The sequence below is a fragment of the Carassius gibelio genome, chromosome B12 (genome assembly GCF_023724105.1).
Source record: "Carassius gibelio isolate Cgi1373 ecotype wild population from Czech Republic chromosome B12, carGib1.2-hapl.c, whole genome shotgun sequence".
Taxonomy (NCBI): Eukaryota; Metazoa; Chordata; class Actinopteri; order Cypriniformes; family Cyprinidae; genus Carassius; species Carassius gibelio.
This window is the reverse complement of record NC_068407.1, coordinates 20,580,953-20,708,258: the sequence shown is the minus strand read 5'-3', so window position 1 is coordinate 20,708,258 and position 127,306 is coordinate 20,580,953. Positions and strand designations below refer to the sequence as shown.

General features: G+C 35.3%; 4 protein-coding genes and 1 long non-coding RNA gene across 6 annotated transcripts in view; 1 reads left to right on the top strand and 4 right to left on the bottom strand.

Moving 5' to 3' along the window:
* Positions 1 to 5,632: 5,632 nt before the first annotated feature.
* LOC127969479 (ras-related protein Rab-26) lies at positions 5,633 to 76,721 on the bottom strand. Its single transcript, XM_052571481.1, has 9 exons — positions 76,003 to 76,721; positions 72,611 to 72,721; positions 47,090 to 47,131; positions 36,201 to 36,267; positions 28,186 to 28,238; positions 9,106 to 9,171; positions 8,919 to 8,975; positions 8,388 to 8,464; positions 5,633 to 7,496 (listed from the first exon to the last, which is right to left on the bottom strand). Exons 1-9 carry the CDS (start codon positions 76,171 to 76,173, stop codon positions 7,394 to 7,396), a joined length of 747 nt encoding a protein of 248 aa, XP_052427441.1. The 5' UTR covers positions 76,174 to 76,721; the 3' UTR covers positions 5,633 to 7,393.
* On the bottom strand, positions 40,854 to 42,826 carry LOC127969480 (uncharacterized). 2 transcript variants are annotated; one of them, XR_008156276.1, is made up of 7 exons: positions 42,417 to 42,823; positions 41,950 to 42,121; positions 41,517 to 41,870; positions 41,369 to 41,419; positions 41,168 to 41,212; positions 41,004 to 41,074; positions 40,854 to 40,915 (listed from the first exon to the last, which is right to left on the bottom strand). It is a non-coding gene; the product is annotated as an uncharacterized LOC127969480 (long non-coding RNA). The 2 variants fall into 2 exon arrangements; XR_008156275.1 differs by having other exon boundaries at positions 41,950 to 42,826.
* A 3,309-nt stretch (positions 76,722 to 80,030) lies between the features above and the next one.
* On the bottom strand, positions 80,031 to 108,458 carry lmf1 (lipase maturation factor 1). Its single transcript, XM_052571585.1, has 11 exons — positions 108,177 to 108,458; positions 107,679 to 107,988; positions 105,636 to 105,646; positions 101,004 to 101,152; positions 95,173 to 95,238; positions 84,545 to 84,712; positions 84,266 to 84,446; positions 83,363 to 83,516; positions 83,105 to 83,288; positions 81,914 to 82,026; positions 80,031 to 80,551 (listed from the first exon to the last, which is right to left on the bottom strand). Exons 1-11 carry the CDS (start codon positions 108,394 to 108,396, stop codon positions 80,377 to 80,379), a joined length of 1,731 nt encoding a protein of 576 aa, XP_052427545.1. The 5' UTR covers positions 108,397 to 108,458; the 3' UTR covers positions 80,031 to 80,376.
* Positions 108,459 to 109,278: 820 nt separating this feature from the next.
* On the top strand, positions 109,279 to 114,278 carry sox8a (SRY-box transcription factor 8a). The gene is made up of 3 exons (XM_052570316.1): positions 109,279 to 109,792; positions 110,692 to 110,921; positions 112,352 to 114,278. The coding sequence occupies exons 1-3, from the start codon at positions 109,425 to 109,427 to the stop codon at positions 112,921 to 112,923; spliced, it is 1,170 nt and encodes a 389-aa protein (XP_052426276.1). The 5' UTR covers positions 109,279 to 109,424; the 3' UTR covers positions 112,924 to 114,278.
* A 4,667-nt stretch (positions 114,279 to 118,945) lies between these two features.
* LOC127969565 (arf-GAP with dual PH domain-containing protein 1) overlaps positions 118,946 to 127,306 on the bottom strand; it is a 24,292-nt gene continuing 15,931 nt past the window's right edge. Inside the window, exons 7-11 of the mRNA XM_052571618.1 lie at positions 126,457 to 126,540; positions 125,403 to 125,465; positions 125,038 to 125,109; positions 120,741 to 120,969; positions 118,946 to 120,662 (exon numbers count right to left, since the gene is read on the bottom strand). Of these exons, the coding sequence (XP_052427578.1) occupies positions 120,634 to 120,662; positions 120,741 to 120,969; positions 125,038 to 125,109; positions 125,403 to 125,465; positions 126,457 to 126,540 (477 nt within the window). The 3' untranslated portion in view covers positions 118,946 to 120,633. The remainder of the gene's footprint in view (positions 120,663 to 120,740; positions 120,970 to 125,037; positions 125,110 to 125,402; positions 125,466 to 126,456; positions 126,541 to 127,306) is intronic.

The following is a 127,306-nucleotide window of genomic DNA, read 5'->3' as shown; positions in this document are numbered from 1 at the left end:
ACACAAAACGAACCATTCATCTTGTGCATCTAAAAGTCCTCATTCTATACAGTTTCTGGTTTGATGCATTAAAAACTGCACTAGTGTCCTGCATGGCTTATGACTCCAACATCAATCCTCGATGATTTTCACCATAAAACCAACAAAGAACAGATTTAACATCCCCACGTAATACAGCTCAGTGCTTACGTTATGAAAGTTATAAATGCCTCAATTATTCTTCTGATCCTCATCTGAAACATGATAATTGCTGTACAATCATGAGATCCTCCCAGTCCTTCCAGAAGAAAAGACAATCAACCGGTCTGACATCTGTGCAAACAGAGTTGTTTTAAAACCCGGTGTCTACTAGAGATACATTACAAGCCATTAATGTCTGAATATCAAAGAAAGTCTGTAAATGCTTGTGGTTATTACAGTAAATTGGATGTGAATAAGCAATGTGCATTACAAATCATTTTCTAAAAACTAGATTTCCAGACTTAACAATCCTGTTTTATCAATAATCCTTAAAAGATTCTTTTAGTAATTAAAGAGGGTGAAAATCATTACTGTACACTACACAAATATACAGTACAGATTGATATTATTTAAATTTTTAGTTGCAATGCTGTAGAAAACTGTCAAAATAACATTTATAAAACGAACTATAATAATATCCAGTTGTTATAACATATAATGCATATTAATTATAGACCATTTCTAATTATAAAATATTATAACAATTATAGAATAATAAAAGAATCACCCCATTGATGCAGTTCTGAAACTGAGAGCTTGTTTTGCAACTTCTTTTTTAAGTGCATTTAAGTCGAACGCACGCAGACACATGATGCATTAAAGGAATCATTCAGTTCCTGTATTTCTGCGTGTGAACTGGTTCTCATTTGCACTGATTACAGGCTCGGTCCCTCTGGTGTTAAAATGCTTTTATAAACCCACAACTCCTGAGTCACAAACTCTATAACTCTGTTATCAGCTGAGATCCAACACACGGTTTGGTGCCTTTCGAGACTGATTCATCAGACGCTTGCATTGCGTGCGAGTTTCCTAACCGTGCCACGGCTGTTTTAATGCAAGGGTAATGGCAGCTTTGGTCTGCTGTGGACATCATGAACCCGTGGTTAGCGTAATCACTACCTGTTCAAGGAACAGTCTGGATTTAGCACAGTGTAAAGATGTCAGCCGTGTGATTTAGGTGACACCGGTGCGACTCTCTCCTTTGTTTATCCAGTCTGGCACACATGTTCTCTCAGTGTCTCCTAATAGAAACCAGCGGCTTAGGTGTTCCTGGAAATACCACACAGACTCCTCCTGCTCGACTTCTCCCACACACATCATCCTCCTCGACCACGCTTTACCTCTGACCTCACCTCAGGGTCAGCGGGTCTGACCGCAGCCGAGGACAGAAACATAATACACTCAGCGCTCATATCACAAGAGTTAAAATTCAGTGGTTTTACTCCCAGCGTCCTCACTGAACCACAGAGATACATCTATCTCACCTACATACAGCATCTGACTGAATGCATGATTCTGGAGGCCAAATTAAACACTTTTCATTATATATATATATATGTGATATGCAACTCAAAGACATAAGATCATAATGAGCATTGTTTGAATTCATTATGCTTTACTAATTCCTTGTTTAGGAGTGCATTTACAACATGGAGCATAACGTGCATTTGCATCATTTAATAATATGCTTATGTTATCTTGATTATATATGTTTGATTTTAGATACAGTGTATATTTATATTGCATGTGTTTAGGTGACTTAATTAATGACTGGAATAATTGAACATATTTTTTTCTAGATTAGTTGCATTGCATTGATCAAATCTTGAAGGGGATTAAAACTGATTCTCACTTAACACAAAGCAACAGAAAATGAACTGATGCAGTTATATGACTGCAATTTATGATGCAGAAGGTGTGCCTGTGAATAAACAGGTGTAATTTTTGATGGATTGGTCAGGAAGGGTCTAAATTTAGTGATGGGAAAAATCAGAGGCTTAGTGAAATGTTCAGTTTATGTCATTAAAACACAAACACCTGTAACTTTCTGTGCATCAGTGAGCAAATGCATCCAACTAAACAGTTTAGATTCTCTTTGTGTTTTTATGGCTGCAAACCGGAGGAACTGAAGTCTTTGACCTTTGACCCTGAGGGAAACCTCTGTCAAATTAATGCGCTGCTGAAATAATCATCTCATGTGACAGAGTCTGTGTGTCATGCATTACTGTTTGGTTACGTCGGAAAAACAAATATTCTCCACGGCTCGTTCCGTTGAGCACCATGACCTTTACTCAAGCCGAATAATGAGAGGAAATGTGCGATGCGGACACTCTTTGTGTGTCTTTGGTGAAAACCTGAGCGCTCACAGGAAGTAGAAGATACGGATCGGTGGGACGGAAAAGATGAAGCACCTGGAGACCAGTTCAAATAAAACAAACATAAGACGCTTATATAGTGTTTCGATGGTTTAAGAGGCCAGTTTAAACCAGATAAGACCAGCAATACATCTTCAGAAGGTTTTTTATTAAAAAAAACAGAGTTATATAATCGAGCAATATTAGTATTGTAAGATAACGAGATTATAAGGCAGTACTAGTAATAATGAACCTTCTGCACCAGCGAAACTTCAAAGTCGCATCTCTGATGTTTTGTAACAGACACATGCAACAGTTTTCTAATTTGCAATGGCTGTCTTTAATGCATGCGTGTGTGAGAAATAAAAACAAAGTGCACGTGATCGGAGGAAAGGCAAACAGTGGTGTGTTTTGGAGACGTAGATAAGACCTCCTCCTCCTCATCAACCTGAGCAAATAAACAAAGCCAGCGCCAGTCCGACAGACAGAGTGCCACGGCTCATGCACGAACACGCAGACACACACCAAATGGATTAAATGTAACATGTTTATGCTTATGCATCATTAAGACTTGGTATATAACATACAGAAACTCTTCTAAATCCATGCAACTGCATAAATGCATTCACAAACTCACAAACATGGTTGTGCATGTCATGCCAAACACTACTTGCATCGCAGTGTAGCCTAATGATGCAACTCCAATTGTACAGTTTGATTAATGCAGAAAGAAACAATGCTGAGTGTGCACACGTTTCTCATTGAAGAAGACCGCAGTGGGAATACGAGCCTTGCTGCGGGTTGTGTGTGTTTTCGATGAGCTTCATCCTGACATATGAGAGCGTGGAGGCTCACGTCAGTTCCTCACGTGTGTATGAGTGTGTGTGTTTAAGATAAGCCTCTCTTTCCAGCACAGAAACGCTTGTTTCACGTAACCAAACAGATGTAGAAGTGCTCACACACAGTAACAGACCTCTCAGCTGCAACTGTAAACAAACCCAACCTGACCATTCACCACTATTGTGTGTGTGTGTGTGTGTGTGCGTGTGTGTGTGTGTGTGCGTGTGTGTGTGTGTGTGTGTGTGTGTGTGTGTGTGTGTGTGTGTGTGTGTGTGTGTGTGTTTGTGTGTGTGTGATGCTGTATATCCACATACAGACACCGTTCAAAGGTCCAGGGTGTTCTCTGATCACCAAAGCTGAATTTACTTGCAGCAATATCATGAAATATTATTACAATTTAAGTTAATATATGTTTAAATGTAATTGATTCCTCTGATCAAAGATCTTCAGAAATCATTCTAGTATGCATACAATATGCCCACATTTCTGATTATTATCCGTCTTTGTATTTCTGGGCCTGGTTGAAATTAAAGGTAGTGGTTAAAAACAGTAGTGATTATTGAGCAGCACTGCCCTCCAGTGTTTAACTGAAATATCACTAACTATATTAAAATAAATAAACACAGGGCTTTTTAACACAATGCCTTGCGATATCCTCAGCATTCCTCAGAGGTAATTCTGCTTAGTTACACAACTTTGAGGAAAAAAAAAAAGACAAAAGTGAACCAGACCAAAGTGTGGAGTTTTTTTAAACAACTGTTTGACGTCACTTATAGAAGCAGGGTCAAAGGTCAGGACCAGATGTATTGTCAAAGGTCAAAGGTCAGGACCAGATGCAATGTCAGAAACCCCTTTAAATTTGACCAAAAAAGCTCTGAGGTCCCATACAGGATTTAAACCAGGAACCTCTTGCATCATAAATGTATACCAACAAACCCATATGTGCTGTTATTGTACACGTTTTTACATGTTGATATGCTTCATTCTGATGATTGCCATTAATTATTTTATTTAATTTGATCTCAACTCAACTTTTAAGTGCACAATTCATCCAAAAACTGTGGACAGACGACACTGGGCCCCACTAACTTTCATTGTATGGCCTGAAAAAATTAATATATACATGTATTCTGTGTTTCATTGAAATAATTTTTATTTTTTTATTTTTTATATATCTCTTTAAGAGCTCTGGTTCCCTTGATGTTTTCTAAGGAGTGTCTCAAGAATTCATCATCAAATATGCAATTAAAACTATTTTCTTGAACAGAACAATGAGGAGGGCATTTATACAGGAATCTACTCGAACAGAAATGCCTACCGTAATTTGATGACAATAATTTCCTATAGCAACATTCCCATCAGCCACTCGGCTAAAGGAAGAGGAGAAGAGAACACAAACATCCCTCCATCATCCAGCCACACGTGACGACAGTGTGACCCTGATGGCAAGCTCTGAAATCAATGCTTCTCAGTATGAAACCCTCTGTGCTTTTTCCTTGTGAATACAAACAAGAGGAAAACATCTCCGTGGTCAGGACTGATTAAATGTGCTTCATCCATCAGGAGCAGAATGAGAAGGTCAGCGTTCAGAGGAACACACGGTGACCGTATAAGAAAGAGCTTGACCCTGACCTGCAGAATAACAGACCGCTAATAGCATCTCTGTAATGTCACCACATACTCATCTCTTTAGATTTGTTCTCAGTGGCAAGACATGAAGAGCTTAAAGGACTAGTTCACCCAGAAATGAGAATTAGTTTAAAATGTGTTCACCCTCAGGCTATCTGAGTTGCATCAGTGTCTCATCAATGGGTGCTCTTCAGTGAATGGGTGCCGTCAGAACGAGAGGTGATGAAAAGATCACAAGTAATCCACAGCACTCCAGTCCATCATTTCACATCTGGATCAGACAAAACCCGAAACAAATCCAGCATTAACATGTTTTTATTCAAAATATGGATCCATAATCTCTCCTCTGAATTAGGAGAGAAATATGCACAGACTGAGCAAGCAAAACAGTGCTGAACAAATAGCTGTGTGGGTGGACTTTGATGGATTTTTCACTGGAGGAAGTGTTGTTATGGATTATAGACTTATATTTGACTCAGAAATAGAAACACAAGAGCTTCTCATTCAACAAGCCTGGAAACCTTTCCCTTTTTATATGAAATAATGATCCTGCAGTGAGCTGGCTCCAGTGTTAAGCATGCATCACTCACATAACATTAATTCATAAACATGCCAACGAATAGGACATATGGACCTAACTGTATTTACACACACACACACACACACACACACACACACACACACACACACACACACACGTTTATACAGTTTCAGGGAAAGAGCTGCAATGTGATGTTGTGTCCATGAGAGGTCACTGTTAGATCACATTATTGAGACACAAGGCAGAATTCACTTCACTGTCCAATTTATTGTTGCGAATACAATACACATTACATAAAAACCTTGAAGAAGAAGAAGAAAAAAAAATCTGTCAACACTTAGATCAACACTTTGCATTGACCTACCAGATAGAAAAAAGTTCTGTATACCATTGCTTGTCATTTCTGTGATATTACCTGTTCATGTGATTTCTTCACAAGGGGGGAAAAAGCAAACTGATTTGAACTTATACATCAGTCGATTTGTCATCAAAAATCTCTGAGCAGCTAAAAATGGCACATCAGTACAAATTTTCTGACCAAGAAAATATTAATTTCAGGCCATATACTGGTCTTCCTTTAGTTTCAGATTATATAAAAAATCTGAACAACAACAAAAACATCAAGAACAGTAGTGCAAACGCATAGTACTGAAAACTCTTCAAATGAACATATTTGTACAGCACGATATACTGAACGATCCACAGTACGCACTTTATCAACATAACATCAAGTTATTAAATTCTGGCACATTCTGAACATCACTTAAAGCTACTAATTCTAGTTAAAGCTTATATTTATTTAGCGTACATGACGATACTAAATCTTTAACAAAACATTAATTATATGCTATGCAAACTTATGTAAGTGCCATATGATGTTTTTCATATGTACAATAAATACATTCATCTTTCATATTAGGTCATATTTTATGAAAAGACATTGACAAATAACAATGAGAAAAGTGGAGCGAATATGAATATGAGCATGACTTCTTTTGACAAACAAATTGTACATAAAAAGATAATTGTGAATTTTTTATCTCAGTTTATCTCTCGTTTTACTTTTTATTCACAACTTCTTGCAATTCTTTATTTATCTGAATATACATATATAACAATCTTCCATTATGTCCTCGATTAGCTTTAGCGATTAGCGATTAGCAATTAGCGATTAGCTGGATTGTATTGTGTGATTGTTTATTCAAAAAAAGAGAAATTGTCGAATTGTACAGAGAAAGTCTAGCGAATTTAACCTTAAAGAGACTAATGACAAGTTTACAACTATCATAACCAAGGTTTTAAAAACAGAAAGATTAATAATAATAATAATAATAAAAACATTTGGAGGTGACACAAATCAAGAAATGCAAGCAGTTTTATTAAAATAATAAATAAAAGAATAAAATGACGCAATTTAAACTAGTTCCACTAGTTTTTCAGTGTTTACAAAGTGCATCAGGACTCATTTTGTAAGACGTTTACAAAACAAACTGAAAACCGCATTTTATAAAAAGAGAAGTCTTTGTTAATTATGATTTTACACTTATGCTGAACAGCCACGTTTATGACACACTTGTGATTATTTTTAACAGTAAAAGTGGAATATAATTGGGTTCGAGTGAAGCTGCCACAGAAAAGTGCATCTAAGTAATTGGACGACTGGATGATTTTTCCATGTAATAAAAGCAAACTTTGAGACACTGGTCATGAGTGTTGAACATACATTCACAGTTGCTTGGAGAGGTGGGTCTGTGTTTATTAGGGGTGTGAATATTTAAGCACGTGCCTATTGCATTCTGATGACTGCATCTCTCTGTTTTGCTGTTGTTTGCGAGCTGTGAAGTGCATGGAGGTCCAAAGAAAGAACGCAGCGTATGAAAATGAACGTCTATAGAGCTGCAGAATATCTGACAGGCATCCAGTTTATGAGAGAGAAGAGGATGAAAGTGGAAAAACACACAAACAGACAGAGAGAGAGAGAGACGGACGTGCACGAGCGAGCGCAGCTTTAGGAGCGACAGCATCCGACTCCCTTCATCTCCTTGTTAACATACTCCTGCAGCTGAAACTTGGGCTCGTTAGGCTCCTTCATCTCCCTGTGCTTCAGTTCCCTGAGAAACGAGGAGGGAGATATCAGTTTCCTCTCTAAGCTCCGGGGGAATTCACTGAAACATCCTGCGCCTGCTCATAACCGTGCTTATTTGCACATCATGTCTGGGCTGTTTAGCACAAGATTCAGTGAAGCAATTACACAGTAACTGTGCAAACACATCCTTAAAATCAACACTGAACGCGTCTGACAGATGCTTTTATCCAAACTCACTTTAATGTTGTGAATTTTTATCAGTCCATGCATTTGGTGGCAATCAATTCCATCATCCTAGCACCATTATTTCATATTTGAGTTACAGTTTGAGCTACATTATTGTGAATAAGTCTGGCTAAACTGGATTACGCCTCCAGTAAAATCAAAATGCCACCAATGCATCTTTAATTGCACTGATTAACTGTTACATGTTCATCTGGATTACATTATCAGCCTCCAAAAACCAAGTACTTGTGACTAGATTAGATTACATTTCAAAATACTCGTAATCAGACTACAGCTACTGCAACTTTTTTATTTATGCATTGCATTATACATTTGGAATCAGTAACAGACTACACTTTATTAATTTATCTACCCAGCACTAATTGCAACAGGCAAACGTTAGGTTTGTCAGTACGATGCAATTTAATAATCATTTACATAGAAAAGAGGTGTGTTTGCACTGAAACTGAATTTAAATAACTCTAAAACTCTAAAAATGTTTGCTAAATGCATAAAAGTAAATTAATTTTTAGCCGGTACAAACTGGTTAGATTGAAAGAATAATCAATAAGATGCATATTGCAAATTGTGCTGAAATACATATGGGAAAGTTGCACAACTGTATTAGTGAATTCAGCCGTCTGTTTTCACCTGTTTTTAATGCACTGCGGTCTGAAAATGAATGACTTACTTGGCCACAGCAGTGAAGGCCAACTCCACATTCAGACCTGATTTAGCACTGGTTTCCATGAAGGGAACGCCAAATTCCTTTAGAGAGAAAGAATACATGCTCTTCTTGCTTCTTTATAACATACAGACACAAATTAACATGCAAAATAATGCACATTGCATTTAAAAAGAGTGGGATCAATGCACATGTGTCTGTTTTTGTGTCACATGTGCTGTGCATAACTAATTTAAACAATGTTTACATTTTAAAGACAATAATAGAGTCTAAATAAGACATGAAGAATTCCAAAAAATCATGATTTGCATTTGAAAAAAAAAAAGTGCATAAGTTTATTTGTGTCACATATGTACTAATAATTGTGCAACCTCTCAAAAAAAATAAATAAAAGAGGCTAAATGTACATTTATCTAATCTGCAGTTGATTTGTAGTTACTGTTATAAGTTTCAACTTACAGTACATTTCCCTTAAAAAAAGGTTTTACTAATAAATAATGAAAAGTATTAGTGCTTGTGTGTGAGGACATTACAAACCTTGGCCAGTTTTTCACCCTCCTCCCTCTTCACAATCCTTTCATGTGTGGAATCAGCCTGAAACATCAATCAATCGATCAATGAATCAATCAATAAACAGTGCATTATGCATTAGTCTTCTATGTTGTCTACATTAATGATAAGGTTTCACATGACGTATATCTATAAGTTCGGCAGGTGCACTCACCTTGTTCCCCAGAAGCATGATCACAACGTTCTGCTGAGAGAACTCGTGGATCTCTGTGAGCCAGGCCTGTGGAAAGAGAACAACGTACAGCAATTACTGTAAACTTACAGCAGAGGACCACAATCTCACATGCATGATGTAATATTTTTCCAGGAGAAACCCGGAGAAACGGCATATTCGGGAGAGGAGAGACAGATTAAAAGAGAAAGATGGTGAGAGTGATGAAAAAGCCCTGCGGACACATGAAGCCTGACCTCAGGTTAATGAAAGCCTCCTGTTAATATTGAGAGAAGGGAATCATAGCAGTAATAAAATTCAGTGACACATCGAGTCAAACAGTAAGGGTTAGACACCACTTAGTATTCTGTAACACAGTTTAATGAACCAATCTTCAATAACTCACTATCGAATATGAATTTTGCCTCAATAAACTCCTAATTTGCAGATTATTAATAGTTAGTAAGTTAGTAATGTGATGGGATGCAATAGCCTTTAATACATTAGTATGCACTTTATACTGTAAGTAGGCTACTAATAATCAGACAATTTATGCTAGTAATATGCATGCTAATAAACAACTATAAAAGTGAAAACTGGTCCCCAAACTTAAGTGTTAGTGTTATTTCTAAACTATTTAATGTGTGTGTTCACATGTGTTAACCCGTCCTGCTCTGTTCATGACATGATATAAACCTTAAATCAGGGGTTTTTCAAATGTTTTGGTCAGCCAATCCTTAAAGGGACAGTTCACCCAAAAATAACAATTCTGTCAGCGTAAATGATGCTCACTGCTCTGTGTGTGTGTGTGTGTGTGTGTGTGTGTGTGTGTGTGCACTTTGGATGGGTTAAATGCAGAGCACGAATTCAGATTATGGGTCACCATACTTGGCTGAATGTCACTTCACTTCACTTACATTATCGGACATATATTGTAGTTTGAACTGCAACATAAGTGTATATGTAAGTGATATTGCTTAACACAAATACATATGTATATTTATGTCTTCAAACATTGAAACCTGGGCACTCTTATAAAGATCCTCGTGCTTTTACTTTGGCAGAAAATTGATGAAATGGTGTAAATCAGTCAGGAGATATTAGATGTATAATGTTGATATGTGGAATGATTTTGGACCATAGACTTTTTTTTTAAGAATTTAGAAAACTCTTATCAACCTAAAAGGGTTTATATTGTCTGTATATCCTCTTGTCAAGGCTGGGATTTGTAAATTGCTTAAAAAGTCCAGGTTTGGCTTTGTTTTCCTATTGATTTGGACTACAGTTTGCATTGCACAGCATCATTGGATTGGTTTATTATGCACAAAAAGCATGCATACTACTTTTCAGTCATTTACAAGTGCTATAATGATGGGAAAACAAAGCCGATCCCGGACATTTCAGGCAATTTAAAAATCCCATCCAAGAAATACACAGGACGTATAGCCACCCCATGTAATATTCTGATCGTTCATTATCATACTTACTTCACAGCTCCGTTCTAAATAAATAAAATGCAAAGACATGCACATCTCTTCTCAGCACACCTTAAGCTCAGCAACAGTAGTCTTTTAGGCCGGGATTTATCACAGCATGCGCTTTTCTGTAACATGCATTTGCCTCGATGCATGCAGAAGACAAAGAAGTGTGTTGCACAGTCTGTCTGAGTGAAATCTCTGCCGGATCTCTGCTTTCGCATGAGCATTTATTTTCCGTCGGTCTAAATGCGGCCGCACTCCCACGCTCTCGTACCCTGACTCATCATCACACACTCTGAAAATGGGTCGCTCGCTCCACGCCTCCGAAACTCACTCACCCTCATTTGCATTTAAAAAGCATAACAGTGCTATTTAGCAATCTGTCATTAAAGCCTTGTACTATATCAGTGTGCATGTTTATTTCCCCCCGGGCCAGGAACAGGAGAAGGAAAGAGATGGAGCAGCGTTTGATCCCTCTGCTGTGTTTGTTTCATGTTCTGCTTCCAGTCTTTTGTTGAAAGCACAATCAACACCGGGCCACCGATATGCTTGATTTTCTTTCATAGGCTGAAAAATAATTCATTAAGGCAAGAAGGCTGTATTGAATGTTTGATTTGTGTTATTCTGACTTTCAAGAGTCCTCTGGCCGACAGTAGGCCAATCTCAGATTACAAAAACAGTTGATAAACCACTCATTTAAGATGAATGTTTACAAGAGATTTAGCACAGAGCCTATAAAAATGCCATAAGTGAATTTTTATCTGATGCAAGATTCAAAGCGGCATTGCATTAAGAGCATAAGTTAAATATCATGTGAATATGCATTTGTTCTAAAGAAAGACGAACTCGTTTCAAGCTAATTATTTCCACACAAACCAATGTTGTGTATTGAGGTTCTAGAATATTCACTTGTTCTGACGTCGAGCTGCACTTCTTTAAAGGTATGTTTCAAAGGAAAGTAACAGTTTCGCTTAAACAGCAACATTCCGAATAAACACGACATTTCATCAAAAGCTACAAACTATATTATCTTGACAAATCTGCAACCAGCGCGAGACAAATGTGCTTTTGCTCAGGATAAAAATAGAATAGAAGTTTCCGTTTGCTCTCCATCTTTTTAAATGCATTCCCCCCCACCAGGAATTAGATAACACACAGATATGTAATCTTTTTGGCAACCAGAGGTAAATGAATGCATGCATGGTTAATCCAGATGTTCTTTTAAATTCCCAGAGTTAAAGGAATAGTTCACCCGAGTTTGTTTCTTCATCAGGTTTGTAGAAATGTAGCATTGCATCAGTGTCTCATCAATGGATGCTCTGTAGTGAATGGGTGCCGTCAGAATGAGAGTCTGATAAAAACATCACAATAATCCACAGCACTCCAGTCCATCAGTTACTGTCGTGTGAAGACAAAAGCTGTGTGTTTGTAAGAAACAAATCCATCAAGTTTTTAACTTCAGATCATTGCTTCTGACTAAGTAATCCATGATAACATTTCTACGTGAGGAAATAATAACGTGGCATGAAGATATTTCCTGCAAACCAACAGTACGGCTTGATCAGTTATTCAACAAATCTTGGAGATTCATGGGTCATGCACATCTCATCTATTGTAGAATTATCCTGTATGTTCATCTCATCACAAAAGTAAAGAAAGTAAAGTGCGCTTCACAGCTGAGATTGGATTTTTATTTATTGGTATGATTTCATCCCATTTCATCTATTCTGTGCTACCAGCCGATATTAAAACGATATCTAGGGTATTGTATTCTCATTTAGACCACTAGATGGATCAAAAAGTCACCACAGCATTTCCTCAAACATCCACATTCTCTGTTGAACATGAAAATGCTGCTAATGCTCGCAACATAAGAATAAATTAAAGTTAATTCTGCTCTAATTCGATCTAATACTTAATGTTTTACAAAATGTTATATATTTATTTAGGAAATGGGAATCAATAAAATTACAGAATATATTTTTTTATAAAACAAAGGTCTTGTTAATTTACATATAAGAATAAAAAAATTAATAATATTAAAAATTTGAAGTAATTACAAAAGCAGCTTTTATACTAAAGTACCTGTACTCACAATTATATGATTTTTAAACCAAACAAACCACTATTATGATTTATTTTCCCACAAAATGTGTCGCTCCATCAAGTGTTCAATAAAACCTTTCTTTAATTTCCTTTTTGCTAAAAATATTTTACATTTGCACCCAATTTTCTCTAATATTGCAAAGCACAGCTATTAGTAATTGATGTTGAAATCCTCAAACACGGAGAGAGAGACTCGGCTCCAAAAGCATTAAATTGAGACGTAGTGCATGTGTTTCAGATGAGGACGTGCACATCAGGATCTAATGTCATAGAAGAGCAAGAGTGATAAATGAGACTTATTTACCAAAACGTCCAATAAAGCATGACGAGAATATAGATGGAGGAACAAGAGGATGTGGCGAGAATGAGGAAAGCTTTTTCAACACAAGATGAAGGGAGAATAATGTGAAGTTAATCAAAGTAAATGGTGATAAACACAACTGAGATGAAGAGAAGAAGAAAGAGTTATGCAGAAGTAAACGGACTGGAGTTTCACTTTTACATCAGGAGAAGATAAACGGAGGAAGAGGACAGAAAGAGTGAATAAGTGAGCACCGTTCTAGATACCTTCGGGTTTATCTTATTTATTATTATATCTTATTTAGCGAAGGAAGCAGTTTGTCAAACTATAAATTACTCATGATTTTACATAGTCCAGCTACAGTCAAGATACTGAGAGAAAGTTACTCAAGAGGCTAAAAACAGAGCATTATTCTGACAGAATACATGCACTCCTAAAAATACAGTCCTTAGCTTTGTTTGGTTCCACAAAGATCCATTCAGTCTCTTTCTTACCTTTTTATAATCTGAAGAACCTTCTTTCTGCACAGAGAAGCTTTTGTGAAATAGAAAGTTTCTTCAGATGCTAAACGCTCTTTATGGAACCATTTAGACAAAATATTAATAATAATAAATAAATCTATACTTTAGACTGAAAATGTCAGGGTTATTTGAGATACTATTATAACTCATATTAATATTTTGAGTTAGTTATTAATTTGAATCAGTTTTAATATTTTAGTGTAGGTTTTAATAATTTTGTGTTTTCTTATATATGCATTATTTTTTAATGCATAATTTATTTAAGTTTTTGTTATTTTAGTACAGCAATATAATCAAAATGATGTATTTTTTTTTTATAATTATTATTTCATTTAATGTTTTTTTTTTTTCAAGCAACAACTTTTCATGGGTTTAGTTTTTGTTTTAATAACCATAAGTTTACAGTCAAAACAGAAACATCAAGATGAAATATAATCACAACAATGTCCTTTTACTGTTTCTGACTGTAAATTCAGTGAAATCACATTTAATCTGCCAAAACACCATTTTCACTAAAAACTGAATCTTGTAAAATAATTATAAACATTATTCTGTTGCGATTTTTACAGCCTTCTGTTACAAAATTAGGTGAAGAAAAAAATACTCCAAATACAGTATTTTTGCATAGAGATTCAATCAGTCACATCGCTCTGATCTAAATAGTTTCTATGCATGAGTTTGATTTAATATTGTGCATTTACAATTCACACATTGCACTGGCTCCAAAAAATATATATATAATATAAAAATGGTTGTAGAATTAACTGCCCAAATGGCACAATCCAGATCATGTTAATTCCTGCCATTGACCAACAGCTTTTACTACTATCAGCTACTCTTAATCACTATTAAATACTATATAGTTATTTTAGTTTTAGTTTTAGTCATTTTATCCTCCTTTAGTATTAGTTACTTCAGCCGACTTACTCAGAATTGAATAACAGTTAGTTCTAATAACGTTTTAGTGTTGTTACATTTGATTTTTGTTTTTAGTTTCCCCTTACGATAGTAACACTGGCAGTTTGATGTTATATGCATGAGTTGTGATGGTCAGTTCATCTGAGCCAAGAATAAAGAGGCCGACTGAGTCTGGCTGGTCTTTTTCTTGAACCTCTGTGGTCACAATCATCTCAGCGTGACACAGAAGTGATTCTGCGGTGTCTCTCCCACACGTGTCACACTCTCCACGACCTCCCATCTGCTCTGTTCCTCCCCGTCTCCCACTCTGTGTTCCCGCTGGGCGTCCTGATGCCTCATCGCAGTGTTTGGATCAGTGCTGTGTGCTGTATGAGAGTAACTTCCTCTCTCTCTTCAATCATCTGCTCCAGCTTCAGTCCAGGGATCCATCTCCTGACCTCATGCACTGCTCAAAGAAACCTTGCCAAACTGTGCTGTGTGCATTTTCTCATGCAATCTCCTAATGAAACTAACTAATTAATTAATAATACAGTAAAAAAAATCTGAAATGTTATTACAATTTTAAATAACTGTTTTCTATGTGACTATCTGTTCAAATGTAATTTATTTTTATGATCAAAGCTGTATTTTCAGCACCATTCCTCCAGTCTTCAGTGTCACATGATCTTCAAAAAAAAAACGAATATACAGATTTACTGCTCGAGAAACATTTCTGATTATGATGTTGAAAACAGTTGTGCTGCTCAATATATTTGTGAAAACTGTGATACATTTTATTTTTCAGGTTTCTTTAATGAATAGAAAGTTCAAACGAGCATGTATTTATTTGAATATATACTGTATATATTTAAATTATTTATTTTGATAATGGTTCTTGTGTTTAATGGCTCTATCACAGACTACTGTAATCAGTCGAGTTGTTCTGCCACAATCACACGTCTGATTAAACCATTACTGATTGCTCAAGTTAGTTTCATCCTCTCGAAGAAAATTAGACTTTTCCATTACAACCTGGACAAGAGCGAGCAGGGGGGAATAAAACGAATTAAAACTCCTGAAGAAAACAGAAGAGAAGAAATGATTCAAAGTATATGCATGTGAGATGAATTCAGTCTAGATTGTAAACCTATGAGATTTCAATCATAACATCTCACAGCCAATCACACTATTCAGAGATTTGGGGTTAATTATGAGCAGCGAGAGGAAACAGAAGAGAGAAAACAATGCCAGGTCCGAAGCTCTTCTCTCTGTATACAGCCGCTGTCCTCTTCTCCATATTAATGCAAGCCTCTTTAAAAGCCACTCCACTCCGCTTCACAATAAAGGAGCCAGAGAGAAGCATTGATTTTCTTTTTTAAATTGCAAACAACGGAAAGCACAACATATGGCACAATTCTGGCCTGCCCGTGGGGTTTGGGGCCAGAAAAATGTGGTTATGTTTACAGATTGAGGAGTGTAGATGTGGCTCATTAAAGACCTGGAACAGACTCTGAAGGATTGCATTCACATTTCACCTCAGCGGCCACTGCAACGTCCAGCACAGTGCAGTTTATGGAAATTATGAGAAAATTAAACACAACATTAAACAGTGAGCAAGTGTTAGAGCACAGGACACAGCAATGATGCAATCTAACCTCACACAGAAGACATTTAAAGAGAATATATGCATTAAACTGGCCACGCAAAAGCAACAAATTAATATTGAATTATATATACAGTACATGTGTGTGTGTGTGTGTGTGTGTGTGTGTGTGTGTGTGTGTGTGTGTGTGTGTGTGTGTGTGTGGTGTGTGTGTGTGAAATAAAAAATAAAAAAAAAATTATGTTCCAGATTTCTGAATTTTATTATGTGTCGTTAATAAATTTAATTTTTGATTTAATTCAATTTTTGATTTGATTTGATTTAATTGAGTTGCATGGGCACACAATTATCAACTATTATAACTAATACTTATAAATATTACAATATGATTTAAATATAAATATAACTACAAAAAAACACAGCTTATATTTTCTATCATTAACTATTAAAAAAAATATCAGATATAAGTGTATTCGTGTATTAACAATACAACAAAGAAAACTAATCACACAGTTAACTTTACCTGGTTTATTAATGTCATATTACATGTGACATATTAATGTATTCATGAATTTATGGCAACATACATACATATGTAGCCCCATAATGCAATGCACTACAAGTGAAAAAGAGATTTAAAATATATATATAATTTAAAACCCTATCAAAAAGTTGTCAGAATATATATATATATATATATATATATATATATATATATATATATATATATATATCATTTAAAGTGGACTGTTTTATGCGGTATAGCATTTTCTGAACAGAAATGACAAACAAAACATTAAATCTCACATGAACACATTTTCCACGACAAGCGTTTTATCCAGTCTGTAGTGTTCAGGAGATCAGAGAGAAATATGACAGGTTAATCTGTCAGCCAGCAGAAATATGACCTGAGCCGCTCTGACACTGAAATACAGCTGGACCACAAACCAGATCATATCTAGAGCGTGATAGAAAGTTCACTCGAGATGGATCTAACAGCAGAAGTGAAGGCGACAAAGTCTGGGAGTTAAGGTTTAGTCCGATGCACAAACTCAAACTGATGTGACGCTCAATATATGAGCACATAAACATACCTTCACTTCACCCTCAGAAAAAACTTTCCGACAACCCACCAAAATAAAAGTCTGGTCTAACTTGAAGAAATTATGACAGAAATCATAAACCAAGATATTTTTCATCCACATTTTAATTTATACAGTTCAGTCATGCAGCATCTTATTTGACAAAAGTGTATTATTATATTTACATTTTAAAAGATTAATGAAATTGTTCAAATGTATTCATTATTTTAATTAGACTCAATTTTTTAGGATAAACTTGTATTAAATCATGATTTCACGGTGCCCTGAAATAATAGGTAGCTACTCGTGGAGATTAACTGTAAACGGAAAAGTTTTGTTTATATTTATTCTCAAGGTCTAATAAAAAGTTATTAATGCTTAATGAACATCACACGATTTATTGAAAATATATATATATTGTGATAAAAAGTTCAGAAATGTTATAATTAACTGCAAAGAAATCTAATTAAATGACAAATTACTCATGTGAGATTTTGAAGTAGTGAGAATTTATTTTTATTTTTTTACAGTGTGTGAGATAATTATAATAAAGCAGCGGACTGACAGTTTCGTCTCAGAGATCAGCGTTTTAAATAACAAACAGAGACTGTTTCATTCAGAGAGAACTGTTTGTTCTTTTCTATATCTGGAACACCGAGTCTCTCTGAATCCCCTGAGGTAAACACAGAAGATCGAAGAGTAACGTGAGCATGCAATCATACGAATACATAATGGAAACAGATGAATAATGACCTTCAAAACGGATTATAATCAGAGCAGGTCCAAACGACTCTCAACGCTCGGCTGAGAGTGAAGCATCACTCACGCATGCAACAATATCTCCAGGATAAAGCTTTCTTGTGTGATGAAGTGCCATAATGCCGTCATTTTCCAGTGGTTAGTCACATGACGTTTACGGTTCAGCTGATTGGCTCAAAACTTCAGTGAGTGTACATGTGTCAATCATCCCAGATGAGCTAACTCAGATCTGCGCTGTCGGGACACTTGAAGTCAGGAGGAAATAAAAACGTATGCTTTTTTTGTTAGTGCATGCTATTGATATTATTGTGCATATGGTTAATTTTTGACATTGTTATTTTTAATCAAGATATTATATCAAACAACATTTTGTAAAAATACTATGGTGAGTTCTCTATACAGTGGTACTCTATAAGGAGAAAACTGTAGTGGATGTAATGGGTATTTCATGTTATTAACAGACAAATCCTGTTAAATGTACAGTTTTGGTTTAGATAGTTATGGTTTATCTTAGCTTTTTATCGGTTATGTATAGAAATATATGCTAGTTTTGAACTGTAATGTAAAATGCATTTTAATGTCATGATTGTGTTTTATAATTTATAAGTTATGACATCGTGCACCTTCTATATCATTTTTCATCAGTTTTATTTTATTTTATTTTATTTTTTACTTTAAGTTCTTTTTTTTTACTGTAAAGTTGAATCTATAAAATGTCAAATTATTATGAAAAAATAAACCATATTTTTCACGGTAAAGTTTTTTTTTTTTTTTTTTTTTTTTTACAATGTTTAGTAAGAAATCTTCTGTTCCTTCTACACACTGTAGTACAATATTTTAATATTTTATTTTCATCTTTTAAAAAAACCTGAACAAAAATGCCATATTTAGAAAAAACTAATAGGAAAATGGATTACTGGTACTTCTCCCGTCAATTTACAGACATTTTCTCAAACCTTTAAACACGATGCAATGCATAATTCAAAACGTCTTTTAAAAAAATCAATGCTAAAGAGCCCTCCACACTGATACAATACATTGGCCTGTATTCTTATGGACCTTTTTACTCTGTTCATCTCAGAATACTTGTGCATTTCAATGTGACTTTGATAAATAATTGATTTATTATTTCTGTCAGTCTGCAGTGTGTCAGTCAAAGGATGTGTGTTCTTCAGTTGGCCGAACACTTCAAAAGGTGTCAGAAAGTGTGTCTGTCCTCCAGAGTCCCAAAGCCCTGCACTTCTTGACGTTTGTTCCTCTGAGAAGCGCTTCACATGGTCACAGGATTGAAACGGGAGAAAACTCAATGTACCTGCATATCATTTCAAGAGAGATGTTGAAAGAGAATCAACATCTGCATGATTTCTATCGTCCGGTACGGTTACAAACCCAGAAACGGTGAACGTTTTGGATGGTTTAGCATCCTGCCGGCAGATAAAAAATATAAAAATAAAAACTGGAGGAGTACGATATAAACCAGACTCTTTTATTGGTTTCTTTGTTCTCTCTGGTGTAGCTTCACTTCTGGTTCTTATGATATTTGTTGCTTTCTATCCTCTTGGCTTTTAAAACTTTGTATTTGTATTCTAAGCACATTTGTACATTGCAGTTGGAGACATAAGACATAAAACAGATGCAACACAAGCAGTTTTTCCCCAGTGATTGAGAACAGAAGAACTCTCCGGCATGAATCACTGTGATTGGACTTATTTGCACAACACTAGATTTGGTTTCAGACATAAAGCCTCTAAATGATCAACACGATCAAAACTTCCTGAAGCTTTACTTTCACTGTTCCTCAGAGGAGGAATGATCTTCTCAAGCCTCCAGAACATCTCACATCTTCTGAGGAGCCTTGATTTCTTCAGATTGCATTGCATCATTTAAATCTCATTTTACTAAGACATATCACTGGAGATATGAGATGTAACTATCTGCTTAACATATATAGGTAATAATATATATAAAGGTTACCATATATATATTAATATATAAAGGTTACCATTGATTTGCATTACAAACATCAGTATTGCATTATTTTTTTGGCCTTTTAAATATCAGGAAGCTGTACGAACTGCTCCGTTTTTAGTTTCTCTGTCTGTTATTTCATATGTCAGGCTTTACAGGGTTAATATTGAACAAGGGAGTGAAACCTCTCCTGAAGAATGAAACATAGCGACTCTCTCTATTGATTTAGTTCTCTGTGGTTTCTTCTTAAGCCCCTCATGAAAAATGCATTGACTTTCCAAGACGCCAACATTGAGCTCGGCCTGAACTGCTTTCAGGTATTTCCAGGTAACATTGATCTGCTTGTAATGCATGAGCATGAAAGTGCAAAAGAGTTCGTCAAGTCATCGACACACTAATGCGATCTTCCATATTATATAAAAACGACTGAGATATGTCTCTCCATAGCTGAAAACATTAAATGAGTTTGGAAGGCAGTAACTGACTTTCTTTCATTTTATCACTGAAAATGCATCTGAAAGTTTGCAGGAGTGCAGAAAACCTCAAAACGCATCATCGCAGCGATGACGACGGTGTTTCACATCTCTCAGACGAAGCATTGGGTTTCCTTCGACCTCTTGCTGAAAGGGTCAGAGCACGCTCAGTGAAATCTGCTCTTCACAGACACGTCTGCTGTGAAATGTAGTTCAAATAATGTTTAATATCGGTGGCAATTCTGTGTCATCTTTCATTTCAGCCCATAGAGGAAATTAAAAGATTTAGCGTGTGATCTTTGGGTGTGCGAGAGTGTAAGTGTGTCTTCAAAGGGACTGTCAGCTTCAGTAATGGTCAGAAATAATGGACATAATGCAGACATGCTCACAGAGTCAGGCTCTTATCCTTGGAGTGAAAATGGCTGAAAGGTGTTCTTTCCTACTACATACGATACAAAGATTTCAAAGGCTTTTTATTTATTTTACTTTTGGTCCCCAAAGAAACTTTCCATGGATTTACTTCATGCAAACACTCATCTTTTGTCTTCTCCAGATGTTCACTGATGGACTGGAGTGCTGTGGATTATTGTGATGTTTTTATCAGACTCTCGTTCCGACGGCACCCATTCACTGCAGAGCATCCATTGATGAGACACTGATGACATATCTCCAAATCTGATGAAGAAACAAACTCGTCTTGGATGGTTTTGAGGGTGAGCACATTATTACTTCCACTCTTCCTTTAAAGGTACTTGATGAAATGATCAAGTTTAGTAAATAACCTCCATTTCTAAGAGTATCTACACCACCTAGTGTATGCATTAACTACATACAGTAGAGTTTGCACCATCACTCAAGTGTCTGTTCTTCATTACCCATCCTATAAAGCTCCACAAAGAGACATTGTTTCCTGAAAAAGGCTTTTTCTGGTTGTAATGCGTCTAACCAGATCCATTTGTCATCCAAACAACCCTCAAACTTGTTTTTTTTTAGTGTTTGCAAGGCAGTATTATATCCCTCGGATTTTGCGGTTCTTGGGGTTTGTTCCAATTCTCCTCAATTATACGCCATTAGTTTTGTTTCTTCTTCTACTGAAAAAAACATGTTTCCACGTAGTACATGCATTTAAAGTTTCCTTTGAAAATGCTCGTAAAGTGAGCACTTTATCATATTCGTTTGCTTGCAAATGCAAATGCAAATCTAAACTGTAACCCTGAAAATACAGACTGGATGAGTCTACGCGACCCAAGGATGTGCGTGTTTTACATACAGTATGCTAAAAGGTTTAAAGCTATTAATAACTACAACTGACGAGTGGCAAGCATTGAAGGTTACGTTTGTGCAATTACACGAAAACCGTGAAAGAGAAGTGGCATTGTGCCGAACATCCACCGGCCGTGAAGGAGGGTGAAGCTGGTCAATTAGGTGGAGAAGAGCGCTGATGCATTGCTGTGGGTGTCTCTACAGACAGAAGAATCACTCTTCATGGTCTCTTTAGAAGAGCGAGCGAGCGAGAGAGAGCCACTGAGGGTCAAGACGGCAGAAACTTTGTGTCCTCAGATGACTATTTCTGCATTTACTCTCGAGGAAAATCTCAGATATTTCTACTGGTTCCAACATCCACAGTACAGCACAGGATCCCATTCCACATATTTTAAGGTGGAATGGAATTGGTATACTAGTTAAAAGCTACTCATGGCACCATTTTTATCTTAAAATGAATAAATCATTGTGTATTGCCAGTGCATATGTTTTTTTCTGAAACCAGTAGCTAGGATTATATAAAACGGCTCCAATAATCATGAAAGCGCGCTTTAATCAAAGACATTGTCAGTGATTGTGCATTCAGGTTGTGCTTTGCTAGAGTTCGGGAGAAGATTGATCAAAACAATAGCAGCTTAGATTACACCCACACAATTAATCACACACAAACACACCGATAATAACCGGATCACAGTCACCGCACAAACAAAGGCAGCCGGCGAGCGGCGCAGCGGGAAACTCTCACAGAGAAACGCAGAGAGCCGAAGGTTTTAATCATACGGTAGCGAGGGCAGAAATCCAATCAGGGATTGAGTGACACGCAGAGCTCAGTCGCCGCTGGAGGACTCAGAGAGAGCAAACAGAGCGAGAGCGGCTATTTCTCAGCTCGGTCGGTGGACAACACAAGACCTGAGTGTGGGAGAGAGACAGAAACAAACCTGAAGAGGAAAAAGAGCTTGTGATGTGAGAGGAAGATCACACTGTGTGAAGTGCCATTAGATATAAAGTGCTAAAACACAGACTTATAGCTGACATGCAAAACAGTGTTTTAAAAATGCACCATTAAATCCCAGGAATAATCGGAGCCGGAGGTGAATTAGTGCTCTTATGTTCTGCTGTTTATACCCTTATAAGAAACAAAATCACTGACAAACTCGACTCGCCATGAATAAATATGAATTTTGCAGAAAGATTACAATGCAATAAACCATGCAAAGCTGTGTGTTACCAGCATGGTGTAAACAGCATGAAAACTGTGCTCTTATATAATTGTTGCAATTGCAATGAGGAAATACACCAATTTTCGTTCCTTAATTAGTATTATTATTCAATGTCAATGCCAGTTTTACGTATCTAGTACTATTAATCACAACAAGGGAGCTGCAAAACAACACAGAAGCACTTAAACAGTACAACATAATTACTCAAATGCAATGCAATTAAACATGAATCTCAGTGATTACATGCCTAATGACATTTTTTTAAACAAATATAAAATATATCAAATATATTTAGAAATCACTGTTAATCAAATGGCATGGCATTCTCCAAATTATTTACATTTACATACACAAAGACAAATTAGATAAATTAATTCTTATTTGATTAAATGAATCCATTCATTTATGAACTTTAATTAAATCAAAATAAATGCATAATAAATAGATAATAATTAATTGTAAATTAAAATGAAATAAATAAATGATGCATTTGAATAAAAGCTGAATTTGAATTCATTCAAATAAATAAATAATTAATTTGAAATAAATAAACAAATACATTTAAATAAATAATTAATTTGAGTACAACTGAATTAAGTAATTAATTAAATAAAGTATTAATAAAAAACGAATTATAATTTAGAATTAAATTGTAATAAATAAATTATGCATTTGAATGCAGTTGAAATAAACAAATCAATTATGACTTATTAAATTTGAATAAAGAATTAGAAATTAATCAATTGTAATGCAATGTAATATGCAAACAAACAAATGAACAAATTAAATATTTGCAATGGCTTGAGATGGAGTCTCATCAAATCTTTGACTCTGAACTATATGCATTTATATTGGAATGCATGCATGTCTTCACACTTGAAAAAGCACACATATGCTCTTGTGTGATTAATAAATCAGCACTTCTGCCAGTCTAGACAGCGTCTCAATAGTGCGTAACAGCACACTGAATTCAGCCAGAGGTGCTGTTGAGTTCGCATGTTACGGAGTGGAAACTGTTATCACGCTTTTTCAGTTTATGTCTGCAGCGTCAGTCTCATGAACCACAAGTCACTTGGGCAATATTTCAAAGCTGCTGACACTTTACGGCAAAAACGACAGAGACATTCACAAGAAGCCCAGAGCAAGAGCGAGGAAGCCAGATGAGGAAGAGTCGGAGGGAGTGATGAATACCAAGAGAGGGTTATGTGCAATCTTACAGAGCAGCTGCTTCAAGGCGGCACCAGAAGGCTTATAACACTTCAGAAATACAAGACTGAACATTCAGGCAAACCGAGTGTTTCAGCAAATACTGTAGCAGACACATGCTCGCAATCTTTAATATAGATCTATAAGCTCAACATGTGCTCAACAAACTGAAAGAAGCATTGCCACTGAGCCCTGCTCACTAAAATAATCATAAGATCTGAGAAACAGCAGTTCGGTTGCATGAAAACTGACACCGGTTTAAAATCTTGTTCGATTCTTATTTGAATTAACTTTTTAGGTTCATTTAACCTCAAGGCTGGGTGATAAAGCCCAAACATTTTTTAAAAAGACTACTCTACAAGTTATATCATCTTTGTAAGTGAGTCATTGAATCATTCATTCAGCATATTTGTTCAAAATTCATTCAGGAACAAATCAAGCCATTGCGTTTATAAGTTAGTCATTGAATTATTCACTTGACTGATTCGTTCCACAAAAGATTCATTCCAGAAAGAACTAATTGAATGAGTCATTTGTTCAACAGATTTGTTCAAAACTTTGAATCCATCAGAAATGAATCAAGCAATGGCCTTCATGTGTTTAACGAATCATTCACTCAGTTTATTCAACACAGATTGTCTTCATAAGTGAATCATTGAATCATTTATTCAACATATTTGTTCAAAATGCTAATTCGTTCAGGATTCAATCAAGTTATGAGTCAATGAATCACTCTTTATGAGTGTCTGAATCACTGAATCACTTGATCGTTTCCTTGATTCAGGAAGAAACCAAATGATTTCTTCATTAAGTAAGTCACTGAATCATTTCTTCATCAGATTTGTTCAAAATGCTGATTCCATCAGGAAGGAATCAAGTGACTGTCGTAGTGATTCAATCATTGAATTATTTGCACGATCAATTTGTTAAAAAACACAGAATAATTCTGGAAAGATCTTTTTGAGTCATTGAATCAGTCATTCAACAGATTTATTCAAAGCGACGATTCATTCGGTAACAAATCAAGCCAGTGGATTTATGAGTTAGTCATTGAATTATTCACTTGACTGATTCGTTCCACAACAGATTCATTCCAGAAAGAACTAATTGAGTCTTTATGAATGAGTCATTAGATATGAATCAAGCAATGGCCTTCATTTGTTTAATGAATCATTCACTCAATTTATTCAACACAGATTGTCTTCATAAGTGAGTCATTGAATCATTTATTCAACAGAATTGGTCAGAAATGAATCAGGAAGGAAACCCTACTACTGTGTATTGCTCAGAGACATGTTGGATTCATTTTGGAAAATGAATTACATAAATTATAAATAGAACGATTATTGGACTACATTTAAAAAAAAAAGAAATAAAGTATTTCAGTCATTCTTCTTTAAACCATGTCTCACTTAATGTGATTCTATGTAATTACTGCTTCTGAGGGAACATTGTTTCAAAGTATTCTCATTTTTTTTGCTTTCGTTAAAGTATTGTCTGCCAGTATTTACAAATCTTTTCATACAAACCACCTCCACACTCTCAAATCCTTAATTTGCTTTTTTTTTAAATTATCAATTATCTCTTGGTTTAAACATTCAGCCTCATTTTAAGCATGACCTACAAACCACAACACCGTTCATCATCTCACCGAACGGCAAAACAATTATGTGTAAATTACTGAAAGTGGATAAAAAATTCCAGCTTTAATGATACTCCATGGTGCCACAGAAAGAGATTTAGCCCGTGCTTATTAGTGACCGTGAGGCTGATTAAAGACCCACCTAAGATGCTGATGCAAACATGTGAAACTCATTCAGCGAGCCACATGCCTTCACAATAAAGAGAAAACTTAATGTGATCGGCTTGAATCATGGCTGCATGACGGCACATACATCAGTCAAATCATAAAGGTTAACATATACACCACCGTTCAATATATATTTAATAACTGTCTTCAGCAAGACTGCATTAAATGGATCAAAAGTGACATTAAAGACATTTATAATGTTACAAAAGACTTCTATTTTCTAATTGACGCTGCTCTTTTGACCTTTCTATTCATCAACGAATCCTGAAAAATAAAATGCATCCCAGTTTCCAAAAAAATATTGTTCAGCACGACTGTTTTCAACATTAATAATAATCAGAAATGTTTCTCGAGCAGCAAATCATCATATTTTCATGATTTCTGAAGATCATGTGACACTGAAGACTGGAGGAATGATGCTGAAAATACAGCGGAGCATCACAGGAATACATTACATGCAGAAAACAGCTAAATTATAATAATATTTCATAGTTTTTACTGTATTTTTAATCAAATAAATGCAGCCTTGGAGAGCAGAAGAGACTTCTTTCAAAAACATTTAACAATATACCAACTATGAAAAAAAATTCATTAATTTAAGTGCATTTAGTCTTGTTTATTCTTACAACAACAATAATAACAATGATTATAATAATATTTATAAATAATATAAAATTGTATTATTATTCATGCATTTATCATTACTATTGAGAATAATATTAATAATAATAACAGAATAAGAAAAATGCATAACATGCATAAAATAAAATACATTTTAATTTTAAACACAACGAAAACCCTGTGAGGTGAAGGCTTTGGCTTTCCGTATCTCAGGCTTTTGTTCCTGCTTCGTCACAGTGATTAGCATTAATTTACACTGATTAACCTGAGCAGAAGAGTTGAGGCTTGAGTGCCTGTGTGCAAATGAACAGGTGCTGCGTCTCACACACACACACACACACTCATAAAGTCCCTTATGGTTATGAGTCTGACAGCAGACAAAAGCTTCTTGAGATGCAAATGTATGTGAGCGTGAGCTGCAACCTCTGCTCTGAGGAACATCTGATATTTGTTTGTTTGCACATGTTTATGTGTCTGTGAAAGAGTGTGTGTGGGAGTGTGAGGGGCTTGTGTGTTTACATGTTCACATATTAATAAGGATCTTTAAACGCCCGGGGTGAGATCTGTCCCCCTGCGACGTGGCTAATGGTTATAAATGGTGCAATACTTCATGATGTATTTATAACTGGGCCCACAGCTGTAAACCTGCAGGACAGATGGCCTCAATACCTCTCTTTGATGCTCAAGTCATTAAACTCACATCTCATTTACAAATCATTAGCCCAAATCGTTCTCGCTTACAAATCATTAGCCCAAATCGTTCTCGCTCTCTTAAAATCACTGCACATCTGCGAGAGTCCATGTGTTTGATCAATGACTAAGAACAGTACAGATGCACAACAAACATCAAGTTGAAAGTGTGGATAAATTCTGGCCTTTTCTTACATATCTGGCGCGGTTTAGGCAGAATAAATGACAGAAAAAAGTAATATGCATGGATCTACAGTATCTATCTAACTATCTATCTATACATTTATCCATGCACATACACTCTGAAAAATTTGATGCACTTCTTCAGCAAAACAAAGGGGGTTTGTATACATTTTATTTAATTTATAAAGTCTTTACTGTGCCGTAAATTATAAACACTTGCATGGGAATTAGCACTATTTCTGTAAAAGTATAGATAAAGAATACGATTCTCAAAGGGATTTAGTTATGCTGTAACCTGTGTTGATTTTATCATGACTTTATAATAAAACCAAGTTTTTTGATGGGTCTTTTGAAGTGAGTTTAAGAAACAATGCCAACACAAAAAACAATGTGATTAATCAGCTCCCATTCATGAACAATAACTCTTATGAGCCAGTTCTTAGTGCATAAGTGTACCAACAACATCCAGTGTAAAAATACTGACATTATAAGAAAAATATGCACAAATTAATCCATTAAATCTGTGTTGATTCTCTTATCTTAATGCAATGAATTGTTTGATCACACAGTAACATACAGAAGCCACTGCAAAGATGCAGCGCAAATTATATTGCATTTAATAATGCATTTCTAATGCATACTTATAGAGAAAATAGGCAAGCAATTACAGGATATATATGTATATGCTTAAAGATAAAATGGAAATGGAAAAAGGTTTTGAAAATCTAAATTGCGCATGATTTTAGGGAAAGAAACCTTCAGGAAACATTAAAATGCAGGAAAATTGCTCTTTAAGAGGATAAACTCAATAAAAGAGGACTTTCACAAGCTTATTATTACAAATAATATTTTTTTTGTGATATCAATAGGGGTATTGATCCCTAAATGCACACAAGGCTTACCTGTATGTTGTCAAAAGAAGCTTTATTCGTCACATCGTAGAGCAGCAGAAGAGCTGAAAAGACAGACGAGACATTAATCACATATATATGAAAAACCTTAGCTTCAACTCCGACGTTGGTTGTTTCTAAACACAAACACAAAAAGTCCTTTTGCACTCTGTAAAATCTTTTATTACTGGAAGAGAAAGCAGTATAAAGTTAGTGGATGAGTTCTCTGGCTTTACAAGCATGTAATCTGAAGCACTCCAGAAGCTTGTTTATGGATTCAGTCCTTTATTTGGGGTTTGGGGGAGATGGAGGTCCGTGAAGGGCAAACATTAAAGGATAATTACCATCTCTGGTACGAGGGAAGTGGCACAGACGGAGGAACAAACAACGTCTGGCTGTGCATTCTGTCTTTCTCACACACACACACACACACACACACACACACACACACACACACACCGTTATTCAGAACAGAGAAGAGACGTTCTGAATGGAGATTGCTTTATCAGCTCTTAACAGCTAGAGTTTGCATGCAAGACGCTTTTAATTAAGTCTTCGTTTTTTTTTGTTTTTTTGTAAGACAATGCAATGCTTAAGTCTTTGCATAAAAAGTCCAAACAGATGAGACTGATTCACGGAAATAATTGACAGTTTGTTTGCGAGCATCTCAAAAGCCAGGTGTTCTCCATTTACAATGTCTGAACAAATATATGTGAGGGGGTATTTTCAATAAAGCAGGAACACAAAGCGCTGTAACCTTGAAACAGTTTCTGCTCGTGGGAGTGAGATTGTGCATCAGAGACTGTAGACGCTCGTGAAAGACATTCAGAGAATCTTTTACACAGCATGCTTCGGTTTAAAAGAACTGACTGATTTAATTCAACCTTGCAAACATTATTTTGATGAGTTCTGTTAAATATTGCTTTTGTTCCTCTTTTAGTCCAACCCCATCTCATGAAAGTGTGCATAAATAGTACGCCAAATATAAACAAAAACTCATGGTATTGATATGCAAAAACTGAATTTGCCGTGTGTATGCTACGCAATGGGTTGTCATTTGCATGTGAAAACTGCATATTATATGCATGCCATTTTTGTGTCAAAAAGTCAAAGTCAACCTGCCAAAGTCTGAGTCTGAAAAAACTGAATATGTTTTTTTTTTTTTGACTAAAGTGTTTGACACTGACCTTGATGTCTGAAGTTTGCATAAGTTGGTGCGAAGTTTTGAAATTGTTAGTAATAGAGAAAAACTTTAATACCAAGATTTACTGACAATGATGCATTAATGTGGATAATGTCTTGTTAGTTATATTTGCATGCAAAATAAATTAGATTTAGCATGTGCCATCCTAGCCCATTATTTGAACTGAAATAGATGAGATTAATTGGATAAAGGGCCACATGCTGAAATAAATTGTAGCAAATACATTTTATTGAGTTATTAATTTAAAATTGGTTAATTCCTCAAAATGTTTAGTTGCTATAATTCAGCGTAATTTTTTACTTTAACATATTTTCATTAGAAGAGGTCATAACTCAAAAAGACTGATCCAAACTGATGCATTCATTCTTTTTGTGAAGCGAAACTTTAGTTTTAGAGTGTGGCATGTACATATATCTGAACTTTCTTCACTCGTCTCACAGCGAGAGAAACAGAGAAATCGTCGGCCTGCATTTTAATTCAGCAATGCTCATTATTCAGAGTATTCAGCTCTGTATCTCCAGAGTATTTTACACAAACCTGTGAAGCAGTTTTAATTGCGCGGATTGCATTTTTAATGCAACTAAACAAAGAGAAAGAGAAAGAGCTGTAAAACTATAAAAATGTGCTGTTACACAGGCCATGTTTCAAAAACACTGTGCCATCACACACCTCATGTGTAATGTAGATTGTGCATTTTGATGTATTGCATTGCATTTTTTCTTCAGCTGTGGACTTTATTAAGAAAATAAATGATCTTAGTTCACTAATTTATTTAGTCAGCCTAAAATCTAAGAAAAATCTCTAAAAAAAATAAATAAGGCCCAATGTACTATGTTTATATTAAGGAATTTTAAGTATTTATTGTATTTATTTATTTTATTCATGCATTTATTTATTTTACACTGGTTTTACCTGTATTGTGAATTATGCGCTGAATTTTGCTGTGTTTTAGGGTTTAAAGAAGTGTCTGTAAATTTAACAGAAAGGGCACACACACACACACACACACACACACACACACACACACATATATATATATATATATATATATATATATATATATATGCATAGAAAAGTAAAAAAGTCAGAAAATGACCAGTTGGAAAACAATTTTCAAATGCTTTTGTGAAAATAAAACAAACTATGAAAATAAAAAAATTATGATAATCTAAACAAAGAGTGAAAAAAACATTTTAATATTTAACATTTTAATAATTTTGCGTAATATTTTTTAAATTAATTTTAAATTTTAAATATTAAATGTCCATTTATACCTCTTGCCTATAATAAAAAAAATTTTTTCAATAAATAGTTAGTTGTTTCTCAAGAAGACTGAAGAGCTTGTGGTTAAATTTGAGATGAAAAAAAAAAATCGAAATGTCACTTTTGCTGTGATTTTGTGTCATTTCCGATCGAGCCATAAACGCTTATGAAATTAACATTTTATTCCATAGATGTCATTTCCATCACAGATAAACATAACTTGAGATGTGGTGAAAATGTCTAAAAGTAGCAATTCAATGACTTCAACATGTCAGAAAAATCTCACTAGATTTTGAAACAGCCATAATTTTGTTCTTGAGAGAAGCTAATTAAGTAGGCAGAAATATCCACCGCTTCATACAGAATCTCCATATAAGATGTGACGTCTTCTCTTCCCCGTATGTATATGCAAAAGCTGGAACAAAAGATGTTAAATGCTGCTTTGAATCCATATTGTCCCGAATAAACAATCAAACTGGAGCAAAGGAACAAAGACTCGTCACAAAGTGCCTTTTCAGAGCCCAGTTAGACTGACAGATGTGAGTGGCACTTCAATAATGACTGCAATTAACAATAATCATGTCAAAACCATTTCTGAAGGCCATTATTATCTTGCTCTCAAAACCCTGCCCAAAAATACTATCATTTATTTATGACCCAGAAAGGTGGAAGAGAGAAAGTAGAGGTAGAGAGAGAGAGAGACTCAACTAAAACTACCCACAAACCACTGCACCTTTAGTTCTGAAAGACATTTCATCATTCACATTACCCTTGCATTTGGTTATAAAGCGGTTGAATATCAAATTAGGTAAATAAGGCAGAGCGTTCAATCACTACAGACAGCTCACACATTCAACTGAATAAAACTCATACATCATTGATTTCATCTGAATGGCTTTGAAAGCTCCTCTGAATCTGTTTCTTTTTCCCTTCACGTTGTGTTTGTTTTGTCTGATGATGCTGATAAAGGAGAGCTGAGAGATCATCACTTCTCATAGTAGTGTATGACTGACATAAGAGTAATGTCTCAAACTGCTCACTTTTCACACTAAAATCAAGGAACATTACATTTTAAATCATGAAGACAAAGCCTGTTTTTCAGGTCAACCCACCCAATTCTCACCGCCATAAATGTAATGAGTTTTTTGATTGTTTGTTTGTTTGTTTGTTTGATTTAAGTAAGAAAAATAAACAAGAGACAAAGAAAGCACAGTGAAAGCAGGAAATTCATTTAGGAAAATAAGCTAATATTTCAAGCTAATGTCATCCACAGCCCCCCAAAACGTCTCATTTTAACACATCCCCACATCTCTTTAAACTTTTATTTTGGCAATTGGCAATTAATCATTACCCAGCACTAATATAGTATACATTTGTATACAATGTTACTGAATGAATTGCATATTCAAATGCTATGGTACTTTCTAAGAATACTATAGTGCATGCTCAAAAAACCTTTACAATGCCGCAATTGCATTTCTGAAGACATTGTGATACTAAGCAACATTTCTGATGCTAAAAACACACCGAAGAGCACCAGGATGAAATATGAATCATCTGAGCAACATTCAAACGCATCCATCTCCCAGTTCCCATATTTGCTGTGGTCTGTGGTGCAGTGCCATGTCTCTCGGTGAGCTGATGATGGCACACAGGCACGGCACAGATGGGAGAGGCAGTCCGTGGGCGTCAGGAGTCCAGGAGATCTGCACAGACTCACATGCTCCCTAATAAAGCTCCACACATGCAGGACAGCAGCAGCCCTGACGGCTAAGGTGACTCTCTAGGATGTGATTTGAGGAGTTTAGGACTGTTTGCATGTGACAAGTTCACGAGAGGAAAACAGTTGGCCACAAAAAGCGTGCATTAAATGCATTGCTAGCATCAATTTAAACGTCAATCACTCCCCGCTGGAAAGGTGCGGTGAAAGGATGTCGAGTGTGTGTAAGTGCATCAGAACCTCTTTTAAAAGAGTCATAATACCAGCTTTTTATGATCCAGTCGGTCTTGTTTGAAGTGTAAGAGCGTGGGCTGCTGTGGGAGGGTCGCACATCCTCACAGAAAGCTTTAAAAACTTAAAAATTAACAATTCACTAAAACAGTTTTGAAACTCAAAAGCTACTGCGGGAACGCAAAACAGTTACTCTGCATACAAGAACATGGATTTTGTTATGACGATCTGTCATTTGGTTTTGCTTTAGATGGACGGTACTTCAAACTAATTGCATTTCACTGTAGCTCACAGTGGCTCTTTCTGTTCCAGGTATGCTAAAGCTAGCTTACATAATTTAAATTCAGTTGTGCATCTCTTCTAAGGTGTAAGGTGTACTGTATGTTTGGTACAATATATCAGATATCATGAGTGATATTCAGGCTAAACTAAACTAAAAAAAAAACTAAAAAAAAACATAAGAATATATATACATAAAAAACTAATAAAAATGACAAAAATAATTGCTACACCTTAAAATAAAATTAAAATGGATAGCAAAAATAAAATGGTATGGTAACCTTTGTTCCCTGATGGAGGGAACGAAGACATCACATCGGTGACCGACGAAATTGGGATATCGCTTCGATAGACCAAACTACTTCGAGTGTAAACTAAATGAGCCAATGCACATTGGCATGCAATTATTGCATCCAGCTGCCGCTGATCACTGCGTGAGTATAAAAAGGCAGCAGGTGCAATGCATACCAGCCTTTCGCTGAGGAGCTGAGCCAGTGACAACAACCGGGGCGACGGGATGGGACGTCTCCATTCCCTCCTTCAGGGAACGAGGGCTACCATACTGAACATAACAGAGACAATCCCAAATCGCCATGAGTTCGGAACAAGTAGTTCCACTCACCATTGTCAAAGCACTACCTCACTGGGTGGGATTGGAAAACACTGGGAAAACGTACCCGTTCAGCTTGGAACCGGGACGCTGCGGAAGCCCCATCCTTCCTTTTCATGGACTACCATGGACTATACACATATGAGTTCTGCTTAGGTCTAAATATAGAACCCAGCCATCCATGGTTCTCACGGATTCATCATGTAGGCTTGGCGCTGGACGTTCCGCCGCGTCCAGCTGCCCCAGGTGATGGAGGATCTCAACAGGGTCTACCTGACACGGACACTCTGGAGCAGTTTAAGCAAGCCGACACTAACCGGGGACTCTCAGTTCCACTACCCGTTTGAGGTGAGAACACAGGAGGATACAGGCTCTACACGAACACTACAGCGAACATGTTAGGGGTGGCCCAGCTCCACAAATATCTGTAAGCGAGATGCCACGAGCCAGTGCCCAGGAGGATGAAACACTTCTGGTTGAATGAGCTCACAACCTGAGAAGGCAGGGCACACCCTGAGCCTGATAAGCCAGGGTTATTGCATCCAAAATCCAGTGGGCCATCTTCTGCTTAGAGACGGCATTACCCTTCTGCCGGAGCTGGATGCAATAATTGCATGCCAATGTGCATTGGCTAGTTTAGATTACACTCAAAGTAGATTGGTCTATCCCAATTTTGTCTGTCACCGATGTGATGTTGAGAGTGACCGACTGAAAGGGGGCAAAAAAATAACATTGTTTTGAACAAATCAGTTGAATGAATCAAACAATGGATTTTAAATCATTTAAATCATCTTTCAGTATTCAAAACATTATATTTAAAACATTACTTTTTATTAAATATAAATATAGAGGCTTATTTCATTTTTTTCTCAAAATTTATTTTATTTATTTATTTTGTGAAATATTTTTAGTTTTAGTTTTAGTTAATAACTGTGCCAAACATGTCTTCAGTGTGTTTTACTACAAATTTGCACATAAACACTATTTTGACTCATGTTTCTATTGGCTGCACGAAAGGTTCAATATAAAGTTATCTTCGCAGCATCTTAAATGATCTGAAATGCAATCTCTATTATGAGTTTAGTACTATGATGGGTTTTTAGTTTTAGTTCAAACTCTTAAAAATCTTAAAAGACAATAAAATTGCAAGAAAAGTAACACTAAAATACTTAATGTGGTTTAATGTTCTAAAACAATGACCAAGAACTCAATATCTCTCTTATTTTTTTAGGTCATGAAAATTACATGCTGCCAAAACAACAAGACACAGTAATAACAAAACATTGATAGCCATTTTCTCTGTGATAAAAAACCTTATAAGAAAAAATAAAAATGTTGCACTTCATCCATAGCTCCACTATCCATCTACATGCAAGTTAATGACACCAGGGTATTAATGCAATGTTTGTAACATTTCTCTATTATGGTTTTCTATGAGTGAGAAAAGCCTTAAAATAAAAGCATTGTTTCTTCCTTTGGATTACGCTGTTGTTGTTCTGGCAGGAGATCATGTTTATGACATGAGAAATGTGAGAGAAATTTGGTAGTCACATATGAGTGAATCTCAACTGGTGGGTTGCGAGGTCTGCTCTGAAAGCAGACAAACAATGCTGAATGCAATTGATGAAATGCTGCTAACCATATAATCATGCACAATAACAAATGGATGGCACGCTTCCCATTTCTTTTGTTGTTGACCTCAAACTGTGCAATCAGAAAGTATTTTAGCACAAATTCATGATACATCTTTGCAGAAGCGTCCAAATAAGACAGATGCGTGACATGCCCTCATCCTCACAAACAAACAAAAGTACTCAACATAAAAGAAAATATGACGCATAATACATTACAAAAGGGTTCAAGGGTAAATCGCACTCCTGCTCATGTTTATGTATTAGCAAATTTTATAGATATATATTTTTTATTGCTATTCAGTTCAAAACAAAACTACATGAGATAAAAGGAAATATGTTTCAGATAACATCAACAATGGGTTCACTGCAAAAAAAATAAATAAAAAGATTGGTCTTGTTTAGTTTTTTTCCCAGTATAAATATCTAAACATTCTAGATGCACTTCATTGAGAAGCTAAATTACTTTACTTATTAAGTCTTGTTTTCTGGAAAAATAAAGAAATAAACCCAAAAATGAAGTGAAAACATCTGCCAAGGTCAGAAAAAAATCAACTTAATTCACAGGGGAAAATCATTTTCACATGTAAATCACACTTTGCATTGACAAAATGTCTATTGTCTTATTCCTATTTAAACATTACCATGTAAAAACAAATACACACACACACACACACAAATGGTTTATGAGTAAACCACTTTCTGCGGCTGTTAATGTATATTTTCATAGTCATTCCTATTCAGTTATAAACATAACAATAATGAGCTATGTTCAAATGCCAGTTAATTTCTGAAGAAAAAAATGAACAAATCTGATCTATACAACAATGTGCATTAAAGTCTGGAAGAGAGCGATAAAGTTAAGGCGAAATAGTTTAAAATAGGGTGATAAACAGCTTGGATTGGACAAAAAACACTCTCTTTCTATTAAAAATATAAGGAAGACATTTCAAGTAACTTGACATTTTTTTCTTGCCCCATTTGCAACACAAATCATTTTCCCTTTTTTTTTCTGCAACCTCAATTTTTGCTCTATTTATGTAACTTTTTTGATAAACAAAATGATTTTTGCAGTACAATGCAACCCACCGTGAGCATCTCGGTAGTAGGCATGCGTCACGCTCCTGAATCGCTCCTGTCCTGCCGTATCCCAGATCTACAGAGAAAGAGGCGACACAAACATTACCTGCTTCATTCAAACATTCATCACACACACACTATAAAATCGGGTTTTACTCTACACTATAAAAGCATTTGAAGTGAAGCAGGGGAACACAAGCTTTAATTAGCCGATGTGTTAATGCATGAGATGGAGGATTAGAATGTGGATTTATGGCTGAGGTCGAGACCTATTACACCATCCACGTCCTGATAAGAGCACCTGTCACACACACGCAGAGACCTCTTGACCAGGGTCATGTTTCACACTGATGAAACTGAGCAAGAAGCAGAGATGTATAAAGTACTAGAGAACCATACTTGAGTAAAAGTACAAGTGCTCTATCAAAAAAGTGACTTGAGTAGAAGTAGAAGTGCTCTTTAAGCACCACACTTAAGTAGAAGTACTAAAGTATTCAACATTTTTTGTACTTAAGTATTGCAAGTAGTCTATTTTAAAATTTACTACTCAAGTACTGAAAGTAAAAGTAGAAGTATTGTGTTATGTAGCTATTAAAGAAAGTAGTCAAAAGTTTGAACATATTGTTTTTATTATTTCAAATGATTAACCTAAAGGACAATCACAATTCCTTTGACTGTAACTTCTTGTAAACAAAAAATGGTTACTAGGGTTAGTTAGCCCAATTTGCAAAATGATGTCATTAATAACTTACCCTCATGTTGTTTCAAACCCCTAAGACATCAGAGGGTCATTTAGAATTTTTTGAAGCATCGAAAATACATTTTGGTCCAAAAATAGCAAAAACTATGACTTTATTCAGCATTGTCTTCTCTTCCGTGTCTGTTGTAAGACAGTTAAAAACAAAGCAGTTTGTGATATCTGGTTCGCGAACGAATCATTCGATGTAACCGGATCTTTTTGAAACAGTCCACCAAATCGAACTGAATCGTTTTAAACAGTTCGCGTCTCCAATACGCATTAATCCACAGATGAATTAAGCTGTTAACTTGTTTAATGTGTCTGACACTCCCTCTGAGTTATAACAAACCAATATCCCGGAGTAATTCATTGACTCAAACAGTACATTGACTGAACTGATGTGAAGAGACTAAATTACTGAAAGAGCTGTTACCTGTAGCCGAAGAACCGCTTCTCAATATCATTAACTCGTCGTTATCTTTAGGACACGTCCCAAAACCATTCAAGCTGGCGGTTATCAAGCCTCTTATTAAGAAACCAAAACTAGATCCTAGTGTACTGGCAAATTATAGGCCTATTTCAAATCTTCCATTTATGTCTAAAATTTTAGAAAAAGTTGTGTCTGCTCAATTGAGCACCTTCCTGCATAAAAATGATCTGTATGAAGAATTTCAGTCAGGTTTTAGGCCCCACCATAGCACAGAAACTGCACTTGTTAAAATTACAAATGACCTGCTCCTTGCGTCAGACCAAGGCTGCATCTCATTTCTAGTCTTACTTGATCTTAGTGCTGCGTTCGACACCATAGATCATGACATACTCATAGATCGATTACAAAACTATACAGGTATTCAAGGGCAGGCTCTAAGATGGTTTAGATCCTACCTGTCCGATCGCTACCATTTTGTTTACTTAAATGGGGAGTCATCTCATTTATCATCAGTAAAATATGGAGTGCCACAAGGATCCGTCCTAGGTCCCCTTCTATTTTCAATATACATGTTGCCCCTTGGTAATATTATTAGAAAATACGGAATTAGCTTCCACTGTTATGCTGATGATACTCAGCTATATATATCAACGAGACCAGATGAAACTTCCCAATTATCTAAGCTAACAGAGTGTGTTAAAAATGTAAAAGATTGGATGACAAAGAATTTTCTCCAATTAAATTCGGATAAGACGGAGATATTAATTATTGGACCAAAAAACACTACACAGAATCTTGTAGATTACAATCTGCAACTAGACGGATGTACTGTAACTTCCTCTACAGTCAGAAATCTGGGTGTTATATTAGACAGCAATTTGTCTTTTGAAAATCATATTTCCAATGTTACAAAAATTGCATTCTTCCATCTTAGAAACATTGCCAAGCTACGAAACATGTTATCTGTTTCTGATGCAGAAAAGCTAGTTCATGCATTCATGACCTCTAGACTGGACTATTGTAATGCACTTCTAGGTGGTTGTCCTGCTTCTTCAATAAACAAGCTACAGGTCGTCCAAAATGCAGCAGCGAGAGTCCTTACGAGGTCAAGAAAATATGATCATATTACCCCAATTTTACAGTCTCTGCACTGGCTACCTATTAAGTTCCGCATCAGTTACAAATTATCATTACTTACCTATAAGGCCCTAAATGGTTTAGCTCCTGCGTACCTAACTAGCCTTCTACCACGTTACAACCCATCACGCTCCCTAAGGTCAAAAAACGCTGGACTTTTGGTAGTTCCTAGGATAGCAAAGTCCACTAAAGGAGGTAGAGCCTTCTCACATTTGGCTCCCAAACTCTGGAATAGCCTTCCTGATAATGTTCGGGGTTCAGACACACTCTCTTTGTTTAAATCTAGATTAAAAACACATCTCTTTCGCCAAGCATTCGAATAATGTATCTTTTTAATTGTGAGTGTAGTTGCATCTGATCAAAGGTGCATTTTTATTCATTAGCTTGGGTTAAACTAATTTTACTTTGTTGGATCAGCAGCTATGCTAATGATGTCTGTATTTTGTTTCTATGTTTTGCCACGGGATTCACATCCCGTGGTAACTAGGATTTACACAAGCTCCAGTCTGGATCCAGAACACCTGAGAAGAGATGATGCTGACCCTCAGAGGACCTCAGATGATGCTAACCCTGAATGAACAAACAGAACTAACAATTATTCCTAAATGTGTGACTTAATCATATAATAACTTAACTAATAATATTGATAGTTCATCGTCTAGCTGACTACGTCTTGTATTATTATTATTTTTTAGTTTTTCTAAAATCCTGTCAAATGTGCACAAACTACTAGCTACTACTAAATATTGTAGAAACATAATTTTCTGTAAAGTTGCTTTGTAACGATTTGTTTTGTAAAAAGCGCTATACAAATAAACTTGAATTGAATTGAATTGAAAGAGAGAACTGAAGATGAACACCAAGCCGAGCCAGATAATGACTCGTTCACGAGTCAAGAACCGTTTCTGTCAGACGCGTCCGATTCGTGAACCGAGGAGCTGATGATACTGCGCATGTGTGATTTAGCGTGAAGCTAACCGACACACAGAGCGTCTGGAACCGAACTGATTCTTTTGGTGATTGATTCTGAACTGATTCTGTGTTAATGTTATGAGCCCATGTGCAGTCAACGCCAATGACGCCATTGCATCGAGCGCAAAAGAATCGGTGAACTGTTTTCTTCAACTGGTTTATTGAATCGAACTGTCAGAAAGAACTAACGTTACTGGTCATCCGAAAAATGATGCAACCGGTTCTTGACTCGTGAACGAGTCATTATCTGGCTCGGCTCGGTGTTCATCTCTCTCTTCACAGCAGTTCAGTCGAGATATATCCATCTGCAGACCCGCAGCACAGCCGTTTCAGAACCGCCGTTTCAGAACCGCTGTTTCAGAACCGGAAGCGAGGAGCGGAGCTTACGTACTTACCAGAGCAGCGCCACCCACGGTTTTGAAGTATAATTGGCTTTTATTCATAAGAAACGTTATACTTTATGTGCGCATGTTACAACGACACATTAAAAAAAAATTGTTTAATATAATTGTATATACTTATTCATTTAATTGCATTACGTGAGCTATTTCCTCGAGTTCGAGATAATAAAAATTAATTGAAACTTAAGGCATTTTATATGAAATATACTTTAATCACAACATAAAAAATATACTTCAAAGCAAAGAACATGTGTATCATGCATTTCACTACAAAAAAATTAAAACATTGCTGTAAAAATCTTCAAACACACAAAATTTTAAAAGAAACAAATCAAAAACTAGATAATTAAAGTTTATGGAATAAACCTGCTAAACAATTTGCCATGACAATTTTGTATAAAATGAAAATGACAATTTACAAAACAAACAATTCACACATTGTCATGACCATATGGCATTAATTTAAATTAAAATGTATCAAATGAACAGTTCAGTTTTAGGCCCATTTTGTCATGACATTCTTGTATAACTAATTCCATGTCATCCCTGAACTGAAAAAGAAACGTAAAGGGCTCCCTCGAAGAGTCTGTGCTTTCACTGAGATCATTGAGGGCCTTTTCCTTTTCCTCCTCAGTCATGGTGAGGAAAAGAGGCTCTTCCACCGGCCCTCTGAGCAGATGGTTATTGGAATCAATCCATTTCACAGCTTCTGCCATGTCTCGGATTCCTTGATTACAGAATATTAAAGAAAAAATTAATTTTTACATTTCTTACAGATGTTTATATATGTATGCATTTATGTATTTACATATGTATTTGTGTGTGATTAGTCAACATTTGAAGTGGATCAAAAGAGTTAATCAGTAAGTTGTCCTAAGACAAGAATGGTTATTGTTTTGATTTTAATACAACTTTGATGAAAGGTTTTGATCCACTTCAACTGTACATATGTGTGTATATATGGGCTTTATATCTGAGACATACCTCACTGCTGCTAAGCTTAGCTGGTTCTCTGTGTGGAAGAGCCTCTTGAAGGGTATCTGCACTGTAATATACATATTTTGGTTCATTTAAAAATGATCAGAAGGGGGTGCAAATGTAATGGTGGGCTGGAGGAAATGTCCAGTATTTACCTTTCAGAGAAAACCCCAAAGTTCTCTAAAAGAATTAGAGTCCACCATCTCCGAATCTTTGGCATGTCACACTGGAAGAAAAAGGAAAAAAAATAACTGAAATATTAAAATATTAACAGCTACAACAACATCAGTTAAACACATTTACCTTTATAATTACTTACAGATGTAAAATCAAAGGGTGCTCCCAAGGCAAGATGTAGAGCATACTGGAATAAAAAAAAAGAAAACAAATTATACACACACACACACACACACACACACACACACTCTGTAAATGCAAAACAATAATAAAAAAAACCTGCCTTGTTCCTCATAAATAAACCAATTATGGTGTAATTATTTAGTTATAAATAAAACAATACCATCAACATGAAGACTCCACAGTCCACACCACCAATCTGTTGGGGGATATCCTAAAAAAAATAAATAATAAAATATAAAAAAAAAAAACCTTTTACAATGTTTGACACTTCCCACTATCCGAACTTTAGCATACTTCCTATAACCAACCTTGTTTTTTATTAGCATCCATGTTCCAGGTGCAATTTTGGCTGTCATCTTGCTGCAACAAAAATACACATAATAAACATATTTGCTAATATGCAAAATTACATACAGTTTGATGCTCTGAAACCATAGCAGTCAACAGTATTTGGGTCTTTGATGGTGTCCCTCTCACAGCTGGTGTGGTCAATGCTGCAGTGGTTGGAGATGGAATTGTGGCTGAAGTTGGAGGTGGGGTTTTTTTGCAAACCTGTACATGTTTTTCAAAATCACCTCTCTTTAAAATTGTTGTTTCACAGTATGGACAGTGGTGATGTAGAGCTGGTCTACATCCTAGTCCACATCTGTGTATAGTATAGCCTAAAATAAATTAATAAGTAAATTGGTAACCTATTACACAATAATATATTGTAAGTACATATTAAACAAATCAAGATACCTCCACAGACTACTGCCTTGTTAAAGTGGCTTTGAAGATGGGTTTTTAATTTGACCAGTTTGGCTGGCTTAAACACGCTGGCCGCGCAAAAAGGGCAGTGATAATTGCTGCAACACTTGTTGCACTGCTGCAGCTCAGGTAATGCGTCACCATTCTGAATAGTTATATGTCTCTATAAGAGATGAAAGCACGACAAATGGGATTAAAATAGCTAAACTATACGGTAACATTATTTCACAAACAATGCATACAACAGGTGAAACGAGAACAAACTATTCATATGCAAGGCCCATTTACAACACGAGATTAATCAAAACATCCGCAGAAAACTTCTACACCTTAAAAACGACAACAAATTGAAGATTCAATAAGACAATGAAGCCAATCACAAATTAAATATAAACACCTAATAAAAACTTGTGAAAACTAATGAAAATTATTCACCATATGACAGCAAAAGTACTCACCGTGCTCTCCGCCATTTCTAGGTGTTAATAGCTCCGCCCCTCACTTCCGGTTCTGAAACGGCGGTTCTAAAACGGCTGTGCTGCGGGTCTGCAGATGGATACTATTGGTTCAGTCAGCACGCGCAGTCTCGCTTGATTCGCTTAATGATGTGGCAGCTTCATCAAACCTGCCATCTACAGTTCTGGCAGTGGTTTGTAATGGAATGATTCGTAACATTATTATAATTGTAACGAGTAACGATGCAGCACATAAAAAAAATATCGGAGTAAAAGTATTAAACTCAGCGAAAATATGTACCGAAGTAAAAGTGGAAGTAGGAGAAAAAAATAATACTCTAGTAAAGTACAGATACCGCCTTTTAGTACTTAAGTACAGTAGTGAAGTAGTTCTACTTCGTTACTATACATCTCTGGCAAGAAGACATGAATGCTGATGAGCAGAACTGCCAGACATTAACAAAGACTGGGAGATAACGTGAGCACACACACAAGCGCACACACACAGATACAAATAAGCATTAAAAACACATCAAAAATGGCTCCAAGACTTTTGAAGACATGCATTAGTTTTGTGTGACAAACAGAATCATTACTCTGAGATTTATTATATACACATACCGTATATCCATTTAAATTAATTTACTGAAAATGTGCCCACTCTCAGGCCATCCCAGATGTAGGTGAGTTTGCTTCTCCATCAGATTTGGAGAAATGTAGAAATGTCAGAACGAGAGTCCAAACAGTTGATAAAAACTTCACAGTAATCCACATCACTCCAGTACATCAATTAACGTCTTGAGAAGCCAAAAACTGTTTATTTGCAATAAACAAATCCATCATTAAGATGTTTTTAACTTCAAACCATTGCTTCCAGCTAAAACATGAGTCCATAATCCATAATAACACTTCCTCCAGTGAAAAAGTACCCCATTTTCATCTGTCGTCTCAAAATCCACACACATATTTGTTTAGAGCTGTTTTGGCTTGTAAATGGTGCTTGATCTCTGCAGATTTCTCTCCCGATTTAGACCAGACAACTTTACCTCCAGAGAAAGCGTTATTACTGCAGAGGATTTAAAAATGTACATTTCAATGAAACCGCCTTGCTGTCAGTCACTGAAGCGCAGTGGAGTGCAAGAGCCAGTCTTCAGTTCTCATTCTGCTAGATCTATCTGCTGCGTCAACAATGTTAATCATCAAATCCTTCTGTTCACCCTCTCATCGATGGACATCACTTGAACTGCACTCCACTTGTTAAATCTTACCTCACAGGTCCTTCAGTGTGGCTTGGGGAGGAGAGGTATCCAAATCACATCAACTGGTCACTGGAGTTCCTCAGGGATCCGTTCTAGGACCCCTCCTCTTCTCTATATACACTAAATCACTGGGATCCGTCATTCAGGAACATGTTTTCTCCTACCACTGCTGATAACACATAGCTCTACCTTTTAATTAAAACAGATGATGCAATGCTACCTGCTCGGATCTCAGACTACCTGATGGACGTCTCAGCAAGGATGAAAGAAGAGCACCTGCAGCTCAATCTTGCAAAGACAGAGCTTCTTATATTTCCAGCCGATACATCATTACAGCACCAGTTTACCATCCAACTGGGCTTATCAACAATAATCCCATTGAGTGTGACCATGTCACACTGCTTCTCATGTCTCTGCACTGGCTTCTAGTCATGACTCCCATAAAGTTCAAGTCATTGGTGCTTGCACACACTAACTACGCTCTCTCCGATGCGTCGACATCCCCTCCAGAAGCCTGCAGTTGGTAAACAAGATTCTGCTCTGTTGTTATATCGCATTATATCACATGATTTTCCAGTTTTAGTTTGCTAAGTAAGCCAGGGCCAAAGCCAGTAAATATACCTATTTACCTGTTGTCAAGCACTTGTTAGAAGAAGCAGTCGAGCAGCAGAAGAGGACAGCAGTATGTAAGTGTTTTTTGTTTCTGTTCTCTTTGGATTTTAGCGCTGTTGTCATTGCTAGGAAACTATTTTCATGTTTGTTCTCATTCATATTGTGTGACTTTCTAGTTTCGGTTTGCTAAGTTGTAAGGCATGGCCGGCTGACTTTAATAACAAGTAATCAGGCCAGTATAAAATTTGGTTAGTTCACCGTGGCAGCCCTCGTTGCATGAATACAGACGAGTGTAAAAACCATCGACTCTGCAAGACCTGCAAGACTCCACCTAGCAAGGACAATCGAATATTGCTTTTCTCCCCTTTTTTTAATTTTTATACAGCTTGTTCTTATATACTTGTTTAGACTATTGTACACAATATGTGCTTTCAAATATCTACTATTACTACTAACACTCGGAAAGCATGCACTGGACCTTGGAGGCAGGCCGATCCTAATAATCTATGGCCTGTTCCTCTGTCCTCTACTACTTTGCTTTTTTTCATGAAACATAGGATTTCATTTGGACTATGGAACTGCCAGTCTGCTGTAAACAAAGCAGAATTTATTTCATCTATTGCTACTTGTTCCCATCTCAACCTCATGGCCCTAAACTGAGACTTGAATCAAACCCAGGGACACTGCCACTCCTGAAGCCCTCTTCACAAATTTTACTTTTTGCCACACCCCTTGGGGTTAATTTAAAAAATGTCTAGACACATCTTTTTCACTAGCACCTGACGAACTAATACTAGTACTTACCTATTCTGTTCTGTTCTATTCAATTCCATAAAAGATAAAAACCCTGGCTATGTGCAGTGTGCTAGACTAATTGAGACTTGTATTCTGTTGCTCTCTTGTTCGTCTGATTGCTTCTATTGTTCTCCTCATGTGTTAGTCCCTTTGGATAAAAGCATCTGATAAATGATTAAATGTAAACGTAAATGTAAACGACTGAAAACTCATCCCATCCTTGAGCATCTAACTGCCTCTTCATAAACTCTATGCCTTTACTTTTTTATTCACTTATTATCTCTTACCCCTTTTTATATTTACCAATTATATTTATATTTATCTATTTTATGGTCATTTTTAGATAAATGAATAAATAGAAATATGAATGGATTAAGGACTCATATTTTAGTTAAAGTCTTGATGGATTTGTTTCTTGCAAACACAGCTTTTGGCTTCTAAAGCATTAATTGATGGACTGGAGTGCTGTGGATTATTGTGATGTTTTTATCAGACTCTCATTCTGACTGCACCCATTCACTGCAGAGCATCCATTGGTGAAGAAGTGATGGAATACATTTCTCCAAATCTGATGAAGAAACAAACTCATCTACATCTTGGATGGCCCGAGGGTGAGCACATAATAGTTCATTAATAATAGTTCCCTAAAAATAGCTAATTAATGTCATCACTGTGAAAACCCTCTTTTGTAATCTCTATTTTTTGAACACTAGCAACACAAAGGTCATGGGTTTAATCCATGCATAAACTGATAGAAATGAATGCATTGAATGCAATGTAAATCACTTCAGACAGAACTCTCTGCCAAATGCATAAATTTAAATGTTAATTTTTTACATTTTAAATAAATAAAAATAACAACACAGTGGTGAGTCTCTGAAGCCGATATGAAGTGTGAACTCATGAATAAAAATGCGTAATTGACTCTGTCTACGCTTCTGCGTCTCAGAAACCCAAACTTGTCAAGACAATAAACTAAGACACTATATTATACATATTTTCCGAAGTTGATGTTTTATACATTTTGAGAAAGATAAACTAACTTTTGTGTCTCAAACTCAAGCGTGCTGCACAGTAATGAGGCACAATCTTAATGTGTGAAAATTCACAACATAAGCTCGTTTCACTTTGAGATGTTTGCAGATTTGACCTGACACAGCGTTCTTTAATAATCCCTATATCAAGCGCTCACCCTGTTCAACAGTCCACAATAATTACACTGACGACCTTAAAAGCGATCCACTGTAATGCTATTCTCTGATTATGCGTGCAGGTGAGTGGGTTATGAAGCTGTCTGTCTGCTGTCGAATCTGTGTGTTTCCATTCACTAAGTGCGAGGCATGCTGCTAATGGAGCGTTAAAGATTAATGACAGCCTCGTTAAACTCTCATTAGAGCTGGTCCTCGAGATGCACGTTCACTGTTTACACACTCAATATTAGCCAGAGGGAGCAAAGCAACATGGGAGCATCCAGATGCAACACCTTATTATTTAAAACAGCACAGATAATTGGAGTTGCTTTGAAATGAGGTAATTAAATCATCTAATTACTCAAGAGTTTATTGAGATGATGCACATGCCGACAGATGGTTAAAAGCTTGCTATATTAAAAGTATTAGCATAAGTATCTGATTTCATTCATAATATGAATCGCAGGACTTTATAAAATGTTAAAATGGTAGATGAGTATTTTAGGTCTTGAAGGATTCGTTTCTTAAAAACACACAGGTTTTGTCTTCTCCAGATGTTCACTGATGGACTGGAGTGCTGTGGATTATTGTGATGTTTTTATCAGACTCTCATTCTGACGGCACCCATTCACTACAGAGCATCCATTGATGAGACACTGATGCAGTGCTACATTTCTACAAACCTGATGGAGAAATACTCATCAGATTTTGGATGGCCTTGAATGTGAGGACTTTTTTTTTAGCAAATGCTCATTTTTAGGTAAACTATTCCTTTAAGCTATCATAAAAAAAAAATGTGCATGCAAAAAATGCTGCTCACCTGTAGTTTAACTCTCACACCATCGATGTTCAGCACCTTATTCTGCAATAAAACAGAAGAGGAAAGGAAGATCAGTCTCGCAAGTCATGGATTTGAAACGATCCCTGCTGATGTCTCATTACTCTTTAACTTTGGGTCACTGAGCACAAGCGCTCCTAACTTTCCTGGAAAGCAGCGCAGATCCATCACGCTTTGAAGGTGAGATGTCAGAAGAGAATGTGGCGCTTCTGACTTTGAACTTTTATTAAATCTCCAGAGATGCCACTGCCACGTAACACAGCTCTGTTCGACTTCAATACGAAAGTCCAAAAATATCTCTTTACTTCTGTGAGCACTGAGCAGTATATATGAGGGTTCATTTTATTAATATTTACACATTAAATTGACCAAAAGTGACAGTAAAGATATTTCTAACATTACAAAACAATTCTATTTCAACTAAATGTTGTTCTTTTGAACTATTTTTCATCAAAGAAAAAATAAATATATCAAGTTTCCACAAAAATCTGAAGCAGTAAAAACTGACTTCAACAGTAATATGAATCTAAGAAACAGTTTTAACTGTATTTTTGATCAAATAAATGCATTAAGTAAATATGTTACTAGATATAAACAAATTATCCCACTATATCCAATTACAGTAACTGTTCATTAAAAATATTTAGGATATTAAGATGCATGTACAGTATAGCTACTTTAAAACCTAAAAGTAAACCTCAACAACAACCAAATCAGAGAAACATCATTATTATATTATTTTATCACACACTTATTTTTGGATGTGTTGTTTAAAATGAAATAAAGATAAGCAGTAAAGCATTTTCTTTCCTAGAAATTAGTTTTTTAATAAGATCACGGTTTACTTTACATTCTCAGACAGATTTTCACATGCAGTGCACAAGACTCAACTAATCAATTATAAACATTTGGTGGCATTTATTATAACGATCAGTTTATGCATTAGTTGTTGCATCGTTAATGAGCATGATAGAAACCTATGCATTTCTCTTTCTAGCATCTTTGTAGTAACAAAACCTGTGGAAAAGTGCCTCCATGATGGGCGTCGTTTCCTCCTGTCACACTTTAATTGAGTAAAGGTCTTTTTTTAGGCCTTCTGGGAGCTGATCTTAATCTAAGCGGATGCACATCCTAATGAGTGTGAATACTACATGCTCTCATTAAACCATTACTGTCACACCTAATGATGAGTGAGAAAATGAACACACACCAAGACTGCACAAACACATGAAGAGTTGCTTGCTGTCAGCACTTTACTGACTCATTGGCTAATAAAGTCATGGCAGGTCTGGTTTATTTTCTCTTTTGGATGTACTGTATCTTCCTCTGGTGTAGGACGACAGGTTTTTCTGCTTGAGTAGTGCTGAAACCATTAAAAACAACAGCGCTGTCATCTTCAGGCATGTTTTGACATCAGACCGCCTGACTCTCAGCGCTGAGCACACACTCGATTGCAAGGTGTGACACTTTCCTAAAAAAGCTCAGGTTTGCTGTTTCTCTGCCAAAGCAGTGGGCGTCAGGACTCGGGTCAGTTCAGCTGTCACTGCATCAGAATATGACAATAGTTAATGGTTATGCATCATAATAAACCTGGGGTCACACCGAGGAGCTGAAACTCATGGAGAAGGTTTAATTCAGGAACAAACGCAAACGCGAGAGGATGCACTATGCAAAGTCTTAAACAAAACTGTAGATCAGTAAAAAAAAAAAAAAAAAACTGCCTACAAAATTAAATTAAATTAAATTAAATTAAATTAAATTAAATTAAATTAAATTAAATTAAATTAAATTAAATTAAATAAAAAAAAAGATAAAAATAATAATAAATGTTTTGTCATAATAAATTATATAAATATATAAACAACATAGAAATATGATAATAATACAATTATAATAATAAAGATTATATATAATACATTCAAATTACATGTTTAATATACTATATACTATTTTGTCAACATAAATTATACATATTTATATATATAAATTAAAATGGAACAACCTACTATTTACACCCAAAAGTATGCCTATACAATTTAAATCTAATAATTGAATTTATTAATTTATTATCTGTGTTTGTGTGTCTGTGTGTGTGTGTGTGTGTGTGTGTGTGTGTACAGCAAAATGATGCATTACAAGGGAGTAAAAAGGACACAGAATTACAACAGAAACTTTGTAACATTTTTGTAACATTTTTGTACCATTAATGTAACATTATTTCAATTCTGGCTAATATGATAAAACAACAATTATTTTCATGTTATGGCCAAGAAAGATATCAATAAACATCCAATATTAAAATTATATAGTACAGTTATGTAGAAGTACTACATTCATACATTAATGTATATTAAAATGAAACATATCAGTTTGTAAATTAATTTTTTTTATTAACATTTAGACATTAAGGCGAAACTATATGTTATTTATGTTATGACTAAAACTAATAAAACTACATAAAACTAAATTCATTTATTAATGAATATATAGTATTTTGCCTCAGGGTTATTATAGTATCGTTAACTAAAACTAAAACCATACTAATATTTTTGTTATTCCAAATAAAATAAATCTTAAACAAAATTAAATTAAATTAATTATAAAAACTTATTTTATTTCAGATATTTTTCAAGGCAACATTTCTCATTTTCATTGAATTTAACTTGATGTACTAAAATAAATAAAATATAGCTGAAAAAATATATTAAAATACATACATACATATACATATTAAAATACAGACATATTTACAATACAATAACTCATACAAATGACAAAAGTGCAACTTTTTTATAAAAAAAAATTATATATTATTAAAAACTTAAAAGCAATTCTATCTCAGTAATACTTAAAACAAGGCTGTTGTGCCAATAAAAAAAGAGAAACTCTAATATATATGATTAATCTCACTGAATTATATTCAATAGTCCATTATCCACAGCACAATAATGTTCATCTTTAGAAAGGTGATAAAATCCATTAAATGAAGAGGTCTTGATAATATATTTAAATGCCCCACACATAATGATAATGAGTCTGTTCAGGGTAAAGGATTAGACTCACTCAGGCATAAAAAGCCTTATATAATCAGAGATGCCAAGTGACCTTACGCTAAAGAAATATCCCGCTCTAAAACTTCAGTTCAGCTAGTTTTACATTTTTAAGTATATTTAAACTGGCTATAAATTCAACTCATATTTTCAAGTTCATTTAAAAACAGCTGAATTATTTTGAGGTATGACTTTTATCTTTTATTATTATTATTCTAATCATACGGTTGTACACTGCTTTTCAAAGTTGCAAACAATACACAGATTACTATATTTTACAACAAAATATTATTTCAGTTCAGTGCAAAATGTTATGTTCAATTCAGTGCATTACTTGCAAACTCTTTGTAATTGTTTCTACAACCTTTTTTTAGTCATTTCAATTCTTTTTTTTTTCTTCGATACATTTGAATTATATGAATCAGACTTTAAAAATCGTGCTGAATCTCATGTTGGTTTCATTATATTGATGTAAAATAATGAAAAAAAAAGTTATATGTTTTGTTTTTGTGTAGAGTGCGTTTAATACTTTTTCACTTTTTGCAAATGTTTGTATATGCATTTACAGATTATATATATACAGATATATATATATATATATATATATATATATATATATATATATATATATATATATATATATAAAATCTTTTCTTTATTTATTTTTTTATATATATATATTTTTTTTTTTTTTTTTGAAGTTGCAAAGATTATCGGATTATGCTTTACAAAAAAACACCATTTAAATGTTTCTATTTTATGTTCAATTCAGTGTGTTACTTGCAGTTTCTTAAGCAATTTCTGAGTGAAAAATGTTTCCAGCAAAGTCATTTCAACACATTCTTCCTCTTAATTTAAATTATATTAAAGTCTTCTACAACACCAGGTTAAAAAATGCACAAATTATTTTCAGTACAAGAAATGGAGAATCATATTTTGCCAGGGCTTATCTTCTGATATGTTGTAGGTGCAGGATGATGTTGACTCTGGTGAAGCACACATGAGACGCTAAAGATGAGCATCACACGTCACTCTGACATTACAGCGGCAGGAGGCAGAGAGCAGCTCAACACTGTCCTGATTTAATTACCAGCAGACACCTGGGCTTCCCAGCGGCAGACACACACATACACACAATTTATGCAGCTTCGCTTCAGCCGTCATAGATTTCAGAAATACCACATATATAGCTCATACAGCAGGGTCTGTGAAAGGATTCTTTCTCATAATTTGACTCTTGCATGCAGGAGTGTAATAAGAGTATCACTCAGTTCCTTTTCAGTCGATCAGGTTCTACGTTACGTCAGAAAGACACTGACGAATGGGGATCTCGCCCGTGAGCCCAATCACCTTCGAGTGGTAACAAAACGAGCCAATGGCACACAGAGTACCTTGATCTGCGGTTGATATATCGCTCCTCGTGACGGTCACGATCGCTGGGTCACATCTCTGGGCTTTCAGTACGCTGGGACTGCGTTTGTGGATGACTTATGTTCTCATTGCGGGGACATGACCATCTCGGCGTTAAGATTGAGACTCGATAACCTTAAAAGGTATAGAGTCCCCTCTGCCGCACCCCGTTCTAGCTCTTCTTCTCGTAAGAGGGCTACTACAGCTGGTGGCCAGGGTCATCTGAGGGGTCACGTGTGGGCTTCCCCGACGAGCGAACCTCCTCAGGCCACACCCCCCTCACAAACGCCGCAGCCGGTCGAGTTTCCGGATGAGTTTGCTGGACCCTCTCAGGCTACTGACATCTCATTCGGGGCTCGGGAGGAAGACCTAATGTTGATCGCCGCATCACAAGGTGGGCTTGAGTCCTCAGCTCTCGAGTGCGGGGATCTGGCGCTCAGACACCTCGCTCCGAGTGACACTCACTCCGGCCTGCCTCCGAACCTTCACCCTTTGGTTGGACCTCTCGTTTCTACAGGCTGGTGTTCCCCTAGACCCGGTGTCCAGACATGTTGTGGTATCAACAGATGCCTCTGCCATGGGCTGGGGTGCCATGTGCATCGGCATGCTGTGTCAGGTTCCTGGACAATTCCCACTGCCACCCTTGGCACGAATGCTCTGGTGCACAGCTGGCCGTTGGGGCTGCGCAGGTATGTGTTTCCCCCAGTGAGCCTTCTTTCACAGACGTTGTGCAAGATCAGGAAGGACGAGGAGCAGGTCCTCATGTTTGCTCCATATTGGCCCAGCCAGACCTGGTTCCCTGAACTTGTACTCCTCGCGACAGTCCCTCCCTGGCCAGTTCCTCTGAGGAAAGACCTTCTTTCTCAGAGACGGGGCACCCTCTGGCACCCGTGTCCCAATCTTTGCAACCTACATGTGTGGGTTATAGACGGGTCACGGAAGGTTTAGGTACCTTGCCACCTCAGGTGGTGGCTATCATCACTTCAGCTAGAGCCTTGTCTAACAGACACGCCTGTGCTTTGAAGTGGATCCTCTTCGTCACTTGGTGTTAAGACCCCTGGAGATGCTTGATCGGGTCAGTGCTTTCCTTTCTTCAGGAAGGGTTGGAAAGAAGGCTGTCTCCTTCCAAATATTTTTTATGTTATTTTAAAGGGGGGGTGAAATGCTATTTCATGCATACTGAGTTTTTTACACTGTTAAAGAGTTGGATTCCCATGCTAAACATGGACAAAGTTTCAAAAATTAAGTTGTACGTTTGAAGGAGTATTTCTGTTCCAAAAATACTCCTCCTGGTTTGTCACAAGTTTCGGAAAGTTTTTTTCGAGTATGGGTCTGTGTGACGTTAGATGGAGCGGAATTTCCTTATATGGGTCCTGAGGCACTTCTGCCGGAAGAGCGCGCTCCCGTATAGCAGAGCACTGAGAGCACAACAGACTTCACTGATCAGAGTGAGAGCGTCGCCAAATGTCACAAAAGGAGTGTGTTTTTGGTTGCCAGGGCAAGACAACCCTGCACAGATTACCAAAAGAGAAACAGCATTAAGGGAGCAGTGGATGGAGTTTATTTTTACAGAGCATCAACGGAGTTGTGCAAGTGTTTGTGTTTGTTCCCTGCATTTCGAAGATGCTTGTTTTACAAACAAGGCCCAGTTTGACGCTGGATTTGTGTATCGTTTATTTCTTAAGTATGATGCAGTCCCAACGAAAAAGGGTCACGATCGTGTGTTGGAACCGCAGGCGGTGAGTAAAACTGCTTCAAATATCTCTGCCTCCTTGTTAGTGCGTCCGCCTCCCATGCCGGAGACCCGGGTTCGAGCCCCGCTCGGAGCGAGTCGTTGCTGCTGCTCTCGTTCAGTTTCAGTCTTCACATCTGTCACAGATTCCAAACGCTCTCGACGCAACTGGCGCTCGTGATTCTTTAGCTCCGCCCACACATCACGCCTCCAGGCGGTCGTGTTTTTCCGGGAAAAATCGGTACAGACTATCTTTCTCTTATGAATATAATAAAACTAAATACTTTTTGGAGTTATGAAGGATGCAGTACTACTCTATAGGTTCTCAAGATTAACAGGATATTGAGTGAAAACGAGCATTTCTCCCCCCCTTAAATATGTCTATAGTTTTAAGATTTATTTATTTATTCAAATTAAATTAAATGAAAATGAAAAATCCCATGCCAATTAGCTGAAATAAAATAAGTTTAATATATTTTTAAATAATCTTTTTAATATTTTAATCCATTTTAGTTAACATTTACTTTAATTCAAGCAACAAAACTTGAAAGTTTCCTGTAATAACCCTGTCTTGCATCTCTCTCTCTCTCAGGTTTAAAGCTCCTCTTTGAAGAATGAAGTGATAATGAGACTCAAACTCTGAAAGCTCAAATTGTAATTTCACTTCTTTCTCTCATGCAACAATCACAGCTGTTTTTTCAGCATTTCTGGTCTTTCTTCCTTCAGGTTTCTCATTGTTAGTCCAGCCTTTAGTTCATTTAAACTTGAAGTCGAGTACATTTTCTGAAGCAATATCAATCTCATTCTGTTTTGGAAGACTATTAGGCCTGGATTATAAATATTTAATATTCATAACAGTTTGCTGTTAATACAAATTTAAGCAACATCATGAATATCGCGATGCATGTAATGTGCTTTTCATTTGCCAATTAAATTTCCATAAGAGCATGTAATTACACTAGTTTTGAGACTCATAAGCGTGTGATTGCATTTTAATGGTTTTCATTTTAATCTCAGGTTTAAAACAGTTAGAGTTGGTAAAAAAATTAGTTCAATTAATTTTAATCACTCAAAATAATGCATGGGTTTTAATCTTCAGTAAGGTTTTTAAAGTCTCTTATATTTACTAAGGCTGCATTTATTACAGACAAACACACCGAGAGGGACAATCTTCCACACATATGTATTATACATTTCCAATAAAAACACATTACTATGATGTCTTCAAATATTTCACTAAATTATTTGTCTGTAATATTTTAGTACAATTAAGATGCTAATAGTATTTTTTGATTCTTACATTTCTCTCTCTCTCTCTCTCTCTCTATTTATATATATATATATATATATATATATATATATATATATATATATATATATATATATATATATATATATCACAGAATTTTTTATTTTTTTTTAGAATTATCTACAAAATTGTACAACTACATAAACACATAGAATGTCACTAATTAATAAAGACACTGATTAAAGCTGATTGAAAAATATTCTAATTAAAAAGTATTAATTCATACATTTTACTAAAAATATCAGAGAATTTTAGATTTGTGATTTCCAGACATATGATGAATTAATAATAAATAAATAAATAAAAATCATGTAAAATACTGATACTGTAAATCTCATATGGGGTCAATAATAACTTAAAATGTACAGTATAATACTTTATAATAATATGTTAATTATAATACAACGTATTTTTGATTAAACCAGTTTTTAAAGTAATTTATTTTATACACACACACAAATAATAAAAAAAAAATCTTTAAAAGTATTACAAATAAACAATATACATTACAAAATAATAGAACAATAATTAAAACTTACAATAATAATTAAAAAGTAAGTTTTTGTGGTGAACAAAAGTAAATTACTGCCAGCAAAAAAATAAATAAAAAAATAAATAAAAATAGTGTGGTCAAGTTGTTTTGGTGGCAGGTGTGTGTGGTAAAGGTGTTTCAGGTCACTGCAGTAAGAGCTGTGTGAACAGACACTCTTATAATCGACCCTAACGACCGGCTGCGTTCGGACGCTGACAGGTGCTTATTAATATTCATCACCAGCAAATGCAAAAAGCCAGAAAAGCTGCTGGGCAGGGCCAGCTGTCACTCAAACTCTCAAAACCTGACAAAGCAACTTCTCATGAATATTAATCTGCAACAAACTCCAGAAGAGCTGAGCGAACGCCTCCACCACATATTTCCTGATTTCCTGCTTTATGTGCAATTAAAATAATAATTAATTTAGCTGCTGAATGTCTTAAGGATACATTGTGAACCTCTGAAGGTGTCTGTTTCTGTGCTGTTTGCTTAATCGTGCACAAAACAGTGTAATTGACCTTTTCAGCAGACCTTAAATGATTGATGAAATGACGCGCCTGAAGACAAACATGAGGCTCACTGCTAGCTCTGCATGAGCAGGGATTAATATTAAGGATGTCATATTGATGCTTTCAATATTACAAACATATCAGTGAGATTTTGAATTAATTTGCCATTTTATTGTGAATTTTGAGGTATATATTACAGGTATATAATTTCTAAGTATTATCTGTAAACTTAACATTCACTGAAGAAAAAAATACATGATAAAAAAAATTATAATTTAAAAAATATTTAAATTAAAATTGATTTTAAAACTTTTTTCATATTATTAACCCCAATTAGCTACAATAATTACATGCATTTTTATACTTTACATGTAAATAAAATATGTAGTGTATAAAATTAATAATATGTTAATAATTGCATATATCATATATTTATAAAATATACATTTTAATCATACTGAAATCAAACTGTTAATAAAACAATAACACTTTTCAGTGTTAAGTAAAAACAGTCTAAATAAAATAAATAAATTAATGAAATTAAATTAAAAAAAATATTAATTAAAAACAAACTAAACAAATAAAATAAATATATACATTAAATAAATATAAAAACATTTTTGTGTGTATGTGTGGGGGAGGGTCAGCAATAAAATAAATAAATAAAAACTAAAACCAGCAAAATAAAACAATGAGCATAATACCAGCAAAATATGTAATCCTAAAGTAGGACACCGTCTGTGCACTTTCATTTTAAACATATATTCAGCCCAATCTATAATACTAGGTTTTCCAGAAGGCAGAGCACTGAAGTGAACCATGCAGTGATTACACTTCCTCATTAGCCTCAACAGCACTGGAAGCATTTCTCGTTAACGGACAGAAAATTGCCTCTGTCATTATATTTGGTCGTGGGGTATGTCGCAACTTTGAGTAATTAAACATTTCCCTTAAATGATAATTATATATATATATATATATAATAAAAGGTAATTATGTGTATCAAGGCAAATATTCACTGTATTTGTCCCTGTCTATGAAACAGGAAGAGCGAGTGTGCAGTAATTAACTCTCATGGCATTTGTGAGTTAATGGACTGACATGCATGCATTAAACAATTTGCAGTCAGCTTATTCTGCTGTAGCTGAGTGTGAAACATTCTCCGTTCCTCTGTGTTTTATCGTCTGAAAGCCAGAAAACACAGATAATAAACACATGCATGTTAAATGACAAACCTCCCATGTTTAACATGTTGCTAACACATTTCAGCATTTTGTGATCATGGTTTAGCATTTTTAGCCTGTTTGCTAGCATTATTTATCATGTTGCTAGCATTATTCAACACATTAGCATGTTTTAACATGTTGCTAGCATGAATAAAGAGTTTGCAGTCCGTTTATTCTGCATATAGGGGAGTGTGAAATGTACTCTGTTTGTGTTTCATTAAGAGATCCGAGAAATAACATAAAATCTGAAAGTAGGCAACAACAATCTTGTAAACACAATTCAACGCCGACTTCTATCAGTATGTCTTGTTTTAGCATGTTCATAGCATTGTTCACGTTTTATGTTGCTAGCATTATTTAGCATATATTGCTAGTATGATTAAGCACATTGCTAGCATGTTTTATCATTTTGCTAGCATCGGATTGTTTCAAAACAGTCAACGATCAGGACTGAGTTTATCTTATCAATCACAGAGGTGGATAACTGTGTCAGACTGTGAGTGAATGTCTCTTGTGTACAACTTAGTCTTGTCAAAGTTAAAGGTTCAGTTCGACCAAAGATGAAAATTAGCCCATGTTTTACTCACCCTCAAAGCATCCTAGGTGTATATGACTTTATTTTTTCAGGCAAATACAATTGGAGCTAAAAATACAAAAAGTTAGACAGGGTGTAGGCAGGTGTTTTTGTCCAAAAGTAGTCAAATAAAGCGCGCACATCCATAATAGTAACGCGAGTTTGTATACAGAAACAAAGGAAGCAACGTTTGCTTACTTAAGTAAAAGAAAACCGGTCTCCTCTTGGTTTATACTCCAACATTTTTCTTTACAAATCCTTCTTTTGTGCTTCTAATTTGTGACTGTTTTGTTTTTGTTTTGCTCTCTCTGCGTTCATCACAAATCACCGGCGTTTACTCAATGCATGCTTTCACGTACGACAGTCAGCAGAAGAGAGAAATATATTTATAACGTTTGAAATATGGATATTTTTCTTACAGAAAGGCATGGATTCACTACAGGAGGCTTTTATTCACCCCCAAGAGCCGTATGAGGCACATTTTATTATGGATGCGTGCACTTTCTTTGACTAATTTTGGACTGTTGAACAAAAACACCCGCTTACTCCCATTCTAGCGCTTGGAAGAGCCAGGATATTGTTTAATATAACTCAGATCAGATTCGTCTGAAACAAGAAGTCATTTACACCTGTGTTTTGAGGGTGAGTAAATCATTGACTAATTTAATTTTTTTGGGTAAACTAACCCTTTAATTAGATAACACATTAATGCAATCTAGCTGATTAAAGTTCATAAACAAACTTTGATATTGGAGTGACAAAGGTGAAGCTATGTGAAAAGATTTTGATTTATTTTTGTTTTGCTAACATTTGTTGCTTTAGTGAAATAAATATAACCACAGTAACTATGGTATTTACCAAAATAACTGTACATATGGATAATAACACTTTATCTAGAGACAAATGAATACAGAGCTGAAGCGCTAAGAGCTCTGAAACCTAGTTTAATTCAGTCCAAGGTGGATTTTCAGCTACCTTTAAGAATTAATAATAATAATAATAATTATTATTATAATTTTAATTATAAATCAAACCAGCAGTTTCAATAGTTTGATATATATATATATATATACATATATATATATATATATATATATATATATATATATATATATATATATATATATATATATATATATATATAAATTGAAAAACAAATAGTTAAAATAGCAGTTTTACTACCTTAATAAAAACAACAATAATAATAATCAAAACATTTGGATTTTTTTTACTAGCTTTAATAATAATTTAAAAAAGCAATTATAAAACAGTTTGAGAACGTTATTATAACTGATAATAATAATAATAGTAATAATGTTATTTTTATTATAACATTTGTACAATAAATAGTTAATAACAATAAAAATAATAAATAACAGTAAACTGTAGTTTCACTAGCTTTTATATTAATTATAATTTAAAAGCAATTATTAAACAGTTGTTTTATTAGCTTTAGTAATTATAATCATTAAAAAGCAATTATAAAACTATACATTTTTTACTTTATTAATTTATTAATAATAATAATTATTATTATTATTAAAACAATTAGGGAGCAATTCTACTAGATTTGATGTTGATAATAATAATAATAATAATAATAATAATAATAATAATAATAATAATAATAATGATAATAATTAGAAACCAGTTTTATTAGCTTTAATATTCATATTAATAAAAAAAACAATATTTGTACCTTTACTGCTACTAATACTAATACTAATAATTTACAAACCTAAAAAAAAAATTAAACACCAAATTGTGCTTGTATTTGTGAGAGACAAGGTGTGATTGTGAGATTCATGCCGATGCTGTGACAAAAGCAGAATAGGTAATTGATTTAAACGTCTGAGTGAAGATCATCAGATCTTTCCAGGATCAGCCAATCACCAGACTCTGTGTCCAGGGACGTGCTCTCGTCCCTTTCCTCCCTCTTTAGCCCTAAAAGCTGCTTTATTATGCACAGAAACAGGCTGAAGCGCTGCGTTCTGATCTCTATGCAGCGCTGAATCTCTTCTGCTGATCTTTCAGCTCAAACGACTGAAGAAAGAGCTGATCACACGTGTGCTGGAGGACGTAAGGGAATATGAAGAACAGTGGAAATCAAGAGGATGTTGTGTTTAATGAGCTTGTTAGAACATGAGTCTGAGGGTGCGACCCACACCGGGTCAAACTACAAGAAGCGTTTTCAAAAGATGCCAACATGCGGGAAATTTCTGCTTTCAGTGCAGCGGCGAAACACATAAAAGACCTGTTCAAGCACAAACTTCCAAGGCTGTCGAAACCGAATCACCTTGGTCACACTTTGACTGCTTTTCAGAGACGGCCGTGGCACAGAATCATGGGAAGATTCTTGCTGAAATGCTTTTTTTTTTATTATACGAAGTTAAAATAAAATGTGAATCTTTGCAGGACTAGCTTCCAGCTTGTTGTATCACGGGTCAGTGGTTTTCAGTATTACACAGAAACACAAAAGCATCCGAACACTGAAACGCTTTTATATAACAGACCCCTTTTAACTCTCGTAACACATTTGGATCCTTTCTGACCTGGAATAAATATAAAAATATCTAAAACTTCTTAGTTTCTAGTAAGGGAAGGAATCTTTGGCCCTGAAGATAAAACTATTTTGCATTTACATAGATTTTTTTACAGTGATTTGTAAAGAGATGTAACCATTTAAAAAAAATGTTTCGTGTGTGCAAAGAGGGGTTAACTTTAGGTGTATATTTTTAGGTATACACTTTAAAGACTGTTTTGTTGATAAATATGATTTATCAATTATTAAGTCAAACAGAATACATGTATGGAAGGTTGTTTTTATCTTGAAAAAGAAAATAATGATTTTTTTTTATAACACAATTCTAATTTTTAGTTATTTTATATTCCACAATTCTGACTTTTTTCTTCTAATTGCAAGTTTATATTTCAGAATTTGTTCACACTTTATTCTAAGGTCTAATTCGCGCTATTAACCAAGCATTAACTACTTTTTACTTTTTTTGTGTGTGTCAATTTTTTCTCACAGTTGTGAATTTATATCTAACAATTTTGTCTTTTTTTCTCAGAATTGTGAGTTTATGTCCAACAATTATATTTATATATATATATTTATTTTTATTTTTTTTTAAATAACCTTCCTATTACAAATTGTCTCACAGTTCTGACTTTTGTGAGTTTATATCATGCAATTCTGAGAAAAAAAGTGACAATTGTTTAATTGTTTTTAATCAGAGCGAGAAAAATGCTTCCATGAGTCTCAGTATAAATAGCTGTAGTAAAAATTTTCGCTCAGTAAAAATAGCTGTATTAAAAAAAGGAAAGAAATGTATACAGGAATTTCATTTCTTTTACAGCAGATTTCCATGTCATATCCTAAACAGACTGCACACACGTCACAATATCTTCACCCAGCTCATAAGTCTCTGTCTGCTTCAGAGGACGCAGGGTTTAAGACTGAGACGCCGGCTTTATCTTTGGCTCTGACAGGAAGTCGGTTTTGAACACACTGTCTGTCTGACGAATGACACAGGATTATTTCAATCTGCAGAAGAGAGATCCAGAAAGTACACAGCATATGTGAGCAGAAGCGTCTGGGTTTGGCTCACATGTGCAGAAACAGACACACGTTAAACACCGCAAGCGCTTGAGCCACAGCTCTGCCGCTCGTTTCTTTAGCACACATTAAACATCCATCAGTCTCTCGCTGATGAAGTCCATTCATTCCTGCGCTGATAAAAGACACGTCACACTGAACAAAGACTGCTAGAGAACCTAATACTCTCATTTGCAATGATGTACTAAATCCAATCTTCCTAAATGAGGACATTAAATAGCACTTTATTTTACCGCAAATCAAGTTTTCTTGAATAAAAAACTCACTTTTTTAGTTTTGCATGACTATTTCCAACCTTCTTTCTGAATTAAACTCAGTTTTTTCCTGCTATACCTTTTCAAAGGGAATTGTAATTTTTTAAACAAAAAATATATTGATTTATATGTTTTATATAACATAAACAGATAATATTCACTAATTTTATTTTTTATTTTTAGTAAATTTCACAATTACAAAGAAACAGCAAGCAATTAAGTATTCAAGAAACTTTTTAAACTAAAAAACATATTTCACAGCTTAATAATATACTATAATACTATACTATACTGCAGTACTATAATAACTATAACTTCTCAAACCTTATAAACAGTAACTTAAATAACACTCGTACTCTTTTTGCCACTGTTGAGAGACTGACAAACCCCCCAAGTCAGATTCCCAGTGATATGCTCTCAGACAGCAAATGCAATGAGTTTGCTTCCTTCTTTTCTGAGAAGATCATCAATATCAGGAAGGCGACATCCTCAAGTAATGCAGAGGTCAGACTGATTCAGCCACAAAATCAAAAAGATAATATGTCTATTTTTGAAACAACTGATAGCAAAATTTCTGGAAGACATAGTGCAGCACCTAAAATCGTCGACCTGCTATCTTCACACTTCCCACATCTTTTTTCAAAAGTGTGCTTAACTGCTTAGAAGCAGATCTTTTAGAAGTAGTGAACGCCTCACTTCTCTCTGGGACATTTCCAAACTCCCTAAAAACTGCAGTTGTAAAGCCCCTCCTGAAAAAGAGCAATCTTGATAACACCATTTTGAGCAATTTTAGACCAATATCTAATCTTCCTTTTATAGGCAAAATTATAGAAAGGGTAGTTTTTAATCAGCTGAACAAATACTTAAACTCAAATGGATACCTGGACAATTCTAATCTGGAATTAATTAAGATAATAAATGATATTCGCTTAAATTGTGACTCTGGCAAAATATCGGTGCTGGTATTGCTAGATCTCAGTGCTGCGTTTGACACTGTCGATCATAACATACTTCTACAGAGACTGGAAAACTGGGTCGGGCTTTCTGGGATGGTACTCAAATGGTTCAGATCATACTTAGAAGGGAGAGCCTAGGACGTCCATGACATGTGGAGTCCCACAAGGCTCAATTCTAGCACCGCTCTTGTTTAGCCTGTATATGCTCCCACTAAGTCAAATAATGAGAAAGAACCGAATTGCCTACCACAGCTATGCTGATGATACCCAGATTTACCTAGCCTTATCTCCAAATGACTACAGCCCCATTAACTCCCTCTGCCAATGCATTGATGAAATTAATAGTTGGATGTGCCAGAACTATCTTCAGTTAAATAAGGAAGTCATTGCATTTGGAAACAAAGATGAAGTTTTCAAGGTGAATGCATACCTTGACTCTAGGGGTCAAACAACTAAAAATCAAGTCAGGAAAATCAAGTTTTTTTTAAGATAAAAGTCAGAAATTTCTAAATTTAATCATGCAATTTTGAGAAAAGTCTGTATATATAAACTGTCAGTTTTGAAAAAAAAAGTCAAAATTCTTTTGCCTAGATAAATTGCAAGAGGTCATCTTAAAATTGTGGGATTTAAAGTCAAATTATAGTTGAAGTCAATAATGAGACTATAATGCACAATTGTGAGATCTCACTTTTCAATTCTGAGAAGAAAATTGTGCATTGCATGATATAAAGTCAGAATTGAGAGATATAAACTGTCAATTGCGGGAAATAAAAAGATTTAAGTTGCAATTACTTTTTTAAATATTTTATTCTGTAGCAGAAATAAAACAAACAAACAAAAACGGAACTTTGAGATATTAATTCAGAACTGCAGAAAGTCATAATTCTGAGATAAAAATCGTAATTTACATTTACATTTATTCATTTAGCAGACGCTTTTATCCAAACCGACTTACAGATGAAGAGAGAGGAAGCAATCAAAATCAACAAAAAGAGCAATGATATATAAGTGCTATAACAAGTCTCAGTTAGCTTAACACAGTACACATAGCATGGGATTTTAACTAATATAATGAATAAAAAGAAAACAGATAGAATAGAAAAAGAATAGAGCGACCAAGTTTTTTTAAGAATAGAATTAGAATTGTGAGTGTTAAAGTTAGAGGGTCAAATAAAGATGGAAGAGATGTGGACTCAGGACTCAGGACTCGGCTGCTGGGATTGAGTTGGGAAGGTCATTCCACCAGATGGGAACATTTCATTTAAAACTCCGTAAAAGTGACTTTGTGCTTCTTTGGGATGAACAATCAAGCGACGTTCACTTGCAGAACGCAAGCTTCTAGAAGCACAGAAGTCTGAAGTAATGATTTCAGTTAAATGGGTGCAGAGCAAGTGGTGGTTTTGTAGGCAGACATCAATTTCATCCATGTCAGAATCCAGCTTCCATAAACAGTGGTAGCCAAATAAAAATCAGCTTTTTATTTTGAGTCACACTGCCTCATAAATCTAATAAAATCTCCTAATGGTTGAATTTCTATTCAAGTTTACAAGGTAGAAGAAACACCGGCTTTACAAGATGTCTACACAGGTGCTGGTGATAAAAAAGACACACACACACACACACGGGAACCCTCCATCTGGGCTCGTCCTGTAGAGAGATCCTCTAGCCCTCATTAGCTCCAATAAAGATCAACAGCACTGCTATCAGACTCAATGCTAGGACATTCTCTCTCCGTCCGCTGGAAAACCTTCAAAGTTTCACTGACGGATGGAAAACAAAAACTAAAAAACTGTGTGGTTAAGAAGTTATTAGGCATTGCTGTCTGAAGTGATTTCTTCACATGCATCAAACCCAGCTGAAGCCAAGGCCTGTGTCAGATCCGACTAAACGTTGGAGTCGCTCTGATCCATTCTGCTTTAGAGAGAAGGACAGAACACATTCAGTGACCGAACAGGACGCTCCACAGCTCTGACACCTGGGAGTGAACCACCGTTAAAGATGGAAACATGTTTTGGTGTACTGTCGACTAATTGGTATTAATTACTTCTTTTTAGTTACTGTATCAGGACCTAAAAAATAAAACTTTAAAGTAAAAGAAACATTTCTGTTCTTTCCATTTCCACTTTGTGACAAACAGATGTAAACCTGGAGAAAATATCCCAGAATGAGAGCTGTGTGTTCTCTGTGTGAATAAGCAGATGATCCTCCGTATTGTTCCTCCAGGTGATTCTGTCCAATCGCCAAAGGCAGTTTGCTGACATGCTGAACTGCTTCTGGAGCTGGAGGACTGATAACAGAATGATTTACTGTCTAAACAACACTTTAGCAATACTTAATGAGCATTTATCCATCTCTAGGCTTTGCAAAAATCATAATCAAAAGCCAAGAGCACATCTAAAATAAATAGTTTTGTGGTTATGGTGCTGAAATGTTTACTGAATGTCTGCTAGACTCAAGGGCAGAGCACAGATCTGCTGCAAATAAACACTGCAGGGATTCATTCGACTATAACACGGCACAAACCAAAACACTGTACGCCAATCAATGGCATGCATCAGCAAAACCTGATACATTCCAGAAGATCGGAGCCTTTATAGTAAGGCAAGAAGTTCAAAACATATTTCACAGTCCTCTTCATGTCAGTTAATTACGACCTATTACTTGATAAATGTATGAAATTATGGATACTTTTAATTATGCATTTTTATATATGTATGCAGTTATGTGCTTATTTATGTATTTATTTGCTTAAGCATGTAAGAATTTATGTTTTATTTATAATTGTTTAATGCATTTATGTATTCATGTATGCATTTATGAATTCTTAGGCATTTATTGGTGCATTTATTAATGTATGTATGTATGTATGTATTTGTGTAATGTACTTTATGTATTGTATTTATACATGCATTTATAATGTTTTTTTATTATTTATTTTATAAATGCATTTATTGGTGCATCTATGCATGCATTTATGTATGTATGTACATATTTATGCATTTAAGTATTTATTTATGCATTTATGTTTTTTATCTATGCATTTACTGGTGCATTTATTTATTAATAGATTTATGCATTATTGAATGTATTTCATTATTTTTGTATTTATGCATTTATGTATTTATTTATATGCAAAAAGGCTCTGCAATGAAGAGGCCAGTGTAGATAATTGGTCTCCAGCCTGATTCACTATAAGAGCCTCTCTAAACATCAATGAGCCTCTGGTGAAACAACAACATTGTGTGGTTTCAATTAATATTCATTAATTAATAAAATCCTGTTACCCCAAAATATTACATATATATATATTATGAGACATGATTAAATGTACACTCACATGCATTAAAGGTTACAATGAAAATGTTATTGTATTACTTGTATTTACAAATTCAATATGTGACTGAAAATGTGAAATCAAATGAACCGACATGTATACAAACATTAAATTTCTCATGCATGTCTTCTAAAAAGATTTTACTAATAGACAGTATTTCCTTGATTTACTCCATAGTTGTTTGCAAATGCACCAACCATATTCGTTCAGTTTCATATCGCCACAGTGCTTTTTCAATGACAAATCATAGTTTAACATCCTACTCTGCAATAAACACTTACTGAGAATAATAGACAGGGCATGCTATAAAGATATAAACTGAATATAGAAAGTGATTTTGTAATAGGCTTGAGTCAGATGAGAATAAAGACAGGGCAGAAAGTAGTAAGACTCTTTATACAGTCTGCATTATGATGAGTCAAGGTCATTAGTGTGGGTGAAAACAGACAGAAATATCACTATATGTGTAGTATAGAGCTTTGTTTGTGTGCAGGAGTAACTCCATCTCTTCCTATTGATAAGAGAGAGAGAGAGTGTGTGTGTGTGCGTGTGTGTGTATTGTGTGCTCGGGGTCCTCTATGAATGCATGATTGTGTGTTTGTGTGTGTGTGTGTGTGTGTGTGTTGTGTGCTCGGGGTCCTCTATGAATGCATGAGTGTGTGTGTGTGTGTGTGTGTGTGTGTGTGTGTGTGTGTGTTGTGTGCTCGGGGTCCTCTATGAATGCATGATTGTGTGTTTGTGTGAGGATTGTGTGTGTATTCCTGCAGCAGCGGATCAATATCCAGTGAAAGAATTCGGAGACGAGGACGTCCAATCTTAGTTCCAGAAGGGAAATAAAAGGACAGTTTCTGCAGTCTGTCAGACAATGACTAGTCTCAAAAGAGAGTTAAAGACTCGCCAACTTAAATAATAGTGGAAATCTACTTCTGCTACATGTATTTCTCATATTCCCTTCATTTCTTTTCATCTTTTACCTCAGGAATGTTTCTAAAGCGGAGAACGCAATGGAGCAGATACAAAATGACAGAAATATTACGGTACAATATGGTAGGAAATTTACAAATTATCTTCTTAATTTCCTAGTGATTTTTTTGCATAAAAGAAAAATCTATAATTTACAATGTTTTTTTGGCTATTTCTAAAAAATATACCCCAGAGACTTAAGACTGATTTTGTGATCCTGGGAAACATATGTGTTGTTGTTATCCAATAAATGTTTTTCAGTTAAAACATCTGACAGCTTTTTATTTACAAATGCAAAACAAACTCACTTGAATGGACTGTCCGATACTTATTTTTTTATAATAAATGCTGTTCTGTTGAACTTTTCTACTCATCTGTGAATCCTGAAAAAGCAAATGTATCGCAGTTTCCACAGAAATATTGCTCAGCACAACTGTTTTCAACACTGATAATAATCAGAAATGTTTCTTGAGCAGTAAATCATCATATTTTCATGATTTCTGAAGATCATGTGACACTGAAGACTGGAGGAATGATGCTGAAAATACAGCGGAGCATCACAGAAATACATTAAATGTTAACACATATTAACATAAAAAACAGTTATTTTAAATTAAAATAATATTTCACTAATTTTAAAGTATTTTTGACCAAATAAATCCATCCTCGGACAGCACAAAAAACTTTTATAAACAATGCACAATTGCTTTTAGTTCATTTAATGCATGCATATGTAGAACTAGATCACTGCATTTCATAATCTGGATTCTCAAGAGTGATTGGTGCAAAGCAAGATTGGATTGCACTGGGTATTTTATGTTTTATGCATCCAGACACAGAGGAAAAAATAGCCTTGTTTTCTCTGCCGATCAGAAAGCACAGCGAGCGTCCTGATGAGTGTAAGCCACGAGACACAAGCCGTGACTCAGGACTCTCAAACGCTGGCAAATGCAATCGAGTGGTGTGAAACCATTTTTTCCAACACCATTCAGATGCAAATAAGGCGCTCTGGCATTTCAGCAGATGTAGCTCAGAAAGTGTCCTACACCTACAGCTCTGCTATAAGTGAGCTTTATGAATACATTGAGCTGGAGAACACACTGGGCTCCTGTGTTCAGATTAAATCAACTAAAGGGCAGGACTTTCACTCATGCAGGACGGACGAGGAATTTCAAAAGAAAAGCTGCACATTGTATCTCTGCTCCAAAACTTATTGAGCTGTATAAACGCTAACGGTCAACATCATTACTGACCAATCTGGACACAGCAAATCTGAACAGCACACAAACGAAGCGTCCAGGAGACCCTAATCACAACTGATGCCAATACAGGTGATGCAATAGTCTAATAAACATAAATATACATGACTCACACACACAGTTTGAATTTAAGTATGCATTATATTTATAATCAGCCTTCTATTTCTATTTATTTTTCTACTAAGTTGGTTTATTAGATTACAATAGGGCCAGAAAGTAAGTCTATGATGACTTAAAATGCAAACTCTGTTGCTACATCACATTATGAGATGTAGAGAAGCATTTATAAAAGATTTGTCAATTTATATGGTGTTATTTTTCAAGCAATGTTCTGGTGAGGTTCTCTCAAGGTTACGAACAAACATTTTTCTAGTAACATTCATTCAAAATGTATCTGCTGTTTAATAACATTCTCAAAATGTTAGAAGAAAAACATCAGGGAATGTTTTTCTGAAACATTTTAATTGGATGCTCATCCAGCTTTTTTAGGGTTATACTAAAAGGTCCCTGTTGTACACTTTTCTGGAGTTCTATTTTAGGTTTTGATTACCTTATGAATATATATTTGTGGTATGATTACCAAAAACCATCTCATTATATTTTCACAGCTCCTTTCTAAGGAGGTCTGCTAAGAACAGGTGGATTTTATAATGTCTAATTAATATTCATGAGCCTATCTTCTGATTGGCCTTCTGATGTTGGGTGCCAGAATCGACGTAATAAAGCCTCAAATTATAAATTTGATCGCATATCTGCTGCTGTAACATTACTAAAATTTAACATACAGCAAACATTCAAAACATTAAACAACAAAAACTTCAAGAATTCAAAAGTGACCGTGTTGCACAAGGAACAAAATAATGTTTTCCTTATCATTTACAAAACTCCCCAAAAAAGCGTATTAAACATTAAACACCTGGACGCTTCAAACTCTAAGGGAACATTCAGAAATAATGTTTTCAATACTTAATAAGAGCATATTTTGTCAGCTGGGGTGAGAGTTTCATTCTCTCTTACATTTACAGTTCTGTTCCTCTATTTCCTTTATGCTCACAAACTGACAGCCAAAATTATTTTCGGTGATAATCAACAGCGTGCCAAGGATATTATCGATCAATAACGAAGATGAACTGACTTTATTACAATCACTTATGTATTTGTCTGACGGTCTATTATACACTGGGAAGATGTGTATGTATTACATGCATTAAAATCCATTTACAATTAACTCCAAGGACAGAAAGAGCACAAATGACACATAAACAGCTTCTGTTTATTACACGTTCAGTTGTAATATTACTATCCTGCATGTTTTGTCAGTGCAATGCAATAAAGTCGCAGAGATCTGTCAGACTGCACATTACGGCAGCGCATGTTTTATTAATACTTCATGTCCATTTATTTGAGAAAGTCATGTAAAATGCAAAAGAATGTACAGTTAGCTGATCGTTAACACAAATTAAGCCAATTTCTCCACTCCAAGTAAATGTCCTGGGTGTTTATTTTGTAGGAATGACCATCTGACGGCATATTTTATAGTAACTTTGGTATGCAAGAAGTGAATTTGCACAATTTCTGGACAAGTAGGAATTCTGTCAGTAACTTTTAGCTCGATTCAAAGACAATGAAACGGATGGTAGGTCTAAAGCATTGCATCCGGCAGTCAGTGTGAGAGGATAACGGGGATTACAGATGAAACGGCTCAATTACAGCACAAAGTCTCTCCTCTGTATCACTGTTTACAGAGCACAGCCTCACAAATGCTGCTTCTGCAAATCCGACAAGCGTATTACTGCTTCAAACAATGGCAAGCTGGAGTTATGGGACTAGAGATGTAGACAGGAGCATTTGGGAAACCTGTCTGCAGTGAAATCAAAGTAAAGGCATACTAATGTGTTATGAATATTCATATGTTACTGAATATTCTATATTTACTTCTGTTATTGAATATTCTGTACTGAATATGTATCTGTTACTGAATATTATATATAAGTATTATTATTTATTTTGGTTGTTGATGTTTAACTGTAGATTGGTTGGAAGTAATTTGTTCTGTTAAATGTGGTGTCTGTGTGTTAAGCAGCCGTGACAATATAATTTCCTGCAAAGGATCAATAAAGTATCAACAAACAAACAAAGGCATTAACCCTCATAATGCATTCGGGTCCATTTTGACCCGGAAGAGATGCATGTAAAATAAAAAAATACATATTCTTTAAAATAATAATACATTATTTTTATTAAGGGAAGAAAACTTTGTAAATGCCTTAAGACATTCAAAGTACACATTTATTTTACACATTTAGTTGTGGACATGTTTGGGTCATTTTGACCCGGGTATGTATGAAGTACTGTAAGGTTTAAAAAGTAATTTTGATCTATGAAGTTATATTAGTCCCAAAAACATGTTAATAAACATGTATATGCATAATACTGAGAAATCATTGAGGCATGATAAACTGATTACTTTTTACATCTGAAAGTGAAAGTTTAAAATTAATAAATCTATTTTGTTGTAGTAATTAGTTTGTTTTGATGTTGGTTTGTTAAAAACATTTTGGTTTCAGTTATAAATTCATATGATATATTCAAATAAGAATATATATATTATGTGTGTGTTAGTGCTGTCAAACAATTAATCACGATTAATTGAATCTAAAATAAAAGTTTTGTTTGCATAACATCTGTTTTTCTGTGTATTTATTATGTATTTATAAATACACACATGCATGTATATATTTCATAAACATATGTTATGTTTATATATTAAATATATTTATTAATAATATAAATTATGTGAATATAAATATAGAAATGTAAATTCAAATAAATATTTTTAAATATATACTTTATGTAAGTGTATTTATACACAGAACACATACATATATTATGCAAACAAAAACTTTTATTTTGTATGTAATTAATCACGATTAATCGTTTCACAGCACTATTATATGTAAAATATTATTTGAATATATCATCATATTAAATTTATATAAACATTTAATCTGAGAATTTCCGTTTAATTTATAACTGAAACCAACATGTTTCTAACAAACCAACATCAAAACAACATAATTACTAATATTTTAAACTTTCACTTTCAGATGAAAAACGTATATATATACAGTATGTATGCGGTTCATGTGTCACTTGAAATACCAGGCAATTTTTTTTATTATTTATTTTTTTTAGGTGCAGTAATACCATGGTAATAACATGTTAACATTAAAAACTGACCTTTTTCCACATTTACTCATCACTGAGAAATTGCTTGTTTAGATACAGTGTGGTTTAAATTGAATTGATTTGTTTTACAAAATCATTTTGATTGAAACAACAACAACTCAATCTAGCATATACATGTAGCTATTTATGTCTGCACAAAAACTTAAAAGCTTATCAAACAGGAATAGATCTGTAAACTCCAGCCTCTCCATCTGATAAAGGGACCCTTTCACACTGAGCAAAGCAGTCCAAACACACAGACACTGTGTCCTGTCCTCTAGATTAGCTCACATAAATGATAAAGTACTGGGTTTGTGAAAAGCTTTCATGGCCTTTGGCTGTACTGAAGTAATGGAAGAGCTGAAATGATGCACAGCGGTCTCAGGATGCCAAATCATTCATCAGTTCATGTCGTCTGTCTGTAGTGCTTTTAAAAATTGTTCTGAAAATAAAAGCCCCGAAGAGCTTCGATAGGTAATGATGGTTTCTTCTTATTGATATAAAAGACACAGAGAGACACGGAAATGGCCTATTTTATTGCCAGATGTAATGTCTTATGGCTTTGCTGCTTCATAGTAGCTAAGCACAAGCCTTTAGTGCTCATAAGGCCAAAGAAAATAAAGACAGAACTAGCTGCCATCATTTCTTTTTATGAACCAATTGATTTTTACTTAAATGAGTCTTACTGGACCTGACACAACAGAGGATTGCATTGAAAAAAGTTATAAAGCTGATCAAAATGCATTCATTTATATCCATGAATCCATGTATATTTTGTATTACCCAATACAACAGAGCATTGCATTGGAATGATAAATGACTATGAATTCTAAAGCTTAGAGAAATGTATGCATTTATATGCATTCATGCATGGTTTGGCTACAATGCAATGCATTGAAATAATAAACAACTATGAATTCTAAGGCTGATTAAAAAAATGCATGCATTTACACTACCGGAATATTTTGATAACACCAGTATAATTAGACATTTTTAAGTTTTTTTTTTTTTATGTTTTAATGTTAAAGTCTCTTATGCTAACCAAGCCTGAACTTATTTGGCTAAAATTTAGTGCTGTCAATTCGATTAATCGCATCTGAAATAGAAGTTTTTGTTCACATAATATATGTGTGTGTACTTAGTACTTTGTATTCATTATGTATATATAAATATACACACACATGCATGCATATATTTAAGAAAATATGCTATGTTTATATAGTAAATATTTGTATATATAATATAAATTATATTAAAATAAATATATACATGTAAATACTTTAGTTTTTTATAGACATAATAAATATACACCATAGACACACATATATAATGTGAAAAAAGTTTCTTTTGAATGCGATTAATCACGATTAATCGCCATTAATCACGATTAATCGCCATTAATCATTTGACAGCACTATTAAAAATGCAGTAAAAATAAATATAACAATGGTATAATATTAAAACAATATAACCTTTCAACTTCCACACTTTTGAGGGTTTATTAGTGTAAATGAATTAGAGCATTTATATTTAATATTCTCTACTCACTCTGAAGTCTATACCGACTGTTGAGATGAAGCTCCCCGCAAGAAACGCTCCATCTTTAAAGCGAACCAGCAGACAGCTTTTCCCCACCCCAGAGTCACCAACCAGCATTACCTGGAGAGAAAGACATGTGAAAGATGGAGCAGAACACACAATCTATCCCAGCATCTCTCTTCTCGTCTTCCTGCCTCATCTTCATTCTATTAGGAGACAAACAACCCTCTCATCTTTCCATCAGCGCGTCAATCAAACTAGGTCTCATTCCCTGCAGCGCTTAGAAAGACTCTTTCAAGGCCGTAAAGATTAAAGGCAGGAATATCAGAGTGGGTTTGCTTGAGAAGAGATGAGATTAGAACAAAACTACATACTTAGTACACCAAACCAGTGATTTTCCCAAAAGGAAGCAGAACTATTCCAGTCAACAAAACAATCATAAAAAAAAATCTTGTTTCCTTTTAGTTTAACTTGATGTATTAAAACAACTACTGTACAAAAGCTGCATGTAAACTTTGACCCTTTATATATTAAAGCTTTATAAAATACTGAGCAAATTATTATTTACAGGAAAAAATGCCATTCAGTGTTACAATAGGTTGTATACGGAAAATTTCAGGCATATTTGGAACAAGAATCATTAGATAATGATAGATAACTTTCAATTCAGTATAATTTAGTCACTCATTCTTTTATATATTTTAAGTTAACTATGCTGTTTAATTTTTTTACATTAATAAATTTAAATTATATTTTGACATTTAATTTTTTACCAAAGTTATTTGAAACACTAAAGCAAACACTCTCCTTGCATTTAACATGAGCTCCGTGTAGATAAAAACACTTCTTTAAATTGAATCTAATGCAGACACCAGGATGGGACAATTGTAATAAAACTCTGATAGCAATGACACTAAAATTACACTTAGTTGAAGTAAATGGATTTTGCTGTATATAAAACTATTTAGACTCAAACTTCACTGCTAAATAAATTCAGAGTTAGGCTTTTCGATTCCCCTCAGACCTGTTAAAACTTGTGATGCACAAACAAGCTCAGGTGTCTCATTAACGGAAGCAGCTACTTGATCATTTTTCACTGACATCAGTGCTTGTTTTTGGTTTAAATAAGAATTGTTTTTGGAACATTTGGTGGCTGAAGAGACTTCCTCCAAATGTAATTAATTAATTGAAATACAGTGGAATATGAACAAAAAGGGAGCACATTTCTGGTTTGGGGTACTTGAGTCTCACTGATGGTTTTGTGGGGTATAAAACTGGTTAGGAAACATTGGTTTAAATGTATGGATCTGCAGGATTAGTTTGGGAAAAGTGGGTAGAGCTCAGCTATTCCTGATCCTTTTCACTGTCCACTGGTGAATGACTGCTGTCAATTCCTGACTGCATTTGATGCTATTTGATGAAAAAGCAATGCATATGATTCATTAAAAAAAAGTTGTGTGAATAATCACCAGATCAAACTGTCTTCCACATCAGAGTCACCTAAACATTTCAGCTTAAACATGCAAAGCTCAGAAGAAGAAGTTGTCAGTGTTGGATGCTAGTAAGTGAGCGTACTTGCGTCAGGCTGGATAACCCAGTTGCTGTGCTCTGGCTTATCTGTATTGACACAGCTGTTCAATTAGAGTCTGCGCTTAACTTCAGTCAAACAGAGCGTATAATTCTAGCCCATATGGGACGGCTTGATAGTATTGCATTGTTTTTAAACACTGCTGTAGCATAAATAAAGGACACAAACTAGTGAATCTGCACACAATCATTTGAGCTATGAAATCAAAATTTTATAAGGCATTTACCATGTTTAGCTGGCAAATATTTACACTCACATATTCACATGTATGGCAAGCCATTTAACATTTTTCCCTTAAAAACAAAAGTAGGCCTATCTATTAAAACATATCATTATTATCTCATTTTAATGTTAGTATGCTAGTTTTTTTTTATTAAGTTATCCAAAAGTAACTTGTGCCTATTCAAAAAAAATTATACTTAGTAGTCTGAAACAAATAGCTGATCACAATGGAATAGTTACAAGGAGTAAGTACAAAAATATAATGGATTAAAATAGAGTTAAGTTACACACAATATCATATATACACAATATCAGACTGAAAGTTTCTTCAAATTCCAATCTACTAAGAGTCATTGAAATTACTTGCATACATACACACACACACACACACACACACACACATATATATATATATATATATATATACACACACACATACTATTACAATTAACAAAGAAATATAATTGCTTGATACTTTTGAAACTTTTGAAATAGTGACTAGCAGAAAGGGAGTAAGTGCTTATATGTAATGAGTATGTAATTGTAACTAGTAACTAGTATTTAATGAATACGTAATTGACTAGATACTATTTGAAATTGGAATAATTAGCATCTTCTGAATGGTTAGTGAAATTCAAATACTAGTAATCACTACAATTACTTTGTAGTAAACATAAAAAATATATATCAACAATTATAATTGAATTGTTAATACTACTGAGCTACTGATTAGTAGAAAGGAAGTACTGACATGTAATGAATCAGAACTAGTAACACATTCAGTAGATACTAGTTAGAACTGGAATGTCAGACTGAATGGTTAGTGAAATTCAAGTAGTGAAAAATATTAGGCTTTTTACCAGTTAAATTGGAAAAGGGAAAAAGTACTCGTATGTAATAAATGGGAACTAGAAAGAAACTAGATAAATGCTAGTTAGAATTTGAATAATAAGCATATTTTTAATGTTTAGTGATATTCAAGTATTTAAATAGCTTACTAATAGTTATTTTAAAATATACATACTATTATCAGTTACAACCGAATTGGTTAAATAACTGATTAAGAAAAAAGAGGGATAAAGAGAATAAAAGAGAAATAAAGAGAACAAGTAGGCTACTCGTATGTAATGAATGACAAACAGGTGACAAACTGAATAGAAAGGAATTAGGATTCGAATAATAAGCATCTTCTCAATAGATAGTGAAATTCAAATATACTATTAGTCACTGAAATTACAAACTGGTAAGTATAAAAACTACCCATCACTCCTCTAGTCACTACTACTGTAGTACATTTTTATTTATTCTTTTACATTATTACATAAAGCCATTATCAATTACAATGGAACAGTTACTTGATTCAATTTAGATAGGGACTAGTAAAAAGGGAATAAATAAGTAGTATTTAAGTAGTAATGATTAATTGATTAGATACTAGTTGGACTTGGAATAATTAGAATCTTTCATGTTGTCACTGAAATTATACACACAAACACACACAAAACGCTAGTAATAAAAACCCGTAATAAATGTATAAGCGGCTTGCCATACTGCACTGGGCTCGCGTTGAACAAAGCGGCTGCTCGTGTACCTTGAAGGCGATGTCGTAGAATTCTCCGCTGTTGCTGAGAGAGGATCTGCTGGGATGCACCACTCCGTTAGACAGGGTCGGGACTTTCTTACCCTTCTCTTTATCGCTGCTCGGAGATGAGCTCGGTGTATTTGAACTCCCCTTCCCTTTGACACCTTTCTTCCTCGACATTATGCTTTTTTATTCCCAGTGCGAATGAATGTACGACGAGTAATTAATGAGCAGCGAAACGCGCGCTCTGTGCACTCCACTTCTCCCGTTGACTATGTCTTAGTACGCGTGAATGAACTTTTCATCGATTAGCGCGCGCATGACTTCAGGGTTCCGTCAGATAAAGAGCGCGAGCAGCGCACCTGCTTCTGTTCTTCGCGATGCCGCTCCGTTTAACGCAACTGGTCCGACAATTTGTAGTTTTTTCTTCTAAGAGAAAGCGTCTCTGGTGCCTGCCTGTGAAACTGCTCCGTCAGTGTGAAGAGAAAATGCACCTCACTCCTCTAGTAGTGCACGCGCAATCAGTGAAAGTGATGGCCACGCGCACAGAGCGCATCCTCACTCTCCACTTGTTGGAATACAGAGGCGCAGTCAGGATTGAACGCACATCAGGATTAGTTTGGGTTAAGATGACTTGACAATTAATTTACTCGAAGTTAAACTAAAAATTAAAACCTTAATGCAGTCATTTTGGTATGGAAGGCTAATAAATAAATAAATGAAAAGGGAGTTGTGACTCTGTCTCTCTCTCTCTCATTACTCTGAGAAAATAACTCAAATGTATAACAAAAACATAGCTGTGAAATAAAAGGTTGATTAAAAAAAAATGAGTTATCATGCAATTCCGATTTTTTTCCCCCATACGGAATAAAAAAGTTATAAGTATACAGTATAAAAAATTGAGATAAAAAGTCATAATTGTGTGAAGAAAAAAAAGATTGCGAAGTAAAAAGCCTTAACTGTGAGATGTTAAACAATAATTTAAAAAAACACAGTAAAAATGTCTAATTATACTGGTATTATTAAAATATTTCGATAGTGTAAATGCATGCATTTTTTTAATCAGCCTTAGAATTCATAGTTGTTTACAAATTGTGAGATAAAAAGTCATTAGTAACTTTATTTCATACTTTTGGATACAATCTTGTCAAATGCATTACTGCAAATGTAAACAACAACAAAAAATTTATATTCTTCAGATTGAGCTCAAAGTCATATTAATAGTAAAGCACTATCATAATGTGAATGTAAGAAAAATAACAAGATGTTTAAGTTGCATATCATACAGACAAGCAAGCATAAACATCTTGGCAGGAGTAAGCTATAAACTGAAGCAGACTTTATGACGACAGTCAAAGTCTGAAGTGACTCTGGAGTGCACACATGACTCACAGTGAAGAGGACAATATAATGCTGGTTTTTCATCACAGACCTTACATAAGTCTCAGTCACATATAGCCATGACTGACTCAGAGATGAGCACATGACTTAAAAAAGCTCATTTGTCTTAATCATAATGAGAAATTAGACTTTGAAATAAAAATAGATATGCCTACTTGACTAAGTGCATGTTTATTATATGCAGCCTTGAGATTTCCTTCTGACCCTCTTTCTGCTTTCATGGATTGCATAAATCGCACAAAATGACGATGATCCCACAAAGGTCATTTTTAGCCTACACCTGTCACTCGGATCAGCTGCTAGTTACTGATTTCTTCTTCTCTCAGGCTCTGTCTAACATATCAAACGTAACCTCCAGGCCTTTCTGGTGAGATGCTGCCTCTCTCCAATACAATTACTGGCCTCGAGTCCTTCCTCACTGCGCTGCTGCAAATAAAGGATCTGTCCAATGGCTCCAGTATAACAGCTCCACCTAAACGAGGAGAGATAGTCGGCAGAAACAGATGCTCAGAGTCTGTGGGACGTTTAGAGATGGTCAGTCTCCATTATATTATATTATATCAATTGCAATTGCGCTTACATATTTTATCCCAAAAGGATGCAACCTGCTTCAAAAAGATGATTATATTATATTATATAGCAAATGTTCTTGCATATTTTATTCCGAAAGAATGCAAACTGGTTTAGAAATATGTTTATTATATTATATTATTTTATATTATGTATTTAAATAGCAAATGTTCTTGCATATTTTATCCTGAAAGGATGCAAACTGCTTCAAAAAGATGATTATTATATTATATTATATTATATTATATTATATTATATTATATTATATTATATTATATTATTTATTTAAATAGCAAATGTTCTTGCATATTTTATCCCGAAAGGATGCAAACTGGTTTAGAAATATGTTTATTATATTATATTATATTATGTATTTAAATAGCAAATGTTCTTGCATATTTTATCCTGAAAGGATGCAAACTGGTTTAGAAAAATGTTTATTATATTATATTATATTATATAAATTGCAATTGCTCTTACATATTTTATCCCGAAAGGATGCAACCTGCTTCAAAAAGATGATTTTTATATTATATTATATTATATTATATTATATTATATTATATTATATTATATTGTATTATGTATTTAAATTGCAATTGTTCTTACTTATTTTATCCAGAAAGGATGCATCTTGCTTCATTATTCTATTCTGTTCTGTTCTATTTAAAAAGCATTTTTTCATATCTTGTAAAATTAGTACTTTAAAGCTCTCCTAAAATGTATGACTTAAATAAATAAACAAAACGTTGACAATTTTGCATAGTTCTGTGTACCTGAAAAATCACAAGACAGGCATAACACACTGAAATTAGAAGTGTAAATTGTGCATTAATTTAGTATAATTTATTTTAAATGTAGAATCTAGTATAATGTATTAATGCAATAAAAATTAATATTTAATCTTGCCCTGACCTGTATATTCCATTATAAGGTATAATATACTTACCTTTCTCAGCAAATACTGAGAGTATATTATGTTATACTGTTCATTGTGATTAATTTATGATCTAGATTTGATTGACAGCGCTGTTTGAAGCAGGCTTTGGGAGGAAAGCGCAGTCGTTTGGTCGTGTGCTGCAGGATCTGATGATGACGACGTCTGTCAGCGCACTTCAGTTTGTTTCCTCTTTCTACATATCCTCTATTTTAGGTTTTCTATTTTTACACTGCTCTTTTTATCTGTGTTTTACGCACTACAGTTTCTACCTCAAAGCAGGAAACAGCAGTGTTTAGAAGACAGAATCTTGCCATAAACTGTTAATTAATTAAATATTTAACCAAAACAGGAGACTGGAATAGATCAATTATTATTTGAATACCACTTAAAATACCTTTACTATTATTATTTATTTGATAAAATATATATTTATGTCCTATGTGTACTGGTGCTCGTCTTTCAAAATATTTTATTTTTATTATTATTATTATTATTATTAATAATTACATATAATATTATAATAATAATAATAATAATATCATAACAAGAGAAAATTGACCAAATTGGCCGGAAATAGGATTAATTAAGTTTATTTTTACGGAATAAATATGAAAAGATGATGATTATTATTATTATTAATTAATTATTATCATCATGATTATTATTATTATTATGTTAATGTAAAGAAAATGGCTGGAGATGGGAATAGTTTTTAGGGAATTAAATTTCTAAGAAAATGAAATTATGTTATTACTATTATTTAATATTGATATATATGCAAATAGGAAAAATAAATAATACACTTATTTAAGGAATAAAAATGTAAAGTAAATATTAAATAATAGTATTAATATTTGTTACCGTTAATAATAAAAATTACTTTCATTACTACTACAACTACTAATAATAATATTAAAAGTTAAGTGAAAATTTTAATATATTATAATGATACTGTAAATTGAAAAATTTACAAAAAGCTGAAAACGGAAATAATGTACAGTAATTAACTCTAAGGGTAATCATCTAATATTTGGATTAGATGGATTGGTAGGAACACTCAAACAGAGCATTTAATGAAAATAAATAAAAAAAGAAAAAACGTCATTGTTAAACATTTTAATCAGATGAACCTCCAGGAATTGACAACATGATTGAAATAATTTCTGAAAAAAAAAAAAAAAAAAAAAAAAAAATCTTTATCTCACAGAAGGTTATTTGAAAAAAAAAAACTGTATTAAAAAAAAAAAAAAAGTATTTGCCTTTTTTTAATATTCAACAGCAACTGCGTTGTGATTGTAATGCTTGACGGTGCTCAGAATCATATTAATAGCAGAAACAGGCTGTGATTATTATTGGCAGGTTTAAAACAGAGCCACAGAAGAGTTGCCTTCACAAATCTCTTCTGTAACAGATCGTCTTTGGCACAGTTTTGTCACGCTCAGATGGGATACACTTCAGCGAGTGACTGTCGGTCAGTCGGAGCCGGGCAGGGGCCAGTTCCTGGACTGGAAGTAGCTCCTCAGAGTGTCCAGGTTGACCGGAGGGAAGTACGGGCCGATGCGTTTCCGAACCCACCACCTCCCCTGAGCTGCACCGCTGCTGCCCGGACGCGTGAACTTATAACGGAAGTGCTCTCCTCGTATCCACCTGAAACCACAGAGGCATCAAAACACACGTCACATGACTTCAGAGGACACGTCAGGTCACTGCTTTCTGAGCAGCTCAGCTCTGATGAGAAAAGAGACGTGTGTATAAAGGGACCCCGGAAAGTATGTGACTGTAAACGTCATAATGTGACAAAATATCAAAGCAGGAGGTTTTTGTATCTCTTTATGGTTTTCATATCATTTTAGAGTCTTTGTGAACACATCAAAGGTGTTTGCTCTCTAATTAAGCACTGTTAGTTTGCCACTGTTACTGTTAACTGAACATATGAACAATGATAATAAAATTAATAAAATAGCTAGAAATTTGAATATTTTAGGGAACCATAATTAAAAGAAAATTAAATAATAATAATATCAATTAATCTTAATAATATTATTATTATTATTATCATGAAAACAAATAATAATAATAATAACAATAATAATAAACCGTTAATTAGACTACAAAGTGAAAATAGCTAGAAATTAGAATATTTTTAGGGAACAAAAATTAAAAACAAATGTAATAATAATAATAATAATATAAATTAATCTTAATATTATTATTATTATTATTATTATCATAAAAAATAATAATAATCTGTTAATTACACAGTGAAAATAGCTAGAAATTAGAATATTTTTAGCCAACAAAAATTTAAATCAAATGTAATAAAATAATAATAATATTAATTATTATTATTATTATTATTATTATTATTATTATTATTATTATTATTATATTGTTAATTGAAATCTTAATTTCAATAAATCTTAATCTTCTTTTGTTATTATTATAACAACAAATAAAAAAAATCAACTATTAATTACAAAGTGAAAATAGCTAGAAATTAGAATATCTTTTTAATGAATAAAAAAATTAAAAACTAATTTAATAATAATATAAATTATTAGTATTATATTGTTAAATCGAAATCTTAATTTCAATTTATTTTAATCTTATTATTAGTATTATTATCATACAATAATATACTTTTGAACAAAACGGGAATATGGGAATAACAAAATTCATTTTTTAAACGTAAAAGAAAATATTAAACAATGTTATTTTTCATTCTCATAACAACAACAACAATAATATAATGTTAATTCCAATTTGATCAAAATAGCTAGGAAAGCTAATAAATATACATATTTAAAGAAAACTAAATTAAATACTAGCAGTATTATTCATCACTATTATTAATGTTACACGTATTATTATTATTAAAAATAATAATATAACAAACACAATTTAAAATACGTATCCAACCCAGTTTGAGAGCTCTAATATCGCTGCTTGTGTTATAGTGTAATATGTAGAGTCCAGTGTGAGTTTGGTGTTTGGTGTCAGTAAGTTTACCGCGGTTTCTCTCTGTTCTGGAACGGGTTGTGTCCCATCAGGGAGAGAACTGTGGAGTCGTTAGCCAGCAGTCTGCCGGCGATGTGAATAACCCACTCGTTCTGCTCATACGTCTGAAAGAGACAGACACAGCAAGCTTTCAGTGCGATGCAGCTGTTCTTCACACACTCTCATGTGCTGAGGGGTAACACTTCACACACATCTGGGACACTGAGAGAAGATCGATGTTCTCATGCGTCCATGCAGCTGAATTATTATCAGTGTGTGAGCGTTACATAAGGATTATAAATAACCTCGACACTGTCTACTGACACAGCAGGGATTTGATATCTCTCTGATTTCAACATGCATGTGCGTTCATATTTTCAAAACAGCTTTTAAATGTATTTTGCTACAAGTAAAAAAAAAAAAAGGAATCACTCATTGTAATTATTCATTATTGATATCAGTGCGTTTTTAGGGAGTTGCACCACATGACACTGCACAATCTGTACTAACGTCCTTAAAAAATGCTTATAAAAGTTTTTTCTTCATTATGATATTAGCACAGTTGCATCACCCTGACACGGCTTACTTTGTGGCCTCTACGTTAAAATATCAAAATTAATTTTAATGGAGAAGCTAAACATCCTCATAACAGAAGCAAGCGCTGTACAAGTTAATGCATGCATGCACATTTTGGATGTATTTTTGGATAAATGGATAAGTGACTAGTGTTGAGACACATCTGACATCCCGGACATGTATTTCTATGCGATCTGACAGATAAAAGTGACATTTCATGCATGGTATAATAGCTTACTGCAGATTTAATGCAATAGTTCACCCGAAAATGAACATTTGCTGAAAATGTGTTCAGACCATACGAGATTAGGATGAGTTTGTGTCTTCATCAGGTTTGGAGAAATGTTGCATTGCATCAGTGTCTCATCAATGGATGCTCTGCAGTGAATGGGTGCCGTCAGAATGAGAGTCTGATAAAAACATCAAACTTCACAACTTTACTTCACAAGACATTAACTGATGGACGGGAGTGCTGTGGATGTTTTTATCAGACTCTCATTCTGACGGCACCCATCCACTGCAGAGCATCCGTTGATGAGACACTGATGCAGTGCTGCATTTCTCCAAACCTGATGAAGACACAAACTCATCCTGATCTCAGATTGTGGTCTCCTGTCCGTGTTTAACCTGAAACGCAGCGAACCACATGAGCCAGTCCAGCCTGTAGTGATACGGCGAGATGAGGCACGGCCTGCGCTCCAGCGCTCCAGGTTTACACAGGAACTCGTACTCCTCCCAAACGACCTGGTCTCCGGTGTGATCGCCGCTCAGCGTGCCCTGAAACACCACCTCCGTCCGCTCTTTAGTGACGCTGCTCCAGACACACGTGTGTTAGTCACAGACTCTGACACTGCTGGACGCTTCACACAGAGATGGACGCACTACCTGCCGAACGCTCCGTACGTGTTGACGATCCGCAGGGGGTCGAACGAGGTGTTCATCATCTGTCTGGAGCTGAGGAGGTTCATCACCACCGGGACGCTCAGATACGTGATCAGAATCCCCAGAGACACGTTCAGCACACGCCTGATCAACATCCCTGATCACAAACACACATTACTGCAGTTATCACGCAACACGGATAATCATCAGAAATATTATTCACATATTATTCTGAAGATCATGTGACACTGAAGACTGGAGGAATGATGCTGAAAATACAGCGGAGCATCACAGAAATACATTATAGTTTGAACACATATTCACATAGAAAACTGTTTACATTGTAGTAATTATATTACACAATTTACTCTAATTGTGGTCATGCAAAAGCAGTGATCTTTCAGAAATATAAAAAATCTCTCATTTTAAAAATCATGAAATACTGAAAAGCATCAATTTAAGATAGTTAAGCATATTAAATATATTTGCCTCGTCGTTCACGTGCAATGCATTTTTATGCTTAATAAACAACAGCAACATAAATATTTGAATATTATTTAAATACTTTTTGTATTTTATTTTTCATTCTTACGTATTAATTTAAGATTTTTACTTGCTTTTGTTGTTGTTTTAGTTTTAATTGATTTCCGGTTAATGTAGTGCTTCAAACTACATTCAAACAAATCAGAAATTGCGAGTAAATTTGTGAAATAAGATCAGCAAGTAACAACACACTGAAGAGGAAACACAGAAATTAGTTTTAACATCGAATATTTAGATTTACATTTCAGATTTATTTCCAATCATGTTTTTTTATTTTAGTTAGCAATATCCTGCGATTTATTATTATTTCAAACTTTGCAAAGCTAAACATATCCTTCAATAATCCTGCATGTATGTACAGACCTCTGGAGGACGCAGGTTTGAGTCCCGAAGCCTCCTCTGTCTGGATCTGCAGTAAAGTCTGTCTGGCTCGTCCAGAGCGGCCGAACAGAAACGCCAAAGCAGCGTCATCGAAACAAGCCAGACAGGGAACGATCGTCAACCAGTTCAGAAAACTCAGATTCCCACTAATGATCAGAACAACCTGTTAGAGACACAGAAACACATAGGGAGTGAGCCACCAAACGCATCTTCGCTGAAGCAGTGATGCCACTAGATGGCACCAGAGCTGCTCTGAAACACCTGGAAGAGGATCTGCAGGACTCCGTTCAGCATGCACATCCGCCGGCCCATGAAGGTGAAGAAGGGCACCACCAGCTCGATGAAGTGATTGCTGAGGGTCTCGAAGCGGTGGAACCACCACGGAGAGCGATGCATGTAGTAGGACATGGGGTTCGGCACCGGCTGGGTCTGACAGACACGACACAGATCACAAGATGCATCACTACATCATATTATATTACAGAAATACTTACACAATCACAACTATGTGCTCGATAATAACTCATTATGCACTAGGTGTAAATGTACATCTAATTATATATAACTGAGACTTGTTATAGCACTTGCATATCATTGCTCTTTTGATTGCTATTCTCCTAATTTATAAGTTGCTTTGGATAAAAGCATCTGCTAAATGACTAAATGTAAATGTATTAACTGATGTTAATTACACATAATATTCATTATTATTATTATTATTTAAATCTAAATATTATTATTTATTCTACAATATCAATACTGTATATTTACACATTTTATTTATTCCATTACAGTATGCATTTGAAAAATGTCTACTTATTATGCAGCATGTTATGTACATTAAATAATGTAATGGAATAATTAATATTCAGAGTAGATCTAAAAACATAATTTATGATATGATTTTGTTAAATCTAAATATTCTATAAAAATATAAAAAATATATATCATAGAATATTAATACTATATATTATATGCAATTATATATATATATATGTATATACACATCTATGGCATACTGACACTATTATAGATTGGGGAGGGGGTTTAGACAAGACTGCACAGCACATAAATAGCATCTGCATCAGTAAAATCATAATTTCTAAAAGCCCCAGAGCTCTTTGCTTGATTTCAAAGCTTTCTGAGCATTGCTTAAAAAACCCATGAGCTTTCAGATGATTTTAACAGGTTTGCAGCACAGCAAATGAGGCAGAGTAAAGTAAATGGAGCTCGCGTCTGACAGAAGACATATGACACTAATCATCAACTCACTGCATCCAGGTGGCAGAACTGAGAGTGTGTGTGTGTGTGTGTGTGTGTGTGCGTGCACCGAGGTCAAGACAGGTGTGTTTGACCAGATTAACCTGAACGATACCAATCTGCAAAAGCTACATAAATATCCCATATCTGCGACTAACAGCTCTGGCAAGTCTTCACGAAAGCCCAAAATAGTCTGTTTATTTCATTTACACCATTAATATCAGGGAATTTCTCTCTATTTGCTGTTGGCAGCGTGATAATTAAGATAAATGTGAAGAGCTAGCCGCGAAGCAAACAGAGGCGTCTGTAACGTCTTTCAGAGCGGGGCGTCCACGACACACTCACCTTTTCCTCCATCAGGATCCATGCCTCGGAGGAAAACTACCTTAAATAACCAAACGACGGCCATGACTGCTGCCTTCAGTGAATAAACATGAGGACAGTGGCCCTCTCACCCGCCGCTAGCCCTTCCCAGCATGCAGTGCGGCGTGTTTGGGCAGTGTGAATGGCTGTAGTGTGTGCCCTGGCGCCTGCGGCCGCCTCTGACTGCTGAAGTCATCCACCACTCGAAGGGATTCAGACCCGGATACAGGACGAGTTATGTAACAGTCCACCAGATATTAGTACTTCCATTTGACAAAAATGGGCAGATTTCAGATTGGTGCATGATGTGGAGAAAAAACTAAATGAGACTTTAGCAGAAAGACTAGAGCCAGTAGAGCCTTTAATCTAACCAATTCTACACCACAAAAAATAATAAATAAATATATATATATATATATATATATATATATATATATATATATTATTATTATTATTATTATTATTATTTTTTTTTTTTTTTTCTGTTAATGATTATTTCAAAGTAAGATATTTTTTTAAATATATCTAAGTGGTCATACAGTTCATTTTGTATTTTCATTTAAGTTTCATTTAGTTTAACCTGACGCACTAAAATAATTCCAACAAAAATAAAGAAAATAAAACTACAAAAACAACAAATTACTAAAACTTGAAAATTTCAAATGTAAATGTAAAATACAATAAAAAACAAATACAAAATAATTAAAAGGAAAATACCAATGATACTGAAATAACACTGGTTTAAAGCTGCATTCGTGTACATTGCAAAACCATTATTATTATTATTATTATTATTATTATTATTATTATTATTGTTATTATTATTATTATTATTTAATTAAATTACAAGTATTAGTATTTTTGTTTTGTTTTCCAGTATAAATGTCTAAACAATCTTAAACCAAGATATATTTAATGCAGAAGCAAAATGACATAAAATAAAATGTTTTTGAAAATAAATAAATAAATAAATAGATGCGTTTATTTTTAAAGAGAAAAGTGCTGCTAGTAGAATAAGAAAAACGTATTAATTCAGAGATAAAACAAGTTTATTTTCTGACCACGTTGGCAGAAACATATTTTTTTGAAAAAGAAAATTGTTACATTTAAAAGATATATACAAAATATTGTTTAAAAATAAAAAAAAATTGCAAAGGCAACATTTCTTATTTTCTTTTAACTTGATGTACAGTGCAAACTAAAACTGAAATAAAAAAAATATAAAAAACCCAAGTGATTAGAAAAAGATAATGAGTCTTGATTTCTGGTCATGGGTTTGATTCCTATGGAATGCATGAACTGATCTACTGTATGGCTTCGATGCAATGTAAGCCCCTTCAGATAAAAGCATCTGCCCAATGCATAAATTCTGATGAAATAAAAGAATGAAACGTAGAAGCAACAGCACTGTGCTAAAGGGCAAAGCACTTGCAAAACACTTCCTGGAAACACAGCCATTGTGTCTGGTCTACTGTAATATGCTTTGAAAACCTCTAAATGGCAATTCATTAAAACATATTACACTAAACATATTAAATTACTATTCTACTTCCAAGATATCTGCTGGATCGTGCATAAACAAGGATTTGAGCTAATAAAACATAACTATGCAAGGTCTTATACCTGTTAAAGCTCCTTTGAGAATAAAAAAAATTGAGCTCAGCGTAGCAAAAAAAATAATAAAAAATAATAATGAACCAGGGACTCCCTTATGGGATTAATACAATATAATCCGTCATCACTTCCTGTGAGCTTGCCAAACTGAAAAACAGAAGTGAGATGAAAAAAAAAAAAAAAACTGGGGGCTCTGCCCAGTCGCTGTAATATAGCATTCAGAAATTAAAAACAAGAGGTATGGGACACGAGCCGGGGAGGAGGGCTGCTCGAGCAACCAAGGTTAAAGAAAGAGAGACCTAAGAAAAGAAAAAGAGCAATGCACAATCCATACATCTGAAAGATGCCACCAAAACGCTTGTGCATGCATTCACACACATGCTGGCTGATCGCCACAACTATAGTTAATGTGCAAAAAAAAGGTTATGATTGAAAAAGCAGTTGTGTTGTAATTAGGCAGCAGTCTGGTTTATATGGACATAAATCCTCAGGCTTATTACAATCTTCGGGTGTAGCCCTAAAACAGGAGCGCAAATTAGTTCCATACACTGTTAGCTCAAGTCAACCGTTAAATTCCTGTGTGTGTTTGATACATTAGCATTTTAAGACTTGTTATTTTTTAAGCTGAAACACCATCACAAACCAGCGTCGTGGGCCACACAAAAACAAGTGTCCCATTATACATTTATGTTACTTTTTTACTTTTTTGTACGGATTTCTATGAATAACAATCCATCTATAAAATTCTCAATATATAAATACATATCTAAAAGAACTTTATATAATTATTATCCAACTATAAATGTATCTAAAAGTGATTACTCTTGCACTCACAAACATTTCACTTGCACTTTGTCATCTCTGTCCCTTTAGTAAAATTCTCATTGCATCATTATAAGCTACTTGGAGCTTCTGTAAAACTGGATGTTTTATAGTTAAACCACAAATGAGCAGTATAAAGTGTTGCACAGTATGCTTTAAACTGTGACACCTTCAACTCATTTGAACAGAAACTAAACTGCAACATACATCACACAAAGTTGCCTTTCAATATCGTCATCATCATCTGTCATGCGCTCAGTGATCAAACGTCCAAGGTATTTTACTTTCTCTCACACACACACACACACACAGTGAGAAATGTATACTTTTATCCTCCTTAGTATTGCATATCATAATCACACTCTTATCGGGATAATATAAAATATCATGTTCAAGACCATAATCATAACACAGTTAAAGCTGTTGAAGCCCAGCACAACTAGGACTAAACACCACAAGATCATCTGATTAACTAGAATATTTCCAGTCATACACACAGTTTTACAGGGAATCTAGCATTCAGATAGATCACCAAACAAAATTGGGGACAAAATCCCTCCTTGTCTCAGGCCATTACTAACCACAAGGAGGGGCAAAGACTTTCTTGCCCTATTTTACTAATAATACCAATAAGCCAGGATTCTCACAATATATTTTGGAAGGACACTTTGTAACATTAAAAAAATTGCTTTGAAACCCAATCAAAAGCTTTAGATGCATCAGTGAAACACATTAAGACTGATGAGTTTTCATCAATTTACTTATTTACTATTTCCTTCAATGCACAGATGCACAGATCGGTACCAAGTTTGACCTTGAATCTAAACTGTAGAACTGTAGTTAACTGTAGAATTAATGAACACATTTCCTATCCAGCTAGATTTTGTCCAGCACTTTAGGCGGAATATTAACTAAAGCTACAGGTTTATAATTATCTAAGTCACCATGGGTGTGTGGAGGGATGGATGGATGGATGGATAGGTGCATGGATGGATGGATGGATGGATGGATGATGCATGCATGGATGGATGATGGATGGATGGGTGATGCATGAATGGATGGATGGATGTATAGGTGCATGGATGGATGGATGGATGGATAATGGATGGATAGGTGCATGGATGGATGGATGGATGATGATGCATGAATGGATGGATGGATGGATGATGCATGCATAGATGGATGGATGGATGGATGATGATGCATAAATGGATGGATGTATAGGTGCATGGATGGATGGATGGATGGATGGATGATGGATGGATAGGTGCATGGATGGATGGATGAATGGGTGCATGGATGGATGGATGGATGATGCATGCATAGATGGATGGATGGATGGATAGGTGCATGGATGGATGGACAGGTGCATGGATGGATGGATGGATAGGTACATGGATGGATGGATGGATAGGTGCATGGATGGATGGATGGATGATGCATGCATAGATGGATGGATGGATGGATGATGATGCATGAATGGATGGATGTATAGGTGCATGGATGGATGGATGGATGGATGGATGATGGATGGATAGGTGCATGGATGGATGGATGAATGGGTGCATGGATGGATGGATGGATGGATGATGCATGCATAGATGGATGGATGGATAGGTGCATGGATGGATGGATGGATGGACAGGTGCATGGATGGATGGATGGATGGATAGGTGCATGGATGGATGGATGGATGATGATGCATGAATGGATGGATGTATAGGTGCATGGATGGATGGATGGATGGATGGATGATGGATGGATAGGTGCATGGATGGATGGATGAATGGGTGCATGGATGGATGGATGGATGATGCATGCATAGATGGATGGATGGATAGGTGCATGGATGGATGGATGGATGGACAGGTGCATGGATGGATGGATGGATGGATAGGTGCATGGATGGATGGATGGATGATGCATGCATGGATGGATGGATAGATAGGTGGGTGGATGGATGGATAGGTGGATGGATGCATGGATAGGTGCATGGATGGATGGATGATGCATGCATGGATGGATGGATGGATGGATGGATGGATAGGTGCATGGATGGATGGATGGATGGATGATGGATGGATAGGTGCATGGATGGATGGATGAATGGGTGCATGGATGGATGGATGGATGATGCATGCATAGATGGATGGATGGATGGATAGGTGCATGGATGGATGGACAGGTGCATGGATGGATGGATGGATGGATAGGTACATGGATGGATGGATGGATAGGTGCATGGATGGATGGATGGATGATGCATGCATAGATGGATGGATGGATGGATGATGATGCATGAATGGATGGATGTATAGGTGCATGGATGGATGGATGGATGGATGGATGATGGATGGATAGGTGCATGGATGGATGGATGAATGGGTGCATGGATGGATGGATGGATGATGCATGCATAGATGGATGGATGGATAGGTGCATGGATGGATGGATGGATGGACAGGTGCATGGATGGATGGATGGATGGATAGGTGCATGGATGGATGGATGGATGATGATGCATGAATGGATGGATGTATAGGTGCATGGATGGATGGATGGATGGATGGATGATGGATGGATAGGTGCATGGATGGATGGATGAATGGGTGCATGGATGGATGGATGGATGATGCATGCATAGATGGATGGATGGATAGGTGCATGGATGGATGGATGGATGGACAGGTGCATGGATGGATGGATGGATGGATAGGTGCATGGATGGATGGATGGATGATGCATGCATGGATGGATGGATAGATAGGTGGGTGGATGGATGGATAGGTGGATGGATGCATGGATAGGTGCATGGATGGATGGATGATGCATGCATGGATGGATGGATGGATGGATGGATGGATAGGTGCATGGATGGATGGATGGATGGATAGGTTCATGGATGGACGGACGGATGGATGGACAGATGTATAGATAGATAGATAGATAGATAGATAGATAGATAGATAGATAGATAGATATTATCAGTTAGTGCATGAGTGCTAGTGATAAAGTCACATTCAAATCATAATTTTTTCCAGTCAATCAGTGAATTGGCAAATATTGATAATAGATGTCCAGTAATGGAATAATATACATCACATAATTCAGACTGACAGGAGTTTTATTGTTTCTTCTGACCTTCAAAACACACACACACACACACACACGGTTTGGCTTCCACTGATTCACGGTTGTGTTTTTCGGTGTGTTTTGGGAAAAAGGGACCAAGCGAGAAAGTCATTTTCAAACCGTTGCAATGACTCCACTTCAATCTGGAAATGATACACGTTCTGTTTTCATTTTTCCATGGTGAGGGGATAGTAAATAGAGCACCAAATGCTCTTCCAAAACCTCTGCCTTTGCCCTCAGCGTAATCAAACTCAAGACACTAACGAAGCTTCACAGGGGAAAACAAAAAGAGAATTCTTTGAAACTAGACGAAGAAAACGTGTGGCTCTTCCTAATCCTGTCTATTGTAGAGCTGCTCAAGTGCAAGCTAAAGCCACATCTAAAGATAGTGATTTGGGTGGTTTAGCTAGTGGTTACAGATCTGGGCTGGCACCCAAAAAAAGGTTGCAGGTTCAAATCCAGCCTTGAGCGAGGCACTTAAAGGGACAGCTCCCCCTAAAATGCACACAAGAAGTATTTTTGTCTATCAAACTATTCTTCATTGACACCAGAAGACTTGGTTTCGTATAAACTGTTCAAAAACAAAATTAATTTAAGATTAAAATAAGTACAAATATCTGCCAATGGGGTAAGAAAAACATGTTTTTATATAAAACTCACAGATAATCTTCTTTCACAAGCAAAAACTTGTTTCATTTTGTTTAATTTATCAGAAAACAAGACTTAATATCTTGTGTCATTTTGCATCTTAAGTAATCCCAGATTTGAGGATGTTTAGATATTGTGCTGGAAAACTGTGGAAGATTTTAGTTTTTCCTTTCTTTTCTTCTTTCTTCAGTGGATACAACATTAAATGCCACAAGTTTATGAACCAAAGACATTCTGCTCTAAATTAGGACATTTATGCAAGAGTAATTAAGACCTTTCAAGGTAAGACACTGCAGGCAAAAGCATTAGTTTTTCAAGCATTGGTACATTTTGTGATTTTGGGCTTTTTGGCTTTCATAAAGTGTTGTTTCAGACTAGTGGAAGGAAAACATTCAAAATACCCTTTTAAGTGTTTATTTTATTGCACTTTACTGTATTGCCATTTTCTCAAAATAAGTTTGTTTTATCGACTTCAGTAACAATTACATGCTTTTTGAAGGTTTTTACTGAGGGATTTGTTCATATAACAATGGTTTCGTACAACATTTAATTTCTAAAAACATGGTGATTTTTTTTTCTGGGTATTTTCTCATTTATTCAGTGATAAAAAGAGAAAAACAAAATCTATAGATATAGGATATAGAAATCCCTTCGATAAAAATCTTAAGAATATAGAAAGGAATAAAACTGCAAAATTCGGTACATGTAAGTGATGCTGTAGTGGAAAAACAATCATTTTGGACTTTAAAGATATAGATTGCTATTGAAATCTACAGTCGCAAATAGATGAAGTGCAATAAAATAAACACTACAAGAATTCTGAACGTTGAAATTTGGCTATTTCCAATGTTCCGAAAAATTATGCAAATTTGTGCCTCATTTGCATCAATATGTTCTCTAAGGAGCACACAATGAGTATATTTGTCTCGTTTTCCAGTGCATTTTCATATGTAAACAAAACATTTGATAAAAACTCAATTGTTAGTGTAATTAAAACACACACAAAAAAAGTTTGATACATTTTTTTTGTCTATAATTTTTTTGAAAAGTGGGTTCCAACGATAATATTGGGCACCAATGACACCAATGGTTTGGATTTACAAGAGCGTCTTTATTTTATTATTCACTCTAAGAATGATTGCAGCGTGGCACTAGAAGGTAAAACCAGAAAAACTTCCTCCATTAAGTGCTTAATTTAATCCACTTATGGACGGCAAGCCATTGATAAAAACGAAATTCAGCTGGGCATTAAAAAAAAACTCAGGAGTAAGACCTTAATTTCCTTGGACCTTAAATATCCTTGGACCTCCGCTGACCGGGAATGTCTCACACACACACACACACACACACACACACCCAACTCACAAATCAGCATATAGTGCTTGCTGTATACAGGATATCCCTAATTATACTGAAATAAAGGTTTTATTGTACAGTTTAAACACGTTCTTATTGTCCATCCAAAACAATTGATGCTCTTATAAGACCACCACTACAGCCAGACTCAATTAGAATGAGCCCAATGCAATCTTATGCAACTTTCTCCAAGAAACACGAGCAACTGTGGTCAGCGGAGATCCTAATTATACTGAACGTCCTTCACACAGTTTACCCAGGCAACAAAACCAGGTTATTTATGATATCAATGCTAATTCAGAAGACGTTTTGTTTTTTGCTTTAACCTTTGGTTTTTATATCAAATTTTAGTGTCACTTTACAGTAGAAATACCTCAAAGTTTTTAATCAAGGTTTACTTGAGAAGCTAAATTACTTATTTAATTAATTAGGTATAAAATTACTTAATTTTTTTTCTCTGAAAAACATATAAAAATTAAGTAGGTTTTTGCTTAAAAACAAGAAAAAAAATTGCCAATGGGATCAGAAAAAGAATCCATTACATTTTGATATATTTTTCTGAAAACAAGACCTAATACCTTAAATCATTTAACTTCTCAATGTCTCTCAGATTGCAAAGCAAGACTAAAATACTAAGGAAAAAATGTTTAAATGTTTTTTTTTTTTTGGTTTAGTACTTTGTTTGTTTTTATTCAGATTTTTTAATTAATTATTTTTTGAAATTTTGTAATTTTTATTTATCTTTTCAGTGTTTATTAATTTATATAAATATTTGTTTTTTATTATTTTAATACATCAAGTTGAACTAAAATGAAAATGAAATTTTCTTCTTTTTTTTTCAGTGAAACACTTTAAAATAAGTCGAAATTAGTTAACATCAATTAATGCATTAACAAACATGAAATAACAACAAACAATGCATTTGTCACAGTATTTATATTTGTTAAAGTCGGCAAAAAAAAAAAAATATATATATATATTTTAATAATGCATTGGTAAATGTTGAAATTCAATTGAACTAAGATTAATAAATGCTTTAGAAATATTTGTCATTGATAGTTTATGTAGTCCAGTGGAACTCATATTGAAAAGTACTAGCGTTTTTTAAAAGTTTTTTTTAAATAGTTTAATAGTTAATTATTACTGATCTAATGCTGCCATTTGTCCTCCTCATTCTTCATCATTAGTTCAGTCAGGTAACATGCTGATCGAGACTGACTCCTCACACTGTCTGGATGTTGTTGATTGCTCTCTTGAAGTCATTTCTGTGCCGTTTCGGCTTCATGTTTGAGAGCATCATCTTCTCCCGAGCTGCAGGTGCAGAATCCATCAGCTTTCCCTCCTGAGTTTCCCTCAAGCTCCATTCAGTCCAGATATCATGTGACATCAATGCTTTTCTCTCCCACAAACTCTTGTGACTCACCAATCATTGGGAAACCCTGGACTACACACACACGAGATCTCCGTTTACCTTCTTTAGGAAGCTCTAAAACCCCAAAAACCGCACCAGCGATACCATTTCAGAACATTTTGACATTAAAGAGTCTTTTTCTGTTGCTCAGTGGCCAAAATACGACCACAATACTGGAAGATTTGCACAACACGCTCGATATTATTACACCTCACATGTAGTTCATGTACTGGGGCTTCAGAAAGAGCTTTAACTAAACCTTCAAAAAAGACAAGACACACACCTCGTAATGGAAGTCCATGCAGGTGAGCTCCCTCCAACAGCGGTCACCTCGAATCTTGATCAAACCCTGCGAACGATGGAAATAAAGAAGATGCAATCAGTAACAATATTTCTTTTTTTTTTTTTTGGTTTTATCTGAACTGTCCCTTTAAGAGCTACATCACATATGCAGAGGCAAACAGAGAAGAGCTTCAGTAACTTTCGCTGCTTATCAAGTGCATTCCTGCAATTATGATATTAAGGATAATGTAATAAGGATAATAAAACAGGAATAATATCTACATTTCCAGGCATTTACACTGAACATCAGCATTCATTTTAGCTCAGTCTTCTCAAGTAATATGCATGTATTTGAACTGCATACTGTATGAAGTTTTTGATTTTTAATAAACTTGACAAATGTGATGCATATTTGTCACCAAATCCCATTTGTTTCCGTCTTAAATAACACAATTTTAACCACGTTCATACATTTTGATCAGTGAACAGATTTATCTTGATTCTTAGCAATTCAAATGATGACTATTCATACCAAATCAAGCAGATGCAAATAGTTATAGCAAATAATAAATTATGCCATGATTTCTTTATGTTACATAACATCATTAGTTTATGTTAAAACGGTGTAATCCGAACGGATGAAAAATGTTTTATTCAATCCATATACAGTACATAAATAAGTAGATAATATAAATACATTAAAAACAGGGTATTTTAATTTAGGCCGAAAAAAATGAAATATTTAAATTTATTAACTGTTAACTATGCACAATCACAATTAAAATAACATAAGATGAATAAGAAAATTTATTTCTAAATATCTCTCGAGTCTCAATGTTTTATCATTGGTTCAGCTCAACATCAAAAAGACATTTTGTCTCCAAATTCATCAACAGTAAAAAATATTCAAGAAAAAAAAAAAAAAAAAAAAATATATATATATATATATATATATATATATATATATATATATATATATATATATATATATATATATATATATATAAATAATAAATAAATTTGAAATTGAAAATTAAAATTTTATATAACAATTTTATAAAATAAAATTTTATAAAATTTTATAAAATAAAATAAAATTAAATTAAATTACATTAAATTAAATTAAAAGTTGTTTCCACTAATTAACAGACAAAATGTTTCTGTAGCAGAGGTCTTGCATATCTATTCAGAAATATGTTGTGTACAGCAGTAAAATCTTCTAATCCTAATATAACATCATCTAGCTCTACAGCAGTATAGTAATGATCATACAGCAGGTAACACAAGGGCAATTTCTCCTCATTCAAATTTTGACAAAATAATCTCAATTTAATTTGAGGTAATTAGTGTCAGTCGTGCAAGTCTGCTGTATTGCTGTAAAAGCACACAGGTGCAGACGTTCCTTCCACACTATCAGATGGGCGCGCGCTTGCAGCCGAATTAAAACCTCATTAACTTCTGTTCGCTGCAATTCACTTCTATAAAAGTTTAGCTGACAGGATACAAAAAGGCCAAGGAGAGTTTCTGCTGCCCATTCTTGACACAGCCGTAAGAAACGCCAAAAACTCCTGCCAACCATCCGAAAGAGGAAATGTCAAGCACACACACACACACACACACACACACACACAGCATCTGAAACAGGAGAAATGTGCAAGAAAACAGGAGGCACTCAGGTAGAATAAAGCAAAGCAGAATGTCTCTTTCTGAATCTGCACACTAACTGAACGCAGTGCACTGTTTTATGTAATCCGTGCATGAAAAATAATAACCAACTGCATTTAAAACTTATTCACATCCAGATCCAGACAATTACAGACTTAAACTATTAAGGGTGGAAAAGTCAGAGACCTCGACGACCAGATAAATATGGAAAATGCACGGATATAAACAACACATTTAAAACCCCAAAGCGTATTTGAGTTCTGCAGTTTCATAAGTCACAATCAAGAACTATGAGTTGCAACATATGTATGACAACACATGTATTTAATTTACAAACTCATTAAAAAAAGATAAATAACACAACTTAATTAAAATCTATGCACTAAGAATCTTAGGTTAATGTAACAAATAAGAGAAATTCTAAATGTTAACTGAGCTGTTAAACAATAATGCAATCTGATTGATTAAAGAATAAATGTGGGGAGAACTGGTTTATGAATGCATGCTTTAATGGACTTTAATAAATGTAGTGGCTTGGATAAAGTCAGTTCAAATAGTGAAGTCTATGAAGACTAAACAATACAAATCAGAAAATGTGAAACAGCTTTATCTATTCACAGTTTTACTTCTGTAATTTCAATAAAAGATTTTATTGATCAGAAAATAATTGCACACTAAAAAAAAAAAAAAAAAAAAAAAAAATTTCTAAATCAAAATGGGCCCAGACTATTTTAAATATATATATTTTTATATATATATATATATATATAAAAAAAAAACACTTAAGTGAAGTCATAATTTATTGTAAACTAAATCTGAAACAAAAATGCAAAAAAAAAATATATATTTGAATGAGATTATGTAAGCTTGCAAAACCAAAACTTTGATTTGCATTTTACTTGGTGTACAAAAATAACTAAAACTTAAATAAAAATGAACACAGACTATATAAAACATATACATTCATATATATATTATATTATATATAATGCACTATAAAATGAATAAACCTTTAACAAAAAAAAAAGAAAACTTAAAATAAAAATTGATTTAAATTATTAATAAAAAACTTACAAATAAAATTACACTTTCTTTTAGGTCCACACAATGTCACCAAAATGTTTGTACAAAACTGTACTGAAAAAAAATACCTTATGTGTTAATAACACAGAGATCGGGACTATTTTTCTAGATCTAGTCTGTATTAACAATCATATTTGTGTAGTGACTTCTTAAGCAACGGCTCTATACAAATCTTCAAGGGGACGACTAATGAATATGAGCAGATGGACGGGATGCTTGAGAACAAAACGAGCGCTCGGACTCCTGATGAAATGTGTGAACTCTAACAGATAATACATGTGCGGAGCCCAGGGAATCACGTGAACCACGGATCCAGACGGAAACCCAAGCCTGGAGTCTGAAGGGTTTGGAGAGGTGTGCTGAGAAGCGGAAAACAGAAGTACAGAAAGCGATGGTGAAGGACAGCCCAGACCTTGAGTCCACTACATTCACAAACAGCTGGAGGCTCCTTCGCTGCTTCTCAGAAGAGAGAACATCTTGTGAAATGCTAAAAAGCGTTCTGGTAATTTGGTGAGCACAGCAAATTATTAGAAAGCACCAGTTTTAATTTAATGAACAGTTTTGATTTAATTGCACTGTTAAAACGGCAAGAAAGAGGATCCAGCAACTACAAGACAGGGTTATTACAGGTGACTAAAACTAGAGCCATTAGAAAACATTGGTATTGCATTAATATATATATATATATTTCAACACTTCTCATTTTCACTTTAACTCAAAGTACAAAAAAATTGCATGTAAAACTTAAAAAAAATAAAAAGAGAAAACAACAAAAATGTAATTTTATTAAAAATAAAAAACTATAATTGTATATCAATAATACTAAAATAACACTGGACCAAGGCCTACAGCTAAAACATATGAAAGCCTGTTTACACTACAGTATTTAATTTAATTTTGTTTAGAGTTGTTCCGATTCCGATACTAGTATCGGAAATATCTCCGATACCACAACAAATTCTGGCATCGGCATCGGCGAGTACATGAACCCATATACCGATCCGATACCATTTTCTTAAAAAAGACCTAGTTATGACCGCAAGCTTTGCCTAACCGCTGCACGGTTCTTCTTCGCTGCTCAAAATGCATTGAAAACACAGGAAGTTGTGCTGTGTTGCCACAAGCAACCCCTGTTTAGAGCAGCGAAGAAGAAATGAAAACGCGTTAGCAGCCCTTATCTATATATGACTGGATCACTCATCACATTCTAAACTGCCAAAAGACAGTGAAGCCGCTACTATATTATAGATCAGTGGTTAGCAGTATGTCTCTGTAGTGCCGGTAGTTACAGACTCTCGAGTATATTCAGTACCGGCAGCTGCGTTCAGTCGCTTCCGTGTAAGTCAAAACGCAGGGCTCCAGACAGTAGCCGAATATATACTAGTGTCTGTGAATATTAAACTGCAAAATACTATTTAAATATTACTCCCGCAAAATCTACATCTCTGTGGGTGACTGGCACAGATGCGCGAGAGCTCGCTGTTTTGTAGTCTCTGCTGTGTGTCATGAGGACACGAACGCATAAACCGTCACTTCATGAGAATTTACCGTTTCATTTGAGAATACTGTCATATCATAAACACAGACACTCAAAGATCTTCATGGCAGCCCATTAAAATAAATGTTTGGTTTACATGAGTAAATTGACAATATATAAAGCAACTGTTGTAGCCTACAGTAATAATAATACATCTCTATAATAATAATAATTATGCCTAGATGGTTGCTTGTTTTTTACTTGTTTTTTACTTGTTAGAGATTATCTGATTAATAGATCTTTTTTTATATTCCTAGACTTATTTGTTGCAGTTTTTTTATACAGTTATATTGTAAAACTTAAATACCTTTTTTAGTTTGCGGTGTTAGATTTTTGGCTGCATTTGAAGTTCTTTTTTGCATAAGAAAATAAATAATACTGTCAAATTCATGTTAGATAATAAAAATACTGTAATAAATACAGTAGTTCACCATGTATTTGTTCATGTTTTATTGAGGGATCTGTCTGAAGCACACCATAAAAAAATTCTAGCAATTTACACAGGGCTAGTAGTATATACAGCTGTATATACAGATATACACCCAGGTATCGGATCAGTACTCGGTATCGGCCGATACCCTGAGCCCAGGTATCGGAATCGGTATCGGGAAGAGAAAAAGGGTATCGGAACATCTCTAATTTTGTTACAGGATATAACCCTAAAATTGGGGATATAAACTAATAATCCTGAAAAAAAAAAAAAAAAAAAACATGAAATAAACTCAAAATTGCTAAAAAAAAAAAAAAAAAAAAACTCAAGAATTGCTTTCTCTCACAATTTTCGACCTTTGGACTCTGCATGAAATAATAAAAATAAACCTTTAATCTCAGAATTACGACTTTTGTTCTCAGAACTGAATTTTAGAAAATTGCAATTCTGACAAAAATTATGAATTGTAAAATAAAGACAAAAGTCGTAATTACCATTTTATTTTTTTTCATCCCATTGCAAAAACCTCCTGTTAAAGCCTGCGTACTGTAAATAAACTATCTTAAATCCACATCATATTCATCAATAAACGTCTTGCTAATAGACGAACAACACCGACCAACCCAATCAGTTTTAATGACTTCACTGCAAACCAAACCAAACAGAAAGAGAGATCTCCTAAATCATACTCCGTTAGAGAAATCTGAGCAGACACCTCGAATGAGTGATAATCATTACCCTGCTATTAAAAGCAGCTTGTTCGGTTCTCAGTTTTTATTCCTCGTGTGTCTGAGAGGAAACGGCTGCAGGGTTTTTACAGTTGTAAGCACTTAAAGGCAATTATATTCTTGGCCTGCTTTAACCGAACGTGCAGCTCGCCTTCCCCATTCCTCCTCATTTACGTCGCTAATTGGAAAAACATTTTCATCTACATGGCAACCTCCGTACTTTGGCAGACAATAGTTATGGGCCAGTCACACAAGCCATAAAAAATCCAGACAGAAGTCGTCTGATGGCGTTTAAAGCATGCATTAGTACATTTCCTTCGTCCTGTGACATGTATGACTGGAGGCGGGCAGGGAAAGGCATGAATGTGCATGTTATAGCATATACTGACCGCACCCAGCATGATGCGAACGATGAGCCAGCGGAAGGTCCAGATGGAGACGAGCGACGGCGGACAACAGCGAGGCATCGAGGACAGACTCCACAGAGGACACAAGAAGATCCCCAAGAAACCAGTTTCCAGAAGCTGGCTTTCCCAACCTGCACTCACACAAACACACAAAACTGTGACCAAACAGATCTCTACGAGTGGAAAATGTAAGTTATTGCAGAAAAACTAAACCAGCATGAGAATCAAAGCAGTACAAAAGAGCTGCTTATGAAATCTGAATGATTCCACATGTTGTCGTATCTTAACTCCCCGTGTTTGATTCCAATAAATCTGTAATATTCTAGGATTTCACTCTCCGGTTATTAGATTTCTTAGTTTGAGAGGGTTCTGAATGTTTTATCATCTATCCCTGATTGTCAGCAGATGTATGTCAGTAATGGGATGCTTTTGGGTTTGCCAATTTACTGGACTAAAAAATATCAATTTTATATATTTAGAAAATATTTTGCCCGTTTGTTTTTCTTTACAAAAAGAAAACATGCCACAATGATTTGGAACTAAAACTTAAAGGAGAACAACAACAAAAAAAAACATTTTCATTATTTAAGGTAAATTAGACATTAACTGAAATAAAATATTGAAAAATAAACTTTTTGCATGTTTTGTTTATTTTAAGTAAAATAACTTAAAATTTATGGAAATTGTAGATGCATTAAACAAACACACAACACGATTACTAAAACTTCAGCTAAAACTAAAATGAAAACAGAAAATATTAAAATATTATCTTATTTAAAATATTATCAAAAACAAATTAAAAATGACAAAAACACTACTTTAAAAAATTACTAAAACCTTAGCTAAAATTGAAATGAATATTATAGAATTTAAAATATTAACAAAAAATAGTCAAAATTACAACAACAAAATTGCGAATACTTCAGCTAAAATTTAAATGAAAACAGAAAATATTAAAATATTATATTAAAAATATTTTAAAAAATTAGTAAAAAATACAAAAAAACAAGATTACTAAAACTTGAACTAAAATTAAAATGAAAAAACAAAATATATATATTTTTTCCATTTCAAAATATTATCAAAAATGAATTAAAAATTACAAAAACACTACTTAAAAAATTACTAAAACCTTAGCTAAAATTAAAACGAAAACAGAAAATATTAAAATATTATAGAATTTAAAATATTAACAAAAAAAATAGTCAAAATGACAACAAAACAACAAAATTGCTAACACTTCAGCTAAAATTTAAATGAAAATAGAAAATATTAAAAAATCTCATTAAAAATATTAACAAAAACCTGTTGTCAATGTTTTAATTGTTCATAGCTGAAAAAAAAATTCTGACAGTGACTTCAGCAACATTGTGATATGGACTTCTCTTCTAATTAAAATGATTATTAAAACTTTACAGATACTGTTTTTGGTGTGAACAGGCCTTCAAAACAGGTGCTCCAGGCATCGAATAATCACATATTCTCTTTTGCATTTCACTTGGCATTCAACACCTGCCCTTGGGCTGCTTTAAAGCAAAGAGAATGTGTTTCGAATCTCTAAATGACTGCCATCTAAACTTCTCCTCAGGGACTCAATCCATGCAAAATCCTGAGAGCTGCAGAACACTGCTATTAATGTACAGAGAGAATCAAGAATCACCACATTGCCTCGATTTACACAGAGATGCAAGCGTTTACATACTAGCAGATTTCGTCTGACCTCAAGTGCACTGAATCACTCAGATGCAATCAAAATGTTATGAAATAACCCCTTGCAACTGGCTTCTATGCAGAATTTATGGCACAAATGCTGTGATTTCAGCCTCAAGTATCTGTGGGAAAGAAATGGCCTTTCGCGCGTCGCAGAGCTGTGTTTACTCGTGTAAAGCCTGTAGGTGGAAAGTGGGCAGAAATGAGCGATTGGAGCATGACAGAAGATGGAGGTGCACACATTTATCTCTCTAAAGTATCATACACGCAGGAGATGGGTGAGAGAATCACTCCAATACCTCGTTGCTATTTTTACACCTCCAATCAGATTTCTAGACACAATTATTTGGTTTGGGACTGAATAATTCCTTACATCTGCAGCGCCGCTGATTGCATTTGAGTCTTGGGAGGAGAACAGAAGATTCTGCATATTTGAGACGCAGCCATGCTCTCTTTGCACTTAATTTAGTTTACTGCTAACTGAACTAGAGAAGTTTTTGCATGGCACCAAATCCAAATAAAATTAAAACAGATTACCAATTTAACACACACTCAAGGTACTGTTCATAAAGAAATTAGAAAATTAAAATGTAAGGTGTATATCAAATGACATTGATTGTCTTCGATATCTGAGAATACCGCAAATCACGTCACAATCAGATTGCGATTTAAACCGATTCAGGAGTCTTTGATCAACATATTGGTTTTATGTTAACATGTGCCTATTTTACATAAACTGTTACTTTTGTATTAATCCACAAATGCAACCGAAATATAACATTTAACTGAATCTTTAAAATATGCAAATCCTGACAGCCAGCTCGTTAACTTCCTGTCTGTAAGCAGACTTGTCACCATCCTGAATAAGGCTGATGAGTGTGGTGTCATCTGCAAACATCAAGAGCTTGACAGAAGGGTCCTTAGATGTGCAGGCGCTGCTTTACAGCTAGAAGAGCAGTGGGGAGAGGACGCAGCCCTGGGGGGCACCAGTGATGATTGTACAGGTGCTGGATGGGAGTTTTCCCAGCCTCACTAGCTACTGATCCATTGACAGACAGATTTGGGGATGGAAAACTGAGTTGCAGAATGTAATGCAGTCTCATGTTGACTATGTGATGCAGTGACCTGTTTGCTCTGTAGGCAAAATGCAGGGGGTCCAGTAAGCGTCCAGTGATGTCCTTCAGATAAGCCAAAACTAGCCTTTCAAAAGACTTCATGACCACAGATGTTACAGCCACAGGTCTGTAGTCATTTAGTCCTTTAATTTTGGGTTTCTTTGGCATGGGGATGATGGTCGAGCGTTTGAAGCATGAGGGGACTTTGCACAGCTCCAGTGATCTGTTGAAGATCTGTGTGAGGATGGGGGCCAGCACAGTATTTCAGACAGGCTGGTGCCTGCAATAAAACTCAAACAGATTGTATGCCAGTTGTTGATACTTCACAGTTTTGGGGAATGGTGTCTTATAGTTGGTGATCTCTTTCAGGCCTTTCCATTCTGAAGGTGGATCACTGGAAAATAATTGGTTCTTTAGCTTTCCGATATAATTCCTCTTTGCCAATCTGATATCCTTTTCCAGTGTGTTTTTGGCCTGTTTTGTACAAGAATCTATTACCATTTCTGCGTGCATCTTCTTTGCACTAATGGAGCTATCTGAGTTTTGGAAAGAACCATGGTTTGTCATTGTTGTAGGTTAAATAAGTCCTGGTAGGAATGCACATGTCTTCACAGAAACTTATATGAGTCTCAGCAAGCTCATTCAGAGCAACAGCTTCAAAAACACTCCAATCAGTGAGGTCGAATCAAGCTTGTAAATCCTGCTCTGCTTTATTAGTCCATCTTTTTACAGTCCTTAAAACAGGTTTAGCTTATTTCAGCCTTTTTCTGCCTGTAGGTCGGTATAAGATGAACCAAACAGTGATCAGAGCGCCCCAACACTGCTCGGGGAACAAAATGATATGCATCCTTTATTGTGGAGTAACAGTTATCCAATATATTACTGCCTCTGGTGGGACATGTGATGTGCTCTCTGTATTTTGGCAGTTCACAGGAGAGATTTGCTTTATTAAAGTCCCCAAAAATGATTATAAAAGAGTCCGGGTGTTGTTATTCTGAGTCTTTGATCTGATCTGCTAGTTTTTGTAAACACGAGAAATGAATGAGAAAAAACTCCCGCAGCAAATAGAACGGCTTGCAGTTAATGAGGAGTGCTTCCAAACCAGGACAACACATCTTATCACATCATATTTTTGGCCATTTGATCGATGCATCGATCCACTGTTGAAGTTTTACACCCCTAGTATGAATACTTTTGAAAAAGGAAAAAGATTTATAATCATCTGAAATCCATTACATGACATTACACCGTTACATGCACTTGGATTGATCCCTAAAAACAGGAAAAGCTTTAAATGACAAAACTGGTGTGTAAAGCACAAAATAAATATTCAAATATGAATCAAAAACCATGTTCTTGTCTTCTATTCAACAAGAGGCTTAAATTAAATCCTGATTGGCCAATTGAGACCATTTGTGGCTTTCTTGTTTATCTGGAGTATTTGGATTTTGGTAGAAAGGAACGATCACAGATGTGGTTAGTTGGATGAGGTAAAACGCTGGGGTAAGAGTTCAGATGAATCAGCAAGCACAAATGCTCATCTCCCCCTGTGACTTGGCGCAGTTGACATCTTACCAAACCGATTTGGCTTCAAAGCCTCTATCTGTCACACTCGTGGAGATCCCAAATCAAAAATCTAAACACTGAAGGGAATTCTGGGAGAAGAGGCCCTGCTTTATTCTTCTGTTGCAATGATTCATTTAAAACACACATCTAGGAGAATGTTGCTACTAGAAAACAAAAAGAGCATAACTTTATTTGACAAACAATGTGAGAGATGATTACTCACCAAAGGAGTACCTGGATAAAAGGAAACAGAGAAATATATGAGATTAAACCCATTTTCATCATTTAAAAGTAGGGAAGCCCATTCTCGCTACATAAGAAAAAAAAACATGCTTTAGTAGATTGTAATTATGAGATAATAAAAAAAGGTCAAAACTATGAGACACTGAGTCATACCTATGAGATAAGAAGCTATAATTACGACACAGTAAGTCATACAAACAGTAAAAGTTATGATAATTGATATTGATAAAAAGTCAAATTATGAGATACTAAGTCATACTTATGAGATAAAAAAAAATCATAATTATCACACTAAATCACAGATTAAAAATTAAAAGTTATAACAGTCATAACTTAATAAATGTTGAATAATGACAAAGTGTTGATATTATGAGATCCTACAGTAAGTCAAAATTGTGATGCAATGCATAATGATGACATTAAAAGTCAAAATTGTGAGAAATCATTTATGAGATAAAAAGTCTAAATTTTGAGATACTAACTCACCGGGAAGTTTATTTAAACCGGTTAACCATTAAACGACCGTTAAGAATTTTGACAGATTAATATAATCAGTTAAATGGTTTAAAAAGTCATTTATTTATTTACTTTCAGTAATTTATTGAAATATTTAAAAAGGTTTGCTGCATGGTTAAAATATGCTAGGCATATAATAAAAAATTGTGTTTTAGAGAAAAAAAAAAAGCATAAGTTGGATTTGATTATTTTACAAAAATTATAAATGTTTAGAAACATTACAATAAACTGTAAACATAGCTAGTCTATTTTAATTCCCCTCAATCCACAACAAATCCTTTCAATTAAGCAACTTCTCCTTTAGGTCATAAAGATATCCAGAATTATAAACGCCTTTATTCACCTTTATTTGTGTACATTCACAATAAAAACAAATCTCGGTGCATAAAATAAGCTTAAAGAAATATAGGATGCCGCTTTCTGTCGCCTGGTTTCCTTTCGCTCAGTACAAAAATGAACCGAAACTGCATTGTTCATTCATTTTCTTTATTTATTAAGTTAAAATATATTTCTCATATATGCCTATTTATTATTTTATCACTGCAGGTGCGTGATGTTATATGAAGACCATGTGTATCCTCATGTTTTGTTGTTTGCTGCTTTCTGCGCATGTAAAATTAATTCCCGGGATATAAATGTTTGTATTATTTAATGGTTCACAGATACTTTTCCTTTCTAATTAAATTCAATTCTAATTTAAAATAATCTTGTCGTTAATGGTTAATAATAGGTTAACGAGCGTCGGTTGTCAGTTAGGGAAAACAACTGAAATTAACATCCCTACTAACTCAATTATTGAACAAAGGTTAAAAGAAAGTTTTAGATGTTAAATCTTAATTTTCAAAAACATAAAAAACAAGTATTACATCAATTGCGTAATTATGACATTAAAAGTCCAAATTATGCTGTGAAATGCATATTTATCACCTGAAAAGATGAAATTATGAGATACGAGGTCATAATTATGAGACAAAGCCAAAAATTATAAAGCAAAAACCAAAAGACGCAAAACTTCTCACTAAAAAGCAAACATTGTGACATACAGTACTATAATAAAAGTCAAATTGTGAGATAAAAATGTAAAGTTTTGTCATTATGTCTTTTTAATCACAATATAATTTTATCTCATAATGACTTAGTATGCCATACATTTTTTTGCTATAATTATTAATTATTATCTCGTTGTTTTCACTAGTCATTGTTCTGTCATAATGTCAGCTTCATTTAAATGTTGACTTTATAATGATTATGACTCCTTATCTCAACGGTGTGATGTTTTATCTCATAATTAAAACTTACTATGACATTATTTGGGCTTTTTATGTCGTGTAATAATTATAATTTACTAAAAGCACAACTTTTTTCATAAGTGGAGGACATGGGCTTCTACATGAAAGTCAGTGAAATGTTGTAGATGCCGCAAAAACGGTCAACTTTTCTCCAACAAAATGGCATAATTCAATCAAGACTGTATTGTTTGCATGCATGCATGCGCGTGTGTGCTCACCAAATCTGTCCGACATTCACAATAGAGTGATACAGGATCCAAAGTACTCCCATAATGATCATATTGGCACGTCCCATGATTAAAACAAACCCTGACAGAGCCATTCCTGCCAGAGCAATGCCATCCAGGTTGGCATCCATGTCATTCCAGTCCATAAACCAGAGGACTGAAGGAGTGTACGCCAGAGCCGCAAAGCCAATCTTGCCACCCACATAACGCTTGACGCTCCTCAAGTAGTCCTTGCAAGGCATGAGCCCTTTCTCTCCAATAAGCTGTTTGTTCTGGTTGTACGCCACAGAGAAAGCCACAACTAGAAAGAAAACGAGAGAGCAGTGATTTCACACTTGGCATGCAAGGTCAAAGTTGAGTTATTACAGACACTAATGAAACCTTATAGGTTTCTATTGCACAGATAGTAACTGTCACTAACTGATGAAACTAATTGTGCCTGATCTCCTAGCAACTGCATCCTGTAGAGCTGCCAGCTGTCAAACTCACAGTAGATGAAAGCAATGGCTCGCAGCAGCACGATGCGCGTGAGCCAGTAGGTCCCGGTTTGTAACGATACGCCCACTTTCTTCTCATATTTGCTCGAGTCTTCGTCTTGCACTGTCTCGCTGCAGCTGTCGTGTGAAAGACTGTCTGAGACAAGCGCATCTCCACGTCGCTTTCTCAGGAAACTTTCGCTCTTCTCGGTGCTCTCACAGGAGGACGCCATATTTTTCGAACGCTCTGCACATGCGCAGGAAACCACGCGCGGCGGAACGGACCAATCAGAGGACAATGCGCTTCTGCCAACTTTCTGAGACCGGCGGATCTGCTCTAGTAGAGATGAAATACTCTCGTTCATCTTATTGTATATAACTATTGAAATAAAAATCTAACAGCTAAAGATTTAACATATATTATATTATATTATTATATTAAAATTATATATGCTGAGATGTTAAAAGATTACAAATAGTTCATTTAAACAATTATACAAAAAAATATATATTTTTAATCTGCACCAAAATAAAATTTGCCATTAAAAAGACGCGTTTAGCACATTTATAAAAAAAAATATTTTTACACCCTTAATATTGTGATTAATAAATTGTGTATATTTACCAAATTTTTGATAACGTTACGGAATCTTTGAGTTTTTTAATTAAGATTTACATTGTTCAATAAATAAATGACTCTTACATAAAATATAATATTATTATATATATAATATACAATTATAGTGTGTGTCTGTGTATGTATGCATGTTTGTGTATCTCTTTTTTTAATAGTTCATCACAGAATCATTTGTGCAGTGAAAACTGCTATACTGTATATCTTTCATAGCCTAATATTAAAATTAAAGTCATGTGTACAGTGGGCTAAGGTTGGATTTTTAAGGGAACCCATAAGCAGTTATGGGTTTATGGACTAATTTGTTAGTCAATTATGTTCAATTAAGTGAAAAAAAAACTTGCTGATGCCCTGTACAGACCAATTGGAAAAGTTGCGCAAAAGCCTCTCCTCCAATGAGAGAAGAGAAGGAGGAGCGCGAGAGTATAGAAGCTTTAGAAAAACTTCACTCAACAAGTGTAGATCGAGCGAGCCTTGAGATACAAGAAACCAATACATCAATAGGTTTTTTGGAATATTCGCTCCAAATCTCAACTAAAGCTAACGCGCGTAACGCGTAAAATGCGCACGTAACCGCTGGCCGATTATTATCACGTTTTGCTCATCTTTGTTAACGTGGATTTGAAAATGTCAAAAGAGCCGGATAAAACTCCTTCTGGGACTGAAAGCTCTTATATCGCCCATGTGGACTCTGATTCGCCGTCTTCTCCATCGATATCCGACGAACAAGGCCCGCGGTCCCAAAAAGGCGCCGAGGAGGATGCCCGTTTCCCCCCGTGCATCCGAGACGCGGTGTCCCAGCTCCTCAAAGGCTATGACTGGTCGCTGGTGCCGATGCCTATGCAGGGCAGCAGGTCTCTGAAAGACAAGCCTCATGTGAAGAGACCCATGAACGCGTTTATGGTGTGGGCGCAGGCGGCGCGCAGGAAGCTCGCGGATCAGTATCCACATCTCCACAACGCCGAGCTCAGCAAGACCCTCGGCAAGCTATGGAGGTACGTGGACTTATCAGAGATCGATGGGTCACACTTTATGACATCATGTACATAATGCATGGCGTGATTACGTAATAAAATAAGTTCTACTAATGAACGGCATTAATGCTGGATCATGAATGGTACACTAGTAGCTACTCATATGTTAAATTGCACCAATTTTTAAGTATTTTTTACGTCACTATGAACTAAATAAGATATTAGTACTTAATAGGATTTATTTCACCTTTGAATTCAACTCTAAACCAACAATTACGATGAGTTATTTGACAAGCAATAAAACAAGTGTAACTGTTGGATTCAGACTAGTTAAGTACTAGTAGGCTACTAGTAAAGCATGCAACAAAGTTGAAAACACACTATTCAGTAGAACTCAGAAAATGTGTAAATTGTTGCAATACTTGTCAATTTTAGGATCATGGCTAGTTGCAAAGTAACACTTCAAAGCCTAATTTGTATACAGCTAACTATATTTTTACAGCATTTATTAATCTTTGTTAATGTGAGTTAATAGTTCACGTTAATGTTAGTTGGTAAATGTTGACTGAGAGTAATAAATATAGCATTGTTCATTGTTAGTAAAGTGAAACCTTACTGTAAAATGTTACCAAAAGTACTGAATATGTACTTGTATAACCGTTATATACTATAAATGCAATGTTGTGTGGAGCTGCTTGTAACCCATCTGGTGTGTGTTTCCCAAAAGTATCATAAAGTTCCAGTGAACTCGATTGGTAACAGTTGAACTTGTGACCACAGCAGCTTTTGAAAAATGCATCCCTGGTTTGTTGCTGGATCGAGACGCTCTGCACCAGCTTTCATTCACACACTACTGTTTTAATTCACTTGTGCACTTTCTTCCATTCGATGCTTTGTGACGGACTGCACCGATCATCCAGGCTGCTCTCTGAGAGCGAGAAACGACCGTTTGTGGAAGAGGCAGAGAGACTGCGGCTCCAGCACAAGAAAGACTATCCGGATTATAAATACCAGCCGCGAAGACGGAAGAGCCTGAAGCCGGGTCAGAGTGAGCTGGACACGGGAGCTGAGGAGAACCCTCACGCCTCGGATCACATGTATAAAGTAGAAGCCGGTGTGAGAGGGATGCACCATCAACAGCTCCACGGTGGTGAGTTATCAAAGAGCCATTGTCTTACAGTTCGGGTTGTGTCATACGTTTTATGAAACTCTTCAAAATAAAGGGGGTTTTCCCAGTGATGCCACTGAAGAACCATTCTTGGTTCCTCAAAGAACCTCCAGATAAAAATAGTTAAAAGAACCTTTTTTTTATTGTAATTATGTGCAATGGAAATATTCCAAGAATGCTTAAAGTTCTTCGTGGATCCATCAATGGCAATAGATCCTTTATATTTAGTGTGTTAGCGTAGACGTTTAGAATTTTTGGTTCTTCAAAGAACCTTTAAGTGAACAGTTTTTAAAAGAACCATTTTTTGTTAGTGTAAAGAACAATTTAATCACTTTTTTTCCATAATAAAGAACTTTTTGGTTAGTGGGAATGTTCAATGGATGGATTTTTACTTGTAGGAGTGTAAAAGAACCATTTTTGGTTCCCCAAAGAACCTTTCAGTGAACTGTTTTTTAACTATCTAAAATACTTGTTTTATTATAATAATAAACCTTTTGTGAAAGATTCCATGTATGTTAATTAAACTATTATAGTGCCAGTAACGTACATTAATTGATCAGAGCGTAGAAGAACAATGTTTGGTTCTCTGAAGAATCTTTAGATGAACAGTTCTTAAAAGAACCATTAGAACATTTTCATTACCTTTTTCCAAAATAAAAAACAGTTTGCCCAATGGAGAGTGATTACACTGATTTTAAAAAATGGCAACCAATTTTTGGTTCTCCAGAGAACCTTCCAGTGCACTGTTTTTAAAAGAACAATGTTTTTGGTAGTGTAAATAACATTTTAATAACCCCCTGCTATTAATAATCTTTTTTGCAACGGAAAAGTTCCACAGATGTTAAAAGTTTTTGATGGAACCATCAATACCTATAAAAAAAACATTATTTTGAATGTGTAAAAGAACCATTTCTAAGTTCCAGTTCCTAAAACATAAATTTTAAAGAACATTTCCACAAGTTTTTTTTTTTTTTTTATAATAAAGAACCTTTTGTCCAGTGGAAAGTGATTTCTTATTGCAACCATCATAAAGAACTTTTGTTTTAATGTGCAGAAGAACCATTTCTGGTTCCCCAAGGAACCTTTAAATGAACAGTTCATAAAACATCAATTTTTTTCTTTTTGTTTTAGGTTTAGAAAAAAAACATCAATGCCAATAAAGAACCTGTTGAAGAAGTAAAGGTTCTATATTGGCATCAATGGTTCCATGAAGAACCTTTACCTTCCACGGAACCCTTCCATTCCCCAAAAGATTGTTTATAACGGAAAAGGGTTCTTTAGATTTTTAAAATGTTCTTCTAAGAAAAAGTTTTTTTTTGAACTGTTCACCAAAAGGTGCTTTGGGGAAGAGCATAAAGAACCTTTCGTTTTTTCCTCCTCAACCCAAAACTCATTCGATGTTTCCATCCCAGCTCAACCTCACGGTCCTCCTACACCCCCCACCACCCCGAAGTCTGATCAGCATCAGAACCCCAAACAGGAGTCCCGGCGTGCATCGGATAACACCAGACACAACATCGACTTCAGCAACCTGGACATCTCGGAGCTCAGCAGTGATGTCATCGGCGGCATGGGCTCGTTTGACGTGCGTGAGTTCGACCAGTACCTGCCGTTAAACGGTCACACGGAGAACCCCAGCGGCTGTTTCGGCACACCCTACCACCATCATCCTCACAGCAGCGCTTCGGCATGGAACAAGGGGTCACCGAACCAACAAAGACCGCTCATTAAAACAGAACAATTGAGTCCTTCTCATTACGGAGAGTCTCACGGGTCACCGACCCAATCCGAACTGACTGACTGTCCAGACCTGCAGAACTCCACGTACTTCACCACATTCTCCGGGTATCCCGCTGGCATTTATCAATACCCGTACTTCCACTCCTCCAGAAGATCGTACGTGACTCCCGTTATCACGAGTCCGTCTCATAGTCCCGGGGCGAGCTGGGAGCAGCCGGTTTACACCACTTTAACACGACCCTGATGCCAAGTTTTCAGTCAGAGATGCTGAGAATTATGGGACTGTATTTGTAAATCTTGCCATTTCATAGACGTTTTTTTTCTGATAATTGTTACCTTTAGAGTTTCCTAACAGATTTTGGATTCACTTTTCAATATTAAATGTTTTGTGCCTGTGTTATGGCCAGGATGAAAGTGTTTAAAAGTGTCAAACTGTCAATATTCAATACTCTGTTTAAACCCAATCATGGATTTGTCTTGAAGATATGCAATTAAACTGTAACTCACTGTTGATAAAGACCGAGTCGGACTGTCAAACAGCAGAATAACTCATGCTTTCCTCACAATCTGAGTCCAAAATGAAGCTGTATTTGAATATCGGAGAGATGCTGGATCATCTGTGGTTTGAGCAGAAAAGAGAGAGGGCTGATTGTGAATGACAGCGTCTCAAAGGGCTCTTTGTTTTCATTATAAAAGAGGCATTAATTAAGGGAGGGAACAAAACAAATACAAATACAAAGCAGAAAATCATTACCACTGCCGTTACATGAAAGAAGAACACAAGAACAGACACTACCCTCTGCTATTTGGATAAACAGCAACAAAAGCAGCAGAAAATGCTTAAATTGAGTGCAGGATAAGAGAATAAGTTCTTCATGTGTGGAAAAGAGCCAGTGATTCCACAGCAGATGGGTGTGGGTGGACTAGGACTTATTTTCCTTTCACTAGGTTTTATTACATTGATGATTTCTGAAGTGGAGAATGCGTTAGTGTTGATATGTACAGCACACATCATTTTGCTCGCTGACATTATTGGGTCTTAAAACTGGACGGTACGCAGTAAGCACTACGAGATGTAGCGTCTCTTATGATTTTGATTTCTAGTTATGGTGAGTTCTTACTGTATGCAGCTTTTTGGACTCAGAATATTTCTGTTGACATTTGGAGAGCATGACGATTGTGATCTCTAGTGCAAGAGCCAATAAACAATGACAAAAAAATGAAAGAAATCATGCTGAGCCATTAAAAAGACCCCCACATGAAAACAATATAACACACATCAGGACTGTTATAGATGAAAATCTGAATATGATTACAGCAGATCAACGTTCAGTGTATAACACATGAGGCTTGTTCTGAAACAAACCATAATTAACCATTTAATATACATATTTGCCAACAAACTTACAGCTAAATGACTTACATTAAATGCACAATATTTGCAGTTACTTTGTCTGTTTGTGATTTACCAATGAAAATGAATGAATGGTTTATGATGATTTCATTTGTAGCCACCTACTGGTGTACCCAAGTATTATTCTTGCTGGAAATGTATAAAAAATAATGATAATAAAGGTTTGAATATATATGCATTAAAAATATATGATTATTTGTTGTTTTTAAATTGTAAAATAGTTTGAAAAGTAAAGAAGACACGTTTAAGAATAAGTGGTCAATGTTTTTTTTAAAGATGAATTTAATGTAGTTTTCACTTAAATAATAAATAATTGATTTATTAAATAAATAATTTTTATTAGATTTTTTATTTTATTTTTTGTAAGTTTAAATGCATAATGTTTGGAAAATTAAAGAATTGTGTGCTTTTCCCTTAAAGCTGCAGTAGGTAACTTTTGTAAAAAAAAATATTTTTTGCATATTTGTTAAGCCTGTCATTATCATTTGCAGAAATACATCGCTCCCGATAAAAAACAACCAATCAGAGCTGCGGTCCGTAACTTTGTTTGTGTTCAAAATGTAGAAAAATTTATATAATAAGTGAGTACACCATGAATCCATTTTCCAAACCGTGTTTTTATCTTGTCCTGAATCACTAGGGTGCACCTATAATAAGTGTTTGTATTCGGACTATTTTAGATTGCTTCGGGGATACCGTGGCGGAGTAACCCATTACCTTTGTGATTCTTCATAGACATAAACAGAGAGAAGTAGTTCCGGCTACGATGTTCTTCCGCAAGACGCAAGCAGTTCTGTTTATTAACCGCTAGAGCGTCAAAAGTTACCTACCGCAGCTTTAAAATAATCCTTTAATAGTTTATTTTTCTTTTTATTTATTAATCTGTTTTATTTAGTCGAATGAATCAGTTGAGTAATTGATTAAATGACTCACTTATAAATACAGTCACTGGTTTTGCTGAATGGGTGAATCAGTGTCTTGGAACAAATTAGTTGAATGAAAGGTTTAGTGACTAAATAATAAAGGAATTTGTCGCCACCTACTGCCACAAATAAACACACACACACACACACACACACACACACACACACACACACACACAATAAATAAATAAATAAATCCCCACCAGGAAGAAACTGACTGACAGTCTATCTGAATCAGAAACATAATGAAAAGTCCCAGTGCTTCAGCCTATCAAACTCAAGGACTGGAACTAACTGCTGTAAGCTGCAATCTATTATAAATGTTAGTGATACTGGAGGCACATATCCAAGACATAATGTGTCTGACAACTTGGACAGCAAACATGCATCTTCTAAACGAACAACAGAAGTTGCACAAGTCAGAAAAACATGTTAGCGGCATGTTCCTTGATGTCAGTAAACACTGAAGACAAGGCTTTTTGTGTAGTGAGTGGTGTGTGAATGATTGGCAGCTGCAGCGATGCTCTGGATCAGGCTGATGAAGTAAATAGGATGGTCAGTGCTCGAGCGACTCCACCCTAATTTAATGATTTCCTGCTGGGCTGCTAAAAGCCTCCTGCTGTGTCTGTGTGAGTTAGTGTCTCCCAACTTCACTCGCTCAGCCCGGACGCCAATGACAACAAGCAGCCAGACAGAACCAACATTGACTTACCCACAATTCCACAGGGCAGTGGAGCCAGGCTGATGGGGAAGGAAGGCAGTGGAATGCATCAGGTCAGGCAACAGTGTCTGACAAACCCCTTCAACATACACACACACACACACGTACACACACGTACACACACACACACCCGTACACACACACACACACTGGTATTCCTATCACTATTGGGACATTCCATAGACATAATGGTTTTTCTACTGTACAAACTGCATTTTCTATAACCCTAGCCCCACCCCTCACACAAAATTTCCGGCACTTTTAGATTAGCAAAAAAAAACTTTATTCTGTTTGACTGATAAGCTACTGTTACTGGTATTACTATACTTGTAGGGTATTACTATGCATTTTATCCACTTAATGTAGGGAACGCCAGGTACACGCACACACACAAACAAACACACAAACACTCATAGTCACATTACAAACACACAGAAACACACATGCACACACGTGCACAGGCACACATACACACACACACACACACATGCACAGGCACACACATAAACACAAACACTCATACAGTCACATTACAAACACACACACAAACACACATGCACACACACACACACACACACAGAAACACACACACACACACATGCACAGGCACACACATATATACAAACACTCATACAGTCATATTACAAACACACACACAAACACACATGCACACACACACACACACACACACACACACAGAAACACACACACACACACACACACACATGCACAGGCACACACATATATACAAACACTCATACAGTCATATTACAAACACACACAAACACACACACACACACACACACATGCACAGGCACACACATATACACAAACACTCATACAGTCACATTACAAACACACATGCACACACACACACACAAACACACGTGCACACACACACACACACACACACAAACACACATGCACGCACACACACACACACACACAAACACAGATGCAAACACACACAAACACATACACATTAAATATAATTTTAGCCACAAACAAGTTAAATAAATAGAAATAGTCAAATATCTTTTAAGGTGTACATTTCCTATGCATTTAACTTTAATATATATTCATACAGTATATAATGAATGCAGTTGAGATAATTCTGGGCTTTTTAAAATATTTGAATAAAATTAATATTTTGTATTTTGATTTTAGTTAAAATTTTAGTTTATTTTGTGTTTTATTTTTATCCGTTTTTTTACATATCAGTATAGTTTTAATTACATTTTACTTATATACATTTCTTATTTACGTTTATAACTAATTAAAAATAAAACATTTAAAATAATAATTATCATATACAATATATAATAACTATCAATTACAGTTTTTGCCCGTTGCTTGAACACTATAGACCCATGCTTAGACTAAAGTAACACAACTTGAAGCTTTTGTTACCATACCTCAAACACATGTACCCTTACCTTAAACACAAGCGCTGCTTTGCACTCTAGTTGCAACTCTGCAACACACTTACTCCTTTATGCAACACACTTGGTCCTGCATACTACACCCTATTTCATACATAACACACTTCGTTCAGAAATGAAATCTCAGAGTGCCATTTGGAAAACACATGTATCCCAAATACAAAACACATCGGGTAATAGCTACCACTCAAATACACAACTGAAGACACTTACTTGCAAAACTGAACACACATCAGCCTGCTACAAAAAGCCCTCAGTTTAGCCATTTCAAGAACTTTGCAAGCATGGATGGAGGGAGAGCAAGAGGAAGAGGAAGAGCAGGAGGAAGAGGAAGAGGAGGAAGAGGAGGAGGAGAAGAAGGAGGAGTAAGGGGAGGAGGAGGAGGAGGAAGAGGAAGAGCAGGAAGAAGAAGAAGAAGAGGAGGAGGAGGAAGAGGATGAGGAGGAAGAGCAGGAAGAGGAGGAGGAAGAGGAGCAGGAAGAGGAGGAGGAGGAGGAAGAGGAGGAGGAGGAGGAGAAGGAGGAGGAGGAAGAGGAGGAGGAGAAGAAGGAGGAGGAGGAGGAGGAGGAGAAGGAGGTGGAGGAGGAGGAGGAAGAGGAGGAGGAAGCAGAGGAGGAGGAGGAGGAGGAGGAAGAGCAGGAGGAGAAGGAGGAGGAGGAGGAAGAGGAAGAGGAGGAGGAGGAAGAGCAGGAAGAAGAAGAAGAGGAGGAGGAGGAGGAGGAAGAGCAGGAGGAGAAGGAGGAGGAGGAGGAAGAGGAAGAGGAGGATGATGAGGAAGAGCAGGAAGAGGAGGAGGAAGTGGAAAAGGAGGAGGAAGTGGAAGAGGAGGATGAGGAGGAAGAGGAAGATGAAGAGGAGGAAGAGGAAGAGGAGGAAGTTGAAGAGGAGGAAGAGGAAGAGGAGGAGGAGGAGGTTGAAGAGGCCATGCATGGACCCCTATTTCTGATGATATAAGAGCAACTTTGGTGGAGCATGTGATCAACCATGGCCTGACTGAGGGAAGCTGTGCAGAGAGTCCACACACACGCCGCATCTCTCTTCTGCAGATGATGGAACTGACCTGTGACGACATTCAGGTGACAGCAATCCATCGATGGTTTCGACCTGCAAGGGGATATTTTCCCCGGTGCCTAGCGTAGAAGACATTGCTTGCGATGTCGATGAGGCCAACAGATGGCGGGATCCATGAGCCCACGAATGCACAATTGCCATGATTTTCTGTGTTTTTTTAATATTATTATTATTATTTTTTTGCTTTATCTGAATTCATGTTACTGCAATGTACAATGCTGAGCAGGCCTATTTGCTTTTTTGGTTGTTTGAAAATGTGCCTCCTGATAATATGCTTTCTGAATAAACAGTGAATATCAAAGACTGCAGTGTTTTATATAAAGTAGACTGGTGTGTTCCCCCTGATCTGAAAGTGTATGCATATGATGCAAGTGTGTGTCATTTTGTCATCAGAGTTACACTTTGACAGAGGAGTGTTAGGTTTTGATAGTAGAGCTTCAATTTGACACAGATGTGAATGGTATATTTCCCAGTGTTGTGTCATGTTTACTTGTGTGTAGAGTTTTGGCACAATGAGCAAAGTTTTGCAAAATGTGTTCAAGCAACGGGCAAAAACTGTAATAAAAATACAATTTCTTCTTTTATTTTCAATCTCAGTTGACTTTGCTTCAACTAACAACATGCTTTTTATTATTATTATAAATTTAATTTACTGTAATAACCCTGCTGGACAAAAAATGACTTCCACTCAAATCAATATTTCATGTCCACATATTTATTTATGTGTTAAGTAGCTGTATAATAAGCTGGATGATGTACAGTCAGACATTCATGATCTTGTTTACTTTGACAGAATGAGCGACTGTACATTATCCTTTACCATGGTACAAGTCCCCAAAAAACAAACCGGATACGCTTTTGATGGTAAACATTCAATAAAACCTTATTTGAAACAAATGAAAAGAAAAACACCTGAACAGCATCATCATAACCTGAACAAGAGGGCCGGAGTTACATTACAGGAGCTGTGATACACATCAGATTATTATAATTACAACCTGCCATGGTCTACACATTCATATCCATTACATCAAATCTGAAGAATATTAATGTCTTCTTCAGAGTCAACAGAAGGAGTCTGACTGAAGATAAGGATGCTGTATATAAAGTAGTGGTCAACTGAAGTGCGTGTCTTCTTTGTGTTGTTTTTTATACCAATATTATATGCTGACGACCAATATAACGCTGATATATATATATATATATATATACCGAAACACAATGCAATATTGCTTAAATTAAATAGATGCTTATTTTGCAATTAAAATATTTAGCAAACTTAATGTGATGGATATTTGTAAGTCATACAAAAATAAAACAAGTCTGCAATTAAAAATCATAGTTTGTTATTAGCTATTTGCATCTGTTTGATTTCATTTAAATAATAATATTTAATTTCTTGAAATCAGCATGCATTTGTGAAATCAATCACATTTATGCAGTTACAAATGATAAACATTTATTATTAGCTATTAAAACAGAAACTTATTAATAAATTAAATATATAAACCTGGTCGTTGTGTGTTTAAAACTCAGTTTATTTAGCCTGCTTCGTTTATATGTGATAAATATGCATCACATTAAATTCAATCCGAATTTTATAGGCATAAATATTTTGACTGTACCTATCGACTAAGATGAGGGGAACTATCACTAGTTTTATTCAAGTTGGACTTCAGCAGATAATCTCCAAATGGCCAAATATCGGCCGATATGTCAGTCTATGGCTAATATCAACCCTGTTTTGCATAAAAAGAAAGACATGCATCTTAATCTGTGATATGCTTCCACCTAGTGGAGGATAAATCAAGAACAGAACCGTCTCTAGAAACCTGACATACTGCACCTGCACAGACACCAGAAGAAGTATGCACTGTAGTATATGAACCCTCTGCTTACACTGGACACACATTTACATGATCAATAATGATGAAGGAAAGCCCTGGACGATCAGAAAGGACACTCGGAGAGGTGTAGCGTAGCGTCTTGAGGATCCACTAAACGTCACAGCAGCTTTCACTTGGAAAATCCAATAAATAACATCAGTCAAAAAACGCACTGTGGTGTTTAGTACTTGCTCACCTTGTGATTTACAGATTAAATGTTAGGTTTAAGAGCGATGGACAACATTCACATGCCATATGTGTACAGTAGCTCGGCTGACGGCACCCTTTGGTTACACATTCATGATAATTAAGTGTCGGCGCTCTGTTGACGTCTGCCACACAGTCCAGAATCCGTTTCTTGTATTCGCTCGGTCCGGAGCACTTCATTGGACAGAAAAGCTGTTCATCGTCCAGTCTGTCCTGCCTGCAGCACACACACACACACACACACACACACACGCACACACGCATGCACGCAGGCAGGTTTACAGCCAGCATCAAGGCTTGTGCTTGAAATGAGCCTCAACTGCAAAGAGAAAGAGATAGAGTCAGTTTCACAGAATTCCGAAGATTCCGATTGGAGAGCGGGAGAGTGTTTGCGCACCTGCGTACTCCTGCGGCATCATGGGACGGTTCACGACTCTCTGAAAGGCAGCGATCCAGTCCTTCTGCTCTGCTTCGGTTTCACAAGCAAACAGGAACTTCCTGTCCGGGGTTCCAATGGTGATCCCGTACTTCCAGTGGTATCCCTGGATGGAGGGCGGCAGTCCGGGTACCACGGTATAACTATTCTCTTTACTGCCGATGAAGACCTCGCCACGTGCATATGCATCCTAAAAGAGTGAATAGAATATTACATGATAATACAGAAATATATATATCATGTATATAATATATATTTCTTTTTTTTAGTATTTTAAAAAGTACATTTTTTATTGTATTACATTCCATTATATTAAATAAGAAGCATATTTGCGAAAACATATTTTTTTTAAATTTTCAAATATGTTTTATTGTGTTTCATTGTGTTAGTTAGCTGTATTCTTTTAGTATTTTATACTAAAATCAAAATAACCCAACCGCAGTTTGACTGAGATAAATTGGAATGCAAAATGAAAAAAAAAAACATGATTTTTTTTACATTTTTTAGTTTTCTGATTTTACAAATTAATAACATTAATTCGTACTACATTTAACATACTAACATAATAATATATAATAAAATAAAATCAAAATATTATATTGTACATAATTAAAATAATCATTTAAAAATGTACATATATGTGTGTGTGTGTGTGTGTGTGTGTGCTCTTGTTTTTGTATCATATCAGGACTCAACTCTGTATAATGACATGGGTATGACACAGGTATTACAAGGAGCAGTACCTACATAACATAAGAAAACAAAACAAAACATAACATAACATAACATAAAAACAAAACAAAACGAAACAAAACAAAACAAAACAAAACAAAACAAAAACAAAACAAAACATAACATAAAAAACATAACATAACATAAAAACAAAACAAAACATAACATGACATAACATAAAAACAAAACAAAACATAACATAACATAACATAAAAACAAAACATAACATGACATGACATGACATGACATGACATGACATAACATAACATAACATAACAAAAACAAAACATAACATAACATAAAAAAACATAACATACAGTAACATAACATAACATAAAATAAATCATAGCATAAAACATAACACACATTACATAATTTAATAAAATAAAATAAATGTCACGATCATTACATGGAGTGCCCATGAACTTTTGTAGAGGGCACTCCAATCAGGAGAATTCCACAATCACCACCAGATGTCACCCGGACTCTAGCACCTCTTATCTGTTGCACCACACCCTAACTACATTTCCCATGAGTCTCTGCATCATAATCACCCTGCCACACCTGCACATCATTCCTCAGTCAATCTCCTTGCCACATCTGCACCTCATTTACACACACATATAAGCAGCACACTCACTCTCACTCTCTGCGAAGTCTTGATTTGCTGTGTCTGTCGTTCCCGAGCGTTTTCTTTCTGTTTGATCTCTCTGTACCTGATCTTTGGATTGTTTATACCGACTCTGATTCTCTGCTGCCTGCCCCCGACATGTGCTTGTTCCTGTTTTTTTCGATTCTGGTTATCCCTATATACCTGACGCCGTTGCTGATCATTGCCTGTCTGACCATTCTCATTAAAAGTTCTGCACATGGATCCGAACCTCTCTGTCTCATCATTACAGAAGACTTCGCCGTACCAGGATCCAGCAGCCTGGTATCCCCTTGTCACTGAGGTATCGGTTCCTGTTTCCATGTCGGCATATCACCAATCCAGCCTAAGGGTGGAAAGTCCAGGTGCCCGTGGACTTTCCAGAGTCGAGTCAGGTGTTCATTGACCCTCCAGAGTCAGGGCTCGATTTCGCAGAACCTAGCCAGGTCACCATTGACCAGGTCCTCGTCGATTTCGCGGAGTCTAGCCAGGTCACCATTGACCATCCAGAGATTGGTCAAGTCACCTCTAACACCCAAGAGTCAAGTAAAACAAAAGTTAAACTTCATGAGCCAAGGCAAGTCAAAGTTGATCCTCAGGAACCAAGTCAAGTCACCAACGATTTTCATGAGCCAAGTCATCAATGATCTTCATTAGCAAAGGCAAGTCACCATTAACCTCCGTGAACTAAGTCAAGTCACAGTTGATCTTCATGAACAGAGTCAAATCACCACAGATCTACCAGAGCCTCGTCACATCTCAGCCGAACTCCCAGAGCCTCGTCACATCTCAGAGCTCTCGTCCTATCCTGTCACGGAGACCATACACCAACTCTCTGTCTGTCCTGTCATGGCCACGGAGGCCAGCTACCATCTCATCACGGCCACGGAGGCCGCTATTAACCTCTTTATGCTCCCTGTTTCAGTCCCACCTGACCAGACTTGCTTTCCTGTGCCATCAACTCCACTGTGGTGGTCCTCTGCTCCGCCCTGGTGGGCCTCTGTCATGTATGTTCAACTATGGTGGTCGTCTGGTCCGCCCTGGTGGGCTTCTGTCCCCTCTTCTCAGCTTTGGTGGTCGTCTGCTCCACCCTGGTGGGCTCCAGCTCCACCTGCTCCGCTCTGGTGGGCTCCCACGCCACCTGCTCTGCCTTGGTGGACCCCTGTTCCCGAGTTAGGCCCACGGCGGGTTCCTGTTTCCTCTGTCAGGCCAAGGAAGGCCCCTTGTTTCCCATGTCAGGTCCAGGAGAGACTCCTGATCTCCATGTTAGGCCCAGTTCTGCCTGCTCTGCCCCGGTCCTCGACCACTCCACTTCCTCATGGACCTGGCCCTCCGTCCCTCCCCCTGTTCCGCCTCCGCTCCACCGCCCTCCTAGATTGTTTTGAGCATCTGGAAGCCGCTCCTTTGGGGGGGGGGGGGGGGCTGGCTATGTCACGATCATTACATGGAGTGCACATGAACTTTTGTAGAGGGCACTCCAATCAGGAGAATTCCACAATCACCACCAGATGTCACCCGGACTCTAGCACCTCTTATCTGTTGCACCACACCCCAACTACATTTCCCATGAGTCTCTGCATCACAATCACCCTGCCACACCTGCACATCATTCCTCAGTCAATCTCCTTGCCACACCTGCACCTCATTTACAAACACATATAAGCAGCACACTCACTCTCACTCTCTGCGAAGTCTTGATTTGCTGTGTCTGTCATCTCCGAGCGTTTTCCTTGTGTTTGATCTCTCTGTACCTGATCTTTGGATTGTTTATACCGACTCTGATTCTCTGCTGGCTGCCCCCGACATGTGCTTGTTCCTGTTTTCGATTCTGGTTATCCCTATATACCTGACGCCGTTGCTGATCATTGCCTGTCTGACCATTCTCATTAAAAGTTCTGCACATGGATCCGAACCTCTCTGTCTCATCATTACAATAAAATAAAATAATGACTAATATTTTATGTAAATGTAATTTTATATTAGGTTACATTATATTACATTTCTTAATAAAATAATAAAGATATCAAATCTGTGTAGAGAGGATTTATGCTAATTGACTGTTGGTTGGATTGAGGTTGATTGTTTACAGGTGTAAATATAAAATAAACTGATTAAAAATATATATTATAATTAGCTATTTTATACTTCTCCCCACCATGTGAGAAATCATACCTTGACAAAGGCTTTTTGACAAAATATTTGTTAACTAAATAAAATAGTTTATTTGCAAATTATATTACATTATCAATAAAATAAAATTTTAGAATACAAAATAAAAATAAATGATAGGATATTACATTTTATAAAAATGTATTTTTAATTATTTTTAAAAATTGTTAAAATGATATTTCTTAGTACAACACAACATATTGTAATTTAAAATATAATATAATATAAAATATAATAATAAATAAATACATAATTATTTTTTCTTTTATTAAACTATATTTTATTATATTATACAACACACTAATAATACAATATAATAAAACTGTGAAAAAGTGATATGGCATTATATTATACATAATATAACAATATATATATATATATATATATATATATATATATATATATATATATATATATATATATATATATAAAATTATAAATAAATAACGGAATATTAAATTTTATAACAAAAAAAAATTACTTAATTACATTCAGAATTCTAAAATATTATTCAAGTAGTTAACATTTAACATATACTAAAATACCCTAATACAAAAACTATATTTTATTATGTTACATGTAGTACTATACTTAATGTATACCAATGTAATAAAATTAAATAATAAATTATATTGCATAATATAATAAAATAGCAATTTGGAAATGCAATATAAATGCAATAGTCTAAATATCATCACTTTTACTCACCAAGGGATCTTTAAAGTACATTAGTCTCCTATCATCCATGGTGAACCATCTTTTCTTGAAGCCCTCTGTGTGCTAAAAAAGAGACGACTCCAGCGTGAATCAATGTTTAGAACTGCATTAGTAAGGGATGATGTCCAGTCAGCAGGTCAGTGTCGTCCCTGAGGACTTTATTTAGTGATAATGACCAGCTGACTAGACATTATCTGCCTTATAACACAGCCACTTACCAAATAAATACATAAAAGGATATGAAATATTGATTTCACTTAAAATTATTTACTGTGCCAGAGAAAAGAGTGACACGAAACTGGCAGAATGAAGCATCTTTTGCATTTCTTTTCTGAATATTTAGTAAAAACTCTCACCCTTGGGCCTGTTTTCTCCATGTACCCTTCCTTCATGAAGTTCCTCGTGAGTCTGGGTACCAGCTACATCACCATCAAACACAGACAGAGGAAACATATCAATAATATATTAACAGGTAAATATGTGTGGATGCTCTTTAAACATGCACAGATATTTGAATCAGTATTATTGACCTGGTGTCCAGTAAAAATTTACATATACATATAGCTATACCAGATAAAACTGAAAAGTGAAATTGTGTATTATACGACTTATGAAAGAATTAAATACTTCAAACATTTATGCACAATACATTAGAAAGATTATTCATAATGTACATTATAATGCATTATATATGTTTTCATAAACTGGTTGTTTGTAATGCATTTGAATGCATTTTACTGTATTTTCTAAATAAGCATTATAAGTGTGGTGCATTAATGATAAGATCTTACAATGCATTATAAGGTGCATTAAAAAGCATAATTAATGCATAAAAAAATGCACAATGCATTATAGCTTATATAAAAGATGAAAAAATGTTTTTAGTGCTGTCAAACAATTAATTAATCACGATTAAAATCGTATCCAACATAAAACTTAATTTATTTATATATGTGTGTGTGTGTGTGTGTTGTGTATTTATTTTGTATATATAAAGATACACACACATATTACATATTTATATTTATATGAATACAATTTATATAAATATATACATGCATGTGTGTGTATTTATATAGACATAATAATAAACATACACAGCACACACACACATTATTTTGGATCATTTGACAGTACTATTTTTTTTCTTTTTCTTCTATTAATCAGATAAACCTTATTAAATTTGTTAAATGCATGCTTAAAAATAAACACAAAGCTTTCAGATGTCTTCTCCTAATATGTTTTAAATATAATTCAGCTTCTCAAGTGAATCTAATTTGTCTTCACAAGAGTAAAAAGCTTTGCAGCGTAAGAATGAGAAGCGTGATTTAATGCGTGCATACAGTAAGCGTCACGCTCATAACTCATTTTTATTTGCATCAGTTGCTGGAAGAGATTTGGTTCACATACGTCCTCATCATTAGCTCCAGGAAAAGCCACCTTCTGGTAATTAAACCGTGCTGCCCGGATCGCAGTGAACCAGTCCACCATTTCCTGCACACACACACACACACACACACACACACACACACACAGAGAGAGGACTACAGTGAGACTTTGCAGTGTTTCTCTGCAGCCAGCAGAGGATGCTTTATGATGCAATGACCTCCACAAATGACATTACAGCTCCACCTCGACCGCAGCCTGAAAATATCTCTTCATCTCTTCTCTTGATCCTCCAGTAGATCAAGTTTATGCTGTTCCTCTTCGTATCTCAACATACGATTCGTTGCAGGTTCTAACGCGTGATAAATATTCATGTTTGTGAGAGAGCTCACTGCTACTGTGTGCGGTGAAAGAGGAAGAGCGTTTTTACAGCTCAAACCACTCATGTTTGTGGTGCGAGCGCTGTTTTGACCAACGCTTGACCCCAATTCTGCTCTCGCCAGATCTATCTTCACACAAATGAAAAGCCGAAGCTGAGAGGTTTACACATGGATGACCAGCAGCTCATCCGACTGACAACAAGACATTTATTTATTAAAATGGCTCTTATTGGGAAGTCAAAAAATATACAGATATTAAAAAAACACTGTATGTGTGTATATATATACTGTACACACACACACACACACATACACTTTATTATTTAAATCTAAACAAATGTATTTAAAGTAAAACTGAAACCAGTGGTTTGTGGGAAGTGCAACATGTAAATAAACTCATTCTGCATCAATAGAGATGTGGCTTTGAGCATGTTTTGTGTTTGTGTTATATATATTGATTTAGAAATATAAGAGGCAGTGCATTTCAGATGAGA

What these genes read in the sequence shown, in the direction of transcription:
- sox8a (XM_052570316.1), top strand. Translation starts at nt 109,425, where the DNA reads ATGTCAAAAGAGCCGGATAAAACTCCTTCTGGGACTGAAAGCTCTTAT. An exon ending in ACCCTCGGCAAGCTATGGAG is followed by an intron (nt 109,793 to 110,691) that starts GTACGTGGACTT and finishes CCGATCATCCAG; the next exon opens with GCTGCTCTCTGAGAGCGAGA. An exon ending in CCATCAACAGCTCCACGGTG is followed by an intron (nt 110,922 to 112,351) that starts GTGAGTTATCAA and finishes TTTCCATCCCAG; the next exon opens with CTCAACCTCACGGTCCTCCT.
- lmf1 (XM_052571585.1), bottom strand. Translation starts at nt 108,396, where the DNA reads ATGGCGTCCTCCTGTGAGAGCACCGAGAAGAGCGAAAGTTTCCTGAGA. An exon ending in TTCGCATCATGCTGGGTGCG is followed by an intron (nt 95,239 to 101,003) that starts GTCAGTATATGC and finishes CATCGTTCGCAG; the next exon opens with GGTTTGATCAAGATTCGAGG. An exon ending in ACGTACGGAGCGTTCGGCAG is followed by an intron (nt 83,289 to 83,362) that starts GTAGTGCGTCCA and finishes TGTCTGGAGCAG; the next exon opens with CGTCACTAAAGAGCGGACGG.
- LOC127969479 (XM_052571481.1), bottom strand. Translation starts at nt 76,173, where the DNA reads ATGTCGAGGAAGAAAGGTGTCAAAGGGAAGGGGAGTTCAAATACACCG. An exon ending in GTGTGAGAGTTAAACTACAG is followed by an intron (nt 36,268 to 47,089) that starts GTGAGCAGCATT and finishes CTTTCTCTGTAG; the next exon opens with ATCTGGGATACGGCAGGACA. An exon ending in TCATGCTTCTGGGGAACAAG is followed by an intron (nt 8,976 to 9,105) that starts GTGAGTGCACCT and finishes TTGATGTTTCAG; the next exon opens with GCTGATTCCACACATGAAAG.